Genomic DNA, 144179 nt, shown 5'->3' with positions numbered 1-144179 from the left:
ACCCTGACGAGAGACTAACTGTTACCCCCAACAGAGAGCAAAATGCTTTCCAGAAGCGAGAGATGAATTGGGGACCCTGATCTGACACAATGTCCCTGGGGAGACCGTGGATGTGGAAAACTTGGGACAGGAGGACCTCCACCATCTCCTTTGCAGATGGTAACTTGGGTAAGGGGATGAAGTGCACCATTTTGGAGAAACGGTCCACCACAGTCAAGATGGCAGTGTTCCCATCAGAGGGAGGAAGACCTGTGACAAAATCCACAGAGATGTCTGCCCAGGGGCGATGAGGAACAGGTAAGGGATGGAGCTCGCCAGAGGGAGGACGTCTGGAGGGTTTGTGGCGGGCACAGGTGGGGCAAGCAGCCACATACTCCCCCACGGCTGTCTCCATGGAAGGCCACCAAAAACGCTGCTGAATGACAAACATGGTCCGTCGTACTCCAGGGTGACAGGAGAGTGGGGAAGAGTGTACCCAGTGAATGACCTGGGGACAAAGGGCTTGACCCTCTCCTCCAACTCCCAACTGACTGACAAAATACTGGAGGGTTCCTTAGGAGAAGGATCAGGGTCAAATAGGCGGGACAGAACATCAGGCTTGGCGTTCTTGGAACCTGGACGGTAGGACAAGGTAAAGTTAAATCTATTAAAAAACAATGCCCACCTGGCCAGCCAATGGCGCCACTCTTCCAGGGCCACCTTAACTGCGAGGAGCTCCCTGTTCCCGACGTCATAATTCCTCTCGGCCACTGAGAGCTTGCAGGAGAGGAAGGCACAGGGGTGAAGCCAGTTGTCCTTGGGGGAGCGCTGAGACAGGACTGCCCCTATGCCCACATCCGAGGCATCGACCTCCACCATGAATTGGAGTTTAGGATCAGGGAGGGTGAGGACCGGGGCCATGGTGAAGCTCTTCTTGAGTTTTTGGAAAGCCTCCTGTGCCTGGGAAGACCATATGAATCGGGGTCGGGGTGAGGTTAGGACATGCAGAGGGGCAGCAATAACACTGAAACTCCGGATGAATCATCTGTAGAAGTTGGCAAAACCCAGGAACCGTTGTACCTGCTTATGGCTGGTGGGTGTGGGCCATTCAGCTACTGCCCGGATCTTGTCTGGATTCATTAGAATCTGCCCCTCAGCCACAATGAACCCCAGGAAGGACACCAACAGAACGTGGAACTCACACTTCTCCGCCTTGACGTAGAGCTGATGGTCAAGGAGCCGCTTTAAGACCGGTTTGACATGTTGTGTGTGCGAAGCCTCATCGGGGGAGAAGATGAGGATGTAAACGAAGACAAACAGATTCAACATCTCCCGCAGGACGTCATTAACAAGTCCCTGGAACACTGCTGGTGCGTTGGTGAGGCCAAACGGCATCACCAAATATTCGTAGTGACTGCTAGGTGTGTTAAAAGCCGTCTTCCACTCGTTCCCCTCCCTTATTCTCACCAGATGGTATGTGTTACGCAAGTCCAGTTTAGTGAATATTTTGGCTCCTTATAGCGATTGAAAAGCAGAAGCGATTAAAGGGAGGGGATACCAGGGACCGGTACAGGACCCGACAGGAACCAGAAGGGAGACAGTTATGATTACAGTACTCCCCCCACCTGGTCACACGCCCAGAGGGCCAGTCTATCTGGGGGTTATGGACCCTAAGCCAGGGGAAGCCAAGAATCAAAGGATGTTGAGGGGAGTTGAATAGATGAAAACTGAGATGGTCTGTGTGCTGATCAGGGAATGTCACTTTGACAGGTGCAGTGTAATGGGTTACCCGGCAAAGAAGTCGACCGTCGAGCGCGGTGGCCTGTAGAGGCTTGGGCAAGGCCTGTGAGGACAGGTTCAAGGCTTTAGCCAACTCAGAGTCCATTAGGTTGGCATCTGCACCAGAGTCCACCAATACCACCGAGTTGTGGGAACAGGAGGGAGAAACGAGGATAACTTCAGTCTTGGGACGAGAGGAACAAGCAGACAGGTATGTGTGGACTCACCAATACTCTCTCTCTTATTGATGAGCCTTCCCTTTTACTGGACATGCCGCCAGAAAATGTCCCAGCTGAGCACAGTAAATGCACCTCCCCTCCCGCAGGCGGCGCTGTCTCTCCTCCGGAGTGAGGCATGCTCTGCCAAGCTGCATTGGTTCCTCCGGGACCACAGGGGGTGCCGCTGTGGTGGTGGGAAGCGACAACTGCGGTTCTACCCGACCCGAGAACTGCCGGCCAGGAGAGTGGCGCTTCCGGTGTCCCAGAGGGGCAAGACGCATCTCATCCCTCTCCCTCTCTCTCTCCAACAGTCTCTTGTCTATCTCGATGGCAAGGGAAATAAGCGAATCAAGGTCGCGCGGCAAGTCCAGGGGAGTTAAATGGTCTTTTAAAGTACCCGACAGGCCGTGGAGGTAAGCGTCAAACAGAGCAGCCTGGTTCCAACCACTCTCTGCGGCCAGGGTGCGGAACTCAATGGAGTAATCAGAGACCCGCCACTTACCTTGCCGAAGACCCACCAGAGCTCTAGCAGCCTCCCTGCCTGGGGCAATGTGTTGAAATATCTGGGTCAGACTTTGCGTCAAGAGGGAAAGCGACGTACACACCGGAGAATTCCGACTCCACTCAGCCGTCGCCCAAGCCGCCACCCTGCCAGTCAGGTGAGAGATGATGTAGGCGATCTTGGATCTGTCCGTAGAATAGGAGGCCGCCTGGAGCTCAAAATGAAGGCTGCATTGCGTGAGGAAGGCCCTGCAGTCTCCCGATTCTCCAGAGAAACGTTCCGGCCGGGAGAGATGAGGGAACGCCATCGGAGGAGCCAGCCGCCGGAGACAGGAGCGGACTCGTGGGCGGAGGAGTTGACGCCGGAACCCCCGAAGCTGACGCCGATCCCAGCGAGGGCTGGGTCTGCTGCACCCGGCTTACTAGGACTCCAATCTGCTCCCCGACGGACGCCATGAGGTGTTCCTGGCGTGCCACCATGGCTTGAATGTCGCGGCAGAGACAGGTGATTTCCTCCTGTTGTCGATGGAGCCTAGCACCCTGGGCCTGCAGGGCAGCCTGGAGGGGATCCTGGTCGGCTGGGTCCATGTCTGGCCAGTTCGTACTGTCAGAACTCAACAGGCTGAACCCAAATGCACGACCACAGACACTGTTCGTGAGGTAAGCCAGAAGTTTATTGGCACCAAAAGAGAATCCAGGCAGAGGTACAAAAACGATAAAAAAAAAAAAACGAAAACGGCAAATGGCAGGTCAAAAAACAAGAGAATAAGAAGAGAATCAGAAATAACAAGAGAACGCTAGGAAGCAGGTACATGACACAAGATGAACTGGCACAGGAGGTAGGGAAGGGGGAGTTTAAATGGGGCACAGGTACAACCCATAGGGCGGAGCTGTTAATAAGGCACGAGGGCAGGACAGGAAGTAACTGGTCTTAGATACAGGGTTTCCCAATGAAACCGAACAAGCCTCCCAAAGGTGAGGGAAACAGACTAGCAGCTGACAGGAGATGTGACAGAAAGGATCTAATGCTAGATTCTCCCCATGGTTGTAAGATGCACAGGTTTAATGAAACATTTAGAAATTAATCAGTATAATGTGAAGCACTATAACCAATGTACTGTGTTTGTGCATGAATGAAATGAATGGAAAATCATATGACACTGTAATTAATGCAATGGTAAGACTGTGACATGACTGGAAAGTACCACATAGCCTGTCCGGTCTTAGAAAAAGGGAAGTTGGTAAAACGTAAGAATGTTATGAGAGTATGAAAATCATGATTTGTGATTTAAACAGTTGATTGTGATTCAAAGTGTAAAAGTTAAAGAATAACTGTACCAATAGTATTACTGGAAGTGATGATTAATTGTATTAATGGTAACTAAGAATAAGAATGATTGAAAGAAGCGGTATGTAGGATGGGTGAGGTCACTATTGGTAAAGATTTAAAGCCAAGAAGGATTGCAACATGACGGATAGTGCCAGACCGAAGGGACTGCGACAGCATTACTGGAACTAGCATTGTCAAAAATAGTTTTGGTAAAGGAAGTCAGAGAGGGAGGGTTGGAGAGCTGGCCAAAATCAGATAAAAGGTGATGTACCAGACAGCTTATTCGGACTCTTTGTTGACCATCGCTGGATCATCACCTAAAGAAGACCCCTCATCGGCCATCATCAAGAGAGCTGGACTCTGCGAACTTCTCTTCATTTAGGAATCTCAGAGAATACTTGCTGCTAAGAAATCTCAAGGCGAGAGGAGTTATTCAAGGATTATTAATTTCCCCTACTGCAGTAAAGGAATTATTCTCTGAAGATTTCATAGTTTGCCAGGCCCAGAAAGAGGAACTGTGAACCGGGCGGGGTCCTCTGGGACTTTGTACGGAGTCAGGAGGCTCTCTCCTCACGGGACCGGCCTGAAAAGAGGATCGGTCAACCGAGGCCAGGCTGCAACCCCTCCATCTCTCTTTCCAAATTATTCACCCATCTTAGTGACCAGCCTCAGCATTTAATCAGTGAGTTACTTATTCCAGAACTATTCTAATTAAATTGTGAGGTTGATTATAATATTTTACTTTTTATATATGATTATGCTGTATGCTTTGCCCTTGCTAAAACTATATTCAATAAAATTCATATACTGTATCTAAGGAGAAATTGTGGACAGTTGTTCTGTGATTCTCAGTAAAGGTAAAATACTAGGTCAGAGTGTGTAAAACATCATAAGGCTCTTAAAGGTTATTTCAGCCTCTAAAAATTAACAGACCCCTGGGGCTTACAAAGTCACTGAATAATTTCCTAGCACCATACCAAGTGCAAAGATCTTTAAGAGGAGAGCTGCCGTTAACAGGTGTGACTGGTGATCATATCCGACCCGACCTGGTGAGTGCACACCAGGTATGCGTTGTGTCTATTTTATGTTCCTTTTAAAAATAAATACAACATGTTTGCTGCGCTGTCTCCCTGCTTCACAGTGTGAGAGTATGTTTGGGTGTTTCTGATGAGACTGACTGTATACTTTCCTACCAGGAATAAACAGCCAGTGGCAACAGTGGTTTGGTCTCCGTTTGGTCATAATTAACACAACGCACCAACACTACCGCTACAATGGTGCCGAGCCCAACAGACGACTCCTCACGCAGCTGCTTCACTTGTGCTTTAATCCTGCTTTAGTCCAGTTGTGACTTGGAGTCTGATTTTTGGACTGTGTTTTCTGTGTGATGAATGTGGTCTGAGTGTACTATTAAAAAAAAGTGTTGATTTGTGGATTGCAGTATTGAAAATGCCATTGATATATTGATGTGTTTTATGTGATCTGTGAAGGGAATAATTTCTATTGGTCAATGAAGGGTGAATCCTGTTAAAGGGGAGACATTAAGAAAAACAAGTAAAGCTGCAAAAGGTAATAGTCTCATAGCTGGAGAGGTTTTGAGGTTTTATGTTTTTTTCAATGACAATGGATGAACATAATGTATGAAGTGCTGGTAGGGATTCAAAACTGTGGTTCAGCCAGTTTCCTACTCTGGGTGGCTTAGTGAGGACAGACATGTTGCATCTACCTCTCACAGTCATCCTGGGTGGGATAGTGCAAGAGCCACTGCAGATGCTGGGGTGGATAGTGAGTCTGCACTTTCTGGACAAGATGTCCATGTTGTCAGTGACTTGGTGAGACAGATAGGGACCAGTATAGGTGAGAACATTGTTTCATGTCTCAAGTCCATTCCAGCTAGTGATGTTAGTGTGACCCAGTCAACCACAGTTGATCTTTCTAAGGTTAACTTAACAATCAACCATGATAGTTATGGACCACACCCTTTCAGGGGAGATGATACACACAAGATTTGGGTCTCTGAGTGGGAAGAAGCTATGATGCTTTATCTGAGTTGGAGGGGCATTGAACTATGTAACCAGGTGGATGAAGTTTTGGGCAAGCTAATGGGGAGAGCACGTAATGTTGTTACCATTGGGCTTCGCAGTCAGCCCTCCTTAGACTTAAAGTCAGGCCCTGTTTGACATACTCAAGCAACACTTCAGTGACACTGTGGCCTCCTTTATGCCTCTTGCTGACTTTTATGGCACAAAGCCCCACTCCACTGAGACTGCTGTTGACTATTGGATTTGGCTTAACGAAGCCATTGACATTGCTGTAGATCGACTAAAGAGGCAGGGGAAGACTCTCGACAATCCTTCCCGCGAAGTGACAGTCATGTTTATCACTCACTGTCCTGATACTGAATTGTCTCTGGTCTTTAGCTGCAAACCACTGGAAGTGGACTGCTACAGATGTTCAGGTGAGGTTGGATGAACACCAACAAAAGAGGCGCCTCCAGCAACGACAGTCTTCGTGTCCAGCTGAAAACCTGCAAACCAACCACAATGTGGGCATTTTGCCATGCTCAGTCTGCTGAGAGGGCCCCTGATCCTCAACCAGTTTCAGCCACCAGGACATCGCAGCATGAAGGGCAGTCATTTGAGCATGTTATGCTGCCTGAAATCAGGCTGTGACTTGCCATATCGCTCCTCCTGCTGTCTCACCTGCCACTCAGGCTGGTGGCTCCAACCAGCAGGGAAACTAGTTGGCCCACATGAGCAGGGGAGTAGTGTAGGGCCAGATGACATGTCCCCACAAGCTCCTAATGATGTTGACCTGGAGTCAGTATACTCAGTTCTGCTCTTTGACAAGTGATAACTCCACTGTGATTATTCAAAATACACAGACTGTCTGCAACTGATAACCTTTTTCACACAGATGTGCTGGTCCAAGATACCATGAAGCTTCGAGCCATGCTTGACAGTGGCTCCATGGCCAATTCTTTAAGCTCTCGTGTGCTCCCTCTCCTGGAGCAGAACAGTGTTGTTTCCCCTGACTCTATTTCCCCGACATCAGTTGTCCTTATCAGATGTGGAGGTTCGAGAACAAGACCTGTTGGGGTGTGTGAGTTGCAGATGAGGGTGTCTGGCCCTCCACAACAAGTGTTGGAACTGAGAAGCAACAGCCAATGTGATGATCTCATTCTGGGTAGCAATGTCATAAAACATCTAATTCGGGTGCTGAAGACTTCCAGGAGAGAATTTCTCTCTTCAGATTGTGTTTCTGTGGAAGAGGGAAGCCTACTGCAGTTGTTGACCACTGTGGAGACATGGAGAGTTCGATGAGTGTTCTGATAAGGTGGGCACTGTTAAACTCAAATATGCAGTGATCCTGGAACCCATGACAGAACATTTAGTTTGGGGCCGTCTACCTGCCCATGTCTGTCAGTTGGCAGCACAGTCGTGAGTGAGTAACAAACCATGCCACGCTCAGTGATCATGGGCCATGTTGTGACACCACTGTGGGGCGATGGATGGGTCCCAGTGAGAGTCATTACCCCTCCACTAGACCAGTGACTGAGACGCAACTGCAAGATTGCAGATGTGTAACTGTGTGTGCACTGGAAGACTTTGATACTGACTACCTCTATGAAAAAGACTCATTGATGAATTGAAATGTACTGTGACGAAGACAGCTGACAAGTCTGACACAGCCAGCTTGTCTGTTGAATCAGACTGTGCTGCCCATCCGCCCCTTAGTTCCACTCTCTCTGACTTGGGGCTGCAGGACATTGATATTGATGCAACTCACCTGTCCCCGTTTTGGAAGGTGAAGCTTGTTGACCTGTTGGCGAAGTATGAGTCCATCTTCTCTCACCACAGATTGGACTGTGGTAAAGCCAAAGACTTTGTCCACTGCATCTGACTGAGTGACAGTAAGCCCTTCAGACTTCCCTATTGCCAACTGTCCCCATCGCACTATGAGAAGCTGAGGGTGGCTTTAAATGAGATGGAGGAGCGTGACATCATAAGGAAGTCTATGAGCAAGTATGCACCACCTCTTGTTCTTGTCTGGAAAAAGAACGGCGACCTGTGGCTCTGCACTGATTTTTGGTGGCTGAACGCACGCACTGTCCTTGACACACACCCCTTGCCCCACCAGGCTGATGCCCTAGCCACCCTGGGAATGAATGCGTTCTTCTCAACCATGGACCTGACCTCTGGGTATTATAATGTGGAGGTCCACGAGGAGGACAAGAACTTTTCACCTCTCCATTTGGGCTATATGAGTACAACAGGGTGGCTCACATAAGCCAGCTGAAGCCTTGCGGCTTCTTCGACATTGGGAGCAACTTACCATCAAGGCAGGTGTTCTGTATCGCACTTCCAAGGATGCTGTGACAAAGAGAAAGACTTACTGATATGTTGTACCCACTAACCTGAAAGACAAGGCCCTGAAAAGTATCCATGATGAGGCAGGTCACCAGGGGCAGAAGAGGACGCTCTACCTGGCAAGGCAGCGGTTCTACTGGATTGGGATGGGGAAGGATGTCAAGGACTATGTGCAGCGATGTTGCCGTTGTCTGGTCAGTAAGTCTCCTGAACCTGAGGCAAGGGCACCACTTGAGAGTGTTAAGACCTCTAGACCTCTTGAGTTGGTATGTATTGATTTTTGGTCAGTGGAAGACTCAAGTCTCTAGATGTACTCATTGTGACTGACCATTTCACTAAGCTAGCTCAGGCCTACCTCTGTCCCAACCAGTCAGCTAAAGCTGTTGCTCATCAACTCTAGAACAACTTTTTCTGTGTGTATGGCTTCCCAGATGGAGTGCACTCAGACCAGGGTGCAAACTTTGAGAGCAGCCTGATTGCAGAGATGCTCCAAGTCACTGGTGTTGAAAAGTCTCATACAACACCTTACCATCCCATGGGCAATGGAGCAGTTGAGAGGTTCATTCGCACCCTGGGGAACATGATCAGAGCACTTCCACCCAGAGTCAAGCATAAATGGCCCCAGCTCCTGTGTTCACTCACCTTCTCCTACAGTGCGACAGTCCATAAAACCACAGGCTTTGCTCCTTTTCTACTGATGTTGAATGAATCCCTAGGTTGCCTGTGGACATGATGTTCCAGTCTGTGCTTATGGATGAGCAAGTGGTGGATTATGATCTCTATGTGCTATATCTACAAAGTGACTTGGGAGAGGCTCTCAGGATTGCTCAGATTTCAACCACAAAACAACAAGAGAAGCAGAGTGAGCTTTACAACCATAAGGTGAGGGGTGCACCTGTGGAGGTTGGGGACAGGGTTCTGTTGGCAAACAAGGGAGGACGAGGTCGGAGGAAGTTGGCTGATCGCTGGGAGGGTCACCTATACGAACTGTGCAACAAACCAGGAGAAAGTGGTGCACAGGAACCTTATTATGCCTGTTAACTTCCTACCTCTTCCTGCTGATCCAGAGGATTGTGGCTCCTTTGTCAGTGACCTGACTGATGGGGCTGTGAATGAATCTGTGATGAGCATGACGGTGCGGCTACTCTTCCTGGATGTGGACCGGAGGACAGGACTGTCTGTTGGATCTCGCAGCTCCCACTCTCCACAGGAGATCCATTGACTACCATGGACTATGTTGATGGACATGATCAGACTGGATCTGATGCTCCTGACGAAACTGGCCCTGACAATCACAATGAGAGCAGACTTGACAGGCCAGGCTAGACCAGATCTGACAGACCAGACCAGTCTGACCCTTGTGGTCCTGCTGTTGTTACTGCTGACTGTCCTGTTGACTTACCTGACTCTTGACCTGCCGTTTCTACTTTTCCTGTTGACTTGCCACCTCCTGATGTTGTTGTGATGTTACATTAAGATAGTAATATGTATGTGTATGAAGTAATTCAAATATTCACCATGGAACCATACTGCCATCCACTGACCATGTCTAAGTTTAACTATAGAAGTTAGACATAATGCTTTTCAGGTATTAGAATCAAATGATTATTCTTCATGTCTTGTAATGACACTCATTTATTGCTAATAATGAACACAATTTATTCTTTAACAGCTTTATCACTTAATCAGCTTAATTGTCTTAAGATTTGCGAGTAATGTGTTTAATTCATATTTGCATTAATGCATTATTTCTGTCACACGGCGGTGAGGTTTGTCTTGTCTTGGGATTTTGGTCTTGTCATTTCCTGTTTTATTTTGAAGGATTCACTCTCCTCTCGTTTCAGAGCACTTGCTCTTCCTCATGTGTCACCTGTGTGTCCTGATTACTCATTGTCTCCACCTGTTTCCCATTACCTCTGCGTGTTTAAATAGTCTGTGTCTCCTTTTTCTTTTGTCAGAGTGTCTTCGTCTGTTCACCCGACTCACCTCCAGCCTTGTAGCCACAGCCACAGCCACAGTGTGTTGCCTCCAGTAAGCCATTGTTCCTCTGTAAGAGTGATTTTTTTTGTTTGTAAATTTTGATATCTTAGTTTCTCGCCTTAGCCTTAGAGTACTTTCCTAGTTGTTTGTTTTCCTCCTTTTGGAGCGATTTTGTTTTACTCGTTTATGTTCGTAGCTATCTTAGGTCCTCTGTTTTTTTTTTTTTTTTTTTTTTTTTTAAAGGAGAGAGTTTTATTTAGAGCTTTTCTGGTTTTCCTCCTGTTGGAGCATTTTTTTGTTAAATCTTTTCATACCTTTTGTTTGCCTCCTCTGTGAGTGACTTTGATTTGTTCTAACTTTATTAGCCTCCGTTCATTTGTTTTTTCCTCCTCTTGAGAGTGACTTTTTGTTTTTGTTTTCTTATCTGCCCTAGGATAATTTTATAGCCTCTGTTTCTTTGTCACTCAGTGAGAGAACCTTAGTTGTAAATAAAGTCTGTTTTATTTACGTCATCTCTGCGTCTGAGTCCTGCCTTTTAGTCTCGGCCTGACCATTTCAGTGTCAAGTATCAATGCCACAGGTTGTATTTTGTCTTACACAATCTCATAATTGATCATGGTGGAAGACCGATATGCGCATGAGTATTACAGATTAATAATTTAGAGTTTATTAAGAGATCATATTTCACTCTAACCCAGACAGTGAGTGAGGACAACGAATTCTGATTGGCTGAGACCACCTCACTCTGCCTGTAAACCTGACACTATCCTCAAGAGAATAAAAACTCTGGCGTGCTAAAAGACAATGCCTTTGGTTGAAATCCGCTCCAAGCTACACAGCCACTTGCCATTGCACTTTAATTTTCTCTGTTCCTTTGTTCTCTTTTTCATCACGTGCTCTGCAAGTAACTTTTTCTTTTATCTAGACATACAAGTAACTTTCTCTCTCTATTTCTTAAGTCAAACAACGTTCGTAAGTTAAACCAAAGGAACAAAAGTATTTGATACTGAGAACTTACTTTAAATAATTCTGCGTTTTACTCTGAAGAGTAAAACTGAAGAGTCGTCTGGCTGACACCAGCCTCCACTAAATTATCCAGAAAACGTTAAGTAGACTATGTGAGAGCTTATTTTTTCTCAACCGTACTCGTAGATACACGACCGCCTGCAAGGAAACCTGCAAGAAACTAAGTTTGCTGCTCAAGACAGAAAGTCTACGAGTAAACTCAACTAACGCTGAGACGCTGGCAGAATCCTTCCCTGTGATAACTGGAGACATGGCTTCCAGGAGCATCCACCTTGGTCCTGCGTTTCCTTGGTTACCACTGCAACCTCAGCCACTTGGATTCCAGCCAATTCTGCAGCTGCTGAAACACACAGTAGGCTGGTCTTAACATTCTGCTTGTGACAAGGGTTGATGATAAAATATAAGTAAACTTTACATAATTTCCGAAACGTAATTTCCACCATTGATAGACATCTCAAAATTGAATAGAAATAAATTATAACTATAGACTATAACGATTTGCTTCCACCATCTCATTCTGCTCATTTTACCTACTGTTAGTTCAGCATGCTAGTTTGATCATCCTTAGATTTCTTTTTATATTTTATTTCACATGTTTTCACTCTACATATCTTCACCCTAGTAATGAATAAATTGTAAATACACCTGTAGACCCAGCAGTTTTGTGTGTTTCCTTGCAATGGTGAGCCGGATCAATGAATCGAGGATTCACGATTTCACAATCTTAGATATTACACTGATTAAAATTTACTGTGTGGATATTATTAAAGAATATTGATATCAAATTTAATATCCCAGATTTCCGTCATAGAATTGGATGGTGGTGCCCCATTCAACGAGTGTAAATTGGGTTTTCCAATTATTATTTAGTGTATTTATGCTCCACAGGCCATCTGTCTTCTCTGACCAAAATATTTACATAGCTGTCTACAAATGAGTGTCCATTATTAAATTATTCATACCCTTGCTAATTTTTGTGATTTCTTATTTTTGTGATGAAATGATTGCATTTTTTCAAGTTTATGAGTTATATGTGACCAACAAGTGAAAGAATGACAACAATACACAATTCAAGGAACTCTTCATTTCAGGGGTATTTTATTCATGGATTCCCAAAAAAATACCATGTTCAAAATTATTCATACCCCTGACAATATCTTAACAAACATGTCACAAATGTGTTAATCTTTGTCCAGTAGTTATTTCAAGATGTTACAATGGAATAAATGCATTCTGAAATGAAGAGTTTCTTGAATTGTGTATTGTTGTCATTCTTTCACTTGTTGGTCACATAGAACTCATAAACAAACTTGAAAGAATGCAGTCATTTCATCACAAAAATTTTAAATCACAAAAATTAGCAAGAGTATGAATAATTTTGAGGACGAAATTAGCATTCCTGTGGTGTGCCAAGTGGAACAAGTCTCAAATGGAGAACCTGTAAATTGATAAGATTCCTGTAGAAACAGGAGAAAGAATGAGACAGGCAACAAAGTTCTACTTCTTCTCAGTGCAGCCTTGCTCAGCAGAATGAGGAGGTAGAGCCCACTCACAAAGAGGGTCCATGAACGAAGCAGTGCACCACACTGCCTCCTGCTGGCAACTCTGGAATACTCCCAGTGTAATATGAAGCAGCCTTATAGTACATGAGAGATTATTTATCATTCTGGCTAGATTATCACCCTCACAGGAAAAAAAAAAATCCCCACAACAAATCCTTACCAAAATGTACAGAAAATGTGACCATACATTCTGACAAAATACAAAAAGCAAATGAATCCAGACATTTCCAAACTCCCAAGCTTTAAAACACTTTTCATGTCATAAAAACATTCAATACCCAAATATATCTAAACAAATGTATCTATTTAGGTGAGTGGGTGCGTACATAGCAGAATCAGTACACAAATGGTGGTACAGTGAATTGCATGGTGGAGGTTTAAGGTAGGATTTGGTATGGGATGGGGTATGATGGAATGAAAGGTATGTGAAAGGTCCCGGGGTATGTCTGCATTTCCCAGGCTGGCACTGGTGATGATTCATTGGCCTCCACTGTGTTGCAGATTGTCTGCGGTTATTGAGAAGGTTGGCCTAAGACTTCGTAGATGAGCTTCTGGGCAGGTTTTCTTTAATGAGTGGACCTCCATGTTTGTGGCTGGCTAGTCTGATCATCACAAGGCTGCAGACTGGTGGTTTGAGGGGCTAGTGGTCTATCTTCTTCCTGCTCACATTCTGTAGGAATTGGACTGACAGACAATTAGTCTTCTGTGTCTTGCTTCCCTGTTCTCTACAACAGGCATTCTCTCTCTTCTTTCACTGATATGTATGCTTCTACTGTTTTCCCTTTCAAGAATGTTCCTTTGGTTTTGTTCAGATCTCCTAGCTGTTGCTTCATTACTGGAGTCTCTCCAATGTTCACACACAGGTTGTACTCCCAAGTCCTCTCTGTACTGGTATTCTCAGCCAGTATTGTGGTTCATCATCCTCAGAAGAATCACTATTTGGATATTCACTCTTATTGTTTTTGTTTAACTGACTGTTCCTTGCTCCCTGTTGCAGTTGGAGGTCTGTTTCCCACTTCTCTGCATAGCCTCTTGGAGAAGTGGCTTCTCCATTAGTTGACAAGCCAAGTATCATGTCCACAGGTAGATGTGGGTGACAGCCATACATTAGGTAGAAGGGAGAAAAGCCAGTCGCCTCATGAGGTAGGTGCTCTCTTCTGAATATCTGAAGCAAGGTACACTAAACCACTCAGCTGTTGCAGGGTTTTGAAAAGCTTATTTTCAAATTCTCTGGTCTGATCATGATGTAGTTTCCATGGATAGCCGAACCTTGGGACCTAGGACTATTTCCATGCCCAGATGACTCATTATCATGGAGGTGCTTTATGATGTGAAACACTTCCCTGGTGTTTTAGGATCATAAGTCGATATTTGTGACATAGGACAAGTCACCTTCTCTAACTAGTTTTGCTGTAGAGCAGACTATATTTGAGGTGATGTTTATCCCACTCAGGCAGGTATAACACAGTGCCAAGTCCTTATTCTGAAGCATCCATGTGTAGCACAAAAGGGAGGTTGAGGTCAGGGTAGCCGAACACTGGTGGGTTGGACAGAATGTGTATGAGCTGGTCTAGGGCTTTTTGATGCTTTTCAGTCCACAGTATTGGGGTCCTGGATGACAGCTGTGTCCCTCTTACTCTCTTTTGACTAGGCCGAGGCACCTCGGTGGCAGTGTGTTTTTCTTGCAAGAACTCATACATTGACTTGGTGATGTCTTGTATATACATATGGTAGTAGCTGAGGATTCCTAGCAGCTTATGAACTTCTCCAACAGTGCTGGGCTTTTACTTACTAAAGCTTGGATGGCTTCCAGATTCCTGGGATCAAAGCAAACTCCATTAGCAGAGACCAGCTTTCTTACATAATTACATTTTAAAGTCCAAAGGGGATGTCAGGAGTCAGGGGGGTTGGGGTTGCCCACTAGGATTTCAATGTGAGGCTGTTGAGTGTGATGAACCTCAACCAAACTATCACCAAGATCTAGTTGCTCCAGTTTCAGGTCTGGGTGGCTGACCTTAAACAGCGCCACAAGTGAGGTGAAATCAGCACGCACCTTACATTTGATGCAGGCAACCTGGCTAGGGTGGACAATGACATTGTGTTGACCAACTCTGAATGGGCTCCTGGGTTTGTACAAAGCTCACAATGGCATTAGTTTTGTTGTTTTCCTCTCTCAGCAGTTTAGCAGTAACAGCAACAACTTCGATTCCACCCTCCTGTCCTAGGATGAGTTCTTGGATCACCTGCTGAGGTAGGTATTTTTGTTTTAATGCGCAGTCTATGAGACTAACTTGGGTGCCAGAATCCAGGAGGGTGGTCACAGCATACCCACTCAGATTACATTTCAATATACATTTCTTTTATTAGCTTGGCTACTCACTGTGATGTAGACTTGAAATCAGTCAGTGAGTGAGGAGGGACACTAGGATGGTGGTTATCCTGTGGTGGTACTGGTCTACTAGAACTGGGGTTTCACTGAACACTGCTGTCGGTCACAGGTTGTCCCCCTGCTATGACCAGTGTGTGTTTTCCGACAGCTTAGGTCTCTTCAAGCACCCCACAGCGCAGTACCTCTCTTCTCCACAAACTAAGCAGTGATTGCAATTAGTCTGGTTATTGGCAATGCAGTCAGGACAGCCATATTGTTTATCTTTTCTTAACTGCTTACTCTGTTTATGACAACATTGGTGGCCTTGCTGCCACTGCTGTGACATTTGACTGCAGGGAACTTAATTCCTGAGTCAGTGCCTGTAGTTGAGCACTCAGCTGATGAATTAGCTCCTCTTGAGCATTGGTGTCAGCATCACATCTTTCTTTGTTCACATCACTAATGTTAATTTCACTACTCTGAGCATGAGCTAATCTTGGGCAAGTGCTGTGGCCCAAGCGTCGTTTCCTCTCACTCTCCTCACTTGTTGGTTTAGTAATTTGTCTTAGAAGTGCCTCATCATTCACAGTGGAGTTCTGAGAGGAGGGGCTTCAACTTCCACCTGATATCATCATGCTTTTCACTCACTTCAAGGGCATTAGTTTGGGCCTCCAAATATGTTGTTGCACTTGCAGTGTGCATACCTACAGTATTTGTGCTAATGGAACCAACATTAGACAATAAGGGTGACAGGACATCAGCATCAGACACTGTAACACCTATCCCATCCTCAGAAATTCACCCTGGTTACATTTGTGATACATCTCATCAGTCCTATCTTTTAAGAGATTAACTGTGGTATGCCTTTGTCCTCTGACTCCAGCAACAACTCACATGATGGTTGGGTGGGTCAGCAACAATCCAACAACTATCACATCAACAACTCTCAAGGTGTTAATAACCCCCCAAGAGGTTAAATGAGCAATACTCCCCACTAGTCAGTTAGACCTAGGGAATCCTTTCGGGTGGGAGGTGAAACATCTTCTGGAACCTAATCCAAGTCCACTTACTTTTGCCTAAGAAATACCATGACCTAAATAACTGAGAATCTTAAAAGAAATTACAAGACACTGCTTGCCAGCAAAGCAATATTATCAAAATATGACAGTGTACTCCATAGTGCTTAAATGTTCTGTATGTAGAAATCAAAAAACTGATGTTATTACTGAAGCTGTTAAGTGAATTGCAGTCGACCTGTTGCTGGCGGTCGAATTTTTACTCCGTAAGTAGGCGAGTACAAGCATCCATAAAGTTCCTACCATTGTTTATCAGCCCTGCACAAGTTGCAGTCCAACTACAATAAGTAAGTTACTGAGCAAGCAAGCAAAGGTTAGCCAGTTAGCTAACTTGCATCTGGCAATCATTTGTTAGCCAATTAAGTTTGTTTTAGAAGTGCAGGTACATAGTGCACTGGTTAGCACTGTCACTTCACTCCTGCCACCTGCGACCCTTAAGAATAAGCGGTATAGATAATAGATGGATGGAAGGTTGGAATGGATGTATTTGTGCTACAAGCTAAGCTAAGCTGACTCCTAGGTACTGAAAAGATATTAGAGTGGTACTGAACTTTTCTATATCTTCTTAACTCTTAATTATTTGACAGAAAGCAAATAAGCACATTTCTCTAAATGTGAAATTATTCCTTTAAAGGGTCAGTTCACCTAAATTCAGAAAAAACATTTTCTCACTTACCTCTAGTGGGGTCTAGCCATGCAGATAGTTCTGGTCTAATTTGTCCAGGTTTTGAAATACTAGTTTCTGAGATGTGTGCAACCACAACAGAGTTCAGCAATTTTAATAGGAATGCTTTTTTGTAGAATGTAGTTCCAATGTTCACAGCAAGGTCCATGGAATATCCATAATGGATAACTGGGAATTCTATGGATTATAGAATATTATAATGATGTTAGCAACACCAATTAAATTCTGTTCACCTCCATTGTATTGGAATAGAAAATCTTGGATGATTGCAAACATTTTATTTATTTATCAATTCATTTTTAGTGTAGTAGTAGTAAAGCTTCAAGATAAAATACAAAATGAATTGGTAAGAGTTTTATGTGAGATTTCTGTCTCATAGACAACTTTGTTCTTTCATTGTGTAGAGCTGTTGTGTTTGTTGGGTTCCATTGTTTTCCTGTGCATTTTACTCAGATCTGTGACTTATGGATGTTTTCATATTTTGTCTAATTCATGGTGCTTGTGTTAGTATTTGCAATGCTTAAATCTTATCAGATTGACTTACTCCCTTAGAGCGAATGTAGACCCACCTAAACTGGTTTTCACTTGTTTTTTTATCAAATGAAACGATTTACTTTGTCGTGGCTTTTAATATAATGTATATATTTCACTGTTTGGTTGTTATTATGTATGTGACAATGTATCAAAAATTTAAACCAAATTTGAAAAGAAGTTTATATTGAAACAATATTATTGAATTTTGCTGTTTATATTCAGGCTTTCTATTTTTGATTTGATATATATTGTAAGCTAAAGCAATAGATAAATCAGGAGATATATGATACTGGAGAAGCCCAGATAGGCAGAGTGAAGAGAGAGAGCAGAGCATTGAAACAGGGACTCCCCTGCGCTTCCATCATCTGCAGGGAGGGAAAGAACACTCACACACATGCACAGCCTCCCACATACACGTACACACACACACAGTGCTGAGAGCTAGCAAGGGGCTTTAAACAGCTACACACGAAATAGAGACAAAGGAACTGTAACCTGCCACAATGGAGGAAAACATGGATGAATCGCAAAACCAGAAAGGTGAGACAGAAAATCATTTTGTTAATTTTTATTCTTCATCAGATGTATCATTCTGCCATTCCATTGTTCAACCTTCTCTTGGTATTATGGGATTCCTTTGTATGTGCTGTAGGCAGAGAGATAGAAGAGAACGTACGTGTCCTGCCGAAAATAACTAAGCATTAGTAGTTTGTAGATATAATATGCATATTTTCTTGGCAAAATTCACACAGACTGTTTTTCTCATGTTCGCTGTTCAGCAGAGATGGAAAGATAGGCTGGGAATTTTAATTGTGCCATCTATATGTTCGCTTATAATAATGCCATGGATTATACAACCTTTTTTTGTTGTGTGTTTCGATGAATGGATGTATAACAAAACAGATTGTTTGGGGTGAGGATGCGAGGAGCTGGCAGACACAAGAGGGTCAGTGTTGTTTTGGAGGCTGGAGGGACAGATGGATGGACAGATGGATGGATGCATGGATGGATGGAGGAGGTGGGAGTGGCAGAGGGTGGGGGTGGGGGGCAGATAAAAGAAGGGAGCGTGCAGCAAAACCTTGAAATAAAGACTAAAAATCAGAAGGATGAGGGATAAGTGGAGCAGTGATTGATGCCTCCATTGGGATTTTCTTTGTTAGCCTCCATTGTTGATGCTTCACGCTTGTCTGAACCCCTTCTCTTCTCCTCTCTCCTTCATTCTCTGCATGTCTCCCTTTTTTCTAGAGTCTGTGTTGCTCCCTATCCTTTCCCTCCATTTTCTTCATATCTTCCCATCACCAGCCCTTTCCCTTTATGTATTTTTTCTTTAGCCATTCTGACTCAGTGTATTTCAAACTAGATTTTCTGGGTCTATCAGCCTGTTTCTCTGTCCCTGTGGGTCACTGTCTCTTATTTTCTTTGTCTGTCTTTTTCTCTCTCTCTCTTCAACCATCTATTTTGATTTATTTCTTGCCCACCTCCATTTCGCTCTGTTGGTTCCCTCCCTCCCTCCCTCATTCCCAGCTTTTTTTTCACCATGTCTCTTCCTCCATCCATTTGTTTTGCCTTATTTCAAATCTTACACATCCCATTTAAGTTAAGGGTAATCTTATTCTGAATGTTTATATTTTTTCCAGATAAAAATGTTCATATTTCTTCTCTTATCCTCCCATATTTTTTGTTGTTGTTGTTGGTAGTAAAAATAGGCGTGTCCATTTCCTTCATTGCACCTTCAGTCTTAAATCAGACATAACTGATGCTGCTTACATTGATTGACAAACATAAAAGGGCACTTTTGGTGAAAAATGAACAATTATTTGTATTAATCACTGTTTTAACATTTTATCTATGATAACACTGTTATGGAATTGTCCTCTCTTGTGTGGAAGATTCATGTGTTTTTTTTCCTGGAGGGAACCCGTTTTAGCCAATCAGAGAGCTGAATGGGTTGACATAATGTTTCAAGCAAACAAAATTTTTCCATTAATTCCAGCCCCATTTTTTAAATAGATTTTCTAGCTCTCATCCCCATTCCTTTTCTTCATCCATTCAACTAGATCCCATTCAACAGTTGTATCAGTCTTTACATCTTCATTTAATAATGGGATGCACATGACTGACAAAATTCAGGTGTGTGTGATGAAATATGGCATCACAGGTGTGAAGGCAAGATGAGGATAAATGCAAATGAGAGAGGGCAGAAGCTGAGTGATGTTAAAGATATGAGAGCAGAAGAACAGTTTTGTATTACGTACATGGACTTTATCATAGAATTTATCACCAATGACCTGAATGATTTGGTAATGATAGCACTGATTACTTTTTTCCACACCTTAAATGCAGGGATATACACTTCCGCTTCCACTTTCCCGCAAGAGGAAGTTTCCTTTAGGCTGTTCTCTGCCAGGCTATGTTTTACCATATCTGTGGTATATTAATTGACATCAATCATTCTCATAAAAATTTTAGCAAATTCATTAAAAATCTTAAAAAACTTAATTCTCTCATTGAGACCCTTTGCTGTGGTAATCCACATTGTGGTAAGTTAAATCCTCTTTGCTTTAATTACTCTTGAGTTCTGTCTAGAACTTGAATGGAATTTACCTGTGACAAATTGAATTGAACATACTGTAGTTTAAAAAGGTACAGACCTGTGTTTATAAGGTCCAGAGAGAGACCTGAGACTGGTGCAAAGGTTGAGTGCCTCAGCCAAACCCCAGACTTAGCACATTTGTGGAGAGACCTGTAAGTGGCAGTTCACAGATGCATCACATCCAATCATCTGGGGCTTGGGAGGATCTGCCATGAAGAATGGGATAAACTATTCATTGCTTTCTCCAGGTGTGACAAGCTTGTGGAAACTGGCCCAAGATGACTCAAAGATATAATAATATCTGCCTAATCACTGCCTGTTTTATAAAGTACTGAAATAAAGGTATAAATACTTTCATAAATGAAAGATTTCAGTTTTAGATTTTTAATAAATTTGCTTTCTCTTTATGTCATTATGGGCAGCATGGTGGTGCGATTAGCACTGTTGCCTCAAAACATGAAGGTTCCAGGTTCAAGCTTCCGTTTGCCCTAGGCTTTTCTGTGTGGAGTTTGCATGTTCTCCCCATGCCTGCGTGGATTCTCTCCAGGTACTCCAGCTTCCTCCCACAGTTTAAAGACATGCATTAGGTTAGTTGGTGACTCTAAATTGCCTGTAGGTGTGAATGTGAGTGGTGACCCTTAAGGATAATAATTTACGTCATTATGACTGTACAAAAAGTGAAGGAGTCTGAATATTTTCCAGAGCCTCTGTATGTTAGTTGATGTTACTATATGTTGCTTTATCAGATTCTTTATCTACATCTCAGGCTGTTTGTTTAGGTTTGTTTATCTATATACCTCTTGTAATTAATGTGGTCTCTTACCACATTAACCTGTAGTTTAGGTTCAGTGTGATGGGTTTGTTTGCTGTACATAATAAGATTGTTATTATGACCCATAATTGTATGATTGTGTATTTTCACTTGTAACGATCCCTACTGCCAAAAATCATTGGATAGTAGCCAAAGTACTGACCTAGTGCTTATACTGGTTAGCAATGGCATATCTGAATCTGATGATCACATAGAATTGCATTTTCTTCCAACCCAGCTCAGAGCAGAACATTTTGTCTTTATAATAGTGTAACTTTGAATGAATAAATAAATAAACATATTGATATATTCACAGTGATGGATTATACAGCTCCAGGACTCAGCTAATTTTCATACTGTAGATAAATGAGTGGAGGTTGCCATTTAAAACACAACAGTTTTTAACATGGTCATCAATAATACAAGGTATTTGAGATTCATATTTAAAGGTCTAAAATATGCAAAATTGTGGGTTTGTTGTTCTTTAATCTCTATCAGGCGACCAATGAAGCAAACGCAAATCAGGAACTTGATGCTACCATAGTGTGCTGCCCTGAAAAAGCAAACTCAATTGACTGTCAGACAGCAAAAAAAAAAAGCTAATAATTATACAAATATGCAATAGAATTAGAATGAGGCAAAGTGGTGATTGCATTGTAAATACGTTTTAGTTGAGTTTTGTCTCTTGCTGAGATTACTACCTGGGCCTCAGTGCCCTAAGCAGCTGGACCCCGGTTCAACTCCTGATCCAGTTGGACCTTTGCTGTATGTCATTCCCCTACTCTCTCTGCCTGTTTCCTGTCTGTCTCTATTATCCTGTCTAATAAACACTAATATGCCCAAAAACAATAATAAATAAAATTTAAAAAATAATAAGAAATCTGTATGCCAGGAACTGAAAGGAACTTTTTTAACGTGTTATAAAAATAGAAAAAATAGTAAAGCACATTATTATTTCTTGATTAAGATGTCAAATTACAGTCATTTACTTGCATTCCTGAAAAGAAAAAAATGTTTTAGTGGTTGAATGTTATGCTTTATTAATTTCTGACTTCTCAGAGAAGCCCAGTGAGCCGGCTCAAATTTGGGTATAAAAAGGTGAATTCAGTTTTAAATTCCTCATTCCTGTTCCAAAAGCAAGAATAGCTGCTAAGAAACCATTACTGAGGCCTGCAAACATCCAGAAATGCCTCAGATTTGCCAGGGAGCACAAACACTCGACTGTTGATGACTGGAAGAAGGTACTCTGGACAGACAAGTCCAAGTTTGAACTCTTCGCTCAGCATCATCATATTTATGTTTGCAGAAAAGCCTGAGAACGTTTTGATGCCAGATGCCTTGCACCCACAGTGAAACACAGTGGAGATTCCATTATGGTATGCGGTTCCATTTGTGGAAATGGCATGGGCAAATTAGTGAAAATCAATGGTATCATGAACAAGAATGTCTACCACAACATCTTAGTGCATCATGGAATCCCTTCTGGACTGAATCTGATTGGTTGTGGGTTCATATACCAACAAGACAATGACCCCAAGCATACTTCAAAGCTGTGCAGCAGACTATTTGACCAAGAAAAAGGGATCTGGAGTACTGGAACTGATGGACTGGCCAAGTCAAAGTCCGGATTTCAATCCTATTGAACAAATTTGGAATTTAGTCCATTCAAATATTGATCATACAAAAGTTTCATCTAAAGCAAGTCTGTAGGAAAAGCTAGAAAATATTTGGAACTCAATAACAAAAGAGACTGTCGAAAAATACATAAAAACAATGCCAGCAAGAATGTAAGCTGTTATCAAGGCCAAAGAGGCCATACAAAATATTAAGGTTTTTGATTATAATGTACAATATATAATATAGAGAGTATATATATATATATATATATATATATATATATATATATATATATATATATATATATATATATATATATATATATATATATATAATTCATTTATTTATTAATTAATTTATAATTTATTGTCAATAGGAAAACAGACAGTCATAGAGTAAACCTTGTGTATTTGCCTCATATCAATTTCATTAGTATGACCACTAATAGAATGGAACTTAATGGACACAGGAATAAATCAGTACAAATTGGCTTAGCAGGTCCATAGGGGTTGAGAGAGGAGAAGGCAAGAGAGGAGGAGAGGGAGGGACAGAGATACTGGAGAGTTAAAGGTGGAAACTACTGACATAGGGTTTCTTCCTTTTTTTCTCTGTGAAGGTAATTTCATTACTTTCTACTGTGTACAAGAATCTACCAACTGTTTGTGATCAGTCAAAAAAAACAAATTTACCACAGTTAACTAAAGAGACTAACTAAAGAGATGCACATTACAGAATTTATTTTTGAAAAATGTTTGAGTATTTTTAATAACATCGAAAGATTTCAGTGGCAACAGATGACATACAAAATACAGCACAAGCAGCACTCAGACCTTTTGGACCACTCAGCAATACAGTAGATCAAGTTAGCAATACATACCAATTACTCAGAATTTTGTCCCTACTCAACTTTAAATGTACTGTGCATTTTATAATAGGTAGGTACATTTGAAACTAGATGACCTGTTACTATAGAACAGCTGATAATAATTTCTCCAGCATATCTAGGTGCAGTCGTCTGACATCCATCACGGACATGTGATTGATGTCACTATGGGCTTTCTCCTCCTCTTTTATTGCTGCTCTGTATCCTCTTTCTCATGAAAGCAATGCACAGGAGCATAATGCTCTGTAGTTGACAGTCTTCCCGTCAGCATCACAGTTTCTGATATTTACTGTACGTTAACAAGCAAGTCAAAAATAACCAAATTATGCCACATTTTTGCCAATGTGGGGCCAGTGCGCTAGGGATTGTGACCAGAAGATGGCAAATCTCTTCTTTAACAGACAAAAGACTGAGAGTGTCTGTGATGTGTGGGCCTAAAGGCCCATTAACTCTCAGTGGCTTGTTAATTGCAAAAGCCTTGTAGATAGCACATCAGTACATTATTTACAGAACAATAGCCTTTTATAATCAATATCTTTTCATAGGTATCAATACAGAATGAGCAGCAACTCCTATACTTCTAAGTATTGATTCCTGTGTTATTGACATGCTCATCTCTAATTGTGATTTTACAGGCATTTGAAGAATTTCATGGCGATTAACCATTTATTCATCCACTTCTGCACATGAACATAGGTGAGGAGCATCCAATACAGCAGATAATAGCCAGATAAATATCTATTGTAATGTGTATTGCATTTAACAATCAAATAACATTGTCAAACTCACAACAGCACAGGACCTAAGACTATAAAATGTGGATCTCCCAAAATTATAGAGTAGTTTCTTGGTTACTGTAATGACTCCATCTTTATGTTGTTGATAAATACAGGGTAAGGAAATAATAAAGTTAAGACAGTATCTGTCTCTGTGGCATCCTTTCAGGAACACACAGCTTCTACTTTCTGTGAACTTTCTGGTGCTCTATGTTTCATCAGTTATGGCACTCACAAATCTTTGTACCCCCATCTTTAGTTTGCTCTTAGAATCTCATGGTGCTGGACTTTGGGTAGACCCATCCATGCATTATGACTTGTCATCAGCTGCGTTTATCTCCTCTTGTGGCTTTTGTGACAGTTTTTACCAGGTCACTGGGTCCAAATATGGAAATATGACGAGGACTATAATATGGTAGATAACACTCTCAGTCATAGACATGCAGATATTTGCTGATAAATTAAAATATTTAGATGCAAGACAACAACACACTGTACAAAGCCCTGCCCTGCAACATACATGGTTATAACACATTTATATCACATTAACACACTCATCTCTGAGCCTGTTCATCTGCCCCAGAGCTGTCACATTACTGTGGCCTGAAGTTGCATTCTTTATGTGTACATATTAGGATGAAATCAACATGAACTGACTTAGATGTATATATAAAAATGAGCACTTACTTCATGAGCAATGAATGCCTTATTAAATGTTATTAAATTATTAAATGAGTCAGTTAGTGCAAAATGGTACCTTCCTGCTGGGCATAAGAGCCATTTCTGTTCCACTGTTAACAGCTCATGTTCTGTGGAGAAACACATCGAAACTGTACATTAATCAGACAATAATAATAATACAATAATAAGACAATAATGAAAATGAGAACAGACTTTGTGTCGGTGCAAATAGATGCTGCGAGTGTTTCTCGTGAGTGTGTGCGTTTGTCACTCTGTGTGTGAAAATGTGCAGTGAGACTGTAACACTTGCAGAGCCCTGCTGTTGCCATGACAACACTACAGGCAAAGTGGGTCAGCAGCCTCCTGCCACACCCCTGTTGGCATGGCAACAAGGCCGGTCAATTAAACCTCAGTAGCATGATGACTCACACACGTACAGACAAACAAACCCCTTTCTGTGCAATGGGGAGGTGAAAGAGGGAAAGGATGTGTGTGTGGTTGTCTGTGATTTCTCTTTCTTCCCCTTTCTATGAGATTGCTGCTCTGTCTACATGTAGGGCTCAGTGAATCTGAGTGGCTTCATGTCTTGACCGTGACACTATCCCACTATATTTTTGGGGTCCAACAGCCTTGTAGGGACCAAAATGCTAGACCCTACACGTTTTGTGTGTGTGTGTGTGTCTGTGTGTGTGTGTGTGTGTGTTAAAGCTGAAATCCAAAATGGAGACTTTTGAATGGAAAGCTGCCAATATTATCATAATATTTTTATATTAATGGATAAATACTTACGTAGAGGACCTTCTGTTTAAAACACATCTACTGTGAATTTACCAGTTAGATGAATTTGAATAAACCCAATCCTGCCCTTACCATGTACTCTAAATCTCTCCTGCATATGCAAGATAAATAAGTTAAACAATGAAATTATACAGAAAACCACAGTTGTGTCAGAAGGCCAGCAGGAAAACAATCACTTCATCCTGTGTATGCGGTCCTGTTGAGATGGTGTAGCGTTACTTTGCATGTCAGCATTACAATTTTAGATAATGTAGGCTGTATAAGTATTTCTGGACTGAAAACCTTCTCCCCTCTTCTCAAAGAGGAAACTTTTCCCTTAATCTGGTAGCAACCGCACCAATTCAAAGTTAAAAAGGCATCCACACATGTGAGTCATTTGAAAATGCCTGAATTGCTGGTACACAACCACTCTAATTATTCATGTCAACATATGCCAAACACAGGAGGATGGTATATAAAGATACAAAGACTGATCACAAGTAAATCTTCACCAATTCTGACTAAGAATCACTAAGCATAGCATTAGCAATAAAGGACAGGACCATCTAGATTTATTTTCAAGTAGCCAACAGGTTGCTGTAACTAAATCTGGCCCAATCACAATAAAATCCAAAAACTGTGTGGTACAATGTGATGCAGTAGAGCAAGCATTTATGTTATAATTACATTGATGTTACAGTTTTCAGCTATAAGGAGCTTTTAAGGTGCTGTTTGGAATATCTGTGTGGAGTCTTTACAAGTGAAAGGGTGATTTTGCCTGAATGATATAAAACTTATTCACTTACCTCTTATGGTATTACCATAAAGATGGTTTTGTTTTTATGTACCAGGTTTGATATACATCTTTTAGATTTCTTCCACAACCCTGCTTCCTAAATACAGTGGTGATAAATGTGTCCTGCTCACAGCATTGGAAAAGCATTTCAAAAACGTAACAGTGTTATTCATAGAGGAGATGCTGCTAATCAACTAAAACCAGAGAATCTAAGACATAAACTCAACATTAATAAATAAATGAATGCACTTAAGTGTGAAGTTTGTCATTTCTTTCACTTGTTTTATTGAAATATTGTTTGATGATTGATCAGCTTTCTGAATCATCTAAAATTGTACATTAGAATATGAACACATGAACAACACTCAGCTTTGTACTCATCATGCTGAATATTATAACCCTCTGAAGTCCATGGGAGCATATACACTCCCAAATGTCATATTGTCTTTAGAGCATCATTACTCTGTGATGGGGACATACTGGGTTTTTTACTATTAAACTGGAGAATCAGAGCTTTCCAATAAGCCCTTTTTTGTCTGTGCGTGACTGTGAACTGTCTTGATGAATTTCATGTTTAGGGATATACAGGCATGGAAAAATTCAAATTCCTGGCAAAAAAGAAAAACACCCACAGACACTGCCCAAGTGAATCAGCTTTCTGTGCTAAGTTTTTGTTTCAGTGTTATGGTGCTTTACATTTACATTTTAATTGTGTATATTTATGTTCCTTGTAAATATAGTTTTTGCTTTTTTCTCTCTCTACTCCTTAGCCTTACTTCTACTTCTCTATATCTGTCTTTGTTTACTATCACTGTTCTTTAGCACCGATATACCAAGAAAAATTCCTTGTATGTGCAAACTTACTTGGCAGTAAAGTCCAATTCTGATTCTGTTGTGCTGTTTTGAAGAAAATAACTATTATAGTAGCATAGGAGTATAGGAGTCCTTATAGAGTGACAACTATCGTTAGCTGAGGTTGTGCCGGGATGTGTAAAACCTGATGATACACTGATGAACTTTATGGGGCAAAATACAAGGTGGCTTCAAAAAGTTAGTGGAAAAAATCATATGCAGGGATTTTGATCTCAATACACCTGTACGTTCTCGTACTGACGTGTCATAACATGTTCTCACACGAACCCTTAAATGCATGTTGCAACACAAAAATAAACATCATAACCATTTTGTCCAACTGTCCTTTTTCCACAAACTTTCTGAAGCCCCCTTGTACAAAGATATGCTAAAATGGAAATGCCTTAATAATACTCTCAGCATTAAAACTTTGTCCATTTGTGTGTGTTTAGGCTGTAAGGAGTGCTGTGAGCGATGTGTGGGCAGCCTACCCTGGGCCTCTCTCATAGCTACTATTCTCCTCTACATGGGTGTGGCCTTGTTCTGTGGGTGTGGCCACGAGGCTTTGAGCGGCACTGTCACCATCCTCCAGAACTACTTTGAGGTCATCAGAACCCCAGGAGAAACGCTGGATGTGTTTACCATGTAAGTGACTTGTTTTTACCTTCATTTCTCACACAGGTTAAAGGACCTTGCTGTCAGATAAACATGGGCAGTACAATATTCTTATTAATGGGAAATATTCTAAACATAAGGTTCTTTACCTATGTGAAGCATAGCATAGCAACAGCATGTTGCAGTTCCCTTTGAATGCTAATCTCTCATTTTAGATGTAACCCAGACATAAAACATGTCAGGATGGTAATATCATGATTCAAGAGAAATATTCTCAGCTAAATATACCTAAGCTAAGTGAAGTAACAACATGATGCAATTCATTCACTGTTACTGCTGCAATTTACTTCAATGCTAGGGTTAGCATTGAAGGTTGCTCGGACAGAATACTTCAGATGAACATTTAGCAAGATTCAAACAGTATCCCAATTTAAGGGAAATTCTATACTTCAATATACCTAAACATAGTGAAACCTTGTTGAAAAAAAAACAGCCTAATCTATGAAAAGGAACAAGTATGAGCTCATCTCATCTAGGATGTGATTGAATGTTATTGATAGCTTTCAGACAAATATACAATATATTAGCATTTTTACAAAGGGAAATACAACTAAGATAAACAACTGAAGACAAGCTCAAGACGTAGAGCAGTCACCCACCATCAGAAGGTTGGTGGTTCGATCCCCGGGTTCTCCAGTCTTCCATGCCGAAGTATCTTTGGGCAAGACACTGAACCCCAATTTTCCCCCGATGTGTCATCGGTGTATCAATGTGTGTGTATGTGTTAGAGAGCACTTAACATGTGTAGAACAAATGCTGTATGAATGTGTGTGAATGGGTGAATGTGACCTGTAGTGTGAAGTGCTTTGAATGGTCAATATGACTAGAAAAGCACTACATAAATACAGTCCATTTACCATGTTTGACTTTGCCCATAGGTATTAACAACAAGGCAAGCATTTATCAGACAACAAAACACAAAATTAGCTCAACTGCAATATGACTTTAATGTATAGAGATTCAGCAGCATATTACCAATTCAGCAGCCACCAGCCCAACATCAAGCATGTATAATCATGCTCAGTTATTATTCCCTGTAACTGGCTGGTTCAAGCAACCCCTTTACTGTGTGTTGTGTGGAGAATGACAAGTGGGAGGCTTGTTGCTATGTTGCCATTTATTATCTGACCAGGAACAAAATGTGTCCCCTCTACATGCATTCATACAGTTGTCTCTTAACAGGCAGCTCAAACACAACATGCTACAAAAGAACAGGAAGTTATTTTAGCACGGAGGCTAACTAACTAGTCCACAGAGTCAATTTTACTATTTGAACATTTTAGCACTTAAAGAAGTACAGAAGCCTACTTGTTAATCTTCCCATAAACATTTCTATGAATAACTGTGCACATGTGTTCATTTGGTGAACATATAGACATTACTATACAAAATTGGAATACAGTGCTGTGCTCACCAACTCCCCTTGAGCACGTCTCATGAACTGGCAAGGTTTCACAGCTACTGGGAGCATTTACCTACTACTACCGCTGAGAGGGGGCACCCTTGACCCCATAAATTTACATAGATATATCAAATTATGGCAACTATGGCAGGTGGACTATACTACTACTATACTAACTCTGTTGTAACTCTGCTGAATTCCATTTGCTCCCAAGCCAAAAAACCAGAAGACCAGTACAACTTACCAGGAGATTGGATTAAAACCCATTGCTGACAAACTTCAGGAATCAAAAACATGCATTGGGAAATGGAGGAAAGCTTACTGGCATTATCAGGTTTAGATGTACAATCTTCTCTTGACAAATGGAAGCATGCTGCATTAGATGGCAGTCTCCCAGCAGTCAGCAAGCTGCTTCTTTCCACACTCCCCTTTAGTTGGCCAGCAACATATAGTCACCTACTTCCACTGGCATACCACACACCCTCTGATTATACAGTTCAGGGTGTTGCTGCAACTGTTTGGTCACAGTAGTTTGTGCTATGTTCATTGCTTCTCTCAGTCCTTCTGCAGTGACTGGATGTAATGGCCATGGTCTGTGACCTGTTGTCAAGTACAGAGCTCACGATGAACTTGGTAACTCGGTAATTCTCCTCTTCTCACAAACATCTTGTCGAGCCATGGACAGTATATAAGTCAAGGGATTATTTCCCATTCACACAGTGGACTGATGATCTCATGGACTGATGATCTCATCCAGTAGCAGAACTTGTCTAACACTGCTCACTCAATGGTAAAAACTCCAGCCTGTGCGCTGGGTATCTAGACAGTGCATAACTAGTGCTTTACTTGCAAAAGAAACTGGCCTAGCAGTCGACCCACCAGCAGGAACTTGTGACAGCATTGAGGGAAAGCAGAGAGGGTTCAGGGGCCAAAGGGACTTTGGTCCAACAGGACCTGCTTCAGCAGTTGGAAAGCCCAACTGCACTCATCCATCCAGTCAGTAGCTTCCTGCAAGGCTGTTGATGCTTCCTCTTGAAAGGAGGTTTGGCTATATTCGGCATTCCGTGTATGGCTGGCAGAACTACTTTGAGCTACTGAAAGACCATCTCTGACCATGCCATTGCCAGGTCCTCTGTGGGGGAGAACACCAGAACATCATCCATATAGCACAGCAGACTGAGGAAGTTTTGTTACCAAAGATGCCTAGCATCATCATGAATGTCGCTGGACTGTTACAGAGCCCCTGAGGCTTCCAATTGTATTCATAATGGCGAATGGCAATGTGAAAGTAATATACTCCTTGTCTTTGTCATGTTCTTCCACATTGTAGTACCTGGAAGTGTGGCCAATCATGGAGAAAGAGGTGTTGCCACCCAAAGCAGCCAGAGTGTCAGCTGGATGGGGAAGGGGGTGGGCATTCTTGATTGTTCGAGCATTGAGGCAGCAAAAATCATTATTGATTCTCATTTCACATCATTTCCTCCAAACCTGCACCAAAGAGAATGCAAACTAACTGCTAGATTTCCTGATGATTTCTCACTCCTCCATTTCATCCCGCATTTGCCTATGTTTTTTATATTGAGCAAGTATGTGTCTGCACTGCAACTGAAAGGGTGTTTCATCGACAACTCAAATTTGTTGGAGGCAGCTTTTGCCACAATCCAACTCATCCCTGGAGAGAATGAACTGAAGCTCAGCTATGAGACTGACGAGTCTCTCTTATAAAGCAGGTGATATTTCACAACAGTTGAGGGCTATAACAGACAATCCCATATCATGCAACACTAAGGCAGTGGGTCAGACTAACCATGTGATTTTTTTGGTAAGGGATGGTCAGGCAGGCTGGAGACATCTGTAGTTAGGCTGAGCTCTTTACAGCAACTGACAAGGCTATCAGTTGACAGCTGCACATTTTGCTGCATGGTGGACTGGGGGTCACTGGTAACTGCGGTATCACTTAAACCTTCCATTGCCACACACTGATACACATTGGATAACTTCTCATCTCAGGAGTGACAGCTCTCCCTTATCTGTCAGTGTCAGGCTTGTCAGGGATGTCATATACATATGTCCCCAACCCAGCCATGGACCTGAACATCTGGTTCTGGGAGTCACATGTGCCACCATGTGTGATAGGACCAGCAATAAGTTTCACACGGTTCTGGGCTCTATATCCCTTCTTTATTGCATCACAGGAAACATAATCCCCCTGTCTGAAACAAGCACTGCACACGGCCGTGTTTTTTGTCACAGATGCAGCAGTGAAGTCTCCTCACCTGCGCAAAACGCACCTACGCATGAAAGCTAGTGCAGTTTCTTTTCCTGAATAGTGGATTTAATGTCCTGACAGGCTGGAATTTGTGTAGCCCGTACCACACACAATGATTCGGCATGATCAGACATGGATATTACACTGTAAAACTACAAAAAAAACACCACACGACTGCTCAAACTCACTATCGCCTACTACTGCACATTGTGTAGAGTCATCACTGACTCCCCTATGTGACGTAATGTGACGTGATATTGAAAAAAATGTTTTTAGGTGCTTAGCTGAAAACAGTGGCAATTTGGCAGTTTTGTCAGGCACACACAGGTTTTTCCATTGTGTGTGCCAGTTTGGTATTTTGGTGTGTTCATGCACTAAGTGGGTGGATACACACAGTATGCATTCTGTCAGTAATCCCCTGAATTCCTCTGAATTTTAGCCTTTATGTCCTGTAAAACATATAAACTATTTTCAAGTGGTCATTTTCAGACAACGTTAAGTCTAAATCTCCAAAAAAAAAAAGTAACCTGCAAGTTACTCTTTAGCATTGAGAGAATTGGACCAGCTGTTATCATGGCTGCCACTGAGATATTTCCGGGTAATCTCACTCAGTTAGGAACCTTCCTAAGCAAAAAGGACTATTGGACCGCAGCCATAGTTTTATTACAGCCTCACACAACACAACACTGCCACTCTGTAGCCAAAAGTGGTAGTGTCTGTGCTCCTATGTGGCCTATATCACACATGGATGTAGTATGAGAGCTGGATACGGTGCCACTGCTCAGCCTAGCAGCCAATTTTTTCCTGTGCCCATCATGGTACTGCAACAAGAAATCCCCATGGGGCCCAAAAAGCATTTTCTCCATAGGCCACCATTGTAAAAGAGACGCCTGCAAAACTGTTAACAGGACACCTCCAGCTACAAACATAATCGATTATGACTCTTTCTATTCTATATTTTTATGTCATGGACTTTTTGTCCTTGTAAAATTTTTTAAAAGCCCAGAAAAGTCATGTTTCTCGGAGTGACATTACGGCTGTGTGCGGGCGCTCTACGAGTGGTCATGTTGTATCTCGGGAATGAGGATCCATGGTATCTTACAGTGGGCGATGTGTGATGTGTAAAATTAAAGGTAAAACTGAATAAATGAAGCCGAGCCTTCATTTTCACAAAGGGTGATATTTCGATTTTATGTTTTAGCGTTGCATTTATCAGTCACTCGTCAGCCTTTGTTCTTGAACGTTTTTAAAAAACCAATATATTAGCCTCATAAGGATGACTGGTAAGACACTGTAGGTGATTTTTCTTCACTCCTATTGTAAGTTTTTTTCAGGGTATTTTAAATTGTGCTGGCAGTGTTTTATCTTTTTATACACAGCCTATGGTCTTATCTGTGATGAGTGAAGTTCATTAAACCTGTCATCCATTCAGAGCAACCACATTTATTTATTTTGTTATTTATTCAAAGCTTAAACTGTCTCAGTGTGGTAAATCCTCATCAAGATTGCGAATGGAGCTGGTCACAGTAATGAAGCGGGACCTGACTGAAGTTACGGGGGATTATCCTGGGACAGTTAGATACATTGAGCAAAAAAAGTATATTTCAGACTCTTAAACCCACCATCTGCAGTCAGTGAAGCTGCTGTAACTAACTACAGTATACATATATGTTACAGCAACATGCTTGTTAGCTCACTTATTACACATTACATGTGGCTCATGTCCAGTTTGTTAATAAATTAAAGAGCTTCACCTTTGGATATTTGCGGTTATTTTTATTTTTACAATATTAATTACAATTTGCAATTTAATAGTGTTTAATATAAAAAGTTTTAAAATTTGTGAACACGAATTGTAAAAATCTTAGTGAGAACTTTACCAGCCAGTTGTATTGTATACAGAATCACTCTGTCATGCTCTAAACAATTTAAATTACTGCTAACACAAATTAACCACGACATTAACGATTTCAGTGTTAAATACTATCTTACTTTATGGATCATTATCTTCACTGTTGGTTGCTGTTGTCATGTGCACAAAACATCGCCCAGGATGCTTCCCGTAACCCAGAGGCATGATGGGAGTAACACTACTGCGCTTATTCATTGGGCCCCATAATGCAGACGTAAACCCGGAAGCCAGAAACTTTTTTGGCGTATGCGTATGCAACTCCGATAGGACTGAGTGCCCACCATGTTTGATCCAGTATCCAGCTCTCATAATACATCCATGATTTCACAATACGGTGACCGAAACCGGAAGTAAAGAACCGCTGCGCTACCGTCGTTTCTCAGTTACATAATGATGGCCAAATGAAGTTTCCTAAAGCTGTGAAGCTTTCTGGCCCATTGGTTTGCCAAAAGATTAATTACTCGAAGCTTCATTCAGCAGCATTCACTGGCAACATCTATTGGTCAAGTTAATGTGTGGCAGCCAAATCATCCTCCTATCAAGGAAATACACAGCTATCCCCTTTATTACCTCTTTGCTCATATATATATATATATATATATATTTTTTTATATTTTATTTTATATTTATATATATATATATATATATATATATATATGCGTGTGTGTGTGTGTGTGTGTTCATGTGTTCAGGGTTTGACCCAAGCACTGAATCCCAACACATAAAAATGAAGTGCGAGTTTTTCTTATAAAACAGAACAAGAACTATACTATACTATACCATTTGCTATATACTATACTATACTATACTATACTCTGGCAACCTCATCTACTCCAAACTCTGCCAGACTGACAACACACGAACCAAACTAATACTTGCAACAACCCGTGCTGGATGTTTACAACTCAAAACTAAATGGTGACGTATACCATGTAAACTGAGGCCTCGTTTGTCATCAATCACGTGGTTTTCTGCAAAACGCTATAAGCCTAGCAGCATTGCATTGACTGTCGGTTTAAAAATTTAATTATTTTTTGGGCAATTCATTTTTGATGGTAAGTACTATAGTAGCTAGTTAACATGTATCTAGGTTAGCACTAAGAGTTAAAGGTACTGTATGGAAGAATTTGAAAAGATGTGAAAAGATTGTAACATGACATTTAAAAATGAGCCACTGACTTTCTCTGTTGCCTATAACATCCTGTAGACTGATTTCTATGTAAAGAACATGGTTCAAAACCACTGTGCCATTGAGCAAGTTGAATGTTGTTACCTGTATCAAATATTTGAGTCATTTGACAATTCAGACCCAAAATACCATCATTACGTGTTTCTGAAAAATCTCAGAATTTAACATAAAGAAAAATCCCATGTTTTCCACTTAATCATAAACTGCAAAGTGCTGGTAGACCTCCCCGTGAGTTGCAGCCCCTCAAGTGACCCTCCATCCCAGAGCAATTGGCTCACCGCCCAACTTCACTTATTGTCATGACCTGTTTATGGCAATTACACATGGTCATTTAGCTGAAGATACATAGTGAGTCTATGGATAATACTTCAAGATGCAGTCTAACATGAGAATAAATAAATAATCATTAATCACTGACACTGTGGGTATGTATGTGTTCTCTCCATAGTATTGACATCCTGAAGTACATCATCTATGGTCTTGCAGCTGGATTCTTTGTGTTTGGAGTCCTGTTGCTGGTGGAGGGCTTTTTCACCACTGGAGCCATTAGGGATCTCTATGGAGAGTTCAAGATTACTGCTTGCGGACGCTGCCTGACTGCATTTGTAAGAAAACTTAAGAACTGACAATTTCATGTGATACATTGAACTTTTAATTGTACCACTCTTTCAGACAAATAAGGTACTGGCAGCCAATGTTCCCTCTAAGCTTGCGCGCCTGTGCAATTGTGCACTGCTCCCGCTTTCTCCATGCACAGCAAAACTATGTAGCGCATAAAATTACAGTTTGCGACAGTGTGCACATCTGATGTTGCTCACAGTGGTCCAAGGAATTCTCAGGGAGTTTGTGTGTATGCTCAGACACATGAAAAATTAGGGGGAACATTGCTGGCAGCCGATATGTTTTATGGTAGAATGCAGTGATAGATTATGTAACTGAAGAACAAGTATGGAGATATTCCATATTTTTCTCACTGTTCTTCCTTCTGTAGTTTATTTTGAATCAATCCTACATACACACCCCTGCAGCCAGAAATTCCAACAGGAGAGCTAAATATGTATTAAATGTGTATTAATCCATAAACAAACAAATGCACATTCCCCCCTGGTTTGAGTGATATTTGCTAAAAACCACAGTGAACAGTGACCACTCCTGAGCTGTCAGGGTGGTTTTAGGATGAACTAGTTCTTCTTTTATACACCCAGTATAAGGAATGCAGCAACATGTAAGGATTAGTTACTGTGCAGACCGTAGAGTATATATTATTATTTTAAGAAACATGTAATCACTACACAGAATGCCAGGAATTATTATATTTCATTAATAGGATTCCACAAAAGGAAAAAAAAATCAGTTTATTGTCATTAAGTTGACTATCAAACTGGGTTCTTAATGAACAAGAAAATGCTGTGAGTGAAAATGTATTATGTGTTGTTCATGTCAAAATATGTCAATTAACATTTGATTGGTAATCTGAGTTAAAGTCTGTATACTCTGCTGTATATTATAGCATGAAGTGATGATTTTAAACAGCACTGGCCCTGCCTACTGAAGCACAAAAAACTAGGATGGAGTGTGTTTCTCAGAACAAACCTGAGGCTGGTGGAATTAAAAACTTTAAACAAATTTAAAAACTAAAGTAAGTCTGAGTAGTTTAGGGTGGTTCAATAACTTATCATTGATTTCTGTCTCTGTCACTCATTATCTCATGTCCCTGCATTTGTAGCTGATGTTCGTGGCTTACCTGTTCTTCCTGGTATGGCTCGGAGTGACAGCATTCACCAGCCTGCCAGTCTTCATGTACTTCAATATCTGGTCCATGTGTCAGAACACCACCTTGGTGGAGGGAGCCAACCTTTGCCTGGACCTGCGTCAGTTTGGTATGTGCCATGAAAACATAATTATCGCTGATGGGTAGATGGATGTGCCATATCTTCCCTCTGTCATATTTATTATTCTAATTAAAATTGTGAGTTGACTGTTTGTGCAATGTATTGTGAAATGTTCTCAAAGTAATGGTTACTGCGAGGACAAAGAAAAGAGTCTCTCTCTCCTTTGAATTCAACTTGGTGAACTTTGACATGCTTTTTGGCATGTGAACTTAATTTGCCCACCATGCTGCTGTGGCCTGATAAAAGCTGTTGTCCATATCATCATCTAACTGGATGATGTTATTGAGGCTACAGCTACAAGTTATATATTTTTGAAACAATATCTCTTTTTTCATGTCTTTTAGGATGTATTAGAGTTGAAATGCTTTCAAAATAGTGTCAATGGGCCAGTCAGGTGAAATGAGGGTCCTCATACTCCTGGATCCCTCGTCTTCTCTATATTGCTTGATTACTGACAGAATGAATACTGTGTGCATCCACCCACTTATTGCAGGCAGCACACCAAAATACCAAACTGGTACACACAATGGAAAAACCTGTGTGTGCCTGACAAAACTGCCAAATTGCCATTAGAAAGCCCACAGTGTACTGTGTGCCACTGGACAACATACAACCCTGGAATGATTATATAATCTGAACTACATGGGACTTAAGTAGTAGTTTAATGGCAGAAAATGATTGATCCCAGTCTGTGTATCTGTTTTTATTAGTAGACGGGCCTGTGATCTAAAGGTTAGACAGTAGGTGGGAAATGTGGGTGTGAAAGTGATAAATTAACTGCACTTCCCAGAAAGCCTGATGAAGGACATGTCATTTTACGTATGTGTCTGTTTTAATAACTCCTCAATTAAATTTATAATTATTTTTTACTTTTCAGCAGGGTTATATTCTGTGTAAAAACATACAGGTGGTGAACAGAACAACAGTATATGAACCATAAAACAAAGAGTCAACAAAATTTTAATAATTTAGTCCAGTATCACAAAGATGTGAAGAAATGTCTTAATGGTCTTGAGTGCCATCAGCAACCCAGTCCAAACTATAACAATACATTAATATATTTTTTTTAAGTACACATAAATAAAATATAAGAAAAGACAGGAAATGCAGTTCAAACTATATGCAAAGTTTTGTACATGTTAAAGTTTGATGTTTGGCTGAGGGCAATTATATTTTTTGAGCAGAGTAACCAATTTTAACAGCAGTGTTGCAGATTAAGTGAACTTCTTTCAAAAGAGCAATTATAAACAAAAAGGATATACACTACAAATGAAGTCAAGAAATATTTGATTATGGGCTAATGGCTTTTTGATATTCATAATGCCTTCATCTCAAAATAATTAAAGTTTTCCATCAGAGACATTATTGGAGCACAACTTCATACACTGACATCTAGATTAAAATATAAATATATTAGAATTATTGCCAACCAGATATTGTAACGGTTGTATATCATTTGACATGATATGGTCACAGCACTGTCCATCATGCCGTTCTCCACATAGCCCACATAGAACCAAAGGACACTGTAAGAGGCATTTTTGTAGACTGCTAGCACTGCCACCTACTGTCCACCTTTAGAAACTGCAAATGGGCCACCTATCAGCAAACTAAATACTGTATCTGATGAACATTTTTCACAGGGATCAATTACAACATTTCACCACTGGTTTGTAAGGGCATGGATTCAACAGTCCAAAGTTCCAAGTGGTGAACAGTGATAGACTAGTGAAACCTTTCACACACATCACATGAATCTAAGTTGAGGTCAGTTTATTTATCAGCCTTTTTTCCACAGATAGATGTGTGAAGCAGATTGACTGGGGAATATAGCGTTTGTGCGAATGATTTTTCCCTTCTTTTTGTCGTTGTTAAGGAGCAGTGACCATCTCTGAGGAGAGGAAGGTGTGTACAGGATCTGAGAAGTTTTTCAAGATGTGTGAATCCAATGAGGTAAGATAAAACTTTAAAACTTGGCTTTTTTGTGGTTTTGCATTAGAAGTATTATAAAACAGGTGATAAATTAAAGGAAAAAATAACATACTGTACTTTAGTAATATATTGGGCCACCACAAGCTGTTAGCACAGCTTCAGTGGGCCTTGGCATCTATTCTGCAAGCCACTGGAACTCTATTGGAGGGATGAAAGGCCATCCTTCCAAAAGATATTCCCTTATTTGCTGTTCTGATGATGGTGGTGAAAAGTATTTTAGGTCCAAAATCTCCCATAGGTGTTCAGTTGGGTTGAGATCTGGTGACGGAAACCAAGACCTGTAAAATTAAAACTCTTAACTTTCATTAAAAATGACAGTTGTATTATGTGTTTTACAGCTGGACTTGACCTTTCATCTGTTTGTGTGCGCACTGGCAGGAGCAGGAGCTGCTGTCATTGCCATGGTGAGAACCATTCCTCTCACATCTGATTGGCTGTGGGGCTGTAGCGCATATTGGTACTGACTGGTATGACTTCCAACCCATGGATGAAGTTAACATAACATATACATCTATCTTCTGTTTGTTCCTGCTTAGTCACAGGATGTTGGAGTTTATCGCACAATTGACAGCTGGTATAGAATCTTCTTCTTGCATTAGTGAGATATCAAGGCTTAAAATATAGAGTAGAGAATATCAAAATGGGGAAACATGAAACGGAATCCCTACCAAGACTATATATGCATTAGGCTGATGTAAGGTATATGCTCATCAGTTTTTGCAAGTTTATTAGGGTTCTATGATGAATAAAGTGATAAAGTGTCAAAGAGGAAGTCAGTATTCAGAATACAGTAGGTTTGTTAAGTATGAATATAATACAATACATTGGAACAAACTCAATGGAATAATAATAGTAACTGCCCTGTATGTGTTCACTGTGGGACAACAGAGTTCAGCTAGCTAAATAGGAGAGCGTCTATTTTCAAGACTGCCACTGTTGTCTCAGACCTACTGCACCTCTAAAAACAATTTTTTGACTGTTCTCCACCAGAACTATAGTCCTTTTCCCGTGATCTTTGTCCCAGTTCCATATTACACATTAATTATATGCTGGTTTTGAGAATGTAGTTAGACAAGAGACTAAGTTTTTATATTATAATTAATTATCATTATTATTATTATTAGTAGTAGTAGTAGTAGTAATAGTAGTAGTAGTAGTAGTAGTAGTATCATATTCTGACCTGCAGTAACAAATTTGTGGCCACTTGGAGGCAGCAGAAACAAGTTATAAACACAACATATTAGCACTTTTTAATGTTGCTGCAAACAGTTGCCTATTCACACAGAGTAATGTAATTATTCATAGACTGATGTTTGTGTCCACCTGATCAATGTAAGTATATATATATAATATTCACTTTACTTTAAACTTTAAGTGTTCAATAACTCTTGAGGAAAACATATTGCTCTTTCTGCTAAATTGTACACTACATTTAGTCACTAACTGTTTGATGCTGCGCAGGCAGTGGGTTTTACAATCTTTTTCAGTGAAAACAGCTGAATGCTGTGGCCAAAAAACTCTATGAGAGCTTTGAGAGTGTGCCAAAACAGTAAAGTGTGAGGCCAGAGAAAAAGAAAACATGAGCTTTTACATAGTAGTCAAAGTAGTCATGTGATCCATTCTTGCTATAAAACTGATTACCACTGTAGTGATGTATATTCAAAGAGGTTGGTGGTAACAAAATTCATGATTTGATTAAAATTACTTTTTGGCATTTTGTCTTTATTTGGTGGCTTTTTTATGTGTACCCTGAGTCTTCCTCTCCTCCCACAGGTCCATTTCCTCATGGCTCTAGCTGCTAACTGGGGCTATCTGAAGGATGCCAGCCGGATGCAGAAGTACGAAGACATCAAGTCAAAGGAGGAACAGGAGCTGCATGACATCCACTCTACACGCTCCAAAGAACGCCTCAATGCCTACACATAAGCACACAACTACGAGAAATGGTACACATAAATACCTGTCAGACACACAGAAGATGATACATGCACACACGCACTCACATACACATGGCCAGACACAAGCCTAAGGATAGTAGACACATAAATGAAAAAAACAACCCAAACATGCATTCAGACACACAAATAAAGACATGAATAGGCAGAAATTAGTTGATGAAAAATGAATATAAACAAACACCATTATCATCCTTGTGTCGGCAGTAGATCATTGAGTCAGGTTTAGACTTTGGCATCCATCATGTGGGTTTACTCCAAACATACTTTTAACCTTGACATCTGCCTTAAAATAAAAGGAAGCTTTTAGCTTTAACTTAAAAGTGAAAATTATCCCAAAATAACCAGCAGAGACCACCTTACCAGAGGAAGCAGTGATGGTGCAGAAGAGTGTGTGTCACTAAAATTCACTGCCAAGCTAAATATACGATCAATCTGTCAGAATAGTTCCAAAAAATAAATCTGGCTACACCAGTTTTAAGAGGATTTCTTAATATAAAGGCCTTGATGTACCAGGATCAGCCTCAACATTTTGGTGGATTTTGGTTAGCTGTTTTAGAATTAGCATTCTGCGATGTGTGAATATGCCTTTTCCTTTATGACTGCAAACATTTTACTAAAAGATCCTTGTTTGTGTCAGTGTCAGCTATACCAGTGCTCAACAGATCATCACAACATGTTGCAGAACTGCTATGAGCTGTATGCATGACACACCAAAGCCAATAGTCTACAGCAGACACATGGATGAGTTTGGTGTTAGTGAGCTCATCATTGTGCTGTCCAAAAGGACAGTGTCACTGTATCCCCCCAACAGCCTCAATACATATTATCACACATTATCTCTCACACACACACACACAAACATAGATGTGGCTGAATGGTTGGTGTTGTGCAGGTAGTGTAGTATGGTGGTGTCATGCTGTGTTGTGTCTTTTCGCCACTTTATGATGACTGGTACTGCGGAGAAATATGGTCCCAGAGGAAATATGTACCTCCTGGGTACAAATGGGTAGCTTTGCTAACTCCCTCCCCTTTTCCCTGCTTTTTCATCCAACTCCACCACTCCTCTTTATTCACTCTGTGACCTCTTCATCTTGAGCCCAGTTTCATTAGTTGTTCCACACCCATTCGTAACACATACTGTACAGACAGGATATCCCTCAAGATTTTTGAAATTAAATGCATTTAAGCAGGCTTAATTTTTAATTGTAATGTTAAGTAGACCATATATTAAGAGATACAGTATATAGATGAATTGGTGTCATAAATAATTAAAAATTCTTTTAATATTGCTTCATTTATAGTGTATATCACAAGTCAGGGTTCTGTTATCACAGTAAACGTTATAATTATGGCAGCAGGGATTTCAAAGAGGCCATTTAAAACAACTAGTGAAACAGGGCTTTGTGTCCTCCTTTCATCCCCAATTTGTATAAACTTGTGATTTATCCCCAGAAACAGCACATCTTAACAGCACAAAGTCTTTTTAATGTGTCCTATTTCTCAGTAGTCAGTTAAATAATGTTTTTTGCTTGTTTGTTTGTTTTTTTTTTTGCCATGTTTTTATAAATATTGTTTGTGTGTAATTTAAGCATTGGGGATATTTAAACGGGACTGGTGTTGGGGGGTTGGATTATATCTCTTTTACATTTTCTGTATTTCAGTGGTTCTGCACACACAAATACACACATACACATTATGTTGCAAGTTTCTTTCAGTTTATTGTCATGTTCTCTTTCTTCTTTCTTTCAACAAGCCCTAGTGTGACCAAAATGTATGTGACAGTTCACACAGTAACAAAAATCACTGATACTAATATTCAGCTTGGTCATTGGTAAATTGGAGAGATGATTACTGTGATTTCTGGCTGGTGTCTTGGTTGTGCAAAGATGGAGGATTCAATTCCCAAACGCATTTTACATGTTGTAAAAGTATAGTTATTTGTAATATTATTTGAAGAGTTTGGTTGAGTTTGTAAGGTGGTGGGAGCACTGGATTCTAAAATTTAGGAGAAAAAAAGATCTGGAGATGCTAAAAGAACCAGGGAAAGAAGATGAAACTCAACATAAAGCTGCAGGGATTGATTTCACCAGATTAGTGTTATTCAGAAGGTGCAAGATGAACAATGCTCCAGCCAATAAGCTCATGGATTGAGAACAAATTACTTTACTGGATAGGTTTGTGGTTTCCAGTTCATATCTGGTGTCTCAGTTCATCTCCTTAGGTGCTAATATATTGTATGCTGTATATTATATTGGGGGTTTTTTTATTAGCAGAACCACAGTACATTGATGCAACAGAAATCTGCACAGCTTGGATCTTAAGATTGTGATAGTTCTAACTGGGATTTTGATTTTGGAATCAAATTCTAAACAAGATTTTTTTTTTTTTTTGCTGCTATGCTGGGTTTTTTAAAGAGACTGATTTAGCTTGTTTGAACGTATAGGTCTGATGCCAAAAATCAGGATAATGTTGATCCCACTGGAGGCATGAATATGTTATTAAGCAGTGTACAAATGTGGGATTTGAAAATTGATCTTATTTAAACTTAGTCTGTCACCAGCATCCAGGGGTGTTATGTTTGTATCATATGTTTAGTTGTGTTGAGCCATCCATTAGAGTGAAACGATTGTATGTGATGTCGTGGTTCTAGGTGTGAAGGAACGAAATGATTCTCTATCTGCCAGTAGAGATGACTGAGAGAGAATTGTCTTCAGAATGATTACTGTACTGATGAAGATGGTGATGATGGCAATAGTGATGATGACACTGGATTGATTTGATGAAACTACCAGCACACACATAAACACTCACACAAATACACACACACTCCACCACCATCATCACTCTGAGCCATAATTCTTCGCTCTTTTACTTTTCACCAATATCATTTCACTATTTTATTATCAACTTTTAATCTCTGAAACTTTTTAAATGTGAAAACATTTACTTAGAAAAAAAGATGGTTTTTTTTCTTTTTTGTAGGCAGTATTAAGCACTGTACCTACATTGACTCTGTATAAAGATATACATATATGTGAAACAGTTGAAGTGAGCAGCCAGGAGAATGATTTCCTGTACAGTAGGTTACAGAGTCTGGAGGAGGTGGTTCAGTCCCAATGTCCTGAGCTTCTACTTCCTAAAGAAGCTGTATTTACACACACATGGATGATATAGGATTTCTTTGCAAGTCTTTGCAACACAGTGATTATGCAAAATGCGGATAAGTGCTAGAAATTGTCAAGTTTTTAGACTGCAAGATGGTTGTCACATTGTAGTATATCAATTGGCTGATTTGAGTAAGAGCATCAAAATATCTAAAACTATTCATGTGCTTTGAAAAGAATTTGGAAAAGAGACCACTAAGAGCCACTAAAGTCATTCTCTCCAAACATGTATGAAATCTAATTTACTCCAAGATTATATTGGTAAAACAAGGTTTAGACATGTTTCTTTGTGTTGTGTAAATGCTGCTGAATTTGACATATGAAGTCAAAACAAAAAATACCAACCATCATTGTCAGTGAGGGGAGACTCCACCAGACTCATGTCCTGTTGAGTACACCATGGCTGCGTACAGTCAGTATTTTTAAGGGTCTAGTTTTACAGTAACAGTATCCTGTCATTTCATTGCCTGACAATGGATGTCTTGTCAGTGTTTTTAACCTCAGATAACAGAAAAAAATAGTTTTTGTGCACTTATTGACCATTGTGAGCTCTCTCTTATTCTTGGTGTGTAAGTGCATTAAGATCCCCATTGTGGGACCTGTGTATAGTCTTGCAGCATTGGTTATAACCTGAAGAAATAACAATGATGAAAATGAATGAATTCATAATAATGAAGATAATCTTATACTAGGAAAAAAAAAAGACAGTGAATCTAGTTGTTGTTTGTGGCATGGTTATGCATTCAATGGTCATAATTTTAATGATTAAAACTGAAAAAAAAAAACAACAAAAAAAAAAAACATTCTTTTCCACTGGCACTGTTCTGCTGTTTTTGTTTTGTTTTCCACTTTTCAGTGTGCAGTATTGCAGTTCCTCTTGCTAATGGTGTTGCTAAGCTAGCTCGCTTGCTCAGTTGTTTACCACCAGAGCAATATATTGTAGCAGTTTGACAAAATCAAAACGTAAAACAAGAAATCCATTCTCGTAAATTTCTGGCATACAAGTGCATGAACCTATGATTGCAAGTAGTAAGTGATATGATAATGGTGTTCTTTATTGTTTATCCTAATAAAGCAGATTTGCTGATGTGGTGTAATGTATTGCTCTGGCCACCCATTATCCTGCACACACCTTTGCTCACATCCTCTTCCTCTCTCTGGGCATTTGACTACTTTCATGCCACAGTGACTGGTGTCCAATTTAGATTTATATGACCATGTTTGTATTTAAAAATTTCTGTGTTTTTGTGCTTGGAACAAGCTGCATGTAACTCATAAGTAATGCTTCATGTTACCTAGCAGCAAACACACGTCAGTACTGCTCCCACAGTCAAAACACCATACGTCGTGTGGACGCCAACAAGGCAAGATGATTATACTTCCAAAGCAAATTCAGAGCTGCACAAACACATCTGAGGGTGAAGAGAAACTGAAGTGTGCCACAATGACTGCTGCTGCCTTGGTTAAGAGGGATACAAGGATCTAGTACTAATACTGGCAGGGATAAGACTATGGCAAAAGTACATCTGGAAATATCAACTTTTTCATTTTAGCAAAAAAAAAAAAAAAAAAAAAAAAAAAAAACCTGAGTCATCTTTACCAGGTGGTGTAACTGAGGTCTAAATGAAGCCAGATCTCCCAAAACCTAAGATTTACTGCTTAAAAAGCCACAAGAAGATCCTGGAAGAGAATGTGAGCTGCTTGCTCACCATTTGTGCAAAGCTCTTTGTTTACTTTCTAACCCACGTGTCTTTGTGAGGATAAATATGTGTATTGATCCACCTAATCCTGCGTCCTTATTGTTTACCCACTGACCACAGCTGAACATGGACACACTTTACCATTCCATGATCCTGACCACTGACATTTGTGACAGGATTGAGAAAACTGACCACATCAGCATAATAAAGCATGGATTCCAACAACATGAAGTCTGATTTCCAACCGTCTGTGAAAAACATTTGATCTTTTTGGCTGTGTTTGCAGTACAAAATCTCAGCTCTGTCTCTCAGCTCTTGTCCATCATGAACTGAACCGCAGACCTAAAAACTGATGATGTCAATCTCTGAACAAAGACTCATTTTTCAGATCCATGTTTTATGTCAGGTTCGACATTTTGGACGTAGGGAGTAACTTTTTCTGTTTCTCCATAATATTCTAGATTTTTTGTGCTTCATTCTGGTTGCTTAGTAGCAGGCGTTTATCTAATTCACTCCTCCATTTTTGTATATATCTGTGCCAACAGCCTGGGCAGACAGTGGCTTTTTTATTTGTAAAGACATAAATTTGCTTGCATATATAAATAAAACAAAATAATACACTTGTGCACTTGTTAATAGGAGAATATTTTGAGTTTGTGTCTTCATTTCACATTTCACACACTTTTCTAGTTGTAAAAATCTTTGCAAATCATTGTCAACATTTTATAGAAAAACTCTTACAGTTCTGACGAAAATATGATTATTGGAAAAGGGCAGTTTTAAATTGCAATAAAGTATATATGTCATGACCAGAGATGAGTTTATGAGGACCCAGAAACAGATCACTGATCACTGTAAGAATGGGAAAAGCTTTTCTTTTATTACAAAAATAAAAATGTGATGATGGGTTCCAAAGACTGAGAGGCAGAGGTCTGAGCTGGAGTATGACTTAAGTATTGTGGAAGCAGGCGGGCAGGAGAAAAAATGGGGACCTGAGGCACAGGAAAAGTCAAAGTCAGACACGAGCATCAAATTTTCAAAATTAATCGATTAAAAGCTAAGAGGCTGGAGCACGTCTACCGTACAGACAGACACAACAATCTGGCAATGAGTGAAGAGAAGGCCAGGGTAGGACAAAGCAGAGAGAGAGAGAGAAAGGACAACACACACAGGAAACACAAGGGAGGGGGAAGAATAGGGAAAACACAAGGAAGAGGGGAGACATAGTCAAGAACATGACAATAAACATGTATCACAAATATACATGTATCACAACAGAGCATCTACAACATAGTACAGGTGTAACAGTGGCCACCTGAACATTCACAGTAGAGTGAAATGCTACTATGAGGCCACATTCTTAAGGAAATTTATTGAAAAGTCAGAAATTCAGCATAATTCAGTCAGGATCTTGTACAGAGGCAGCCTACAATGTTTGCACTGTGAGCAGATTTCTGCAGTGCTGCCTGGCATAGGTCTAAATTAAGTTTAACAGCCCAGTTTGGTGGACAATGAAATCGATACATTTTCCTTAAAATAGTCAAAAAATTTGATTGTGAGTGAAATCGTAATAGTTAGTTAAACATGAATAATAAAAATGAAAATGTTCTGTTATTCTACCTATCTATGGACACAGCTGTGGCAAAAGTACATCTGGAAATATCTACTTTTTCATTCGAGCAAAACACTGACCACAGCTGAACATGGATTCACTTTGCCACATGTTCAACTCCTGTAATTCTAGAGACTCTCTCTAACTGTAGAGACTGTTGTCCATGAAAATCTCAGGAGATCAGCAGTTTCAGAATTAGTCAAACAAGCCCGTCTGGCAACAACAATCATTGAGTGATTGACTGATGTTTAATGTGAACATTAACTGAAGCTCTGACCTGTATCTGCATGATTTTATACATTACACTGCTGCGATATTATTGATTGATTTGAAAATTGCATAAATAAACAGGTGTACAAGTGTCCCTAATAAAGTGCGCAGCATGTACATTATATATATAGCAAATACATTAAATAATGTATCAGAACAAGACTGATTAGTCCCAGAGTTCTCCTTGTTTTGTGAGTAAAAAAGCTGAAATTAGAATAAATTCTTTGAAAAATAAATCTAAATATGTAGCTGGGTTTTAAGAATTCACCAGTTACAGTCCATATAGGCTATGTATTTTGAGAATGCCTAACCCATATGATGGATACAACTCAGATAACCCCCTCCCTGCCCTCCACCCCTGTATTTGTTCTTTCCTTTAACGCAATGTGCTAAAATCTCCTGCCTATTAGTACTGGCAACAGATCAGACTTCTTGCATGTGCTGATGTAACAGCACCACTGCATACATTCAGTAAGTATTCCTCCTTGCTACTTACAAAGCCACATCAAGCATCCTGCATTCACTAAGAAAATAGTTGGCTGGAAAATAAAACTTAGGCAATGGACTAATACTCACCTTACTTATTCAAAAGACGTAACTTTGAAAGAATTAAAGCAAAGGAAGCTGGATTTGGAAAATGTCAATATTCAGTGTATTTGAAATGTGTTTTAAAGGCAGATTGACACATAGTAACATCCACTGCAATGATGACAAAAATTCTCTTTAAGATATGTGCCAAAATATAAAATGTCTTACAATGAAAAATGGATTAACTGTACAACACTAAAAATGTCACTCAGTGGTAGAAACATGAAAGCCAATCCAGAGAAGATGAGAATTTGTCATCAACGGGCAACTCCAAAATGTTTTGTTATACACTGTCTTATATACACTTATTATACAAGACTTGAACTTGAACTCATCCATGTGAAATTATTCTGATCAATACATGATGAAGCTGTATGGTTAAAATTGAAATATATATTTATTTTAAAAGAGATATGTGTCACATGTGTTAGAAATGCAATCTACCATTTTCACATTAGAAAAACAACTAAATAAAAAAAAAGATCTGACATTTTTGTCACTTTTCCAAGACCAGTACAGACATGCCTTACCCTGATGTCCATTCAGACCCTTGTACCACCAAACTTCAACACATCCCATATACAACAGATACATGGCTGGACTACCCTGACAGGGGGGCTCAGAGACAAATGAGCTCCCACTCTTGGTGCAATTTGTACATTTTTAATATGGAATATTATCTGGCCCCAGGGTTCTGTGTGGTAATTTTAATAAACACAAATAACTGTAGCGACATGCAATATATGGGCACAGTGACAATAGAGGGTCACATATGAACCCCATTTTCTTTAGAAATAGGAAAAAATGTTTTTTACACAGATACAAAGTGCAGGAGAAATGCTAGCATTTACTGTTTCTCCTACACTTTCTATCTATAATTTTAAACAACAGAAAAATTGATGCCAGACCATACATAGATTTGGGATTGGTATTGAGTCACTAAATGACACCCAGATTTTCATAGATTACATCATCAAGAGATTTGTCCATGTCTTTTGTTCTGGTTGTATCGTCAGTGGCAGAGAAACAGGGAGCAGAGCAGGAAGGGGTGGTGTTAGAAGATGCAGAGGTACTAGATGATTTTGCTGTCTTGCAGATTTGAGCATAAAGGTGGGCAAATGGGTCGGATTTGGTTTCATTTTTATACGATGCCTCTTCTTTCTCATACATGGGCTCAGTATAAATAGGTTCATCATCTGCAAAACACTTTGTTTTTCCTTTACCCTGAATGGCAGCTTGTTTACTCAGGACTGGACTGATTTTGTCATACACCTCTGAATAGACCGAATCTGGGTGATCAATGTTAAAGCAGGGATGTGGAGAGAAGGGGTTATGGCGGGGAATAACAGATTCTCTTGAACTGGGGGGTTTTAGTGGAAGAACACTCGCAGGGTCTACATACAGAGCTGTGGACAGATGCTGTTCTGGGACAGATTGGATGCAGTCAGCTGGGTCAGCATATACAGCATCTGATTGGCCACCATGATGATGTCCAGAGGGGCTGTCATGTGTGGGGATCAGTGGGAGAGGCATGAGTGTGATGGGAACTGGCTGTGCTGATACACATTCTGACTGAACAACCAGTTCATCTTGAATATGTGCACTCTCTTCTAAAGCAGCACATTTCCTCTCCTCTGTCTTCAGGTTGTTCTCCAGAATGGCAGCCATAGTGGTCATATCAGGTATTTTGGGGAGAGGGGAATGAGCCTGTATGTTGGTTACAGCAACTTTCTCAGCCTCTTGGTTTTGATTACCCAAAGCAACAGATGAAGTCTTCTGTTTGATGGTAGTCTGGATCAGGGAGAATATTTTCTCAGCCTGCTGTGTCTCAAAGGTGAATGTTCCAGGACCAGATTCACAGCGCCTGCCTGCTTCAATGGTTAAAATCAGCTGGTGAGTAAACACAAAGAATGTAAATGTAAAAGAATGTAATTAACAATTCTATGAAAAGCAATACAATGCAACACTCTTGTAATAATTCCCACCCTTGTGAAACTTGTATAATTCAGTTTTGATTGACAATCTAATGCCAATTTATAGAAGCTGAGATTGTTTATAATATTGAAAAACTTACCTTATCTTTTCCATATCGTCTCAGCAGTTCATACGGCCATTCCCCAACAATGTTCTTCTTCTGTGTCTCTCGTAGCAGCAGTGCCTCTCGTCCGACCTGCAGCCAGTATGATCCCTGCAGACCAGAACGTGTTGCTGCATCCGTCCTCTGAACCACAACCCAGAACTCTGAGGCTGTAACAAAGGAAGAGAATATTCTCTTTAATCACAGTGTAAATAAAATAACCCACAGTTTGATAAAGGTGAACACAGTTTGATCCTATTAACTATTAAATAAAGTGACAACATAATTTTACAAAAGCATCCATAAAAGTAATTAATGAAAGAAAGAGTGGCCTGGGGGGACTGTGTTGAGCCATAAATGGTATAACAGTGGGGGTGTTACTCTATACTGTAAATAAACAATAGATAAAATGTATCGTAGTGTTCAACTTCATATGATGTATAATATCAACTGTGCACTCAGAGAACTTCAGATTACATTGAAGGTGCTTCAAGTAACCGTTCCATAGAATAAGGTCCCTGGAAGAACTTTCAACCTATAAGCTCCTGCAGGAACCAGTGACCACCAGCAAGAACTCCCCTTCAGCTCACAGCTGTCGGAGGAACCCTCTACAATGTGAAGTCATCGAGCACCATGAAGGTTTCCTAGAAGAACCCAGTTCCTAAAAGGGTTCTTTTTTAGAACCTTGTATTTTTCCAGGGATACTCAATGACCCCTTTTACTGAAGAAAGAACCGGAATAACTGAAGTTTCTATGCACTGCTGCTGCAGTGTCTTATTGATACACTGTTTAGTAAATAAACTAATGGTTTTATATATGGACACACACACACACACACCACCACACACCACACACACATATATATATATATATATATATATATATATATATTATATTATATATATATATACAGTGCTTAACAAATTTATTAGACCACCGGTCATATTTTAGAAATCTTTCAAAAACTTGTTTAAAACTAAAAATGTTATTGTTATTTATTTGGCAAATAACAAACTGAAACAACTAAAAAGTCATTTTCCACACATTATAACCAAAATATTTTGTATGGCCTCCTTGATAACAACTTGCATTCTTGTTGGCATTGTTCTTATGTACTTTTCGACAGTCTCTTTTGTTATTGAGTTCCAAATAGTTTCTAGCTGCTCCCACAGACTTGCTTTAGATGAAATTTTTGTACAATCAATCTTTGAATCGCTGGCTCACTGGGCAAGCATAACAATCAACCACTAAAACTATTTTTTTCTGTTCAGAAATGCAAGTAATTAACTATAATTTGACATCTTAATCAAGAAATAATAATGTACTTTACTATTTTTTCTGTTTTTTGATTAGATGATTGTATTGAATACCAAGCTGAAGTCAATGAATAGAAGCCTGGTATAACTGTCTGCTCCAGGTGGGTCAGAGTTGTGTGGAGGGCTGTGGCTATGGCATCCTCGGTTGATGTGTTTTTTTATATGCGAACATTGAACATGGGTGGGAGGAAAAGTGAGACTTCATGTTGGCAAAGAGCATCATCATGTTTTGCCTTTTAATGTAGACTTGTTTTATTGTTTTTCAGTTTCTCTTTTGATGTAAAACACTTACTGTTATGTATTTAACATTTGAATTAAAATATGCTAAAAAAAAAAAGTTATTATCAAAATAATTGTTTTAGAGATCAACGTAATAAGGTCAGTATTTTCAAGTATTTTTCGTGCATCTTACTGAGGCCTTTGTGGTTCCCAAACATAAATTATATTGAATAATCTGTTTATTGTTTGTGGATGAACTGACTCATAATTTTATCTATAAATTTTTTTTATCTATAAAATATTTCCTGATGAGCAGCCAAAAAAGGGTTTCATTTTCTAGTCATTATAAATTGATGTTTGATTGATTAATTATTAGAAGTTGTGAATCCAATGTATTTGTACTTAATAAAGAACTTAAATGAACTGTGTTAGCTATGAATGTGATGAGTGTGTCAGTAAAAATCATAAATTGCTTTTGAAATTTGAAATAATTTTACTGCTGCTTTTACAAATTGTTGTCTTCATTGTGTCTATTTATGTATTGTTTATTTATTGCTTATCTATTTTGTGAAATTTGTTAATTTTTTTAAGGCCTTTATAATGTTTATTATTAATCTGACACTGAATAAATTATTCTCATATTAAATTTGATTTGGTTTGAGGCACCAAAAGTGGTTCCAGACCATGAAAATGCAAAACTGGACAGGAACCATCTAGAGCTACACCAAGCGTCATTTGTCAGACGTCAGGTGTCTTAAAGAGACGCACAAGCTTAAAGACGTATAGCGAGGTTTTTACACCACAGAGAGACAGTACACCTGGAGTCACCTGAGAGAAAACCTGGTTTCTTTAGAAAGACTTAATGGTTTTTATTGTTTAATTTTTAAATGGTAAATGGTTTCTAGTCAGATTCAAAGCGCTTCACACTACAGATCACATTTTTAAGTATGTCACATTGCACCTTTTGTTTTTACTAATCTCTGCCTCATTCACTGTTCTGTTGTTATCCAGAATGTAAAAACACACAGCGGTTATTGGCATTTTAATACAGGGCTTTTACATGACAAGGTTTTTATGGTGTGAAGTATTTATGGTTTGTACATGAAAAAAAAGCATGTTAGAGTTTTCATCAGTGAGCAGTGGTGGGATTACGGTAAAATCAGATTTTTCTGTCAGCAATATACACACAATGTCACTAGGTGCATTACCAGATCTCTTCAAGACCTAGACATAGCAGAATTACACTGTCTTGTTAATTCCACATTAAATCAGGGACATGCTGAAGCCCTAAAAGTCAAAAAGGCTGTGTTAGCTAACCTGTTGGGCCGAGTTACTGTGTGCCCGGCAGATTGATGAGTGATAATCTCACTCTGATTACGCATTTTTTGGATCTCTCTGGCTCATTGGGTTTAGATTAGGGATGGGCATTTTGATTACTTTTTGAAGTCAATTAATCAAGCCAATATAATCAATTAGTCAGTCACGACATCATCATTAAGACGTGCCCTCCACCCAAACCAAAATAATAATATGTTGTCATGTCAAATCATGTTTTTTGCAGTGTAGTGTATTAACACTACATGGACTCCGTTGCGAGGCCCCTTTTGTTTTCGCTCGTTTTGTTATTGTTTTTTTTTTTCTCCTGCTGAATCAATTGCCTTTTTGAGGGCCTAAAGATGCTTAATTATAGACGAAACTTTGCAGACGCATCAGGCCTGACGAAAATCTTAATATTTTAGGGGCCTTGAACATGGGCGTGGCAAAATGGCTTGGTAGCGCCACCTAGACCCACATTTTTGAGCAGCCCCTGAAGCTTGTATTGAAAAATTGGAAAATTTGCACACATATGTAACATGCCAAGATGCACAAAAAAGTCTCTTGGAGCCATGTCCTAAACTAGGGATGCACCGATACCGATACCAGTATCGGGTATTGGGTCCGATACCCTGTTCCCTCTCCCTCTCTCTCTCTCTCTCTCTCTCTCTCTCTCTCTCTCTGTTTGTGGCTGCAGGCATGGCACTCACCTGCTCCTGTTGGAGGAGTTCTCCTACACACCCATTCACCATCTGCTAATCAGCGCAACTGTGTCCCACCCTGGCCTTCCCTTACTCATAGCCAGAACGTTCCATCTGTCACGGTAGATGCGCTCTGGCCTCTTAGCGTTTAGTCGGTTACACAAGGATCAACTTTTGACTAATCCTGTTTTTCCTGTGCCTCAGGTCCCCAGTTTTTCTCCTGCCCACCCACCTCCACAATACTCAAGTCAGACTCCAGCTCAGACCTTTGCCTCCCAGTCTTTGGAACCCATCAGCACATTTTCATTTTTGTAATAAAAACAGAACCTTTTCCCATTTTTACATTTGAGTCAGTGATCTGCCTCTGGGTCCTAGTAAACTCATCTCTGGTCATGACAGACCCCTGCCCATCTTTATCACAATAACTATCCAACTTTATTCCAAATAAAACAATAATCTCAACCACCTTTGTGTCTGTGCCTGTGTCTGCATTTGGGCCCAAAAACAAGCCAAGCCTCAACATATCCTTATCCCTTGTGGAGTGGCACAATGGAGCCATGCTTTTAAGATGTAGTGTGGTTTGTTTCTGTTTTGTTTCTGTCTTCTGTATGTACACTAGGATGCATCTGCACATGCACAGTGGTTGCTGCTGGTTTCACAATATCCCATGACTAGTTGGTAGCAGTGATGTTCTAAGAAAAGGGGCATTTAAGAAGAAGACTGCTAGAAAGAAAAGATGGTGTAAACACATTGTGGGCCACAAAGAAAGAAGTTGCTCAAAAATATCAAAATATCACATTCATAAAAGTACATTATTGAGCTCAGTTATTTTAACAGCAAAGACAGGAGATAGGTGTTATTGATGTTGTTACATTAACAGAGGGAAAACTGTTGGCAGTTGGATAAAAGAGGGCTGAGGAAATGATAAAACAGAAAAATATAAGAATGGTGGAAAAAAAAGATGAAGATAAAAGCATAGGAACAGGAGATTTACCCTCATCTCCTGAGGCATATATCTGATTCTCTTCCATATGAAGCTGATTAGAGCCTGAGTCACCTCCTCTCTGAGAAAGAGGAAAGCACAGTTAGTTATTAAATCAAATGAGAAAATAATGCCAGTAGACCACTGACCAGCTACAAAACAGACATGTAACCTATATTAGCCTGTTCTGCATGGAATAACAATGCTCAAGGTACTAACTGATTTTTATGACAATTATCAAGGTACTAACAGTTAGAAATTTAGGTAATTTCTGTTCTCTCTCACCTGAAACGTGCTGTGACTCAGCTTTTCTACCCAGTCCACACAGTCGTCTTTGAGTGCGGCAAACACCATTGTTCTGTCCTGTGTCTCCACACAAAATGCTGACATGTTCTCCTGCAAGCAGTACCAATGACAGCTTGTAGTATTTATTTCATTGCTTTCACTAATTTATGTCATCACTGATACACATAAAGGTTATAAATGACCAGACAAGCTCACCAAGGGACAGGCCTCAGCGTTTGGAGGGAGTCTGAGGACACTGATCAGCTCAGACAGTTGGACCACTTTCAGCTTTCTGTCCCCAAGAGGCTGGCGGTGTCTCCTGACCCCAGTGCCATGATCACCTCCTGCACCACCTCCTGGAGGATACATGACATACAGAGTCAGGCCTGTCAAGTTCAACTGCAAACAAATTAGGTGAGAGTTATTTGCCAAACTTACCACACACTCATACACTTTGCAATGTGTGACAAGCCAATTTCCAGCAGAGAAAATACTCTGTAAGACTATACAAACCCTCTGAGCGAGGAGAAACTGCAGGCAGCAACATGTTCCTGAATGCCGAATAGCCACAGATGGTGGCAGATGTGAGCAGAAGGTGTGAGTAGTATTTTGGCTGGATGAGAAATGATGGAAGAAGCTTTAAAAAGGTGTAATCCAAGCATTTTATACCAAGAAAACTCATACTGAATGTGTAAGTGGAGGCTGTAGCACTAAAGCTGTAAAAACACTAGAATAAATAATATCAATATCTTTACAGCTATGTTGTTTACAGGTGGTTAGGCATTGTTTTAGCTGATGTCACTGTGTGGCAGCATTGCAGGTTTACACATTACAGCAAACCATATAAACTTTTATGTCATTCAAAAAATATTACTGCTGAACATAAGTTGTTCAGAGATTATGTGTTCTAGGGAGAGACATACTTGCTGAGGCTGTGTAGTTGTATAGAAAACAGGGTTGCAAGTGTAGTACATTCATAGCCTGGTCCCAGGTATCTGAATCAATACCCACATCCCTATTTTTTAAGCAATTCCAATAGGATGATAAATATAACAAACAATTAAATATAACAAAGAATTTAAAAATGAAAGTTCAGTGTGATCATCAAGTGAGCATATGCCTGTAGTGCAAGAAATGTCAAAATAAAAAGATATTACACCATCTTGTGTATTTCTGTACTGTTACTAGATATTTATATTTTGTAATTAGTGAAACACATGTGTTTCAGCATATACAAAAGTGTGTTCTTTCAAAGAACTAGGCCTTGTATGGTTCTTTAAAGCAGAATCTGAAGTGAACACTGTAGTATGGTATACTTCAGTTTCTTTGTTCCAAAATGCTCATTGATACTGCTAAATGTATTTTGTAATTCTGAGGGCCAAAGGTCAACACAGATCTTTTGATTTTCAACTATGCAACTTGAAATAGTCATCCACTTTTACACTGCTACTTGGCAAACACAGGAAAATGCTTGTGAACTCTGTTCTGTGTTGAACTCTGACACACACACTACACTCAACTAAAGTTTAACAATACCACTATCATAGGAAAGAAGATTTGGACAGGCTAAATGTCACAGAAGATAAACTCTCATAAACAACACAGTTGTGGGAGTGTTTGGCTCTCAAAGGTCTGTCAGGTTTTACTGAGTCATGTTTATTTGTTGAATGTCATGCAATTTAGTTAACCCACTCTTTCTTTATTAATATTTGGTCTCCCAGGAAGTGATATGAAACACACTAAACATTTTGAGCAGCTAACCTTTGATAATCATACAACTTTGGGTCATGAAGAGCATTTAGGATTCAATAAGTATGTGACAAATATTTGGATGGTGTTTTTAATACCTTATTTTTAATTCAGCTGGGATTAACTTTACCAGGAAACCTACTTTAACAGATTCTATGCAATAGAATAGTATAGCAACCTTTATTAACCAAAAAGTGACCTATTCCCTGTTCTATTTAAATATTTATAGAGACCCCAAAGGTAAAATGATCAAGTAATCCACAATACAGTTTTGTTTTGCAGACTCCTCCTGTCCTATCCTATTAATAAAACTTGCAACCCTTTCTGCAGGTCCCAAGTTGGGAACAACATGGTGTTTTGTGCAACTTCTGTCTGATTTCTGCTATCAGTGATAACACTGACCTAACAAAGTCAATTGCAATATCACAAAAATTAATTCAAAAAACATGAGCAGTCAGACAATCAGACAGGTTGAAGGAATAAAGACAAAGGTGAACAGTAAATTTCACCCAAATTGTCCATTTTGTGCATTAATACAGTTTTCCTGGGAAATGAGGGATTACCAATATTTCTAATGAGCTAACTTTCACTTTTACCTCAAACAAGGGAGAGACAATGCTACGTAGCAGAGGCCAAGGTATGCTGAACTAGCAATTCCTACATGTTTTAGGTGCAGTTTTTCCGTTAATCTCCTTGCACTTTGCCTTATTTAATAGATTTAGTATTTAGTACCTATTTCAGGGTCTCCTACTGTACTGAGGCTTTAATGTTGTCCCTCCCTGTAAATCACTTTGGATAAACATATCTGCTGAATGAGTAAATGTAAATGTAGGTAAAATGCTCAATCAGCATTTCCCATAAGTCAGTTCAATAGAATCTTTCCTTAGACCCTCACCATCTAATGAAGGCCTACATCATTTAAACTGCATGCCCCCAGTTTGTTGCATAGGATTTCTGTTAAAACATGTAAAGTGTCATGCCCAACTTGAAATAGAGTATTCCTTTAAAACTTGCATGATCATCTGACCATTTGTTGTGGTGTATTTTGCTCCATTGGACTCAGCTATAATAACCATGTCACCATGTTCCCACATGTCAGTAATTAATTTGGTCAGTGCAATGTACGGCCAAAACCGAAGAAAAAAATGGAACTTGTCAGTCCCTTTACTGTGTAGTTTGTTTTGATTTCCTGTTTTATTCTTTTGGTTTTCCTTACTTCCTGTTTGTGTTCATTTTAGGTGTCTTGTCTTCCCCTGTGTATGATTGCCCCATTGATTTCACCTGTGTCTCGTTATCTCCTCCCCTCCTGTGTATATAAGCCTGTTTCCCCAGTGTGTCTTTGTCAGATTGTCTGTGTCCTAGTGTGTAGTTTTCCGGCGTTTTCCCTGTGATTAGTTCTTTGTGCTTTTGACCAAGTTTGTTTCTTGAGACCCGGTTTTTGCCTTGCGATTTTGTATTTCTGCCTGCCTTCACTTATTCTTGTGATTAAACTGCCTCACCTTATCCTACTGTCTCGGGTCTGCTCTGTGGATCCAGTTTTGTCTGTCTGACTCTGACAGAACTTTCCTTTGGACAAACAGCGATAGAAATAAATAGTGGAAGATTGCTGTACCTCCCAAATCCTGGATCTCCAGTCGACCCACTCCACTGCTACTAGGGGGAAACAGGGACAACCACACCGGCTTCCATTTCTGAAAAGAGAGAGATAGGTGGTTAATGAGACAACATTTAGAAACAAACTTATTGTTTTTAAGTTTTAGAGTGCTGTTAAGTAACAAATGTTAAAGGATGACAGTCAAATATTTAAACGTGCATATTATTACTCAAGGTAAATGTTTCTTGTAATGTATTTAAATTATGATGGGTTACAGCAAATTAATAGTAATTTGTAATGGACCCTTTGCATTCCAAACATGTCTATACCAGTTAGGTTATATGTGTGTTAGTTGATGTTAAATTACATTAACATTAAAGTTTAGAGACTGAATCAAATGTTCACTGTATTGATACCACACGAGTGCATTCTGACTGCAAGTACAGCACAGGAATGTGTAGTGTGGAAACTGTGTTGTGTTTCAACATGTTCACTTGTTCACTCCTGCTCTGGTATACACAGAAAGGTTGAGAGCTTTTTCAAAGCTATGGCTTATGTGTCATTCCCTCAGTAAACTGCCAAATCTGAATAAAACTGGGACAGCATAATACCTGTGTTAAATTCAACACACTAAATGTACAGCACAGAACCATATAGTGTTTTAAGGCATTATGACAGTATCTGTCTTAGTTACTTATTTACTATCTATGTAAAGTCAAGACAGTATTTCCATGAGGTTGATATAATTATGTTTGTTAAATAAAAAAAACACAAAATAATTACAATGCAGTGTAAGAAAACAAGGCTGTATGGTCAACCTCATATCATATCCTCGGCTTTAAAATGCTCACTAAAACAACTCACCGAAAAAAGAAAAAAAAAAAAAAAAAACTAAACTTAACAGCTCAATAGATCATATAATATCTCAGTACTCACTTTGCCAGCTTTGTGTGGTTGGAGGTAAACCTTCCCTGTTTTAGTGTTAAAGTCCATCTGGGAAGTAAATGCACTTCAGTACTGGTCTTTGGATTAAGAGAGGTATATGAGGTTTTCTTTCTTTCTCTTTTTCCTTTGGGTGGAGGCATGCCCACAGTGAGACATTCGTGAAATATGATCCTCACCTGATACACATGCACACATACAGATGTAGAGGTGCAGTCATGATTTCAAATCCATTCAGAACTAAATGCCTAATTATCATAATAAACAAACACTTGTTTTTGTGTTACTTAGTACAGTTGTTTCTGAGATTTGAAGACACTAAAGGTTTTTTGCTCAACCTCAACAAGCACTTGCAGTTCACAGAACAGAAATATAAACAACTTAGCCTATAATATGATATATAGTACAATACAAAATGAAGCTTCTCCTGATATTTTGTTCACATTCAGCTTTATAATCAGCAATACTCTGAGGATGAATTACCCCAAATGACACCAGACTATTAAACTGAATGGAGGAAAGGTCACTGCTAAATATAATGAGGATCCCAGTTTACATGCACAGTGACAAAATCTGCTGCCATATTCAAGCTTCACCAAGGATGCAAATTTTCTGTGCAAATTTCTGCTCAACAGCTGCTTATAAAAATATTACCTTGATGAAAATTTTAATTTTGAATCAAATTAATTTATGTTCTGTTGATTTGATTCTGTGGTTATTTTTTGCATTTCATGATGTTTGTCATTTTTGTTCCATCTTATTAGTAAACATGTATGGGAAGCAATATTATGAATAACACCTTATCATTACTTTGGGTATTATGTGATAATGTTTGTATGAGCTTAGCAAAAAGATGACTTCTGAATGATGATGATGATTATCCATTAGCTATACCATTTATCCTTTGAACATCACTGGGCAAGAGGTGGGGGTACACCCTGAACAGGTAACCAGTCTATCACAGGACTGACATTTAGAGACACATTTCACACACATTTTCATCTGTGGGCAATTTAAAATCACTAATTAACTTAACCCACATCTTGGACTGCGGGAGGAAGCTGAAGTACCTGGAGGAAACAGGCACAGGGAAAATATGCAAAAGCCACACAAGAAAAGCCTAGACCAAACTATGATTTGAACCCATCTTGATATTAGTGTGAACCATCACACTGCCCTATTATTATTATTTTTTGTTGTTGTTGTTGTTTTATGTTTTGGCATTTACTTACATTATCTTATGAATCTTATGCAAGATGCAGACCAAAACAACCACTTCGACCACTTCATACCTTATATTTGCCCACATTTCTGGCTGAGGAGGTGAAGGACAGGGGCTTTGAGATGACAGCTGTGATAGAATTTGTCTACTGACAAACCTTTCTCTGGGGAAATTTACTGTGGCCTGTAGTATTGACTGAAATAATCAACTGAATAGCATGAAGGCTATATATTTGTATCAGTCTCCACAAGGACATGTGCCCTCTCTCTCTCTCTCTTTCACAGCTTCATACTTAGGGTTAGTTAAGAAACCCTGGAGGTTATGAAAAAAATGCTACTCTTGAGACTGGTCATGCTTCAGTAAACAGCAATTACAGGAAAAAAAATCTGTAAATCTGTGCAATCTGGCCAATGGGGCCACACACACACACACACACACACACACATATATAACCACTTATAATGCAAGTCTGTTTATAAATAAAGTATGTAAATAAAGAGCTGATAGCATGTTCAGCTCAAGCAGCTGTGGAGGCGGCTAAAAGAATGGTGGAGGGGGAGACAGCACAGAGAAACCCACTGCAAAGCAGAGAAGTGTGTTAGTGAGAGGGGGAAGCATAACCTAGTTTTACATTTTACTGTCAGCTGGAAAATGGCCTAAATGAGGGTCATTCCTCCCTTACAAGGAAGGTCACCTCTATGGACCCATGTACACAATATGTGCATGAAGTCCCTGATGTTTGGTGTACAGTATGCATGCCTATTATATCACAGCTGTTTTTCTCTTCTGGGTTATGTTTCACAGAGACACCTGCACAGGGTTACAATGATGTGATGGAGATGAAAAAACATGTCAAAATAATGTAGAAAGATAATAAAAGCTGCACAGACCTACTATAGTAGTAATTAATGTAGCAAGGGCCATAACCAGGATTTTAATTATACAGGAGTCATGAGACCAAGTACACTGCCTCTGAAGCACTGGAGATAGATAATGAATGGAAAAACAAATTGTGACATCCTAAACATTTGAGGAAGTAGAACACACATGTGGGATTGTGTACTTGGGCTGAAAATTTATTTGTTATTTGCATTTCTACATATATCTCACCAGTCTAGAGCAGAAACTCATGAAGACCAAATTGTTTTTGTTTTTTCAAAAGAGCAAGAGAAAATATGGCCCTACAAAGTTTGGTTTAGGAATCCATGTTTTTACTTTGACACATTTTTCACTTTTCAGTGCTCTTCATTCTGCTGCTTTTCTTAAGTCTCAAGCTTCCAGATTTTCTAATTCAAGCAACACTAAGTCACCATGTTGGCATGGACAGAATACAAAGGTGGAGCTGAGAGTAATGAATACTGTATTTGTTACAATCAATTAGTAAAAATTACCAAAAGAGAGTGCAGAAGAATTTGGACTGAATAAATAAGCTGTGGCAGGTTCTCTATCATCCAAAACATTCCTCAAAGATTTTAATCTGTGGCATGTTGGTACAAATAACATGACCAAGCAAGGAGTTTTTTTGTATCCAAACACACAATTTTTTGACCATGAGGGGACAATGCAACCAGGTGTGAGCACAATACTGACTTCACCATAAGCTGTTGTGGCTGATGTGTTACTACTGAACTGTTGCTTGTTAACACATGCAGCAGACGCAGAGCAACAATGCATTCATTTGGAGTCAGTTTTCTATTTGACTCAGTTCTTCACTTATGTAGTTAACGATCAGGTTGTACAGGTCTAGTTCACTCAGGTCATCAACGTCGCCGTCATCGATCAAGCTGGCAACTCTCAGCAGGTGATTTGCTTTTCTGGATTGTGAAAATCAACATCCGCCGTGCAGTGACTGGAGCCATGTTGACGTTACACTGGTGTTCTCTGCTCTCTGGATGACGCTCTGGTTTGCAGCCTTCCCTGAAGCTTTGGACACAGGTTCACGTCGTCTTGGCACACACTTCACCAGGCAGCAACACTATAAAGTCCCGGATGAGCCCCCAGTTTTTACCGCTGCCAAACCTAGGAGAAATGTGGACCGGTAGCAAGGGTTACACAGGCTAGGTATCACTGTAACCTGTGGAAAATAAACAGCTGTGGATCAATGGAAGAGGACAAAAGTTAGTCTTTCTCCTGCTGGCGCTGGTTTATTACTGAGCTGCCTGTAACATATCACACTCTATGACTCTATAACATTGGACTTTGGAGTTAAGGAATACATTAGACTCTCCAGTTAAAGTCCATATTCAAAACATGACACATTTTTGACCAGGCTTCATAATGACATTAGACATTCTTCTCTCACTGAAACAGCTGTCACAAAATGGCACAAGGTATATGTGAGGAGAAATGGCGGCTGAAACTTAGTTGAACATAGCGCCTTTTACCAAGCCATTCACAGACTACTGGCAAACTACTCTTAAAAACCTTCTCAACATGTTGAGCCAAATACCGAATGCTAATACAAGTGTACTAGATACTGTAATAAAGAGTGGTTAGTCAGAGACCTGAGAAGAAGACACTATCACACAAAAATTACTGATAGAACAAGAAACAAGAAATCTCATAAGTACCAGAATGGGGTCTCTAGGTTAGGCCTAGGGGATAAGGGCGCTGTGGTGCCTGTGGAACAACACTCCTCACCAATTATAAAAAAAACATGCATACACCACCATCAAAGGATGCAAACACATCAATCATGCAGATCACTGCAAAACCCTAAATTCATGAAAACCAAAAACACTGCATACAGTGAAATCACTTCAAAGGCCACACATTAAGTCTAGTTCTCCCCGTCCTGAGGTTCTCTCAGCCACCCACCCCCAGCTCCTCCCCTGCCCCACAATAATAAAACACAAACAAACAATATATAATTCAAAAGACGTACTAAACTTCCGTGGTCCACAAGAACCCTCCCTGGGGTCTGGGCTCGTGGCACCGTCTGTCTCCCAAGCGATACGGCCATGGCAGACTAGTCTAGTGCTCCTCTCCTCTGTCAATCCCCAGTCCCCCTGTCCAATCAGCAACACCAGATATCAATCAGTCATATGTGCTCAACCAATAATGGTAAGGTCAGTCTCATTACAATACACTTACATAAACTTAAGAGTTACTAATTAGTGTAAGCAGAGACCGGCAAAAATACCGGGATAACACCAAGCTCGTTAACCCGTATGCATGTCTTAAACACATCTCAAACACGTTTCAAAATTATCTTACACGTTTCAAAACACTTTATCTTACGTGTGCATGCAATACTTGACCAAATAAAAGTAAATTTTGCATTACCTGTGAATCAATTGGAAGAGGACAAAAGTTAGGCTCTCTCCTACTGGCGCTGGTTTATTGCTGAGCTGCGCCTGCGCAGAGCTGCCTCCCCAATAGACCCACTACTGCACCACAACACCATCTACTGGCGACATAGTGTAACTGCCTTAAGGCAAAGACACTGACATAAATCACTGTTAAAGTAGTTAAAAATAGGGGGGTGTTGTTCTGTTAAATGGAAATGTGGCATTTTCCAACCTACTACATTTTTATTGTGTTTTAAATGACAAAACAAAAAATTAATTACATGTTTTTAGATCATTATTATGTGAGTTTACTAAGCTGGTGCTGTTAAAATGACAGAAACAGGAGACATTATTATTTACCATAAATATATCTATAAGGTATTTCTTGTCAAAATAATACATGTACTTCTACACTGGAAGACAAAAAAAGTCAAATTTAAGTCACAAATAAGAATCTGAAAAAAAAAATATCAAAATGTATTCTGATACACAATGTTATTGTATATATTCACATCCAAAACTGATAAACCGTTAAGAAATTAAAGCCCTTTTTATACACCTGACCAAAGGGTAAAAATCAGCTTTCACCGTTACAGTTGAAAGTCATAAGTTCATCCTCATAGTTCATTCGAACATTCTAGCGTTCTATTCAAAATCTAGACACAGTGAACTACACTGCAATACGCTGCAATTACCTAAGGAGAGACTGTACTGACTGTACTGTATGTCCGTTCCTGCCTCAGGGTGCTCTTGATTTAAATCTGAATCTTAATCAACATCATTCTCTATCCATGCCTACTTTGACCACATATGGCAAACTGTCATCAACATAGGCTACTTTACAGCCAGGAATCACAACCACATGCGACTCTGTGTGATCCTGTCTAACAGAGCAGAATGAGAGAACGAGCACGAGACAGATGGAGAAAGAAACAGAGAGAGAAAAGGAGGAAAAGAAAATGAGGAGGATGGCAGGGTAGAGAGCTATATAGGGATATATAGACACAAGGAGATAAGGGAGCGTGATAATGCTTGGGTGCACGTTAGATTTGACCCAGCTCGCTGGGTTTCTAATTTCAAACGCGATTCAGCTGGAAAAATTAACACTATAGATGAGTGGCTGAGTCGGCTGCCAGTCATGCCAATCCGGAGTGGTGGGCGGTTCTCTCTGCCCCCGTGCTTCATGAGCGCGCAGAACGAGCCCTGAGCGAAGTCTGAACAGCTGTCGAGTGCTCTATTCTCTTCTCCGTTTTTGTAAAAAATCCCTTTCAGTTAACTGATTTATTCTGTAACATGTCTCGCTTCAGTGTTTTGTTTCGACCGAGAAATTGGAATTAACAGAACATCCTGAGTTTTTGGAGTCTTCCTCTTGCTACAGTATGTTTGTGAGTTGCCCTCCGCGTGCTGTTTGACCAGGAGCGCTTTTTCGCTTTGTTTACAGCACGAAGACCTGCGAGGGCAGCGGAGGTTTCCGTGCCTGTGGAGAGATGAGGAGGAAGAAGCTCTCTGTAACGAGCTTTTTACTCGCCTGGAAATTAGTGCTGTTACTCAGGTAAGACTTTGCTTTATGTTAACTGACTGTTTAACTGACCGCAGACAGATATTTAAAATGTCCTGATTTTTTGTGTAATAAATTTGTTTTAAGGGCCAGTTGGATCGTGGCGAGAGGTCAGTGGCCCGACTGATCTTGGCAAGGCTAATATATTTGCCAAAATATGTCATATTGAAATAAATGGTGGAAAATATACAGAAAGAAATGTTGCATGAATGTGTACATGGTTGCATTTGATAGAATTTTATTTATTTATTTTTTTTAATTACCACTGAAATATTTATCTGTGAATTATAAAAGATTGTATCTTGCGTCAGTATGCACTGTTGTCACAACTTTTGAGGTGTCCTTGCCAAACACCTTTACTTAATAAGTAAGTAAAGTAATACATTATAATATAATTTATAATATAAATTATATTATAATATAAATTAAATTATATAAAACTTTATCTACAGCTGCAAACGAAATGAATAGACCACAACTTAAATAAGAGGTGTTGCCATACTGATAAATAAAAACTATAACAGTAGCAGACCCAGATGGCTCTAAGATAAGATGTTTCTTTATTGAATCCCTGTAGGGGAAATTCAGTTTGATACAGCAGAAAATGTATGTAGTTCATAGGTATTATAGGTAATAGACACCTGTACATCAGATAAAGCAAAGTATGTGAAAAATGAAATAAGACAAATTAAGAATAATGAATACAGTTCATCCCAGATTTGCATGTCGGAATTGTACTTTGTACTCTCAGCCATTCAAAAACATGGTACACCCCCGGACAGGTCACCAGTCTATCACAGGGCTGACATATAGAGACAAACCACCATTTGCGCTCATATTTATATCTATGGGCACTTTAGAGTCACTGGTTAACCTGCATATCTTTAGACATAACAAAGGAAAGCCCTGGCCTTGAAACTGGAAATTTGTTGCTGTGAGGCTACAGTGCTAACCAAACTGAAGTGCCCTAAGTTGAAGATGACATCAGAACTCAGGAAGCTGATCAGTTTGTCAAATGCTGTATCATGGATATCATTTAACTGACTGCTTAACACCACTGGTCACTGGTGACAAAAGGAGCTAGGGTTTGGGTAGACAGTATAATATCTGTTGGATTCTGTGGAATGACAGTTGAGCTACCTTCTAACACACATGATGTAAGGCCTCAGGCTTGTTAGATTTTGTCTTTGAAACCCCCTGATAGTAGCCCAAAAGTCCCAAAAGGCAGGTCAGTGCCTCCTGATATTTACATGATTCCCTGTTGTGTCATATCTACTCTGCGAGCATTTCCATTCATTCAAGCATTTTCCGTTCTACCTCAGCTGCACATCCTTTATTAATGGGCCAACTTTTCGTGGGAATGTTTGCTGCATTTATTTTTTACATGCTTTACTATTTTTTTAATTTTAGACTTGAACAATTTTGGTTTCTCAAAAGTTAGAGCAAGCTTTAGCATAAAAAGCAGCTGAAAAGATCAAAGCCACAGTAAATCCTCTTAGAGGATCAGGGATTGATTCAAAGACAAAATTTAGCAAGCTTATAGGCTGGCATTCAACAGGAGCTGGACTAGATCTGCCTCCAGCTTGTCAATCCTGCATAATACTCAACATCTTTGTTTCTCTCTCGTTTCCCTTTCTGGTTTTACGGTTTTCATTGTTTCTATAACTGCAGAGGGACATTATCCATCGTCACTGCTCATATCATACTACAACAGTGGCTACGCAGCAATGTATTAGGTTAAGCAGACATATGCATTCGGCAGCTGTATATTTATGTGCATATGGGTGGTGTGTTCTGCATGAGTGAAGACACAGACGTTTATGTAACCAGTGGCTTCATAGTACTTCTATATTTTTGAAACAGTTACCTGGTTTCAAGCTAAATCATGGTAAAACTCCTGAACCATGTTTGATTATTCTACCTTTAAAATTTTACTGTAAATACAGCCCAGCATCAACCAAAGTTAGCAAGAGTCTCCCAGACGCAGGCCTGCAGGTGCAGCATGAGTTTGTTTTGCATCAATGGAAAAATGGCAAAACCAACCATACCATCACAACACCATATCCAGATTTCAAATTGGGCATTTCCACCGACAACTTTTTTTTAGTTGAAGGTGCCCATTCAGAGTCATGTTAGTGAAACCCCTTGTGTGGTCCATGACGTGCACATGGCAAGTAGAATTATCAAATATTTGTTGCCCTTTGGTGTGACAACCCTAAATTGTATCTTTTAAACTGTATGTTAAACTACATAATAATGGAAAATTATCCCAAGCTCCATTCATCAAGAATGCACCTCAGATTAGTTCTCAGAAGTGTGTCTCATTCGTGCTGTGAATCTAAAGCCCAGAACCTGAAATCTTCCAGTCACTGTCGATGTAACAGCAGGTGACAGTGACAGTGATATCTGACGTGAGAGCTGTCCATGCATCAGCTGTCATTGCTACTTTCTTGGCTTACATCAGATTCTTTTACAGAGCTGTAGCTGCGTATCATCTGAAATCATTTAAGTCACCAAAACAATTTTGGGTCCTATTAAACTACTAAAACAATGCCATAATTCGCTTTTAATTGCAGATCTGTTCCACTCTTTTGCTTGCACCATACAGAGCAAGATGCAGCAGCGATGCAGCACTGGGCAGAAACAGTACCATAAACATTAGTTCTGCGTCTCTATGAAGTGAAACAAATCTCCTCCCTCTACCTCTACCCAATTAAAAATTAGTCAAGTAAAAATTAGTCGACTCTTAAACATAGATGTTGACTATATGTAAGGTGTTAATCAATCGACTAATTGATTATTCGTGCACATCCCTAATTTATATATTAAGTATTATTGTGGCAACACCTCTGCAGCAGGTTTAGTTTGAAACATAGGCGTCTGAAAATCACACATGAAATTTTCATACCATTTCATCTCTAGAATGTGTATATTTCTAAAAGTTCTCCATCTACTGCTGTGTGTGTAAAGCAAAGTATTAGGTTACACTCATTTGATATCAGCTTTAATGAAGCTGTATTTACCACAGTGACTCACTTCATGTTAAGGTAAATATGTTAAATGTATATTTTAAAACTATATTCTGTATCATGAGGGGAAGGATTTACCCATGTCTCCTCTTTCTGCAAGCTCCACCCTGAGCCTTCTGGGCATGTGATTATTTTCAATAGAGACAAAACAGAGTTGTATAACTATCATTAAAATAAAATAAATACAAAATAAAAATAATAATTTCAGTTAATGGGTAAAATTAGCTATCAGAAAGGATTAAAATATCTGTTGTCCCTTGTAACTGTGATCTTGACAATGTGTCAGATTCCTCTGGATTGATTCCTCTGTTTTGATATCAGACATGGAATCCTCAGCATTTGTCCTGTAGAGTTGCCACACCCCCTGATGAATGAGGACCCACTCAATATCTGCTTTTTTACAAGTAAGGCACTTCTTTAGTGGTTGTCTGTAATTATGTCCTCATACACCAGTGAAATGTTTTAAATTTGACAGTGGCAACTTTCTAATTTTTCTTTGACATGATGCTTTTTCTCCTTCAAACTTCCTAATAAGGGCTTTATACTTGCAATGAAGTATACTCTCTGTGTGCACACTGTAATATGTAATGGATGTTTTTGGCAGACAGATGGAGGATATCACAATTCAGAGTCTCCAGATTCTTTAATTTAATTTATTATTATTACACAGCAAAATTAAGGCAGTACAAACATTTGAGCCAAAGGTCTGCCTCAGTGCATACTAATAACATTTCATAGCTTTTGGCACTCAGTAATTCCACAATCCTGTTAAAATGATGCAAAGTACAAACAGATAAATAATTTATAATAAAAGAATATATATAAGAAATTATATGTCTAAACCCACTATAGCATCAAACAAAGTAAACACATTCAACCTTCAGATATACTGAATGTTGCTCAAAATCAGCTGGTGTAATCTCTGAGCTACACATACTGTAAATGATCCAGTTGGCACTAAACACCAGAAAATACTGCCTAATGATTGCATTTTACAAGTTGAAGTGACAAGTTTAACTTATCTGCACTGAAGTTTATCCTGTTAATCAGGTAACAACTGTCATGGGGAACCCCCTGCACGTTCGGTTAATTGCCCGTAGGTGTGAATGTGAGTGTTAGAGGTTGTTTGGCAGTATATGTTGGCCCTGGGATAGACTGGTGACTGGTCTAGGGTGTACCCTGCCTCTTGCCCAGTGTCAGCTGGGATTGCCTCCAGAACCTTGCAATCCCACAAAGGATAAGGGATATAGCTGAACGACCTGAACTTCCATCCTCTCTTCAGCCTTCCCAACATTCCTTCCTCCCAAGCCAGGGTCAAAGGTCAAATGGCCAGCTCAGAAGAGACTATTCTAATGGACCCCAGTTGATCAGAAACTTATGAATAAACGCTCTCCAAATCTTCATTCTGTGCAACAAACTTTGTCTCTGCAACATTCAGCTGTTACTTTATAAACAAAGTAACCTGAAAAAGAACTATGCAGATTGGACTCTCTCAGATCCACAGACCTAACCAGGGTCTTCATCTCCACCACTTTATGTTTCTTTGCACCAGAGCTCTGGTCGTAAATTATGTCACATTCCTGTGCATCCAGATCAACATCTACTCACACTTTCTCTAATGCTTAAAACTATATGAAATTATTGTCTGACCATTTTGTAAAGCAAGCCATTTTATTGATCAAATGCTTACTAGTAATTCAGTGAAAATCTGAATTTCTTATGATGTTGCTAAGATAATAATTTAAGGGATTAATTCAGATATTTGCCATGGAACCATACCGCCATTTATTGACCATGTCTAAGCTTAACTAACGAAGTTAGATATGTTTCTCAGGTATTGGAATCAAATGATTATTCTTCATGTCTTGTATTACCACTCATTAATTACTAATGATGAGCACAATTTATTCTTTTTCATTTTATCAGTTAATCATCTTAACTGTTAAAATTTGCAATATGTTTTGATTCGCGTTTGTATTAATTAATTGTCTTTCTTTAAGTATTAGCGCCACCAAATTATATCTCGTTTCGTACAATGTCTTAATTGATCATGGTGGAAGATGAATAGAGAGTTTAGAGTTCACTAAGAGATTCATATTTCATTCCAACTGGGACAAAGAAAGTGAGGACAATAAAGCCTGATTGGCTGAGTCCACCTCACTCGGCCTTTAAACCTGACACTATCCTCGAAGAGAATAAAAACTCTGGCATACAAAAGATACACTTTAATTTTCTATGTTCAATTGTTTTCTTTTTCACCACGTGCTCTGCAAGTACCTTTTGTGAATTTATGCAACACTTGTATCTTTCTGTTGACTTGGTATTCAACACCTCTAATATTCACTTTGCATTCAGTCTTCACTCCTGTGACGAGATGTAACCCTACTACAAGTGCTCTAAACACAGAAGGGTGAACATAACTGGCTCTATTTTGCAGTACAAAGCCTTTCCAATCCATTTATGGCATGTTATGTAAGTGTTTGCCATGTCCAGAGTGTACTGGATAAAACTGAAAACTGTTTTAGGAAAACATCCACATCAATGTTGTCAGGACATTCAAGAAAAGAAAAGAGAATGGTTATAACACTTCTTACCCTTATTTCAGTTGAACAAAATTTTGTTACATCAGTATGATAGCCACATGTAATAGTTTTTACTGACAAATTTTCTCAGTGTGAAATTGTCCTACAATTGTCTACATATAAATGTCAACATAGGTGAATAATAACTGCTGTGCTGTACAGTAATAGAGAATCACTGCTAGTTGCTGCTGTTGTAACAATAAATTCAACAAAAATAGGGAAACAAACCATCTGTGTCCATTGTATAAGACTAGTGTGTCACTGCCTCAATTGTAATGGTGCATGTCAAATATGACCAAAAGAACACTTGTTACTGCTGAAGGAAACATGTGGCTGAAAACCACAGTTAAGTGGTGCTCTGCCAGGCTGTGTGTATGTGGTGCTGGGAAAGTGAAGGGGGAGGCGAGGGGGGGGTAGTCTCTACACTAAATGAACATTTGGCTAAAGGCAGTAGTCGACCCCATCCCTGTCACAGCACTGGGCTGTCCTAGGCTGTAATGCCAAAAATACCCCAAGGGTAGCTGGGTAATGCAGTGTTTCTGATGTATGTGTTAATCCAGCACCTAATTAGTCTGTAAAAGTACTACAGCTGCAAGTAGTATGTAGCCTTTCTAGTCTAACTGTTTTCACCTCAAAGTAAGTTCAAGTGCCCGTCACCCTCAAATTGAAATATCCACACAAGTTGTCTCATCAGCACTAGAGAGAAATTACTTACCAAATCGAGTTTGTGGGAAGGGGGGAAGGTGAGATTTCATAAGACAGTTTCATACAGAAGTCAATCAGTCAGTAATTGGTGAAAGTAAAGGATTGTTAAATTTGACTGTTTGCTTGGGGAGGCAGCTCTCTTCATAAAATGAAAGAAATCAAATGAGCAAGCAAATATGCATCTGCAAACATCTTAGGCCCCCCAGTGGAAAAACATCTTGTAATGCCCCTCCTCCTTGTGGTTGTGGCTTGGCCTCTGTCTGGCTGTGCTCATGTCATGATCTGAATTTCAGCAGGGACAATGTAGAAAGAATCAAAAAAGTCTTCTCTGCTGCATTGTTTCCTGTGATGCTGTTTCTTGTAACACATACTGGTTTTTGTCAGACTGACAACTGGTAATTGCTCCTTTTCGATCACTTCTCTTCATTTTTCTGTAGCTCAATCTTTTCGCTTCTTATCTGCTGCTGGTCTCTGTCCTGCTGGATTTATTTTATTTTGATATACTGAACCTTGACATTTTCTGTCTTCATTTGCAGCCTATTTGCTGCCCTGTTAGCCTAGCAAGCTGTTAACTCTTAACATAGCTGTTTGCTGCCTCATTAGCTTAGCCTAGTTTATTATTTTAGCTTCTTGTTTTTACAGCTAATGTAACTAAAACAACATATTTTAATGGCTTGTTAGCTGTTCTGCTTTTGCAGACAGTGTCTCTCTGCTAAAGAGACATGTCCGTCAATAAGGACCGCTCCTTTCCCCTAATGTTACCTTATATGTTGAGCATGCTAGATAGTGTTAGCCACAGGCTCGACAGCAAGCCTGTAAGCACTCGCACAGCCTTGTTTTCAGTTTGTATACATCCCTGTTAGTTGACATGGAAAGGCTCATAAGAGCAAGCAAACAGCCCTAGTCTGCAGTTAAACAACACACATTAGTTGGAGCAGCGGGGGGGCTCTATCATTTGCAGTGTTCGTTCAGACACTGTTTATGCGTACCTAGGGCCAGAGCTGTTGACTGGTTCACTGATGCCAACATTATTGCCCATGTTGGCATCAGTGACATTATGATTAAGCAGTCTTCGATCACAAAAGCTAGCCTAGCCAGGAAATTTGAGTTTGCCTGAAAGATGTGTTTCATTATCCATGCCAGGTGATAATGAAGTGTATTAGGCTTACATCATTGAACTACTGGCTGACTTGTCACTGCTGTAAGCAGGGATTTAATTCTGGGGGCGCCATGACTTGCTGAAAGGAAATTGTGTCTTCATGTCGTCGTATGTGCAGGCCCCCAAATTTTCTTATAAAAATACTCATTCCAGTTTATACTTCATCTATCAGCTTTTCATGTCGACCTAACTAACTAACTAACTAACTAACTCACTCTATCCTCAACAAGACCCTCAAATTTGGTTTTATAAGTATCAGATCACTAGATCAAGACATGACTTAATTCTTCAGCATAATCTGGATATGATTGGTCTGTGTAAAACTTTCCTACCCGAGTATACCAGTGCACATGTTGCTCGGGCTACTAAACAAGCTTCAGGTGAGATATTAATCTGTAAGCCTCTTTTCAATTTAACTTCTATTCTTGATGTCACTTTTAACTAATTTGAGGCTTTTGTAAAACCATCTCATTCAGCTAACGTTACCTGGCTAATCTTAGCTTGATTGAAGTAACATTAGTTAATTTGACCTGGAGTTCTTTGTTTTGGAATCCATAGTATTTAACTTTCTTTTGCGGGGGATACAGTGGGCAAGCCGAGCCGCCAGCCATGGTGACAGGCTCAGTATTTTGAAGTGACTGGAAAGATGCAGGCTCCACTTTGTGGCAATTCAAAATAAATCAATATAGGACTGTATGTTGGCAGGCTTGCATAGATGTAAGTATCTTCAAAAGCACCACACAATATCTCCAGTGCATCAACAAAAAAAGACTACAAATAAAAACTAATGTGCACATGTGCCCAAAAGCATGCAAATATACACAATGTATGCAAAAATGTTCCACCAAAATCATACACAAAAAATAACAACACATCTGAATGCATACCATGTCCCAGCTAATGATAACTAACCCAACTAAACATACTGTGTGCAAACATGGGAAATAGTTGATTAAACATGTTAATATGACTGTAAGTAGTTAATAACTTACAGATGAAGTCGTTTTGTGAACTTTAAGGTGCTGGATTGGGAGGATTTTACACTGTGATGCTCTCTCTATCAGCCCACTAGAAAAAGGACCTGTTGAACATAACTTCCTGGTATTCTGGGCTCAATTCTTTCAGAGCTGCTATTTTTACAAACCACTAGGTGATGCTTAAGGGCAAACAAAAGAAACATTGTTTTCAGTTCAGTCCACACAATTGTCACTCATTGGCAGCAAAAAACTTATAGTAAAAAATTCAAAATACTGACTCCAATACAAAGTCACTCGTGAGGATATTAACGACTATCACCACTCATGATTATCCCAATGATGGAAATTCACTACGACACACAACTTATTGTGAGTGTTTTTTATTCCGATGGCCAATAAAGTTGTAAATCGCCCCATCCCAATTCAGCATTATATAAATAAACCTGACTCAACTTGTCTGATGCATCTGTGTGTATTCCAAAGGCTAATTTTTCCCTATCTCTATCTCCTTAGTAAGAAGGCAATCAGTTGTAATTGAGTAGGCCAGTCATCCTGTTCCATGTTGGAAGGTCCCCCATGATAACTCCTACAACTGTGATACATCATAAATTTTTAATCTGGCCAGGCAGAATGGTCTGTGTTTGAGCTAACAGTGAAACGGCCAGCAGCAAATGATTACATATTCCAAATCTGTAGTGGTAGGAGGTTGTGGTTATATCAGTGCACCAGCTGATCACTGTTTTCTTGCTACATTGTTAATCATACAGAGGAGCTTAAATGGCGAGCCACTGGTGAGTAATTATGTTGTGGAGCAGAACACAGACATCCATCCATATTTCAAGTTGAACATCAGGGGTAGGTCCAGTTTGTTTGTTCTTTTTGGCCACAGATTAAAACATGGAATGACATCATCCATGCAGAATAGATGATGATTTAGTAGGTTATATATGTCTCTTTAATTGTACAGAAGAACATTTAATCTCCAAAAAGCTCAAAATTGAGTTTTGGTGTTTGGAAAACCTGCCTAACACCAAAAGCAGATAAGCATTACTAAATAATTTTCCAAAAAACTGCCTTGTGTGTGAAATTTTTGTATTTGATTAAGTGTGGTCATCAGTGCAGTAGGTGTGACAGTTCAGACAGCAGCAGCGTCTCAAAGTGCTCATGTCCCCGCTTATGGACCTTTTTGGCCTTCTTTTTAAAATCACACTGCTTTTTCTTTTTCTTTTTCTTTTTTATCTTACAGCTTCTGGTGCTCAGTGCTCACATGACTAACTGCATCAGTGACCTTCTGCCACTCTTTTTGTTTGAAATGCCATTGCTCAAGCCTCCAGACATCTGTTGCCCTTTTTCGGCTTTCTTCTCTAAAGTTTTTGTACATCATAGGACATTCTGTTGCCTGCCATTGTCTACAACGTCTTACTTAAATAACCCCTCTCGTGGTTACACAGTGAAACAGATGTGTGAAGATGTAGTATGTCTCACAATACAGTACCTATCTGCATGGGTAACATTTCTACAATTATTAACGCATCAATTATGGACATTATTCTAACATTAACAGGTACATGTGGGAGTAGACACCTGCAGACTAATGTGCATGCAATTCAAATCTCAGTACAGTACAGTAATTTACATAAATTATCAAATTTATTCTAGCATGATGCAGTCTATTAATGTGCATTACGAAAAGCCCAAAAGATGAAATTGTTGTTTGCAAATAAAACATTCAAAACTGAAGTTAAGATGAGGAATATTGTGGACATCTCTGGTGATAAACTGTGTAAACTGAACCTCTTTTTAAATTTGCCTTAATGGCAGTGCAAGGTCTAAAAAGCCTTGTAATACATTTCACTCAGGCCCTTCAGCATCCACAAATCACACCCTACAATAATGGATTCTTAGTAATTTCACTTTCCTGTTCAAGTTTTGCAGAGAATTTGTTGCCTGCTTGTTGCCATGCTGATAGAGATAGAGTGTTATGTAATTGTAGGGATAAACCAAGGTCTCCTAGGCAAACTCGGTATGGCCAGATGCAAAAGGCCTCTTCTCTCTGTCTCTTCGTGTTGGCTTCATGAGGATGTTTTGTTGCATAATCAGAGAACTAGTTATAAATAATTCTGTCAGCACTTCAAACCAAACCTCTCCCAAACAAGGCTGGGCTTTTTAGCATCTTAGTTGTGGAGAGCAGGTGATATGTTGTTTTTACTTTCAGATGAATACTAATGCTGAATCCTTGAAACTGTGAGTCTGCAGCATTCTACAACACATAGAATATATTGGCTCAACCTGAATGTCCACAGCCAGTGTCACAGTATACTATACTATACTATACTGTACTGTACATGTGGTACAAGTATCATTTCCTGTGATTCAGTATTCCACTTAAATTAGCAATTCAGAGATGTAATTATGGTATATTATAATTATAATTGTCTCACCTGTCTTATGTTTTGCTATCCAATGGAAGATGTTTGGCAGTGTCTTTGTGTAGACCTTGCCCCTTTTATGTGATTCTATCTAGTGAGTGTTTCAGATATATTCATTATTGATCCATGTGCACTCTCAGTTATAGGGGATATGTTAAACAGCTTTGTCCATTGGTTGATTGGTAGAATGTCAGGTGCAATCAATCAGAACAATATTATGAACCCAATGCATGTTTTGATGTCTAACTTCCTATGGCTTCCATGCAGTGGTCAGGTGATGGCTTACAGTCATTTTCTGAAGGGTATCTATCTTTCCTAGCTCTGTTATACAGCAATGATGCCGGTGCTCCCCAAGCATCTTTTGAAAACATGTCAGTGAAACTGTGGGGGATGTTTTTTGCCTCTCTGTAGGTCAGAAAAAAAATGCCTGTACTGCTTAAAGAGCAGCTTTACCAAATTTCAATTTGATTCCTGTGGCTCTAGTTTTGGGAGCACACATACAGTATATGAATAGCATTTAACTTGCCTCTGCCCTCCCTACATTAAAATATTTCTCAGGTCAGTCAAGCTGAACAGCAAACCATTGCCCCAGACTCTAGTGTGTGTGTGTGTGTGTGTGTGTGTGTGTGTGTGTGTTTAGCTGCATTCATCCTTCTCTCAAGTGAGATCACCTGTCCCTAAATGTTTGGCAGACTTCAACTGGCCACTGTGCCATAAAACAATAATTGATGGAGTGCTGCTGAAATGGTCATCCTTCTTACAGGTTCTCCCATCTCTGCAAAAGACCTCCCTAGATTTCTTCCTAAATCACACAGAAATAAACTTCAATAAATACCCCTCCTAAGAAAAATACAAAGAAAGTAATAATAAGAAAAATGGGGATAGAGAGAATAAAATAGATTTGTGCATACATGTAAAGATATATGTATACATGTGCAATGTTCATGTGTATGTGCTGTATTTATAACTAAGTATCTATAATATGTTGTTATCCAACCTGAATTTTAGTACACTGATAAAGGTCATAGGCTCAAAGTTTAATGTTTTCAGCAATTTATTGTAATTTATTTTAATTTATTGTATATTATGTTACAACCTCATGCTAAAATCTTTTAAATATTTTTTTCCTTCATCAACCTACACTCAGTGACCCCATAGTGACAAAGTGAAAACTGAATTTTAGAAATTTTGGCAAATGTGTTAAAAATTAAAAACTGAAATCACATTGACAATGTCCTCTTGGGTTGGCAAGCTTTGCACACCAGCAATTGGGGAGACACAGTTTTGGCTGTGTGCTTAAGTCATTCTCTGTTGGAAGGTGACCCTTTGACCCAGTGGCCCCTGAGGTTCTGACTGCTCTGGTCCAGGTTTTCAAGTATTTATAGTATATCACTGTACTTTGTTCCATTACTTTCTTCCTCAAACCAGACCCACATGATGCTGCCACCACCATGCATCACTGTTTGGATGGTATTGGGCAGGTGATGAGTACTGCATGGTGTCCTCCAGACATGACACAATTGAGGCCAAACAGTTCAATCTTTGCTTCATCTGATCAAAGAAACATGTTAATCACACCTTTAGATATCTCAAGGAAAGTTATAATCGAAAGCAACTGACAGTTGGACCAGTCCCAGCCTGGTCAGCTGTGAACATGAACTGATGAAGCCTCTTGGATGAGAGGTGAAACGTCTTCTAGACTACAACTAAGTCCAGTTGCTTTCGATTATAACTTTCCTTGAGATGAGTGAGAATATTCACAGGCTCACACCTTTTTAGATGTTTTTTTTTTTTGCAAACTCCAAGTGGACTTTCACTGAGAAGAGGCTTCTGTCTGGCCACTTTGCAATAAATCAGAGAAATGTGTGAAGTTGCAGTGATTGCTGTCCTTCTTGAAATAACTCCCATCTCCACACAGGATCTCTGGAACTCAGTCAGAGTGACTATTAGGTTCTTGGTTGTTTCTATTGCCCAGGCCTTTCTCCCCAGATTGCTCAGTTTGGCTGGGCCTTGACACAATCATGTCTCTGAGCTCTGTAAATAGCTCCTTTGACCTCATGGTTTGGTTTTGCTCTGATATGCATTGTCAGCTGTGACATCTTATATAGACAGGTGTGTGTCTTTCCAAATCATGTTCAATAAATTGAATTTACTATTGGCATACTCTAATCAAGGAGTAGAAACAACTCAAAGATGATGAGATGAAGATAAATGAGAGGCACCTGAGCTAAATTCCAAGTGTTACAGCAAAGGGTTTGAATACTTATGCCAATGTGATATTTCAGTTTTTACTTTTTAATAAATTTGAGAAAAAGAACTATAATTTTTGTGCTTTGTCATTATGGGGTATTGAATGGTTAAGTGTAGGTTGATGAGAGGAAAATGTATTTAAATTATTTTAGCATAAGGCTGCAACATTAAATAAATTAAATACCTATTTTAAAGAGCATGGTCTAGACCTGCTCTATATGAAAAGTGCCTTGAGATGACTTTTGTTGTGATATGGCGCTATATAAATAAAACTGAATTGAATTGAACTGAACATTACAAAATGTGAAAAAAGTGAGGGGGTCTGAATATATCCTAAATGTACCGTATCTGGCTATTCGAAGAGTTCATTGTCTTAACTCATGCATCTTTTATGAGGACCATTTCTGTATTTTTTCATAACTTATCATGTTTTTAAAATTTGGTTAAAAAGTCAATTGCAAGCTGGTTCGTTTGTACGTGTGTTCTTGTATTGTGCATGTGTGTTATTGGCATATGTTCACAATCAGCCATTACAATTTCCATTTAGAAATTTTGGCAAATTCTAATTGAGCACAAAGAAAAGACCCACAGAACTATAACCCACCATTATTCTAATTTAGGTTAAGCATAATGGGCTTTTTGAAGCTCTTTAACCAAGGTGAGTCTAAATGTCTAAAACACCAGTGGGAGACTGGGACAAACAGAGACAGTTACTAAACAGCTTATTCGAACCCAGACTCACAAAAGCTCAGAATATACCGCAAAGGTTCAAATAAGAGGCCAGAAGTTACCACTAAGGCAGACGGAACAAACTGGCGTTGAGTGACGAGCAGACTAGGGTGATGAACAGGTGAGGATGAGACTGCAGCTGTGCCAGTGCCACGCTATGCCCCTGTGGAAAAAGCACACACACACCTACACACAGAGGGAGAGGGGAAGGCAGGACAGAGACAAAACCAGGGTAGGAACTAAGGAAGAGGAGGGGGACCATAACACAGTTGCTTTTTTCCTAAACAGTGATGCGATGGAAAATTTGCTAGTTTCATTTATTGTCAAAACCAGTTTTGTGGCTTGTGTGTTATACATCCTCATGTTGGTAGCTTGGTGGATTACGCAGTGTAAATAGCTGAAGTCTTACCATGAATGAAATATTGTGTTCACTTCAACCCCCACCCCCACCCCCACCTAGAAACCAGTAGTATATTTGTTATTTTTCACATTATGTAGAGACAACAATGCTAACTTTAGCACTAATGGTAGCAGTAGTAGAAGCAGCAGATTAAAATAGGAAAGAAAAAATAGCTTGAATATATTTAGCGCTCGTCTTTGAATGGCTTTGTGTGTGAGAGAGACCGTAGTACCAGATTAAAAGCTCATCCATTATTGATAAGCACTGGATGTTATGCTGTGCCTCTCTGTATTGCTTCCTACAAGAAAGGGAACAAGAACAGAGAGGTGTAGCAGAAACCTCAGTAATTTAGCAGCTGATTTAAGATGCTCTGAGTTGACAATTCTGCATGAGTGTGACTGTTAACCATACCATTTAAAAAAAAAAAAAAAAAAAAAAAAAAAAGAAACTCGTCCAGGTAGAGGTGGAGAAAAATCGATACCATGGTGAGACTGACTCATAAAATAAGAGACTATGGCCTCTAGTTTGATGGCAGTGTTATTCAGTGGACATAAATGACAGCATCAGCTTAATAATAATTACAGCTCAAAACTTAAGATAGAATGTTTATCCTTCCCATTTTACAATGACAATGGACAGTGGTCATATAGAGAGCTGTAGTCATGTCACGTCAGTTCTGTTCTGTGTTCCACCAGGTTATATTACTTATTGCTATCTCTTTCAGCATTTTTTGCATTTGCATGTTCTTTAGGTTTTCTGACCATATCCTTAGACAAATCAGCACCCACTAAAGCACCTACAAGAAGTTCAAGCCTTCTGATTCTGATTTTAATTGAATTAATAATGATTACTTTGTGAGCACAAAAAAAAAACCAACTGTTTGAAACTTGAAACTTTACTAGTGCAGCAGCAAGTCATACTTAGTAGTTCTAATCTCAACTGTCAAAAAACTCACATATTTGAGTCCTCTCTTTTCTGCTTTTATTGGGGTCTCAACTCACTCATGGACTCTTTTGTCAAGTCCACGATGTAGAACCAATGGGAGATGGTCTAAATTTTGACAGGTGAAACCAGTGGCTGGGTCTAAATTTAGTTTGTGCGTCAGAGTTCCTGGACCTACAAAAGTATCTCCTACATGGTAGTACTGTCCAGTTGCTTAGAAGCTGCAGACTTCTTCACGTTCTTCACGTAGTGAAGATAAGATAATCCTTTTTCAGTCCCACAATGGGAAATTTACATTGTTGCAGCAGCATAAGTGGAAAAATGAAAAAAACAGAAAAAGACATAAATACAAGTAAAAGACAAGATAAAAACAAGATAATGCTATAAGAAATATACACATAAGAACAGTATAAACATGACAATGTAATACAAAATATTACCAGAAGAGCAATATACACAGGACTTTATACATTGAGGCAGAAAATGAACTAAATACAGATATTGCACATTTTGAAATGGAACACACAATGAATGACTGATAGCAGCTGTTTTGGATTAGGATGGATTAATTAAAGTGCAGAAACCTAGTGAAAATGGTCCATGTGAGTATGTGGTGTATTAGGAGCAGTGCTGGTTGTAGAGTGTGACACTAGCAGGAAGGATGGACCTGCGATACCTCTCCTTCACACACTTTGGGTGAAGCAGCCTATCGCTGAAGGAGCTGCTCAGTGCTGTCAGACTGTCCTGCTTGAAGTGGAACCCGTCCATCCTCTCCCACCACCCCCACGGGGTTAAGGGGGCACCCCAGGACAGAGCTGGCTTTCTGGATCAGCTTGTGCAGTCTCTTCCTGTACACTGTTGAGATGCTGCTGCCCCAGCAGACCACTCCATAGAAGATGGCTGGTACAGGTTTATGCTAGTAATTGATGTCTATTGATGTTAAAAATAAGAGAGTGTTTTTAGCTGTCCCATCTTTAATCTGTGTGCATGGTTGTAAGTCCCATTCATTCATGGTGGCATAACTGGCGTAACACAGAAACAGAAAGGAATTTTTAGAGGGGTAACCACCACCACTAGGATTCTAATAAATCTGATGTTTCATCTGCATTGACTGCTAACTTTGGCAGTGGAAATGATCCAGATTCAACATTAACTGAAGCTTCAGCAGCACCTGAATTCACTGCCAGGTAAAAACACTGTTGGGCTGTTAACTCAGAGAAAGATTAACAGACAGACACATATATATATATGATGTTGGGCATGACTCACATGCTCCTAGCAGACTTGTCCACATCCATGGGCAGATTCACCCAGACAGCAGACGAGTGTGTGTGGTGATGCAGCAACCAGTAAGCAGCTCTACACTTGTTTTCCAGTGGTGTGTTTCTGTGTCAGCGCTCTATGGCTGAAGGCACAATGAGAGTTTGTATTACTCCCAAGCTTGACAGTACTGCAATCAGACATGACAATGACAACAGATTTTTTTCTAATGGTATCTTTTTCCATAATCATAACAGGGATTTGTTTCCAAAGATGATGAGCTTAACTGTTTTTTTGTTTTTCTTTCTTAATTCTTGGGGTACCAGGGACAGTGTCCTGAGATCTGAGGAGATATGAAATATCAACTTTAATTTTGTAATCACACGTGATGATTTATATGTTAACAGTAAGCCATAACTGCTGGCATTTTTTTTTTTAATTTTGTGATTGATAGGAACTGACTAGCAAATAGGAACTAAAGTGAAAAGAAGTCTATTTAGCAGAAGATTATTAGATGAATATATTGCCCTGTTTTTCTGGTCATTGCACTCTGCTTGACATCATCTTGTCTCCAAGTTGCTGAGATCTCTCCTCCAACTGATGCCTTACTCTCTGTCGCTCCTGGTCTCCCAGAGCTCATTTTAAATGAATGAGGACTGGTCTCTTTGTCTCTTGCTGTCACTGCCAGCATGAGTGTATGCTTTGAAGAAGTTAATTTAGTAATTAAACTCAGGGTGCACATCGTTATTCTGGATTGTATAAGGTTACTTACTTAAGGTCAGTTGGTAGCTAATTCCAACTGCCAAACTAAAGGTTGATGATCCTGAAACTACACTTGGTTGTTGATGAATAGGGGCATATGGATGTGTGTGTCTTTGTGTATTTAGCAGTATGACCCTTGCACTGAGCAGAATTATTTCTGCAAATGTTCCCTCTTGTCCCAACACATACAGTGTAGTTTCAAGGTCATCAACCTTTACTTGGTATTTAGAAGCTCCTATCCATTCACCCCAGAAGAGACGCACACACATAAACACATTCTTATGCGATGTCTGTAAAAAACTGAGTAATACTTTAATGGCAGCAATAATTCAATTCAATTCAATTTAATTTATATAGCGCCAAATCACAACAAAAGTCATCTCAAGGCACTTTTCATATAGAGCAGATCTAGACCATGCTCTTTAAAATAGGTATTTACAGAGAGAGACCCGACAAATCCCACGATAAACAAGCACTAGGCGACAGTGGCAAGGAAAAACTTCCTTTCTTTTAAGAGGCAGAAACCTCAAGCAGAACCGGACTCAGGGTGGGCGGCCGTCTGCCTCGACTGGCTGGGTTGAGAAAGAGGAAAAAGGGAAGATATTGCGTTAGTAACATGTAATATGGGATATGAATCCATACCGATGGAGAGAGAGAGAGAGAGAAGCTCAGCACATCCTGGGAGATCTCCTGGCAGTCTAGGCCTATTACAGCATAACTTAAGGGATGGTTCAAGCATGAGCCAGCCTAACTATAAGCTTTGTCAAAGAGGAAAGTTTTAAGCCGACTCTTAAAAGTACAGAGGGTGTCTGCCTCCTGGACCCAAACTGGGAGAAGGTTCCACAGTAGAGGAGCCTGATAGCTGAAAGCTCTGCCTCCCATTCTACTCTTAGAAACTCTGGGAACCACCAGTAAACCAGCATTCTGGGAGTGGAATGTTCTAGTAGGATTGGAGGAGACTATGAGATCTTTGAGGTATGATGGTGCCTGACCATTAAGAGCTTTGTAGATGAGGAGGAGGATTTAGAATTCTGTTCTGGATTTGACTGGGAGCCAATGTAGAGAGGCTAACATGTTTCTAGTTCCTGTCAGTAATCATGCTGCAGCATTTTGGATCAAATGGAGTCTTTAGAGACTTGTTGGGGCAGCCTGATAATAATTGCAGTAGTCCAGCCTAGAAGTAAAAAATGCATGGACTTGTTTTTCTCCATCCGTTTGAAACAGAAAATGTCTAATTTTGGCGATATTATGCAGGTGAATGAAGGCAGTCCGTACAATTTTGTTTTATATGTGTGAGCTAAAGGATATATCCCGATCAAAGATAACTAGATTCTTTACAGTGGAGCTGGAGGCCAGGGCAATGCCATCTTATGTAACTACGTCATTAGAAAATGTATTTCTGAGGTGTTTGGGACCAAGTACACTAACTTTGGTTTTGTCTGAGTTCAAAAGTAAAAAGGGGCTTGTCATCCAAGTTTTAATGTCCGTAAGGCATGCCCGAAGTTTGGCTAACTGATTGATTTCATTAGGCTTCCTTGACAGATAAAGCTGTGTATCATCATAAATTTATGGAGTGGTTCCTGATAATGTTTCCCAAGGGAACCATATACAAGGTGAAAAGAATTGGTCCAAGCATTGACCCTTGTGGTACTCCATGTCTAACTTTTGTGTACATGGAAGAATTGTCGTTAACATGAACTAACATAACTGAAGTCTATCCGATAGATAGGTACCTTTAATGCCAATAAAATGCTCCAGTCTCTGTAAAAGGATGTGATGGTCAATCGTATCAAAACCAGCTCTGAGATCTAACAAAACAAGTACAGAAACAAGTCTGTTGTCTGATGCAGTTAGGAGGTTGTTTGTAACTTTTACAAGTGCCGTCTCTGTGCTATGACACAATCTAAATCCTGACTGAAAAACCTCAAATAAACTATTATCTTGTAGAAAGTCACACAACTATTTTGCAACTGCTTTCTCCAGGATCTTAGAAAGAAAGGGAGGTTAGATATAGGTCTGTAAGTGGCTAATATGTCTGGATCTAGAGTGGGCTTTTTTAGAAGAGGTTTGATTACAGCTACTTTAAATGACTGTGGCACATAACCTGTTAACAAGGACAGATTTATCATATCTAATACAGAACTGCAAATTATGGGCAGAGCTTCCTGAAGCAGCCTAGTTGGGATGGGGTCTAGGAGACAAGTTGAAGGTTTAGATGCTGAAATAACTGAAGTGAGCTGGTGGAGGCTGATGGGAGAAAAACAGTCTAATTTAGGTTTCACAGCTGATTCTATGGATCCTGTGTTTTGACATAAATCAGTGCTGGTTGATGGCAGGATGTGATGAATTTTGTCTCTAATAGTAAAAATTTTATCATTAAAAAAGTTCATAAAATCATCACTGCTGAGGATACTGAGGCTTGTATCCCTAATACATGGATCAATAGAGCTGTGACTCTCTGTCAGCCTGGCTACAGTGCTGAAAAGAAACCTGGGGTTGTTCTTATTATCTTCTATTAATGACGAGTAATAGCACTGCACTATCAGAAGGATTTCTAGGTGCATGTTTTTGCCTATTGATACATAATCCAGTAATATGAATTCAAAAGTGATTTAAAGTGATCTGATAAAAGGGGATTCTGTGGGAAGACTGTTACATGTTCAATATCGATACCATAGGCCAAAACAAGGGTATGATTAAAACAGTGAGTGAGTTTATTAAAACACTGAGAGAAGCCAATACAGTCTAAAATTGGAAAAAGCAGAGCTAAGGCTGTCATTGTTGACATCCACATGAATATTGAAGTCACCTACTATAATGACTTTATCTGTTCTAAGTACTAAACTTGAGTATATCAGAGTATGGAGGAGGGCGGTACACTACAACAAAAAAATTGGCTTTAGTGTTTTCCACCTTGGATGTGACAGGTGACAGGATGTTTAGGTTTAGGGTTGATTACTAAACTGGAATCGAAAATGGCTGCAACTCCACCTCCACAGCCAGTGTCTCTGTGGATGTGAGTATTAATATGACTGGGGGAGGGGGCATGGGATTCATTCAGGCTAACATACTCCTCCTGACACAGCGAGGTTTCAGTCAGACAGAATAGATCAGGATGATAAGCTGAAATCAAATCATCAACTAGTATGGCTTTAGATGAGAGAGATCTGATATTAAACAATCCACATTTAATAATTTTATTTTGCTGTAAATTTGAATTGGCTGTGTTGATTTTTATTGTTTTTTTTATTTTGATTTAGTTAATTCAAATGGTCGGGGGGCAGACACAGTCTCTATGGGGTAATGGAGGGGTGACTGATCTAAAGGAGGCACAGAGAAGCGTGTAAGACTGCAGCTCTGTCTCCTGGCCTGAACTCTGGATTGTCAGGGCTTTGGCTTCCTAATAAACCCTGTCAGATTTCTAGATATGAGAGACGCTCCATCAAAAGTGGGATGAATGCCGTCTCTCCTAACCAGACCATGTCTCCCCCAGAAGTTCGTCAAAATGATCTATAAAGCCCACGTTTTCTGGGCACCACCTCAACAGCCAGCGGTTGAGTGAAGACATGTGGCTATACATGTCATCACTGGTCAGATTGCGCAGGCTGCAATGTAATGTAAAATGATGATACCATGTGATTAGAGAGACTGACAAAATGTACTACACAAAGCACACCTAAACAAGCATAACTTCGTTGATGAAGCAACACACATAGCTGTGGCAGTTTTAGTGTGACCGCAAACCATTCCTACTAGGGATGTGCATGAATAATCGATTAGTCGATGAATCAACACGGTAAACATAGTCGATATCTATTTTTAACAACTGACAATTTTTTATTCAACTAATTTTCAATCAGATGGAGGTGGGAGAAAAGACACGGAATTAATGTTTATGGTTCTGTTGCTGAGCACTGCATCTCGCACTGCTCACTCTGCATGGTGCAAGCAAAAGCCTGGAACAGACATCATCAATAAAATGAAGCAAGATACTGGATTATGCCGGAAGAGGTTATTTTAGTAGTTTCATGTTCAAAATAAGTTTAATAAGGGTCTGCGGGCTGATAACCAAGCTGCTGCTAACGTTAGCTCATGTTGTTTCTAGATGCTCAGCTTGTTTTTAGGTTAGGATTCCTTCAGTGTTCATTGTTCAGGAGGTTTTTACTGAGAGCTAAATTATCCACGGAGGCTTCATTTAATAAAGCAGTTATATATTTTTTAAAAAAATCAGTATTTCTCTGTGACGCGGACACAGGATGTTGAGAGCAACTGTTTGCTCAGCTAGTTTCTCTGATAACTGAAGATCCAGACATCTGATGACAAAAATCCTTTATCTGGTTCAAGATTAGAGGTATAACATTATATAAAGTGATTTATTTTTATGTCTGGCCATTTGGTCAACAGCCGACGTTTACTGATTTATTGTACCTAAAGGCTCGTGACAGCAAACAACAGGAACAAATAGCTTGGTGACTTAAATGATTTCAGATGATATGCAGCTACAGCTCGGAAAAAGAATCTGATGGAAGCCAAGAAAGTAGCAACAACAACTAACGCATGCACATCTCTCACGTCAGATTTTTTCACCTGCTGTTACATTGACGGTGACTGGAAGATTTGGGGTTCTGTACTTTAGACTTATACTTATTTAGAGTTATATTACGGTTACACATAGATGGCCATTATAAATTATCTTTTCAATTTTCAATTTTTTGATGAGTCTTGGAGTAGTAGGCATCTGTACACTGCACTGCAAAAAACATGACTTGACATGACAACATATTATTGTTTTGGTTCGGGTGGAGGGCACGTGTTAATGATGACGTTACGACTAATCAATTAATGCGACTAGTGTGACTGTCTCTGAACATATCAAATTTAGACTTCCTAAGAAATTTTCCTAAATGATTGAACTGCTTTTTTTTTTGAGTTTTAGATTAAAATGTTCTCTTTTGCCTGGTGTTAGCTAACATCAAAGCTGACATCAGCAGTCAATACTTCAGTCAGTATTGTGCATTACATCAGTTGAACAGGGTAGCAAAATACAAGCATCCTCCTGTGAGAATATCACAGATGATTACTTGTATTGTTTGCGTTTTGTTTCTACTATAGTGTGGGTCAGTGCAAGGAGGTGGACAATGCTGCACGGACACGGCAGGCCCCAATGTCTCCCTCTGATTTTCTGGACAAACTGATGGGGAGGACATCAGGATATGATGCCAGGATAAGACCAAATTTTAAAGGTATTCACCTCAGACCACCTTTGTGTGTCTGATGAACAGAGCCCCATAAGGTGCTTTTCACAATAAAGTGAATTTTCCTTAAAACACATTTACAGTATGCAACAGTAAAATACACAGACATATATCTATATCTATCTATTTATCTGAAAGATATAGAGACAGATAAGGTTTCTTCAGTTTTAACTGACTAGTGGGGAGACCAGGCATTTAATGTCCTGTGAGACTGTTAACACTTTAGACACAGAACTGAATCAATGTCTGAGTAAAAGAGGGAACAGACACTGGAATAGCAATATGCCGCGTTCATGTGGTTCTGTGTAATCAAAAAAAGGCAACGTATTTGAGGGTCTCATTAACAACAGTATTGTGCAGTGTTTGTGCAAAAGGGGCTCTTGAGAGTCATTGAGGTCATGTGTGAGTGGATGGCTTTTTTTACTTTCCTTAGGAGATCTTTTTCTGTGTTCTCAAATGAGTGTCCCTTGTCCTTCACAGGTAGCTGGACTGCTCAGTCCTGACCTGAAGAAAATGGCTCTCTTATATTGTGTCAAGCACTTGTAAAGTGATTGTTTTGTTTCTTTGCTGTATTGAATTGCATACACTACATTGCTCAGCTTATGCTTTGGTGTCGTTGGGCTTATATAATGTAGGTATTCAGGTACGTAGACAACATGGGTCAAAATCAAAACACGGGAGTTAGAAGCCCTCACAAAGCACATCAGTACAGTGGATAGCAACATCAAGTTCACTTGGGGGGAAACGAATGAAAGAGGAAATGGTCTGGCCCTCTTGGACAGAGTAGTGCACATTGAAGATGACAGAAACCTCAGCATCGAAGTATACAGACCAAGATCAGTATTTACTTATTGAGTCTCCCACTGCAACACAAGCTTGGGTTTATCAGAACCCTACACCAGCAACCTCAGAATGTGCCCACAGGGACAGATGGAAAAGACAAGGAGCAAAAATTTATCAGGGAAGCACTTAAAATGTGGTTACCCAAAATGGGCCTTTGTCAAAACCACAAAAAGATGTAGAACAGATAGAAAGGAAAACAGCAAGAAATAGAGCAACATTGTCACTCACAAATTCAGGAGGACATTTAACAGTTCAAACCAAATAACACTCTGAGGCAGAAGCTTGTCCACTCTAAGATCACAACACCCAGACAGAAGCTGAGCAATGTAGTGTACACAATTCAAAGCAGCGGTTCTCCGCACATACCTATACACTGGGGAAACAAAATGACTTCTTCAGAGGTGCGTGGCACAACACAAGAAAGCCAATTCCTCAGGTTAGGACTCAGCAGTCCACCTACATCTGAAGGACTATGGAGCTAGAACAGTGACATTAAGATTTGGCATTGAAAACAGAACCAAAACTGAAAAAGGAAACATCGCCATTGAATATTTGTATTGTAAAAAGTTGTATTGGCACTGAAAAAAGTTTTCCTGAAAATAAAAGAAAAAAAATACTACCTCAAAATATTATTATCTTACTTTATGATCACATATTTTGTATCATGATGTGCTTTTCAAGCAATGATCAGCTGGTTTTTTTTGTTTTTTTTTTTGTAAAATCTGTCTGCTTTCAATTTTTTTTTTTTGTTTGGTTTTTTTTCAATGTCACTGCTTTTTAGTTTCAATTCTGTGTCACTGTTTTGGCGTGGAGAGGCGGGTCGGGAGGGGAGGGGCAAGGAGCACTGGTGGGCAGAGTAACCTGCTCTATGGATTAAAGACACAGAGACAGGCAGAGAGAAAGCGAGACATGGCGCATCTGAAAACCACCTTTTAAAGGTGTCAGTTTTATGTAATGTTGCTGGTTTGATGTCAATATGACTATCAACAAATCTTTTCTATTTATGCCTGGAACTGCGCATGTCATGATTAGGGGATAGGGGAGACCTGAGACACGCCAGCTCAAGCCCGGTGTGTCGCTCGGGTCTGCAGGTCATTTGCATATTACTGCCGGTGACACACTGCCAGAGTTGCATTGTCTATAATAGTCTCTCTCCCTGTCTCTGTGTGTGTGTCTTTAACCTAAAGTAAGATGATAATATTTTGAGGTTGTAATTTTTTGATGTCTGTGTTTTATTTTCGGTAAAACCTTTTTACCTTTACGATACCTTTTTACTTTTAATAACTGTTTCACTGCCAATACAACTTTTTACAAAACAAATATTTCAATGCCAATGTTTGCTTTTTCAGTTTGGGTTTTGTTTTCAAAGCCACATCTTAATGTCACTGTTCTAGCTCCATAAAGAAAAAGGGACACAGCAATGTACACATTTTGGCCAGAGAAAAAGAGAGAAGCTATCCATGTCATGATGACCATCACTAAACAGTGTTGGCTGATATTATATATCAGCCACCAAAAATGCATTCTTGAGATCCCTCCCCAGATAGCTTAACACCCATTCGCACTTCATTACTCATATAACCTTAATGACTTGCATGAAGGAGGGGTGGGTCACGGACTGTGGCCTCAATGACTTTCAAGGTGTTACGAGGTTAAATGCCTGGTCTGCCCATAAATTGATTAGAACAGATGAAGCTTTTTGGATGAAAGGTGAAATGTCTTCAAGAACCCAATCAGTTGCCTTCATAAAGTGTTTATGACATAAACATTCAAAAGCACATTCAGAACAAACATTCATGGAACATTCATATACTCAAGCAACTCATTAGTGTCTCTTTTAAATATATATTGTATTATTCATATTATATTTATCTGAAAATTCTATCTCTCCCTCTGCAGGTCCTCCAGTCAATGTTTCTTGTAACATTTTCATCAACAGCTTTGGCTCCATTGCTGAAACCACCATGGTAAGTAATAGTGACTTTACATGGAATTATACTGAATTAGCCTAAAGGCACAGAAGTTTTACATAAACTTTGTTTAATCTAAAAGCATTCCTACAGAAACACTCAAACTTGATTTAAACTGCATGTAATAGATGTCCCTTAAAGCAAAATGTAGTCATCATTGGTGAGACACAACAATGTCATGTTCACTACAGAAGGAAAGTAAGTAGAAATGCTCTCACTGAACATCAAAACTGGGGACAGATAGGAGCCCTATATTTGAAGATTTTTAGTACTAGTACATGGCAGGCAACAAATAGCAACAAAACTTTACAATAATCAAGTCTTGATGAAACAAAGGTGTGAATTAGGATCTCAGTGTCTGCCATGGAAAGAAAAGACTGAATCTTAGCTATGTTGTGTAAGTGAAAAAATGCGGTCTTTCATAGCAAAGGATTACAATGATACCACCTACAACATCATAAACTGTTAAGCCATGGTGAATTAATTTATTTTTTTAACAATCAATTTGTTCATTAAACTTGACAATAGACTGACTGTAGTAATAGCACCAGCTACAGCCATGGCCAAAGGCATAATGTTTGTGGGTTGTCTGTCCTTCCATCCATTTGTCCCATTCTTGTGAACATGATATCTCAGGCATACTTTGAGGGAATTTCTTCAAATTTGGTATGAACATTCTCTTAGATTCAAGGATGAGCTGATTAAATTTTGGAGGTCAAAGGTTATTGTCACTGTAAGCTCATGTCAAGATTGAAAAAAGTATGTGAACCCCAAGGCTAATGACTTCAACCAAAGTTAATTTGAGCAAAATCTGGAGTCTAATCCTGAAATAAGGGCATAAGTATGGGTTAGAGCTTACTTATTTTTACTTATAAAAATACTCAAACTTTTGAGTTTGCTATTCCCAAGAAGCATCTGTTGATGTTAACTATGCCTCGCAAATAGGCATAATAATGGGATTTAGGATTTCCTTCTCAGAAAGGAAATCACAGTATCATCACTGAATTCCCCATATTTACCTGAACAGTTTATGATGTTGTGATCATTGTAATCCTGGACCATCAAAACATAATGGCAAGTGGTTGTCTGTGTTATCATGTTTGGTTCAGGAGATAGGATACAAAATTCGTCGTTCAGTTGTGGTGGAAAGTAGAAATGACCACCATGGTCGCCATATGATGTTTTTATGAAGTTTCATGCTTTTATGAAAAAGTGAACATTTCACCTCAAATTTGGTCAGTGCAAAACTAGTTGGAGATGACTTTTGCTTTGTGACATGAAACATTATCAAAGGGATGCACATGATTAGCAACAATAGTCAGATAGGCTGTGGCATTCAAATGATAATTAATTGGTATTAAGTATGCCACAAAATCATTCTGCACATCATTGCACTACCACCATCAGCCTGTACTGTTGGCACGAGGTATGTTGGGGCTATAGGTTCATGCTGTTGATACTAAATTCTGACCATACCAGGCTACATTTTTCCAGTCTTGAGCTGTCTAGTTTAGGTGAGGGTGTGCCCATTGCAGTCTCAAATTTCTGTTATTGGCTGACAGGAGTGAACCCTGACGTGTTCTTCTGCTGTTATAGCCCATCTACCTCAAAGTTGGATATGTTTTACATTCTGAGATGCCTTCCTGCTCAGCCCAGTTGTAAAGAGTGTTATCTGAGTTACTGTGGCGTTTCTGTCAGCTCCAACCAATCTCGCCAGTCTTCTGTGACCTCTCTCATTAACTACGCGTTGTTGTTCACAGAGCTGATGCTCAGTGTATGTTTTTGGCATTATTCTGTACTGTAGTGCCTGAAAATCCCAGGAGGTCTCAGAAATACTTAAACCATCCTGTTTGGCACTAACAGTCATGCCATGGTCAACGGGTTTGCGCATTGTACATTGTGAAAATGAATATTTTGCATCATTTTGAACTATTATCATTACAAGAATGACACAGGTTGTTGTTTTACACCTAGACATTAGCAGAAAGAAAAGCAAAACAAATATGATGAAGTGAGCACTATGTTTTAATGTAATCCTTCACATTTGTGTAAGTGATCACACTGTGTGCCAATTAACACTGGCATTCCCCTCTCATCTCAGTCCTCTCTCAAAACTGTTTTTTCTGACAGTCAACATTTTTCAGACTTCAGTCTTTTAGAGTTCATCAGCTGTGACAGGTGTAATTCTTGGCTGTTTCACAGATTTTCTCCCTGGTTTATTGCTGCAGTAAAGACATCAGGACTGCAGTTGAATAGTACTTTTTGCTTAGGAAGGTTCCTAAATTGTGTGTGAAATGACCCGGAAGTATCTCAGTGGCAGCCATGGTAAGAGTTGGTCGAATTCCCTCAGTGCTTCCTATCTTATCTCTTTTAGCACAGGATACACTGGACCTTTCCTTTACAAAAGGAAAGGAGAGAATGCCGCCCCACAATTCCTTGCAGCAGCAGTGTTTAAAACGACACACTGTTGTAGTTACACTGTGGCAGATCACATACATATAGATGCAACAGAGCTCTTGTTTTATGTTTGTGACACGATCCAAAACCTCTTGAAATCCCCCCCACCCCACCCCCCTTTAAAGATTTTATTAAAAAATTTTCTCTACAACAAACATAAAAAAAAGCACCCATAACAGTAAACTATATATAATTTACTCTGGACCCCTGCATAATTCCTTTTTTAAAATCCTTTTAATGGTTCAACTTTTTCAACTTGTATAGTCATCTCATTTTATATTATTATTAGTATTGGACAGGAAACCTGATTGAATTGTGGCCTACACCACTGAGTTTGTCACTGTGCATCTTTCATATGTAAGTGTAAGTGCAGTCGGATTCTCTAAATACAGCAGTTCTCTTTTCCAATTCCTTATTCAATTAAGTTTTATTTATATAGCCCCGAATACTCATTAGAGTTTGGCTTAGAGTACTCATTAATTTATTTCCTCCATGGCAGCAGAACATATTACATGAACGTTTAGAAACTCCCGCAAGTTAAACTGAACCAACAAAACATTTCAAGGCTGATTAAGTCTGTAAGACTCACTATAGACGGACTTGAAAACCACAGCATAGCAGCATAATAAGGTTACAAACAACCCATAATGCAACACTCTAGACCACAATTACACTGGTACTCACATTATTCAAAAAGAATATCTGTTGTAATGAATGAAAACATACAAACATAAATGTCTCATTCTGAAATATAAGACAACCCTCATTTTTTACATCTAAGTTTCAGAAGAAAATTGTCTGCTGATACAGTATCCTTTCTCTCCAGAGCATGTTTTTACTGTTCATTTAGTTCAGGCACTGCGTAAAAATGCTGAGTCTTAAAATGGTAAAAAAAAAAAAAAAAAAAAAAAAAAAAAAAACTGGATTAGTATTAGTAATGACCAATTAGCAGGGATTTCTTTATTTTGGATATGAACAAAGGCAATCATTAACACCTATCAGAGGGCCAAATTATTTAATTATTTGCAAAAGGAAGAAAGAAAAGCTTCAAATGATGACCAGACAGGAAGACACATTTACAAGCAGAGATAATGACAGAGGGAGGCAGACAGAGACAGAAATCAGAAGAGACAGACAAGCAGACAGGAATAGCAGATGTGCTGCAAAGACATTTAGTGACTCTGACAGCACACACTTTAAAGTGACATGAAGTCAGTCCAGGCTGCACACAGAATTATGCCCCCCCCCCACACACACATACACCAGGCTTAGAATGTTTATGGGTTTCATGGTATGTTCCACTGATATTTAAAAACTATCCAAGATTAAAAGAAAATTTGACTGCATTTGGGCCAAATGTTAAGCACAAGAGTACAAGCATTTTTATCAACTTCTGTGAAAATACAGAATGTATTTCAAAGATACTGTTAAATTAAAATAAGCTTTGATTCCATCCAGGATGTCATCCACTTAAAATTTATGCTTAATCACCAGTAAGGACAGAAGGCTACAACAGCAATGATCTTTGTTGTATATTTCATTTATGAACTGCATGAATGAATGAACACTACAGCCTTCATGGGCCACTAGCTGGTCTTAACAGATTTAGTCTCGTTGGTTCAAAGTAACAAGTAGTTATTACTAGCATCTTGGATCTAAAAAGTGTGAGTATTAGCCATCTTTGACCTAAGCTGATTGACATGATTGACTATTTGATTGAAGAACAATTTTTCAGATTGTAAGTTAGTAATGAACACATCTGTAATGTCTCACTGCACTACAACACCACACTTTCTGTCGCACTCTATCTCTTGCATAATTAGCAGAGCAGAACAGGTTATGATCAGTCGAGCCTTCTCTAAAGATGGATGGATAGACGAGAGGGTGGATGATTTAAGCGACAAGGTCTAAGTGCTTTCTGCACCACTGGGAGTTGTTCTGACGGATACACCATTTGTGTGTGTGTGTGTGTGTGTGTGTGTGTGTGTATGTATGTCTGCCAAGCAAGAAGTGTCATGAAAAATTTCAGAATGTTCAATATTGCTTTCATTTGACTTTTATTATTTACAAACCCACATTAATTTTTCATGATTGTGTGTGTGCATGCATGTGTATGCGCGTGTGTGTTTTTTATTTATTTATTTAATTTTTTTTCACAGCACTGAGCTGACTTTGTGAATGTGGCTATCCTTCCCTGTATGTATACAACTGTAGGGAATTTAAGTTTCAGTTTCAGTTTTATACAATTTCAAGATGCCTGAATCTGATGAAGATTCAGTTTTGGGTTTTAGTCCTTATGTTGAGGATGATTGTAGTTTTAAACATCTTTTGTGATCACAAGTACTATAAACAAGTCAAGATGTAACAGTCCAAACCAAACGGCAGTCTCACATGTCAAAGTCCAATGTCCAGTGTTCGATCCATCCATCCACCCTCTTGCCATAATTACTATGGCCACTAGTGGGCTTGAACATAAACATTTTGTTTGGGAGCACTGACTGACTGGTAGACTGACCGAAGACTGATACTGTTTCACACAACTGCTTGCACCAACAACCTATGGGAGTCATTTTATTACGTGAAGACAGTCTCAAAATAGAGGTTTAATAGTAAATGACAGTCCAATGTTAGTGGGTAATGAAAAAAAGTACTCTCAAGATTTAGCTTTTTGTGACTGAATATCAGTTGGTGGTAGTAAACTCTCTAGTGACAGGCTATTCTAGATGTGTGAACATGCAAACATTTCAAACTGCTTATGCCCAGTTCTTATTCCTGGCCAACAGAGAAGGATCCTATCCTACAAGCATGGGTCTGAATTCTTGGAGTGATTTAAAAACTGGGAGCAATATTTAAATCAGATCGCCAATGAGGGGTATACATAGTGAGTACAAAGACTATGCAGAGTGAGGGCCAGAGCAAATGCAGAGGTTGTGATACACAGTTTTCTACTAAGAGCTGTTGTGAGAGTGAAGAATGGAGAGATGTGTATATACAGGGGCCATATGTCACATAAGGATTAAAACCTTTCTCTCCTCACCATCTGTCTTTTCATCTACCCACTCATCTTTTCCTGTAACAAAGAGTCCAGTGACATAACCTCAACACATGAACGACACACTCAAATATGGCTTACTTCACAGGAAATATACATGTTACTGTATATAATGTCAGCTAACAAACACATTATTAACAACTACTTGATTTGTTGCTGTCAATATAGATATCACTATTACAACTATGGCAATTGCTAGTGATGGTCAGTTGGTGTCTATGATAAAGACTGCAATTTATTACCTGTTGCACCCCAGAGGGAAGACACTTGCCTCCTGGTGGGTGATACTTAGTTAACTTCTATTCCAGTACCTGGCACATAAAACTACAAAATGAAAGGTCTGGAAATCAAGCTAACCCTAGTCTGAGTCTTGAAAGCACCCACCACTCCCTCTGCCTGCACCTTTATGCTCCACTCAACCCTTCATCTACATCCTCATTGTATACACTTACTCAGCTAATGCAGGAATTGGGAAGCTTTGCTAGCATGTGAGGGTGGTCTACAACATTTGTTTGTTTTGGGTTTTTTTTCCAATAGTATCTTTTGTTGTTATTTCCCATGAGTAATTGATGGTTAAACTAAAAAAAACTTTGGTGAATTGTAGGCCTCCAATATTTAGTTTGTATTGTCCATGTGTTATAAATAAAGTTGGTTTTAAAAAAAAAAAAGAAGCCAAGTGGTTATCGAGGTCAAGGAAAAGTGGTTTGACTTTTCGACTGCAGTCCAGCGCGTGCACATACTGATTGACATGACTGATCTGCCATGAGATCCCTTCTCCTGACTGTTCAGTGACTCTAGGTCACAGACCCCTATGGCAGCACCTCTCCACATAAAAATATGTTCTAGAGAATATTTTGATTAAAGGATATTTGAAAAAACTAACAAATTGTAGTTTTAATATGGCTGTAATTGTATTTGTCTAATACACAGCCTTAGCTGGTTATGCAGCGAACATCCTGTAATATCCTTAAGAACTGCATGTTGCCCAAAAAGTACCTCTGCTGAATACAAAGATCCCACTTCTTATGAAAGTGCCCCTCCAAACACCGGATGAAACAGTGAATAAGAGAGATGATGGTTGGTTTATGATGGTTTGAAAATCTTTCTGTGAATAGATTTTGAGATGTGGAAATATGATTTATTTCTGTTTATTTACTTTTTGAACTTTGCTTAACCACCTATACATTTTCAGAGGGTAAATTTATGGGGCATGCTTTGTTGTGATCATGCATTAATAATGGTAAAATTTACAAGAAAATTGAAATGGTAATATAACCATTTATAATGCTTATTGTTTTGTAACACAGTTTATCCTGCTTTATTTAACCATTACATCACAGAAAGAGAGGGGAAAAACAGAAGAGGAGGGATTCAGAGTTAATTTCTGAATGGCCAGTGCCACACTTATAGTACACACACACACACACACACACACACACACAGGGCTTAGAGACAGGTTGGGTCACTCTGGTCTGTACACGCTATCTATGTTAAACAGATTTACTGCTGTTGGACTCTTTTTCCATTTGTTCATTCTGTCTCTCCATCCCTCCTAATCCATTCTCTATCTGTGTGCGAACAGTGTTCGTCAAGCATAGTAGTTTATCTGACTACACCGGGAAAAATGATAATGAAACAGGTTTATCCTCACAGAAACCATTTCAAGTTAAAACCTGTGCTGGAACAATTTCACTGTTCAGTGTTCTTATCAGTGAATCTGTATCCTTGTTGCTTATACTTGACATTCTAAATGTCTTGTTGATCAGATTGCTTGGTCAGAACTACTTGTTGTATAATATTGTTTAAATAATAACTCATCAAGAACGCGCCTCAGACTAGCAGCATTGTTCTCAGCAGTGTGTCCCATCTGTGCTGCGAGTCTACAGAAATGTTCCAGTCACCATTGATGTAAGTGCAGGTGACAGTGACAAAAAAAAAAATCCAACGTGAGAGCTGTCCATGCATCAGCTGTTTTTGCTACTTTCTTGGCTTCCAGATTATTTTTCAGAGCTGTAGCTGCATATCATCTGAAATCATTTAAGTTACCAAAGCTATTTGTTATTTTTTCCTGTCACATGAGCGTTTCGGTCCTATAAATCCACAGTCTTTTCTGTAAACGTCGGCTGTCGGCCGGATGGCTGGACATTGAAACATTTTCACCTGACTACTTTCTTAATGTTTCAAGGCACATCACTGTCACTTTATATGTTATGACTCTAATCTTAAACCAGATGAAGGATTTTTTTTTCATCAAACATCTGGATCTTCAGTAACCAGAGAAACAAGCTTAGCAGTCATTCTCAACATCCTCTGTTCACGTTGCAGTGAGACGTTTTTTTTGTTTGTTTGTTTGTTTTTTAAATATGAAACTGCTTTATCCAATGAGGCCTCAGTAGATAATTCAGCTCCCAGTAAAAACCCCCTGAACGATGAACACTGAAGGAATCCTAACCTAAAAACAAGCTGAGCATCTAGAAACAACATGAGCTAATGTTAGCAGCAGCTCGGTTAACAGCCTGCAGACCCTTAGTAAACTGATTTTGAGCATGAAACTACTAAAACAATGATTCCTGTGAAGACCATTCATTCTGGTTTGTGCATAATATTTATGTTGATGTTTTACTGTAGAAATTCTGAAACCTGTTTATTGAATGATGAAGCCATATGTCAAATTGCATAATCTTATCTAAATATACAGTACCTTATACCTGTAACCACACATTTGTAAATTTTGATTCTTAAATTGCTTCCCAGGGGTACACTTGTCACCTTAGTGCAGAGCACACACAGTTAATAAGATAACTGTTGTAGGCCAACAGTCCTAAATCCAACTAATCCTTGTTTAATTTCATTAGCCACATCAGTGTTCACTGTGTGATAACTCTGAAGTGTAGTGAAGTGGAAGAGTAGTGATGTCACTTCCAGTCAGTGAGCATAGTGAGCAGGGATGCTCACTGCCCTTTACAGTGCATTTTGAGACTTTTTAAAGGAGTTGAATTTGCAATACAATGGAGTGATATTGGCATCAGGACACTCAGTTCACCATCTAGGGACCAGTTTGAGGCACCTTGTGTCCTCCCCAGTTGCTTGTGCTGCTTTTGTTCTTAAGGATTGTGATATGTTGTATCTGATAAGAACAACAGTATACGGGGGGCGTGCCCCAGGCACGGTTCAACCTGTGTCATTGGAGCTTCCGTAGTTAGACACGCCAAAGTGATTTCCATAGTGAAACACCGAACAACATTAGAAAAAGAACTATTCTATATATTATCAGAAAATCTTTCATCACACTTGGAATGAACCAAATTTGGCTGACCATAAAAGTTTGATATGATGAATCGGCCAGTTTTTCAAGTTTTAAAAATGTGTTCCTATCTATCTCTCTGTGTCTGATGTATTCATGTTCATTCTCTTTGTCTATAGGACTACCGTGTGAATATCTTCCTTCGTCAGCAGTGGAATGATCCCAGGCTTGCCTATGCTGAATACCCAGATGACTCTCTGGACTTGGACCCCTCTATGTTAGACTCCATTTGGAAACCAGATCTGTTTTTTGCCAATGAGAAGGGAGCCCACTTTCACGAAGTCACTACTGACAACAAACTTCTCAGGATATTTAAGAATGGAAATGTTTTGTACTCCATAAGGTAAGTGCCCGTGGTGAGCATCACAATTCAAGCTGTCTAAGAACATCCCTTATTGACACAAAACATATATAACCCTAACCCTAACCCTAAGAATTAAATTATTTCAAATATCTGGTGATATGTGGAGTGAAAATTCAGACGTATTTATGCTGTAGAGGAACAGAATTTTCTTCAAAATACAAAAGCTAAAAGCCAGAGCCCTGACATTTTTATGAAAATCCCCAAGATTGTGTTTATTTGTTGACTTTTCCTATTTAATGTTAATACTCTCAACTCTTTAACTTTCAACATGAAATGCTTATTGTACTTCTGTAGTGCTTTATGCAAGTTTGTCGTTGATGTATATGCCAAATGCTTTTACCATGCATATGATTCTAAAATAAAAGAAGGGCTAACCTTCTAGTTATACACACTACAGTTTGTGATGGGCAGCAAGAGTAAAAATGGAAACTGTTACTGTTATATCTTGCAGAGAAGCTGAGTTTCCGTTTTGGAACACAGATACAGCAGTGGTATTTTGATACTGCACATGTGAACAACATTTATGGATGATTGTGAACCATGTCACTTTAGTCCCTTTTACACAGCATTTTCAAGGCGGGAATTGTCCACCTTGCTCTCCTGTAAAAAACAAAAAAAGGAGGGGGTGGAATGGGGGGTTGGTATCACTCTACCTTTAAACCGGTGCAGGAGGTAGCCACAGAGGCAAATTGACATCTGTATAAAAGGGGGAACCGGAATGGCACAGATGCAGACTGACACTGAGGTCACTGTGTTACATGTCACTCCTCTGATTCCATAATACCGGCATGCTGTGTAAAAAAATGCACCATGTGGTTCTGGGTAAACAACCAAAGGTGACCTACTTGAGGGAATTCTTAAAGCCAACATTGTGCGATCTCTGTGAAAAAGGGGCTTTTGATTTCTCATTTGTTCTCTCCTCTCTTCACTTTCAGATTAACATTAACTTTGTCATGTCCCATGGATCTAAAAAACTTCCCTATGGATGTACAGACCTGTATAATGCAGCTGGAGAGCTGTAAGTGAAGTCTAAACACACAGAAGCACAGACACACACACACTCATATGTATATATAATATATATATATAATATGCAATATATATATTTGCAAATTGCATTATACACACTCATGCACTTCTGTACTTCTGAGGACCCTCGTTGACACAATGCATTCCCTATCCCTCACTATAGCCTTAACAACTAAATAATAACCCCAACCATTACCTTAACTGAACGGTCGGTTCGCCCTCATTCAGAAGTGACAGCAGATTCTCGGTGAATTCCCATTGTCTCCAATGAAAGTATGTAAAACTAACTGGAGTGATTCATTAATCATTATCATTAATCCACCCTGATGCCTAGAGGAACTTGCAGGTTAATTTTTTTTTTTAAGATTTATACTTAACATTGTCTGAAAATGACCACTTGAAAAGTTAATTTAAGAGTGTGTGTGTTTTACAGGACATAAAAGCTAAAATTCAGAGGAAATGTGTCTGTTTTTCAACCAAACTGCTAAAAAAGGAGAGTCAGTGTTGTTTACTCCGACTCTACACAATGTGTAGTAGTAGGTGATAGTGAGTTTGAGCAGTCGTTTTACAGTGTAATATCCATGTCTGATCATGCCAAATTATTGTGTGTGATACAGGCTGTACAAAGTCCAGCCTGTTGAGTCCACTATTTGTAAAGAAACTGTGCTACCTTTCGTGCTTGAGTGCGTTTTGTGCAGGTGTGGAGACTTCACTGCTACATCTGTGACTGAAAACACAGTTGTTTCAGACAGGAAGACTATGTTTCCGGCAATGTGATAAAGATGGAATGTAGAGCCCAGTCCTCTACTTGTTCTCCTCACACCACAGCTCAGTCTCTCTCCTGTGCCTGTTATTTTTCCTAACTCTGGTCTGTTCCTGGTCTCTTGGACACTGAACAGGCTCATAATTATACAGCTGTGGTGCGTCGTATGCATACAAATATACATTTTCAACCGCTTCAGTTTAACATTTGGATCAATATTAAACTTGCTCTAACTTGGCCGGACTCCCCTATGTTATGTCACTTTCGGTTTGTCGTTTTTAGATGCGGAAGGAAAATTCTCTCACAAAAACAGCTCCAGAAGCCATTGTAGTGGATAAGTATATTTTTTTGAAAATCTAGTTGCTACATCATTTCCCTACACATTGATTCATTGTGGTTTCTAACCTGCAAGTTGCTCTTTAAATAAGGCGACGACTGAGCTGTTCTGCAAACTCTGGCATCCAGGGAGGATGCATTTGCGGGACGACGGCATAGCTAGCTACCAAAACCTACAATGGCTTGCAGTCGATTGGGAGAAGCACTTATGCAGCACTGCTATTTCTAACAGTCTTAGGGGCGTCATCAAGCCCCCATTTCAGACCCACCCATAAAATCCTGAGAATGAAACTGATGGAAAACTGTGAAACGGTTTACAATGCAGTAATAGTTTACAGACTTTACACATGTTTTCAAGACAAAAATAATGTGTTTAGAGACAAATCTCTGAATTTGCTTTACACAGACTTTAACCTTTAAGTGAAAGTTACAAAGATAACTACTCTGAATCCTGGATGACCGCCAGAGGCAGTGCTTTAAGCATTGGCTTTTCCGTCTCATGTATGTGCACTAGAGTATTTCATGTCACTTATGACCCTGGATGACCTCTTGAGAAGTTATATCTCCCGGTGTCATTGGAGAATTTGTCCCTGGAAAATTCTCACAAGCTCAGCCAGGATTCATAGAACCATAGTTATAACTTTGATTCTATTTCATGCCTCCTCACTGGCAGAGGTAGGTGCTTTAAGCACTGGATGACTTATACCAATGGTGTCACAAGGAATTTCATTTCATTCTGTTGTTGTTTGCAAATTGCATTATTCCAAATCTGGATTTTGGTTAAAATTTGATAAAATGTTCAGCCCTAACCTGGAGGTGTGTTTGCAGTTATTGTCCTGTTGAAAAGCAAACGATGGTCCCACAAAGCACAAACCAAATGGGATGTCGTGTTGCTGCAGAATGCTGTAGTAGCCATGCTGGTTAAGTGTGCCTTGAATTTTGAATAAATCACCAACAGTGTCACCAGCATAGCACCCCCACACCATTACACCTCCTCCATGCTTCACAGTGGGAACCACACATGTAGAAACCAATTGCTCTCCTTTTCTGCATCTCAAAAGGAAAAATTTCAAATTTGGATTCATCAGACTGAAGTACAGATTTCCACAGATCTAATGTCCATTTCTTGTGTTTCTTGGCCCAAGAAATTCAATTCTTCTTGTTCTTCCTCAGTAGTGGCTTCTTTGCAGCAATTGACTATGAAGGCCTGATTCACGCAGTCTCCTCTGAACAGTTGATGTTGAGATGTGTCTGCTACTTGAACCCTCTGAAGCATGTATGTGGGCTTATAATTTGAGGTGCTGTTCATTTGCAGCTGAACTTTAATGAACTTGTCCTCTGCAGCAGAGGTAACTCTTGGTCTTCCTTTCTTGGGGTGGTCCTCATGAGAGCCAGTTTCATCATAGCATTTGATGGTTTTCACAAATGCACTTGAGGATACATTCAAAGTACTCAAAATTTTCCAGATTGACTGACTCTCATGTCTGTTGATCTTTACTGTATTAAGTGGCTCTTGCCGTAATATGGATTAGAACAGCAGTGAAATAGGGCTGTTCACTGTATCGAACTGGCTAACAACCCTACCTGTCCTCAGTATTAATCAACAATGTAGACATTAACAAAAATAAAGAAAAACCATTGTATAAGAAGGTGTGTCCAAATTTTTGACTGGTACTGTATATGCTTATGATTACTTATATTTAATTAGGTCCTTATACACAACTACTGCAAGACAAAACCAATGATGCTAAACTCTAAATGTCACTTTGTGAGAAGAAGTAAAATTACTGAAAAATTTCACAATGTCAAAGAATCATGAAGGAACTGTCTATCACTTCAATAATTTGTACTCCATGACCTTTGTTTCACTTAATATTTTATTATCCAGTGATTATTAAATTGTCATGTTGTTTGCTTGTTTCAGTTGGTTACACCATGAACGACCTAATCTTTGAGTGGCAGGAGAATGGACCAGTTCAAGTGGCCGAAGGCCTCACGCTTCCACAGTTCATTCTCAAAGATGAATCAGACCTCAGATACTGCACCAAGCATTACAACACTGGTAATACACATACACACACACACACACACACACACACACACACACTGCCATAAATATCACAACACAGGTAACATGCACACAAGTTGAAACTGTTGCCCTGTTTCATCAATTATGTAATGTTCATAATGCTGGGTACAAAAAAAATCATCATCATGAGGGAGACAAAAACACACTGACATCCAGACTGTCCAGTCAGTTTATTATGCAACCATCCAGTGTAGCCATGCCCCTTTATGTGACATCAGAAAGGCTGTGGTATGTATTTTGAAGAAACGCACAGTGAATTCCTGCCTCCATCTTGTATGTAAATAAAGAAAATCTAAATTTAGACAGGTGGGGTGAAGCCTGGGCAGAGCACAGTTACAGCACGGGTTAATACAGCAATCAACAGCATCTTTGTGTCTGATTATTGTTCTTAGGAAATAAGCCATACAATTATAAATAAGTGAATATTATTTTACGGTGTCTCTGCTTCATTGCAGGCAAATTTACTTGTATTGAGGTACGATTCCACCTGGAGCGTCAGATGGGATACTACCTGATCCAGATGTACATCCCCTCTTTGCTCATTGTCATTCTGTCTTGGGTCTCCTTCTGGATCAACATGGACGCTGCCCCAGCCAGAGTGGCACTGGGCATCACCACTGTCCTCACAATGACAACACAGAGCTCAGGTTCCAGGACTTCACTGCCTAAGGTCTGTGTTTGTGCATATTACCTTCAATTAGCAATTAACAATTATCTATTTATAACTAGCATTTCATGTGTTAGCTAGGCATATTATTTTCACATAGACAAGTTAGGACACTCAGAAATGCCATTGTTTGACATCAGTGGTACTGTACATGTTTAAGGGACAATCTAAAAGAGAGTGTCATTGTTTCAGGGTTACAAGAACCATGTTGGTGAGACATTCTGAGCCTTAGGAATGTCAAAGATAGAGTAAAAACAAAGCTCACGTCTATGGATTATGTTTCTAGCTTGTGTGTGTGTGTGTGTGTGTGTATGTATATGTATATATATGTATGCATTCATTATGTAATTTAGCAGTAGGCTATTGATCTGGAGGTTGGGCTGACTGCCATCATTTATGTCAGTTTTGTGGGCATGACCGTGACAAAGGCTGGGGAGTCAAGCAGCGGGGGTCAGCATAAGTTGGCATTTTAGCACTTCTACTTCCCTTGTCCCAAAGTCAATACATTTTTCCCTGCACCACTCTATAGGCACAAGTATGCTTGTCAAGCTGTCCTTGACTCAGCTTCCATTATTCTGAGATGAGTTATGATATGTATATTATATGTACTGTATGTATGGTGCCAGTCCCACCTGATATTGGGTGAGAGGCAGGATACACCCTGGACATATGGCCAGTCTAGCACACGGCTGACATATAGAGAAAAATAACCATTAATTCATATAACCATTCATATTCAATTCAATTCTATTTGATTTATATAGCACCGAATAACAACAGAAGTCATCTCAAGGCACTTTTCATGTAGAACAGGTCTAGACCGTACTCTTCAGATTATTATAATTATAGAGAGAGACCATCAGTTCCCACCATGAGCAAGCACTAGGTGATAGTGGCAAGGAAAAACTTCCTTTTAAGAGGCAGAAACCCTTGAGCAGAACCGGACTCAGGGTGGGCGGCCATCTGCCTCGACTGGTTGGGTTGAGAAAGAGAGGGAGAGAGGGGAAGGAGGAGAGTGGGGGGTAGAAAATAGCGACAGGAGAACAAAGCATAATCCAGATTCCATATCAAAATGTAAAGTATCATCAATAATGCAAAAGAGGTAACAATAGTAATAACAATTAGTAAAAACGTTGTAAATGTAATAGTAGCAGTAATATTAGAAGCAGTACTAATAATTTCTAAATATAACAGCAGCTACTGGGGGGAGGCTAGCTACGCTAGGCTGGGCCCATGGATGTATTATTTGAGCTGGATAGCGGATCAAAAATGGCACCCATTCAGTTCTATCAGAGTTGCTCGGCTGGTGCATATGCTGAAAAAGTTTCTGGCTTCCGGGTTTACTTCCGCGTTATGGGGCCCACTGAATATAGGCATTAGGGCTACTCCCATCATGCCTGTGGGCTATGTGGACGACCAAGTCGTGTTCTGGATCTGGCACGATCAGGTGCGGCTCGTTCATGGGTGCTATGCTAGCAGACTTCATGGATGTATAATAAGACTTAAACAGCAATAGCCTGGCTTCAAACCATGGATGTATTTATGCATATGGCAACAGCAACGAACAGTGAAGATAATCTTTCAAAAAGTAAGACAGTATTTAACGCTGAAATCATTAATATTGTGGTTAATTCGTGTTGAGCATTAATTCAAGTTGTGAAGTTATGTGGAAAACAAGTCACCATTGCAGTTGTAAGATTAATTATGGACTAAAATCAGTGGAGTTTAAACTGTGTTTTGGGCATTTTTTCAAATGAGAGAGTGATAGGCAGGCAGGTAAAGTTATTACTAAGACTTTACAAATAATTTAAACTTTGTTCCATTGAAAAGCATATTCATATGGCATCTTCATATGTGCAGCGCTAGTTAATTTTCCGTGTTATTACTTACACTAGCAGCAAGCTAGCAAGGATCCTCGTTCCAGAGACACAACATGACATAGGCATAGAGTGCCTGCACACAGCTGTGACGTCACTCAAAGAGACATGACTTTTCTGGGCTTTTGAAAAGTTTTTCATAGATTAAAACTCTGTGGCTTAAAAATATAGAATGGAAAGAGTCATAATTGACTATGTTTATATCTGGAGGTGTCCTGTCAACAATACAGGTGTCTCTTTTACAATGGTGGCCTATGGAGAAAATGCTTTTTGGGCCTCAGGGAGATTTTTCATTGCAGTGGCGAGTGGCCACTGAAAAAACGGGCTGCAAGGCTGAACAGCAGCACCATACCCAGCTCGCATGATACATCCATGGCTGGTCCGCACCGACTATGGGGGGTTGGCTAGCATTAGCTGCTGAATTTGCTTCCATGGTGCGGAGCCAGGTCTCTAATTCACTAAACCTCGCCCAGCAAACAAACTACATTTATTACATATACCATTATCACTAAACAAGGCAGAGGAGTAACTAAACATCTGACATGCAGAGCAGGAGAGAGCAGGAGAGGGAGAAGGAGAATGAGAAGTTGCTAGTATAGGATAGCGTGAAATGGTGTGGTAGTGGCAAAAAAGTCACAACAAAAGAAAAGGGCTATGGGTGATTTAACAACTTTTGATAACTTTAAATGTGTAGATTAAGTTGATGATTTAGACACGGATGTAGTGTCGGTAAAGGAAATTTGTCTAAGCTGAGACAGACAGCAAGAGATGCTACTCTGAAACACTGGCAACCGGAAATGGCATAATACGCTTACCACAGCACATCAGCACCTCAGGCAATTTAGAGTCACCAGTTAATCTAATCTGCATGTCCTTTAATGTGGGAGGAAGCTGGAGTATCTGGAAAAAATGGGAAGACAGGGAGAACATACAAACTTTGTACAGAAAAGCCCCAGGTGAACCAGGAACCTTCTCCCTGTGAGACGACAGTGGTAACCACTGCCCCAACATGACATAATATCACATTATGATTATGAAATCCTACAAATTACTTTATATTTCTTTTCTGTTTATCATTTATGACTTTGTTGGTGTTTTTATTTAGTGGAATTTTTATTCCTGTGTGTGTCTGTGTGTGTGTGTGTGTTTGTGTGACCTGAAATGCCTCTGTTTTTCTCCAGTTTTATTATTGGGTGTTTTGCATGGGCATCATGCATCTGCTAGAGCATGTGTGAGAAAAAGCCTCTTAGTCTTGTTCTGGTATCTTGTATGCATGAGAAAAAAAATCAGACATGAAGCATTTTGTTACATAACCCTTATTAGCAAACCCATCTCTCTCACACATACTCTACACATACACCTCAACAACACAACCAAAGCTGTGTGTGTGTGTGTGTGTGTGTGTGTGTGTGTGTGTGTGTGTGTGTGTGTGTGTGTGTGTGTGTGCGCGCGTGTGTGTGTGTGTGTGTAAATGTGAGTGTGTGTTTAGAGGTTAGGAGGTTTCTCATGTTTCTAGTGCTTAACAGAGCTTTGCACTCCAGTATGTTATACATGTCTGAATAAGTCATTATTTCATAAAGGAATGAGAGTACATCATTTTGACACCACCACCACACACTTCAGTGGCACAGCTACATGTGTGTGTGCTGGGGGTGTGGGGGGTGGGGTGTGTGTGTGTGTTTGCAACTTTACAATAATCTCTGTAATTCCAAAAGCTTTCAGCTTTCTGAATGGACAACCTGAATTGTTTACTGCTCAGTGCTAACTCTGTGAGTGACTGAGGTCACTGTAAGCCTTGATGGAATGACTGAAAATTGTAGTTAGGAAGTGAAATTTACTTTCTGTGTAAGGATTTTAAAGACTTAGTATTGTGAGTGAGACATTGGACCAGTGTTGGGAATGTTGGATTTTCAGTTCAGTTGTAAAAAAATTCTGTTGGGTGGTATGTCAGATTTTTTTGTTGTGAATGTTTGGATCTCAAACCTAAGGCCTGAAGATAATTTGGTTTAGTTCTGATGTTTTAATATCTTTTTGGCCAATGGTAGTTTTTTAATTAATTAATTTTTACACTGTCTGGGAAGCCATGTTTGGGAATAATATCTTGAAAAGTAATATTTCTAGCCTCACCAAATTTTGTTCATTCATTCACCACAAATGGACATGAAGATATTGACTATCTCATGAATCTGATTGAGAGAATGCCAGAGGTGTGCAGAGCTTTCATCATCAAAGATGGTTATTTTGAAGAATCTAAAACATAAAACACATCCTGGCTTGTTTAACACCTTTTTATTTACTACATAATTCCACATATGTTCCTCCATAGTTTTGATGTCTTCAGTATTAATCTACATTGTAGAAAGTAAAAAAAAAGAAAAGAAAGAAAAACCACTGAATGAGAAGGTGTGTCCAAATTTTTGACTGGTATTGTATATAATACTCTAAGTTTATAAAAGGCCTCTAATTAATGAAGTGTCTCTGTGTCTTTACAGGTCTCTTATGTCAAGGCCATAGATATCTGGATGGCGGTGTGTCTGCTCTTTGTCTTCTCAGCACTGCTGGAGTATGCTGCTGTTAACTTTGTGTCAAGGCAACATAAAGAGTTGCTGCGGTTTAGACGGCATCACAAAAACAAGAGCAAGGTACAACATACAACTGCATATCTACATACCATCTATGCACACAGATATGCACATACAGACTGCTGAACTTCCTTTGTGACAAGTGTATTGTGGGTCTCCCAACTCTGGTTTGAGACTGCCTCCTTGTGGTGACATGTTGCTATTGCCGCATGTTTCTCAGAGGAATAATATTAGATAAGAAAGAAGAAGGGGGTGTAGAAAATCATGTTGTTAGCCACAGTTAACTTTGAAAACAACACCATACCTAGTGTGTGACAATAGATATACAGTGTCAGTGTATCTGACTGTGCATGTTTGAGTTTCCTGAAATGCCACATTTCACTTTATTAGTGCATGATACAGCTGTGACTGCATCTATGTGGTTTTATGAAGGCCATCCAAACAGAGGATGAGTCTGTTGTAAGTGCATGATTAGGATCTCTGTGGAATGGGAAAGGATCAACTCAGCATTCAGTCAACTCACATACACAAACAGCGTTCATTTATTTGAAGAAGGATACAAATAAAAAAATTCAGTTTTTCAGTCTGTCTCATAGAGGCAACTCAGCAAAAAAAGTAGAGTCAGATTTTCTTTCAGTATACAGTATTATTTTCAAGCCAAACACTGTATCTCCTCAATTAAAATGGTAATGAAACAAATGACAGGATACATACCTACTTAAACAGTGTTCTTCCAGCTGGACAAAGCTTGCTATGGTCATAATGTAAGACCTCTACTGATAATATACAGACAGGTGACAAATAAAATAAAATCTGAATAAATAAGTGGAGAAACATGCAGATGCTTCTCCACAGGTGCACTGCATGGTACACGCAGTTAACATTCAGTCATGTTCTGTGGCATGTTTAAAAATGCTGAGCAGGTCTAGTTGATTCTGCTTTTGTATCAAGATGGCAAGAGGAAAACATCCAAGGGACTTTGACAGAGGGTTCATTGTTGGGGCACAGATGGCAGGGGCTTCAGTCACTGGTCAACTGACTAACTGTGACTTAAGTGATATCTGCATTTAGATTTTTTGGAAACACATCAGTAAATAGGGTCGGATATTGTGGTCGTCAGGGCACGTTTGATTGTGATGAATGTGATGCTTGTGCATTATTGCAATATGTAAGGAAAAACAGAAAAGTAACTCTTCCTGGGGTCAGTGAGAATGTCAATGTAGAATGTGTCAGGAAGAAGAATCTGTTTACCGTTACATCGAGAGGAATATTATAGTAGGGTTGCAGTGCATAAACCCCTCATTACAAATAGGAATGCACTTTTGAGAGTTCAGTGGTGTAAAAACTAGGGATGGCCATTTTGATTACTTTTTGAAGTCGATTAACCAGCCAATTTAAGTCCATTAGTTGTGATGTCATTGTTAACACGTGCCCTCCACCCAAACCAAAATAATAATGTATTGTCATGTTGAGCCATGTTTTTTGCAGTGCAGTGTACAGCTGCACTAACAACACACCTTAAACTAGCGGCAGTGTTCTCTCAGTGACATAAAACTCTGATGTGAGAGCTGTCCATGCAGCGGTTGTTATTGCTACTTTGTTGGCTTCCATCAAATTCTTTTTTAAAGCTGTAGCTGCCTCATTGTACTTTTTCTCAATCTGGCCAGTAATGGTCTTCTGTGAAAGCACGGTGTATTCAGGTTCCATGAGCCTTTGACGGCTCCACTCCTCTGACAATGCTAAGAGGAAATATATCGTCTGACATCATTTAAGTCACCAAAGCAGTTATTTGTTCCTGTCGTTTGCTGTCACATGAGTATTTAGGTACAACAAATCCACAGTGTTTTCTGCTAGCATTGGCTGTTGGCCGAATGGCTGGACATTAAAACATTTTCAGCAGACTACTTTTTGAGTGTTTCAAGTCATGTTACCATCACTTACTAACTCTAATCTTAAACCAGATGAAGCGTTTTTGTCATCAGACGTCTGGATCTTAAGTAAACAAGCTGAGCAAACAGCCCCTCTCAACATGATTTTTTTTAATATGAAACTGCTTTATTCAGTGTTTCTACTAATTTTAATTACTTGGTCCGTTTGTTTGAGATCTCTGAGACCTCTGTAGATGATTTGGCTCCCAGTAAAACCCTCCTGAACAATGAATGCTGAAACACTACTGCTGCTACTAAAAACAAGCTAAGCATCTAGCAACAACCAGAGCAGAGAACCAACAGCCCGCTTCACTTCTTCACTTCTTCTTCCAACATCTGTTTCAGTGTTGTGCTTGCATCACACAGAGAGAAGATGTGCTCTCGGGCAGAAACAGAACTATAAATATTAGTTCCACGTCTCTATGAAGCAAAACATAAATCTCCTCCAACTCCCAACCAAATAAAAGTTAGTCAAATAAAAATTTGTCAATTCTTAAAAAAAAGTTGTCTAATCGATTATCCGTGCACATCCCTAGTAAAAACCATAGGCACTGGTCACACAAATGTGTTTGTTTATCATATGATGAAACATTTCTATCCTGATGGGAGCAGTCTCTTCCAGGATGTAAGACAGCACTCTCCACCACCATCATCAAAACACCAAATGAGGGAATATCTTCTGGATGATATTGTGCTCTATCCCTCCAGTAGAGTTCCAGAGACCAAGGCACACTAAAGCTGTTCTGGCAGTATGTGGTGGCCCAAATACCTTAAGACATTTTATGTTGGTTTTTCTCTTAATTTGTCACCTGTCTGCATTATTGACTTTATGTAGTGGATTGAAACAACTACACAATATGGTATCAGATCTTGACCCCATGTAACAATTGTTGTATCTGCTCACAAATCAGGTTCTGTGGGATACAGGTGTAAGCCCTGTGTTTGGTACTGTTTGTGAATACATCTGTATATTTTTGGCAGTAGGGACAACTGCTGATGTTGCTGCAAACTGGTCAAAAGTAGAAAGTACTGGAAAGTAGAGCTGCAGTTTTATTGGACTGGGGGAGTTGACTGGATTATCCCAGACATCTACTGATCAGATTTTACTGATGGAAGATATGTAGATGTGCACAGGATACATTACAAAAACACAATATGCCTCAGAAAAAATATTTTGATGGGAAAGAAACACAAAAAGGTATGTTGTGGCCTACATTAATAAACTGTAAATTGTAAACTTCCCCATTGTGGGACTAATAAAGGATTATCTTATCTTATTTTATCTTAAATAGTAGAATACAGTGAAACATATGGGTCTGCAACATAGCAACATATTAGGGGCCATTAAAACAAACATCTTTATCTGATAAATGTTTAACTTTGTAAAATGTATTAATACATTTTGAAATATATATTTTCAGCATGCGTTAGTTTATATAATTTGTCAGATATTGTAGAAAGACCACTGAATTGTTTAGAATTTAGACCCGCCTAAATAAAATGTAATTGACAGCATTTTCTTTTTAAAACATTTACCACATACGTTGACTGAATCAGTGGACGTCCCAACCCTGTTTTTGGATGCGATTTGTTTTGTTTTTTCCTTTTGACTTCTGTCTGGTGTGCATGCTGTTGACTGGTAGAACAGTGGAGTTGCAGTTGATCCAGGGGAGCTAGCTGATTCCCTTCATCGTATTAACATTGACAACGGCCTCAAACCATCAGACCCTCTGTATGGATCTATGACCAACATCTACACCAGCAACCACAGGGTAATTACACAGTACATTATGTGTGTGTGTGTGTATGTGTGAGTGTGTGCGTGCACATGCATGTTTGCATGTTTTATTTCACTGTCACTTGCATGAACCAACCAGTCGTAAGTCCTTCTCTATCAGATTGGCACTTAAAAGACTACTTTAGCAAAGAGGTGGATAAGCACACTGGGTAGGTCAGAACAATTTTAACTATAACAGCAAATATATATATATATATATATATATATATATATATATATATATATAAAAGATCATCATAATAGAAAAATGGAATAAACAGAAAAAATGCTCTGCTGCACTTGTTTCTAAATCCTGATAGAGCTCTTTTGCAATGGAAACATTTGGGCAAAAGTTCATCTGGGACAAACACTCAGAATAAACCAGTATGCCTGATGGTCAGTGCATCACTGGGGTTAGGGGAGAGAAAAAATCATGGAATGCATCAAAAAAATCCACAGTGTTTGGAGCTCATTGGACAACGCTGGCTGTTAAGACAAAACAAAACCCTTATCACAACCAAATAATTATTTATTAACATTCAGTAATCAAGGCATTCACAATAATCACTCAAAATCAGTAGGAGGAGGCCAGTAGAAACATCTCTCTCTCTCTCTCTCTCTCTATCTCTCTCTCTCTCTCTCTCTCTCTCTCTCCCCCCCCCCCGACTGTCACTTCACTTTCCTGTCATTTCTCCTCTGTCTGTGGATTACTACAATGGGGAGACGATGGAATTAAAAAGTTATGTTTACAACCACGAAAAACAAGCAGGCTAAGAAATTGAACTACATGATGTGCTCAGTCCACTGATCTCTTCTGGTCTTTCCAGTACTATCACAGTGCAGCACCTACACACAGGAAAAAGCAGTGTTCTGGGAACCACAGATCTTGGCCAAAAATATTGTGTTGATTTTTTTTTTTTTTTTTTTTTTTTTTTTTTTTTTTTGTTTATGAATACATAAAGCTTATGCAAAGGGTGCCAAATCCAGTCAAATAGATGCTGGTCCCAATCTGAGAGGTTCTGGATCCTGTTAAAAAACTTAACTTGCACAAAATACAGTGTGCAAATTAAAATATACAGTGTTTTCTGAAAGTTTTCAGACCCCTTCACTTTTTGCCCACCTTGTGTTGTACATTTCATTTTAGCAGATTCACAAACTGGGTATTTATCAAATGATTTCATGGCAATCATCAAATAGGTAGAAAAGAAGAAATTTGTGTTAAATGTAAACAAAACCAAATGCATGACAATATATACAACAGCAAGGTGGAAATAATTGAAACCAGCATATTTAACATGTAAAAACGTAAAAGTTTAAGAGATAACATAAGCCATAATGCTAAGAATCAAAATCCAAAATAACCCTAGCCTGGACAGTCCACATTGCTGATATTACTGACAGTTCATATTTTGGAATTTTATTTGCATTCATTTAGCACTTGGCTACATTGCAATTTCAATGTTTCAATTAATTGTTATGCCCTACTGGCTAGTATCTTTATGCTTTTACAATGAACCTAATTGGAGTCCACCTGTGACAAAGTGGACTACTGTAAGTACACATGTGAATGCACCCAAGATGCAATAAGGACACATTTGTGTTCAGATGGCTCAGACCACATTCAGACGTGGTCTGGGCCATATATGGCCACATTCTTTTAGGTGTGTGAATACAAAAAATGCCCTCCACAGGGCAAAAACCACCCACTAAATGAATCATTTTATTTTTTCACTTGATTTTGCATTGATTTTTTTTTACTATTTCAAATGAGCAAAATTTTCAGTGTTATTCGTGCTATTATAGGGGTGTTCACAGCACTTTGATTCACTCAGTTTACTTGCATATAGAGTAGGGAAATGAGAGCCAGTCACTTGAGGTACAGATCAGGGCTAAACTAATTCTAAGGTTTTGAGTGTTCCTAGAGGCACAGCTTTCTCCATAATTGTAAAATGGAATAAGTTTGGAACCCCCAGTTCTCCTCTTAGAGTTACAATAGAGTCCAGCCAACCTGAGTGACCATGCAAAAAGAGTCTTGGTCCAGGACGTGACCAAGAACCCAGCAGTCACTCAAAGTCCTCTGCATGGAAGAACCTGCTGGAAGGATGACCATCTCAATGCTGTAGTGACCTCAGGCCAAGTCTCTGACTGCCCTTGAGTGGCCCAGCCTAAGCCCAAATCTAAACTCCATAGAACATTTGTGGAGAGTCCTGAAGATGGCAGTACACGGACGTTTCCCATCCAGACTGACAGAGAAAAGACAAACAAACAAACAAGAATTTGCTTGGAATAATGGGACAAACTGCCCAAATCCAGGTGTGTTAGCTTGTGGAGACTTTCCCAAGAAGATGAAGTGGAAGTTGCTGCCAAATTGGCTTTCACAAAGTACTAAATCATTTTTTGTAAATAAGAGATTTCAGTTTTTGTTTTTTAATAATTTTGCATGTTTTCACTTTGTCATTATGGATTATTGAGTGTAGACTGATGGGCTACTTTACTTTAAGCTATTTTATCATAATATTTACATTTAAATCTACAACACAAACAAAAAAAACACACAAAAACTGAATGGGCCTGAATACTTTCTGAAGCCACTGCATAAATGCAAACTTCTGAGGGATCAAAACTATGTACAGTTATGAAATTTCCAAAGCCAACTAGAATAAAATTGATCATTACATACACAATGTGACAATGGCAATATTGCACTCTGAACCATAATTCCAATGCAAAGTGCGTGCACTGTGCCGCGGTGCATGCAGCAGCCCTAGGTGAACCCTGCATCTGAAAGGGCTATTGCCAGTCCAATTCAAGGCCAGTATTTTGTATAAACAAAGCAGTATATCAGCTTAACCTTCATTCTGTGCTCAAGGGCCAATGAGAGTCATGTGCAGTCAGTGAAGAGAAATGAGCTCTCTGATATATGACCTCGTCCGCCTCTTTCTCTCCAACAGGAAGGGGAAGTACATGAGAGCAGGCTGACGTCCACAGTTGCTGTAACCTCCACTCCAAGCAACAGCAAGGATTTGAAGGCCAGCGCCAACAATACTGTTACTGTTCTGAACACCCAAGGATCAACAGCAAATGCTACCCAGAGTCCACCTGGAATGGCAGCAGGTGGACGGGGTAAAAGCACTGAAGAAATGAGGAAGTTATTTATTGACCGAGCCAAAAAGATTGACACTGTGTCAAGGGCCGGCTTCCCTCTGGCCTTTCTCTTCTTCAATATATTTTACTGGGTCCTTTATAAGATACTCAGACACGAAGATGTACATAAGCAATAGAGAAAGAAAGAGCATAGTTTATTTGTAGACAGTATGTGATGTGCACACACACACCCTTGTACTGCTAATCATATGAGGTCACTTTCCCTCTGTATAAGTATACAACAGAGTACTCTCAAAAAGATACTGTACAGAATATCTGAATCTTACAAAACAGATTTTATTGGTTATTTACAGGCTATGAATTCAACTATTTAGTAGAATGCATTAACATACACAAGATCAATATGTATAAGCCTTGTCCTATAGTCATAGAGCTACTTTGAGTTGATTTAGTTTAATTAATCTTTCATTACACAAGGATGAGGCTGACTCACAATCCATTACTGCTGAGAAGACAGTTTGAAATTACAAATGAGGAGTCCTGCAATTTATGTGGTGATGTACAGGTGATGAGATGGCAGGAAAACAAATTAAAAAATGAGTAGAACAGGATGATACAGAAAGTGGGCTTTTAACCACAATCAGTACACATAACATATCTGGACACATTTTGCACAGTGCACACTTTGGTTTATAAATAATCCATATCACCAGGTAATAGAATGATAGCAGCTAACTGGAACTGCATCATTTCAAGTGCCTACAGCTGATGTGGCATATTGTAGTAGGAGAGCATAGCATTAGCATGAATGTGCTAACTTTATATGATATGTAACAAGGGGTTGTTAAAGTATTTTGCCCTGGACCAAAGCAATGGCTGGAGGTATGAATGGTCCAATTGCTATTTTAAAAATTGATACGGAGTATAGTCAATGTTTTTATTTAACACAGCCAAAATTTCACTATATCCCTTTAAGCACCAGAAAGTGTATGATTCACTTCTTAGCAGCTGAGATTTACATGTAGTCCTCATCACTTCCACAAATTGTTGCTACCTGTAACTTGGGACGGACAGACAGACAATTCATTTCAAGACTATGAGAAGATATGGGAAGAGAGCAAATAGAATTTTCATTACAAAGATCGACCATGATAAGACTCCAGTCCAGTCAACACTGTTGTTACAGACCAAACTACACTGTACATGACTTTTACTGTACTATCAAATAGCATGAGGCCCCAGAACTTACCACACTGATTCCTTGTTTGCACTATGACTAATGCCACAACTCCTGTGGTACTTTCCAGTTTGCCAGTTTTATTCATTCATGCTATTGGTGGCATTATCAGACACAAAGGATTTTCCGTGTCAAGCATTTAGAAATTTAGGAAGAAAATGAAATGGATATGAACATTTCTTTTTCTTCATGATTTTTACTGCATGCAACAAAAATGTAAAAAAACAAAACAAACAAAAAAAATATAAGAGAATCTATTTTTCCATCCAAAGACAGTGTTTGCAGTTTGCAGTGTTTCCTGGAGGGATGTTCAGTTAGCTAGTTACAATGAACCCTTCTGTACAGTTACTATGCATTATTTACAGTACTGTTTCCCCTCAGAAATATTTTCATGGTTCTAATGAAAACAACTCTCTGTTTCCATTCAAGACATTTCTGTTGTCCATTGTCAAGCTCCTACTGAGGACTTATGTTTCTTTAAATTAAAAAAAGGAAATGGTAGCAACAATTTAGTACTATACATAATAAGTATACAGCTTTGTCCAAATTCAATACAACGCAATAATAGTATACACATATACTTACAGTGCTTGTTGTCATAGTATATATTTGTTACTTATGCAAGGTCTACATTGGTTGTTGTTAATGTACTAAAAATTTGGTCCTTAACATTGCTGCAGTAAAAGAATATAATATATCCTGTCACCATAAAAGCTCCTACATTCCCATGGCTCACTCACATGGATGATTACACATTCACTTAGAGCTTTCCTCAGGACTGTATGGGCATGTACAGACTGTGTTTGATTGACTCTTGTTGACTATTTTGCACCTGTTTATAGCGAGAAACCTTACACCACTATCATTCCGTTCAATAGTTTGGTGACCTTATGTAATTATCAGCATACTGGCTCATTAACCTGTAATGAGATTTAATCAACCAGAGGAACTGAGAACACCTGTGAGGGTGTGTTAAATTTTTGTACTCTAGGCCTTGTGTTGTGTTTGTGTTGCCTTCTGACTTGTGTTACGGCTGTCAATACCAGTCTTCTTTACAACCTCTCATAGTAGGTCAAAAATTATAAATTTTTGTACAAAATACAAAGATTTTAAAATATTATACAATTTTATTAATGTCAGTCAAAAAATGTGCTAATGTGTTTTTTGTTCTGAGTTTATGGTTTTTCTGCTGCTGTTGAGGAGAGGTGATTTTAGAGTGTGATTTTAAAATACATTTATATGTAATATGCCTTCCTTTGCTGTTTTCACAAAGAAAAAGAATTCTAGTGATGATGTTTTGTACCGATTGGCTCATAACTGAGTGCTACCACTTTTCAGCCTAAAACCTCAGAGATATTGGAGTCATGGTTTCAGTCTCTAGATTTCCACTGCAGTTTTCCCTACAGGATTTTCAGTATACTGTATGTATGAAATATATACACAAGACGAAAGACATTTCAGTGTTCTATCTGAACCATCAGAGTTTCATGAAGTTTGAAATGGTTATGTTAGCTTTGTCTTTATTATTGCATTGTGGTTCAAATGTGGTGAAAGTGTGCTGATTTATGGAGAATATTTTTGTTAAATTGTATAGATATCACATGCCATGGGAACCTTGGATGAAGCAGTCTGAAATTATGTCATAGCTGCACTATACTGTGTATGTGGACCATTTTCATATCTCAGGTTTTGTTTGATCAAACTGTGATATACACATTTTTTTTTAAGAAACTGTCACATTACTTACTCCCTTACAGTGAAGTTCTCCCTTACAGTAAAGTGTCACATATCTGTCAAAACACAACAAATGACTAATTATAGACAGAGTACTCTGTCATGACCCTGTTGTGTTTAATATATTTGTTGAGATCAGAGCACACTCACAGTTTTTTGTAAAATAAAATGTACACATTTTATGTTGTTCTAATTAAATTCTATTGGACTAAATAAAGTTGGTAGCCACTTCTTAATGTTAACTTCTTCAATCTTTTCTTGTCTCTCAGTCTACATAATGCTTCCTTGCTTAATGGCACAGGGCAGTGGTACACTGCATCCAGCAGACCATTGCTAATCTATATTTGATCTGGCAGCCATCATTGGGAACCAGGCGCACTGAAGCCTGGAATCACAGACTGGTTCTAGGAACATGGAATGTCACCTCTCTGGCAGGGAAGGAACCTGAGTAGGTGTGGGAGGTAGAGCAGTGCCAACTAGATATAGTTGGGGTCACCTCTATGGGTTCTGGAACCAAGCTCCTAAAGAAGAGCTGGACTCTCTCCTTTTCTGGACTTGCCCAGGGTGAGAGGTGCCAGGTTTTGGGATACTCACAAGTCCCATGCTAAGCACTGCTGTGTTGGAAGAACAGCCTGCCTGATCTGACCCTGAGTGGTGCCATGTTATTGGACTTCTGTGCTAGTCATGGATTGGCCATGACAAACTCCATGTTCAAGCATAAGGTGGGGTTCAGAAGTATACCTGGTACCAGAACAGCTTAGGCTGAAGATCGATAATCACGTTTTTGGTCATATCATCAGATCTGCAGCCAATGTCTTGGATACTCCAGTGAAGCTAGGAGAAGAGCTGTCACCTGATCACCATCTGGTGGTGAGTTGTATCAGATGGCAGAGAAGGCTGCAGGACAGACCTGGCAAACCCAAACAGGTCGCAAGGGTGAATTCAGAACAGGAATATTGTCAAGCAGTGGAAAGAGCACTTTGAGGAGTTACTGAACCCAACCACCATGCCCTCTGTGGAGGAGGCAGAGTCTGAAAACTCAGGCAATGCCTGCCATATCCCTGGCAGAGATTGCTGAGGTATCAAGGCTCCAAGAGGGGATGTGATTCGCCCAGAGATGAGCTGCTGCCATGCTGCATTCGACAATTCAGAAGTTGAGATTTTCTGACCTTATACTAAAAAAAGCCTCTCAAAGGTGGAGTTCCTACTTGTATACTCAGGGCAAATCCATCTACCCCAAATTCATGGAGAAGCAGCTGTCTGGCATTATACAACAATGACGGCACCCATAGAGGCATACGCTAAATGGTAAACCTTCAACTACAAGGTAATGTAAATTGATGTCAAAACATCACATCAATGTCATTAGGGAGCTGGTCACTGTCTTGGCATAGACATTATTTAGGAAATAATAGAAGAATAGAATAATAGAATAGAAAATAACAGAACATTAGGTAGGGTTTCTGCAGGTTCCAACAAGTTAAACAAATGATTTTTGAAGACCTCTTTAAGACCATTATCAACGCAATTTGCCATTTTACACCCATGCAGGCAAAAAAAGAACTAAGAATATGAAGGAGTTAGTTGTAAAGTTAATGCAACTTCATAAAAGTAAAGTAAACTTCATAATTCAATCAATTTCAAAAGACCTCTCAAAATCACTAAAATTCAGACTTATTCAGATAAGTCTGAATTTTAGATTTAGATTCAGATTTATTTTAAGGACCTGCAGAAACCCTGTCAGGAAATATAGATTTACTGACTTTTGCAGAATACCTAGTGATGTAACTAGACAGGAACACAGTTGATTAGATTGACAATTAGGTAACAACAAAAATTATTTTAAGAAATATCAAAATGAGTAAGGAATATAAATATGAAAATATAAAACCTAAGAAAATCTTAAAAATATGTACAGGAAAAGAATTTAAATTGCACTCAAGGGCAGAATTACAGATGACAGGAACAGTTTGTGCAGCATATGGATACACAATATTATACAATGTACAATATTTTTCAGTAGTAGACTAGTTGGGTAAGTGAAGATTGCAATTTTGAATGTCAGCACTCACTAATCAAATCAGTGTTTTAATCACCCAAAGCCATTGAATAATGGGCCTCAGGCCCACTCAAAATTGAGGACAAGACCAAATGGCTCCACAGACAAAGGAGAGCCACTGAATTCAGTCTCCCAGTTTCCTTCACCTTTTCAGACCTAGGTGTAAAATCTCCCAACTCCTACTACAATTGGTAGTAACTGTATGGCTCAGGACCCATGATGTCACCAGGCCATACAAAACTAGATGCAGTTCTGCTTGTCTCTCTCTCCTGTGCAACTCATTATGAAAGAGCCAGCTCCTTGAGATAGTAATTGTCTCTCTCTCTCTCTGCCCAAGAGAGCAGGACTTTGCTCTCTTTCTCAACAAAGCTGCCGGTGTATGTATTGATTTGATTTCACCTATTACTTAGAGGTTGCTGATGTTGATGTTGCTGATCTGATGTTGATGTACACTATTTGGGCTCCATTCAATCTCATAGTGTAGTGAGATGAATCTCTTTTGAATGAGGGAAGATGGTGAATGCTTCACTACACCAAGCAGAATGGGACCCTAATTCCTAGATCCTTGAGGAAGCTTTCAGGTTCTGTGCATTTTATTTTCTTACTGGTTACACACTGACATTATGTACAAATTTGGTGCATACTGGCCACTTGATGGCACTGTTACACAAGAGAAACATGTTTTTCGATGTGAAACTTACATTGCATCCATGGACCTGAAGGTCTTGCGACTTGCCTCACCTCATCAGGCTGCTGGGTGCAAATTGCAGAGGGGCCTTGCACCCCCTTAACACGTGCATGCGGGTCTAATTTTTTTTTCCTATGGGTAAAAGTGGTACTTCAGCATACACCATAAAAATTATGTGTGTGAAATTTTCAGTGGGGGTATAGAATGGTGCCCACATGTCAGATACAAAAAATGAGTGGGACTACAATCAAGGTAAACACACCTTGGCCAGTAACTCCCACACAATACATTATACATTCCTTGAAATGAGCTGAATCTTGAGGTATCGGCCTTGCACATTTCCAACTATATTTTTTAGCAAAATTGCGAAATGTATTAATCTGCTATTGAGAATCCTCTTCGGCTGTGTGTACAAACTGCACGAAACTTGGCACATAATATGTATGGAGTCCTATAGTCAAAAGAATTTTGATAATCCAAAGAATGCGCAAGATTCAAAGGACAACTTCCTGTAGTTTCCAGTCAAAACAGGAAGTGTTGCATATCTTGGAAACAACCACTCCTTAATACAAAACTTGGTTGAGTAGTTTGTCACCCCCCACCGAGGCTCTCTGCAAAACAGAGAGAGAGAGACTTGGCGGATAATATGTTTGCAGTGTCATGGTCAAAAGCTATTGGCAAATTTTTTATGACTTTTTGGTTTACAAAATTTGGCACAAAATTGTTGCAAAATACTGAAATATACTATAATCATTTTTCACACTGAAGTCATGTACAAGATTTGGTGCATATTGACCACTAGGTGACACTGTCACACAAAGTCACAAATGTTCCACAAATGTATGGAACCTTCGAGAGAAACATTTCAACCTTGGTGGAAAGATTTACAATCTCTGTGCTACTCTAAACCTGAGACTTGCTTTGCACCCATGGATCTGCAGGTCTGATGTGACTGGATGCAAGTTGCACAGGGGCCTTGGGCCCCTTTAATGACTGCCTGCAGGTGTAGTTATACTTTGAAAATTCTTATCCTGCAGGGTAGGAGGTCTTCACCTTTGGAGGTGGTCCTCAGAGTCGTTGACCCACCCTGGCCTTCCCAGGCAACTTTTAGAACTGTTGAAGCCATTCAGATGAGAGGTGAAATGTCTTCAAGAAACTAAAAGAAGTCCAGTTGCCTCCAGCTCTAGCACTTAAGACTACCATGACCTGGGTGACTGAGGACCTACGCTGACAAAACAGAAGTAGTGGCGCCCCCATAGCTGAATGGTTAGGTCGCATCAGTGCTCAGGGCCCTGGTTTGACTGCCTATCCAATTGGACCCTTACTGCATGTTACTCTCCTACCCTCTCTCCCTGCTTGACACCCTCTTCCTTGTCTCTCTGTGACTGTCCTATAAATAAAGGCTAAAAAGCCCCCCCCCCCCCCAAAAAAAAAAAAAAAAAACTGAAAATGAAAAAAACTGAATTAGAGAAAATTGGTAAGGCAGCGAACTGACAATATCTAACTAACGTTTGCTAACATTTCTCACTATAAGAGGAAAGCATACCAAACCAAGTGAGAGTTTTGGTTCACTTTGAAATAGCAATAGCAACTAGTATAAACTACTGCTGAACAAACAAACATTTGTTGTACTTGAATTTGCAAAGTTAAAGGATATTATAAATGAGGCAGAGACATGGCTGGATTAACTGTGACAAGTGTGATACTATGTAGAAAGCTGATCTTGTGTCTGGCGATTCTGGCATACAATGCTCTGTCATGTGTTCTACAGAGGGGAGACTGAAAACATTTATGTCAAGGATGTGAGGGATCTGTAAATATTTTTCTTGCCTGTATCCAGAGTCACATGGCTATGCCATTCTAGGAGAATGGACAAGCTGGATGCAATCATTTCTTCTGCTGTTCTTAGTGCCTATTGCAGCTTCTTCTTTTTTCTGTTTGGTGGCCAGTCCAACTCAGACTGTGATACAGTACATGACAGGTCAACAGCTGGTGGGGCAGGTTGAACTTCCTCACCCACAGCAGGAAGTCTATCCTCTGCTCAGCGTCTTTATCAATTGAACCTGCATTGGTCTGCCACTTGAGATCATGGGAGATCCCAGAAATCTGATGGATGACAATATTGAGCTTTACCAGATTCTCATTCCAGAGTGTAGGAAGGAAGTAAGATAAGGAGGATGAGGGAAGGAAAGGTGTAAACAAGGAGGAGATGTTTCTGAGGCTGAATATATTATGCAGGGTGGCTTTTTTCTTTTCTTTCTTTTCTTTTCTTTTTTTTCTTTCTTTTTCTTTTTGTTTTTTTCTTTACAAAAACTAAATGTATTCTGTATCATTTTTAGGAATCCAACAAGGAAAACAAGACTATACAGAAATTCCCTTGAAGTCACTGTGTTTGCTTTACTCAAAGAACCAAACCAGTATTTTTCCATGTTTGGTTAGCAGCTAGCAGCTTTCCATTCATTTCAGCAGTGTGAAAATCAACATGCAGAGACCTGAACCCTGGTGTAATGTATCACTGAACAGCACTGCGTATCATGTAACAGCAGTTACACAGAAGACACACAAGATAATAAGCTAAGATGGTTGTAGTGAAGAGGAGAATGTGACATTGTCTTTTTATGTCGATAAATATTGATTCTAATACAAATAGTGATGAATAGTTAAGAGCTCAGATTTGTATATGACACAGGAGTAAGAGGCGTGAAAGAGTGTAGAAACAGGAGAACATGTAAAGGAAGTAGGAGGAGGCATTAGGGCAGGTACAACTAGCTGGATAAGACCTGTAATTATCCTACGGAGTTTACTTAGCCTCTGACTACCTCTCTCTGACACACATGCAGTGTTTGTTTAGAGTGATAAGCTGAGAGAGAGAGAGAGCAAAAGAGAGACAGAGCGAGGGAAGAGGGAGGGAATACAGCCAAGCTAGAAGAGTGAAAACACACTGAAGGGTGAGAAAGCCTATGAGTGTGTTACAGAGAGCAGATAGGTACATAAACACACAGAGAAGGACTGAAAAAGAAGACATAGAGAAGAAAACTCAGAGTAAGTGAGACAAAGAAAGAAAGAGAAAAGGCAGCAGTAAAGGTAAAGTGTGAGACAGAGAAGGACGAAGACAAACTGCAGGGGTTTTGCTGTTGTGCTGGGATAATGTCTCTTAATGGAAAGGTGGCTCTGGTGACCTGGGGGAGCTCAGGGCATTGGGAGAGCCGTGGTCCAGTCACTATTGAAGAGTTCAGCCAAGGTCAGTACTACTCAGATCGAATTAACATAACTGTTTCATAACTTAATGTTTTACTGCTTTGACAGTAACTTTGATAGTAACTTTCAGATTTGTTGAAATTCTATTCTCAGATCCTACCGTAGATTTACAGCTCAGCTCTTGTACTGTTATCTATACTTTTCAAACACAACCTATTTTGATCTCACTCTTTACTAGAATGCTTTCCAGTGTACTGAAAAAGTTTTTTAAATTAAATTAAAGGTTGCTTTAATATGATTGTTTTAGCTTTAGAAAAACTTATGTACTGCCCTTAAAAAACCTCAAAAGCTGACAATGGTGAATTACTGTTAAACAAATGTGACAAAGCAGTAAAGATTAAGTGCTTAGTAAAATAATTTAAATATGTTGAAATGGGGCCAGTGGTAACTTATCAAGTGTTTTGAAATGAAACCAGTGGCATTATTTTTTCACTAGTTATTAGACAAGAGGAAATGCATTTTGAAGACAAAGCAGACAGGCTTTTGAAAGAAATGAAATTTGCTTCTGAGAACTTCCTTCACACCCTAATTGTGGCTCAGCATTAAGATGAACATGTCATTACCACCATCAGAAGTGCACTACTCACTGCACTGTTCACAACCATACTTGTCAAACCACAAGTAAGCAACACACAGTAAGCACCAGTATTCTCTTCTGTCATATAGTAGTACCCTCCCACTAACCCTAGTTCTGCAGAGGTGGATACAGACTCCCCCCAGCCAGTATATCTCACTGGGTGAATTTGAAGACCAACTGACAACCGGAGTTTTGTCCTCCAGGTGGCTGTGGTCGACCTGAACAAGACCTGTGGTGAAGAGTGCAAGACACAGCTGGATGCTGAGTTTGGAGAGGGCAACTGCACTTTTATTCAGTGTGATGTGTCCATTGGAGATGCACTGAGAGGTAATACCACTCCTAGGACTGGTACAGGAGAGATAAGTAACACCAATGCCTTTCCCATCACTTATTGCTTGTTAAGTGAAGAATCTGAATATTTTAGAGATAAGTTTTCATCAACGCATTCAGTTTGTGATTTATTGGCAGTTATACAGGCTGTTGTGTAATGTAATTGTCTCATTATGACTCTTTGTGCAGGCTGCAGAATATAACTGTGCACAAGAAGATTGTGCTACTATGTCCACTAACTTTAAACTTCCTCTTGATGAATGAGGAAGTGACTTCAAAAGGCAAAAACCTACAGATTATTTTTAGCAGGCATTAGAAGCTTTTTCCTGGAGAGAGTCACTGTTACTGCTCTTTGAGTTGACAGCTGCAGTCAGTGGGTGTGAAAGAGCAGAGGGCTCAGTCAAGCAGACTGGAACAGAGGATCAGTGACGTTTTTGAAAACAGCTGGTTCTTACCAACAGGTTGCCTTAACGGTCCAGCTAAAGCTAAGCTTGTCTAGTCTTGTTTGTGGAGGCATGATCATTTGTTTTACTATATTTCAGTTTTTGGTTTAAACTGCCTGCTTACCACACTACATGCACAGTATACTGCTCTATACTATTGCTTTTGGCTTACCTTCTCCTGTCCTGCAGATCTGCCAGCACTGGTTTGTGTGTATGTGTGTGTGTGTGTGTGTGGGAGTGTCTGGGTGAGAAAAAGAAGAAGCAGAGAATTAAAATGTGTGTAGGTGAATAAGTGTGCCTTACAGTTGGTGAGAGAGTGAGAGAGAGGAACAAGGTTTCATTGTCTGACAGTGAAAAAGTAAATCCCTGCAGGCTAACGGCTGTGGAATGCTGTTTGGTGTTGCTCCTAACTGTGTGATAGTACTGCTGTTGATTTGGACACAGTGTAATCCCAGACCAAGCAAATATCATTGTGTGTGTGTGTGTCTGTGTGTGTGTGAGAGAGAGTGGTAAGTAGAGAATGATTGTAGTTATATGCATGCAAACATTTGTGCAAGTATGCACATTGCATAATAATAATAATAATAATATCTTAAATTCATATAGCACCTTTCATGAGACCCAAGGACACTTTATTGTGTGCAATACAAGTTAGCATGCATGTTTTTAGGTGTGGGTGTGGGTGAGCGTATGTATGTGTGTGTGTGTCAAGCAGATGAGTCTATTAAAAGCAGGTATGTCTGTTTCTAATTGAGGGGCATCAAATTGTGGAATGTGGTAGGTGATGACACATGCAGGTTTTACCACCTCAGGTTTCTCCCTTGAGCTGTTTATCCAACCAGGTCTGTCTGCCCACATGAAGAGATAAACAACCTCCTGGTGGCTCATTCTCTAAGAACACAATGTATATCTCCTCTTCTACATTAATCTGAATTTTCTATTCAGCCAACATGTTTGAATTTAGTTTCGCCACATACTCAGAATATGTGGGTTTAAACTCTTCACTGAGGAGTTTTCTCCACATTGTTTTAACAGCAATGAAAAAACATACAAATTCTCTAATGAAGAATTTCAAGAGAAATTTTCCTTTCCAAACGTATATGATACAATTGCTTTATTTAGTCCTCTAATGCTCTCAGAGACATGAAAACACATATACAGAGTTCATATTTTAGATGTTAATGATTGCTACATTAAAATACATGAAAAAACAGACATACCATCAGAATGATGGCTTCTAGCTCTTCTGAGATCACGTGTCAGTTTCTTAAGTTATTCATAGATGGGTTTTTGTTTCTGTGGTTTAGATGCTTTCCGGAGCACCGTGGACCAGTTTGGCCGGCTGGACATTGTTATCAACAATGCTGGCATCAACAATGAAAAGAACTGGGAGAAGACTATTCAAGTTAACCTGGTGAGATTACAAGAAGGCGGTAAGATAGATTAAGACTATGAATCAAGTTAACTTTATTTATGTAGTCTAAAATCACATCACATTTGAGTTGTACATCAATTTGCTCTGTACAACATACAATAACCTCTGTTCCTAGATCCTCAATTCAGATACCACATATGTGTAAGAGAGGACTGTTGAGGTTCTCAATGACCAGCCTTCAAGACCATGTCCCCTTCAGGGAGTGAACATGCTTACCAAACTGTTAGTTGATAAATGCTGTTTTACTTAGATTCCTTGCATGTAACTGCAAAGTGAGATCAGAGTGCCTGATAATACCCAGATTTCTTGCCTGTGGTTTAACATGCTGATATAGTTAATTGTGAATACAGTTTTATCTCTGCTGGCTTGGGCAATGTCATTTGTTTTGCACAGTTGAATTGGTGTAAAATTCATATCTTAAGGGCGTCTTCTTGTCAGGGAAAAAGATTTTGTTTACTGATAAATTGTAGTCCCTTTATACCTGGATGCAGGTAGCCAAATAACAGAAAAGTCACCTTTTAAGGCTACAGGTTACTCGTGTCTAGTAAATTACTTTTTAATGTAGTCCTACTGAATTATATGACACATCTTTTGCCAGAGAAATAAACCAAAAATAATACTATATATAATAACTATATAAACAATTTTTCTGTTATCTATATTACCTTTCGATCAGTTCTAGCAGTACTGCCACTGTCTGTCAACAACCCCTCTGCTGATTAGGTATGCTGTTGTGTCTCAGGGTTCTAAAAGTGCTACATCTTCTCTCCAGGCTGCTCAGATTACTCCATTACATCAGCAGGTCTCCCCCACAGTCAGCCCAAGGCTTTACAACTACATTCCTGTTCAATAGAATCCCAGCAGGCAGTTCAGTCTCCAGCAGTGGATAGATATGTCCAGCCATAGAATGTACACTCATAACCCCATGACTCTAAACGCAAAAAAATCTCATTGTGTCTTTGCAACAGTAGTAACCTGTCAGAAAAGTAATATAGACAAAACAAGTGAACAACAGCATGTGACCCAAAATTATTCAGCTCCTTTACAGTTTTTTGTGTTCTCTTGCAGTTTCATAAGCAGAGTATTGTTTGTAATGCAAAATGACTTGCAGTGCAGTATAGTACAAGAGGGATAATATGAATGGTGGATCTTGCCAGACTGTCATGATCACTCAATTGCTTACCACTAACAAGACTCATAATTAAGCCATTTATGGACAGAGCATGCAAACAAACTTGACGTGGTGTGCAAAAGTTTTGTCCCTATTTGTCCAATGTTACAAGAAAATATTGGTCCTTTGGTTTTATATGAGTGTGTGTGGGAGGACTCATACAAGTTTTTGCACAGAGCCAATAGTAACTAGAAGACACCATGTCAAGTTTTGGGAGTCACATTACTGATGAAAAGTATGCAAATTTAATTACTTTGTCCTATTGGTTAAGATTACAACTATTACTTCAGAGGTGGAGGAAGGTCTATCTGCAACTTTGAGAAAGGCAAAGCATGAACTGCCTTAAAAGACAAAATGACTGAGACTGATGGATGTGTATTTTAGGAAGTCTGAACGGTAAAGATAGACCCATTTAAAAGGTTGTGGTCCATGGCACTTAACTTTGATGGACGTTGTCGAGGTTTCTTTTTTCTTTTTCTTTTTTTTTTTTTGAAAGGGTTCATTTCCTACAAATCCAAGTTGCAGTGTGTCAACATAGTCACCCATCATGACTAGAGAGTGTGTCCAAAATATGTAACAGTGAGTAAGCCTCTGTTATAGTTCTACATCTACTATCTGGAGACACAACAGCCAGCCAGCCAGCCAGCCTCAAATAACCTAAGGGTATCTCTAAGTTTGACAAAAAATGTAACTGCCTTTATTCTCATTAGTTTGGTAAACATTCACTTATACAGCTCTAATCAACATAGGTTGTTAAAAGATAAAGCTACACCCACAAGTGGAGACTGAAATTATATATTTTTAGCATGCAGTGTTTAGCATGCAGCATTTAAATGTTATTACCTTATCTGTCCGTGCAGTTGTTTGTCTTATGCCTTGATAAGGAGGAGGGAATTCCTCCACATCAGCAATGATTCCCTCAGGGCTTTATCTTAAGTTTAATCTTTTTTCTTTTATGTTCCTTGGGCGGGCGGCATGGTGGTGCAGTGGTTAGCACTGTCGCCTCCCAGCAAGAATGTTCCTGGTTCGCCGTGGCTTTTCTGTGTGGAGTTTGCATATTGTCCCTGTGCCTGACTGAGTTCTCTCCAGGTCCAAAGACACGCATTAGTTTACTTGGTGACTCTAAATTGCCTCAAAGTGTGAATGTGAGTGTGAACAGTTGTTTGTCTATATGTGTGTTGGCCCAGCAATCCCTACAGGGTGTACCCTGCCTCTCACCCAATGTCAGCCGCCACTAATGGGTGAGATGCAGTAACGTAGAGGTGCTCCTGCCCATGCCCATAGCTGGTTATTACAATAGATATTGCAAAGATATTAGGATTAGGAAGTTATTAACCTGCACCTTTCTGCACCATGTATCTGTGATGTAGTAAGTGGTGACTGCTGTGTAATAACCATTTATGTTTCATCCCTGCTAGTAACAGGGACAAAGGACAATGAAGCCAGTTGGTTAGGGCAGGATATTACAACAACTGCTGGCCAAACTGCCATGAAGTTTTTGTTGATATTTGTGATCCTGACAGGATGATTCATAATTATTACTGTGACCCCCTAACTTAAACTTTTACACCACCATCTGCCTAAAATTTCAACTTCTGCACAAGAATGATCAAAATCTAAAGGGTGGAGGGTAAAGCACATTCAGGCTCCCAATTGGATAAACATTTAATGTAATTATAATGAGCACTATGCATGGCTGTGTTTCAAAAGTACTTAGCTTTACAGTCAGTATTGTCACAGTCAGCAACAGATGTCCTAACTGAAAAACACAAGTATATACACTTTAACTCATCAACTGGTTCACACATTCTTTGTTTTTAGTTTCAGTTCCTGCTTATGTGCAGGCAAGTGTCTGTTGTGAAGATTACCACTGTGACCATGTTGTCTCTTCATCTTCACAGACATCTGTAATAAAGGGAACTTACTTGGCACTGGAACACATGAGTAAAGAGTATGGCAAGGAAGGAGGCACCATTATCAATGTATCTTCTATGGCAGGTAACACATCCACACATACTAACACTCTCTTGTAAACATATATTTAACTGCTATAGACAGTCACTGTGTGCATGATATCCACAATGCACCTCCACCTTACTCCCAATCCAGGGACTCTACACACATACACACACACACACACGCACACACACACACATTCCAGTGATAGGATAGTGGGATCTCCATTGCTATTTCAAGACGTCATTCTGAATGGTTCTCTGAAAATGTAAATTGTGTCATACTGCAGAAGTGCAAACTGTAGGAGAAAAACATGATTGTAGACTGACCCTGAGGACTGACCTTCTTGGATAGTAGGAAGGAAAATGTGCTTTCATTTTCCTCTGAGTCAGGATCTGGGACCTTGCTGCATTGTATCTATTTGAATAGTATCAAATTACAGAGTAAGGAATATATCATAGTTGATAAAGAAGAACATTTACATAAAAGTTAGCTGCTTATCATGCCCAACACTGTCATTTTATTTTTTGAACAGCTTTTCAGAGACCCTGTAGTGAACCAAAAACTTTTAGTCACTTCAGTTTGAGTTGGACAGAAACAGTGAGACAGAAGACAGAAACATTTATTTATGTCAAAATGTCATGGATAATGAATTTTCAGAGTCTCTTGTGAAAACAGTCCCCCTCTTCTTTGAGTGTGTGTTATGTAGGAAACATGTAAGACAAAAAGAGACCATGACAGGTTGGCAGATGTCCACTGTAACTGAAACTACTGAATTTGGATCGTTAACCCCTCTATCTGTCATGGAAAAGCTGAATTATATACAATCACCAAGCACTTTATTTGGAACACCATACTGATATTGGGTAATGCCTCCTTTTGCTTTCAAAACAGCCTTAACTCTTTATGGCATAGATTCCACAAGGTGTTGCTCTGAAAACCTTTTTCCACCTATATAATTTTTCATTCCTTATGTTGGCCCCTGATGGTCCTCAGAACTGGAACAGAGGGAGTCAAATAGGTGTTGGTTTGGGGTAAAGAATCTTACAGCAAGCAGCTGATGACGCTATTATGTTGTGTGTGGAGGCTGTTCCTACTGAATGTGGTCTGACCGTGTTCTTAGACATCACATGAACTGTATGCATATCAGGAAAACTAGACAAAACCTTATCAGTCTGATTATCTTTGGCACTCTGCACTGATTGGCATCTTAAGACCGCAGACCTGTTTATGTTTCGGAGCAGCTGTTGACACACTCAGCTAATGTTTCTCAAAGAGGACATTCTTTTAGTTAGCCTTCAACATATTCTATCCAGGGCTGCCTTTTAATGCTTGACCCAGGACCTGCCCAGCTATAAACCTAGACAACTGCAGTAAAATCAGATGTACGTGCAAATGCAAAGCCTGATACAGGAGACAGATAGAGGCAACTGCAGTGGTCTTCACCATGCCATGTAGCAGACAGAGATATCTATGGCAGTTGCATCCATCTACAACACTGCCACTGCACCTTTCTCCTTTCTCCTCCTCAGACACACTTAGACACACTAAGGGAAAGGAGGCCTTGTTGTACTTTTGCTTACCTTGCCAGTGCATACAGCTCAACAATCCACAGCTGGTTGAGACTGCTACAGGAACTTTAGACTCAGAGTCACTTCTGGGAATACAACATCAGAGTGGCACCAGCTCAGGATAACTAGGTGCACCATCTTATTCTCTTTGCTGTTATGAAACTGAGTGCAGAGGTCCTCTGTCCAAGTCTGGTGTTCGGCAGCCCCCCATCAGAGCCCTGAAGGACTGTCCACCACATCATTGGTACCAGGTGGTAGGTGGACCCTCCAGGGCTTGGAAAGCTCATTTCTTGGGCAAGAATGAGTTTCAAAGCTGCCAAATAGAGTGGTGGATGGGCTTTTTTTTTAGATGCAATCCCATTCATCACAAAGAAACCAGTCAAGAGCCTGGGTAAGGTCTTTTACTGTAGCCTCATTGATGCAATAACAATCTAAACAACCATCAAGGATCTTAAAACTTGGCTCAACACAAGTAGTAGAGTAAAGTCTGGTCCTCTGGCCTCCACTGGTGTACAGTGTAACCCTGTTGACTGTGGAGATCTTGGAGAGGAAGGTCTGTAGCTATCAGTAGCTACCTCTGCAAATAACATACAAATATATTCCACTATATTCTACCACTATATTCTATTGAATTTAAAGGAATTTTGGTGCTGTGTGTTTTAATGGTAATTCAGTATAGGCATTTGGTCACAATGTTGTGTGAGGATGTTTTTATTCTTGTAGTCAAATACATCATCTGGTAGATCTAGAACAGTTCAGTCTCTGGTAACAGCAGACATGTGGTAATCATTTTTCACTCATCTACTTGTGATAAAATCTATGTGTGTGTGTGTGTGTGTGTGTGTGTACTTGCCATTCCCATAACAAACAGAGACTTGTCCAAACATGGGCAAGCATCCTACGAGCACATTGTTTTGGGGGAAAGAATGTTGTGTGTGTGTGCTTCGCGTGTTTTAATGACTCTTTTGGACATTAATCCATATGGCTGAGTTTATAGTCCTGCATGTTTTGTTTTCATTACATCAGCTGTAAAATAGCTAATATTTTTTTTAAAAATCTGAACTTTGAGCACTGTCCAACTTTCAGTACAATTAGTGGATGCGGTTTTGAAAACTAGGAAGCTGCTCAAAAATTTTTGTTCAGTTGTATGTGTTTTCATTAAGTTTTGTAAGCAATGTGGTGAGCAAACTTTACTTTAGCTGCAGTCAGCATCCTGTATATACTATAAACTATATTTGGGAGTATAGACAATATTTGAATATTTGACTCAGTATTGTGCCAATACTGATTGCCTTTTGGGCAGCCAGGCTTTGTAAGATACATATTTTTAGTGTTTATGTGGAGTTTGTGTTTGTCACGACTGAGCTTGGAACCCCAGAAGCAGAACACAGACTGCAAGACAAACAATGTTTATTTAGGAATAGGTAGTGAAAAGAGGTCAGGATAGTGCTGGTCCAGAGAGGGGTGCTGCGACAAGTGAAGGAGTCCAGGGGTGGGGAAAGGTTGTGCTGCTGTTGGTGCTGGTCCCGATGGAAAATATGAGTGGCAGGCAGACTGGAGGGAATGGCAGGTGGGCTGGCAGGCAGGCAAAAACAGAACAGAGAACACAAGGTAAGAAATGAGCAGACTAGTACTTCAGCAGTAGCTGGCGTAAAACTAGAAGAGCCGAACTTCTCTCAAGACAAACCATGAACAGGAGTGATGATCCGGCAGGGACTGAAGGCAGGAGCAGGGATTAAGTACATCCTGGATGATGGGCTGATAGGAAACAGGTGAGCTTGATTGTAGAGGCACGGCAGGTGTGGAGTGGCAGATCCAGCAGGAGAGACAGAGAGCAAGGGGGAGGGGCAGGCAACACAGAGAAAGACAAACAGACAGACAGGTCAAGGAGCTGACCTCGTGACAGTACCCCCCCCCCTCGACGGGCGCCACCCGGCGGCGACAGTCCAAGAGGCGACAGACGGTGAATGCAGGGTGGTTGTCAATGATCCTAGGGGGAGGGGGGGGGGGGGGACCAGCAGACTGGAGGCAACAGGCTTGATAGTAGACACATTGAACACAGGGAGGACTCGAAGGGTCCGAGGCCACTTCAGGCGCACTGCACTGGGGTTAACAATCCTCTGAACCTCAAAAGGGCCAATAAATCTAGGGGACAGTTTCTTAGAATCAGTCTTCAAAGGTAGGTCTTTGGTGGAAAGCCATACCTTGTCTCCGGGAGCATAACAATTGGGTGCTGGAGTTCGATGACGGTTAGCCTGGTGCTTGTAACGGTCAGACGCTCTGAGCAGGGCTGAGCGGGCATGGTGCCAGGTCTTGTGGCAACGGTGGGCTTGGGCTTGGACAGAGGGCACAGAGATTTCCTTCTCCTGGGAGGGGAACAGGGGGGTTGAAAGCCAAAAACACACTGGAAAGGTGACATACCAGTGGCAGATGAAGGCAGCGTGTTATGGGCATACTCCACCCATGGAATCTGAGAGGACCGGGTGGAAGGGTTGGAGGACACCATGCAGCGGAGAGGTCTCCAGGACTTGATTAGCCCTTTCAGCTTGACCATTGGACTGAGGATGGTATCCGGAGGTCAGACTGACAGTGGCTCCAACAGAAGAACAGAAGGCTTTCCAGACGGCTGAGGTAAACTGAGGCCCATGATCTGGGGGGCAGTCCATACACACAAAACACTTCTTTGACAAGAAGGTCAGCAGTTTCCTTTGCTGAGGGTAGTTTAGGCAGGGGCAGGAAGCGAGTGAATTTACTGAATCAGTCTACAAAAGTAAGAATTACAGTGTTACCAGCAGAGGCAGGCAGGCCGGTTACAAAATCCAGGGCAAGGTGCGATGGGGCACAGGCAGGGGGTGCAATAACCCGGCACTAGACTGGGTAGGAGATTTACTTTGAGCACATACAGGACAAGCAGACACAAACGACTTGACATCCACCTCCATAGACGGCCACCAAAAACGTCGTCTAAGGAAGGCAAGTGTTCGATTGACCCCAGGATGACAGGTAAGTTTGGAAGAATGGGCCCACTGCAAAACTGAGGGCTTGACAACATCTGGGACAAACAGACGACCTGGGGGGCCATTACCTGGGTCAGGTTGAGTCTGCTGAGCTCCTTTGACTTCCTCTTCGATCCTAAGTGACACCGCTGCGATCACACAAGAGCCTGGAAGGATGGGTTCCAGGGACTCAATAGGACCATCCTCCCTGACATACATGCGGGACAGGGCGTCAGGTTTGGTGTTCTTTGAACCAGGCCTGTAGGTGAGAGAGAAGTTAAAATGCCCAAAAAAAGAGAGCCCACCTGGCCTGACGGGAATTGAGCAGGCTGGATGTAGGCCAGGTTTTTGTGGTCCGTCCACACCACAAAAGGCTGCTCCGCTCCTTCAAGCCAATGCCGCCATTCCTCCAGAGCCAGCTTAACTGCCAGGAGCTCCCGGTTACCCACATCATAATTTTGCTCTGTGGGAGATAAATGGTGAGAAAGGTAGGCACAAGGGTGAAGCTTACCATTCTTGGCTGAGCGCTGTGAGAGGACGGCCCCTACACCCATGTCCGAGGCATCCACCTCCACAATGAACTGCCTCTCCCGGTCAGGCTGGATGAGGACGGGTGCAGATGTGAACAGATCCTTCAGTTTGCGGAAAGCTGCTTCCGCAACAGGCGTCCACAGAAAGGGCTTAGAAGTAGATGTGAGAGCAGTTAAAGGGGCTGCCACTCGGCTGTAGTCCCTGATGAATCTTCTATAGAAATTGGCAAACCCGAGAAGCCTCTCCAAAGCCTTACGACAGTTAGGACTTGGCCAATCCCAAACTGCCTTTACCTTGGCTGGGTCCATCTTAATCTGCCCCTCAGCGATGATGAAGCCCAGGAAGGAGGTAGAGGAAACATGGAACTCACACTTCTCTCCCTTAAGAAGGCGGTTCTCTAGCAGTCTTTGTAGAACTTGACGGACATGCAGTACATGTTCAGGCATGTTCCTAGAAAAGATGAGAATATCATCAAGGTAAACAAAAACAAAACGGTGTAGCATGTCTCGAAGGACATCATTTACCAGGGCCTGGAAGACTGCGGGAGCATTTGTGAGACCAAATGGCATGACCAAATATTCAAAATGGCCCAGAGGAGTATTGAAGGCCGTCTTCCACTCGTCGCCCTCCCGAAACCTCACCAGGTGGTAAGCATTGCGAAGGTCAAGTTTGGTGAAGACTGTGGCCCCCTGGAGAGAGTCAAAAGCTGAGTTCATTAAAAGGCAAGGGGTACTTGTTTTTTACTGTTATGCTGTTAACTGGCGGAAATCAATGCAAGGTCGGAGGGACCCATCCTTTTTATCCACAAAGAAGAATCCTGCTCCCAGAGGTGATGAGGAGGGACGGATGATGCCAGCAGCCAAGGAGTCCTTGATATATTTCTCCATGGCTTCCTGCTCAGGCTTGGAGAGGTTGTAGAGACGGCTGCTGGGAAGAGGAGCACCAGGCAGGAGATCTATGCCACAATCATATGGACGGTGAGGGGGCAGAGATAAGGCTTGTTCCTTACTGAATACCATTTGGAGGTCATGATATTCAGGGGGTATGGAGGACAGATCAGGGGCTGAGAGCAGGGAATCAGGACTGACTATGGACTGAGGAGTAGCAGAGTGCAAACAGTGAGAATGGCAGAAAAGGCTCCAGCTGATGACCCTTCCTGACTTCCAGTCAATTTGGGGATTGTGTTGCACTAACCAAGGGAGACCCAGGACTACTGGAACAGACGGAGAGTCAATGATGAAAAAACTGAGCTCCTCATGATGATTACCAGACAGTAGAAGTTGTACAGGAACAGTCCTGTGAGTTATGTTGGCCAGCAGCCTACCATCCAGCGCATTAGCCTCCAATGGCTTACCCAGACAATCCGTGGGCAGATTTAACTGTTTGGCGACTGAGATGTCCAGAAAACTCTCATCTGCACCAGAGTCTATAAGGGCGGAAAATTTAACAGACTGACCTTTCCTGTCCTTGTGGACAGGGTCTGTGTCTGCGGGGTTCTGCATGGCCGGATCGTACTGTCACGAATGAGCTTGGCACCCCAGAAGCAGAACACAGACTGCAAGACAGACAGGGGCAGGCAACACAGAGAGACAAACAGACAGACACTGACAGACAGGTCAAGGAGCTGACCTCATGACAGTGTTGGTGTCTGTGTTATGCTGAGTGTCAGTTGTTTGTTGGCAGACTCCATTTCTAAGCTAATGATGTTACACACTGTAGGGGTGCTGTAGGGGACTAGAAGAAAAGCATTGAGACAAGGCACTCAGGAGCAAGCATTAACATCAAATCCCTTGGATTTTCCTGAAAAATTCATCCCGAGTCCTTCACATAGAAAGGCTGTTAAAGGCAACCGAGAAAGTTGGGGAAGGTCTCATTTTTAGGTTTCAATCTGTTCACACATTGGCATTAAAAAGCAATTAACACTTGTTAACTGCTTAACATTCTTACATATAGTACCTTTAAAAAAAACTCATCATGTTATGCTACTTAGCCTGGATGTTTAAAACTCACATTAAGTGTAAAGAAGTGACGCTTGTTGTGAAAAACACTGCATATATGACACCAATCTGAATTTTGCTCAGTCATGAAAACAAGTTGCTGTTTGTTCTATTCTCTCTTCAGCCTTCCTTCACTCTCCTCACCAGCCTGTCTACACTGCCACTAAACATGGAGTCATTGGCTTCACTAGAGCAATGGCGGTAAGACAAACACACACATACACACACATTCACACACAGTAAAAAGCACAGTACAAAACGTTTAGCATCTTTTTGGATACTAGGTTCTTCAAGGAGCTCACAGCTCAGCAGCTAAATGTATAATCTTGCAGGACGCATCCTCGCAAGGCAACTACGGGGTTCGTATCAACGTCCTGTGTCCAGCCTTCGTTGACACTCCTCTGCTGCACTCAGTGGAACACGAGGATAACATGGGCAAATTTGTCAAGTTCAAGGATGATTTCAAACGTAGCATGAACAAGTTTGGAGTTTTACAGTGAGTCTACACACACTTGCACAAACATGAATTTTCTTTCTTTGTTATTTCTAACTAGGATCAGATGTAAATTGTTAGTGAGATCAATGAATGATGAATGAATATTCTTTATTGCCACAGAGGTCTTTATTAATGGTGGGATATAAGTAATTTACAGTCTTGCAAATCTATTTACTGATTTGGCACTGGGTTTCCTAGGAGAACCTCTGTGTTGATGGTTGTGAGGTGCAACAGATCATCTCCTTCTTCTGTACGTTACAGGGGCAGATGATTGAAAAAAAAACAAAACATATGACTTTGATTAGTGAATGTTCCCTCATGGCCAAAAGAAAACATGTTTAAATAATTAAGCTCAGTTCACTAGATGACACAAACCAGGGAAAAAACGTTTCAGTTTACAGGAAAACCAGTGGTGAACTGATTTCAAGTTACATCAGAGCCACCCTGCTTCTCTCCTCCCTTTTTCTGTCTCTGTTCTGAGTGTTTGGAGCAGTTGTACGGAACCAAAGTACAATCATAAATGCCCTCACACTTAACAGAATAGCTATAAGAGAATCTGATACAATGTGTGCCAAGGCTCTCAATCACTTCACTATGAGGGCTCATCACAGTTGATGATGAGCATTGCCACTTATTTATTGCTCTTGGGAAGCCTTCTTTAAAAGTTCAGATTGTGCAGCTCCAAGACAAGTAGCAGGAAGCATTTTAGTGTCAGAGGAAATTGAGGCCAGAAGACTTCCTGATCACACATAAACACACACAGAGAGAGAGAGAGAGAGAGAGAGAGAGAGAGAGAGAGAGAAAGAGAGAAAGAGAGAGAGTCATACACATGTCAGTAAAGCTAAGACAGCAGGTTTCTTGTTGTATTTTTAGAATAAGAGTTTGCACAGGAAATACATGACTAATTACAGTCTCCTGTAGCCTTCCTGTGTGTGTGTGTCTTTTAAATCTGTAATCTCACCTAATGCCCCTTTTCCTCTCTGTGTTTATCTGCAGGCCATCACTGATAGCAGAAGGCATGATGAAGTTGATTGTAGATACCAGTCTGAATGGAGCAGTGATGAAGATCACCTGCTCCAAGGGAATCCACTTCCACACCTATGAACCCATGTCTGCTTGAGCTTTGACATACTGGACTCCATGGTGCTGCTGGAGGAACAATGCAGTGCTTTCACTTGTCTGACTGCAAGACACTACAGACTGGTTCAGGACAACAACTGGCTGTTGGAGTTAATATCAGAACTCTGTCAGGGCAATGTTTGTATTTTGATAATTTAATGATTATTTTAATAATGTCAGTGATGATCCTACCAATCAGTCACTAATCAAGTCCAGTATTTTCACTGCTGGCCAAGATATAAAGCCAAAGTTATAGATCTGTCTCCTTCAGTTAGGTTTCTATATTTTGCAGGAAATAGCTGACAGTCATTGTCATCCACCTCAACTGATTATGCAGCTTATTTGATTAAACAGTGTTATTACAAGAACTGTAACAATTATTATTTAACAGCTGATTTAATAGATATGTTTAAAAATAAAAAACGAAAATGGGGTAGTATGATATGGGACCTGTTTATTGGTATTTTGTAATGAGACTATTCTGCCTCACTGTTCTCAAGCATACAACATTTCACAAAACACAACAGCATGTCAAAGAATACAACATTTCAGATAATAGAAAATGTGGTAACACTATATGGTTTGAGACTGGACAGAACCCCAAGTCGTTTTTTGTGAACCCTGTAAACTGCAGGTGGAGGACAGGATGTTATTTCCTACAAAGGAAATGCTATCACAGGCTCTCAAAATGTCTATGGTTGGCATCATTTATGTTTGCTTTAATCAGTCAAACCAAGAAACCATATGGGAAAATGCCAGAAATGGACTGATTGAGCAGTTGGATAATGCTTTGTCAAAGGTAACATGTGGCGGTGGCTATTTATGGTTCCTTAGGTTACTTTGTGACATTAAAGTTGTTTTTTTTTTTTTTTTTTTTTTTTTTTTTTTTGTTGTTGCTTTGACCACTGTAACTGAACAATAATACATAGAAACGATAACTAATGCTAGCTAATGACAAAGTGTTTTGCAAGGTGCATCTTTATTGCTACAAGTGTTTAATCACAGCTTTGTTGTGCTCTTTGGGCTGTCCTGGTGCTTCAAATGATGTTGAGTAGACTGAACTCAGTAAACCTGGTAATCAGAATGGTAAGCCCATATCAGAGCCATCGCATCTACAAGAGGAGTCCAGAGACAATCAATAAAGACACACAGTCAGCTGCCAGAGGACAATGTGTAGATGTTACATGACCGACAAGGTAAATGAATTGTATTAATACCGTGTAGCAGGTATCTCTGAAATGTGACCCCACTGCTTTTTGTAAGACACCAGAAGCCACAAAGGTTTGAAACCAGTGGTTTAATCTTTAATCTACACATGCAATGTTTCACGAGTTTTTGAGCACCTTCAGCCCCTTAAAATGTACTTATTATAGGTAAGAAAAAAACATGGCAATTTCAGTAGAGCCTTTGTGGTACTTGGGTCCTAATAATAGTAGAACAAAAACATACACTGATTTCCCAGACATTAAAACCACAGACAAGTGAAGTAAAAAACACTGATTATCTCATTACAATGACACCTGTCAAGGGGTGGTATATATTAGGCAGCAAAGGAACAGTCAGTTCTTGAAGTTGCTGTGTTGGAATCAGACTGTAAGCATCTGTGCAACTGCGACGAGGGACTTTGGTCTTTTGTGGTGTTCCTGGTAGGGATGCACATGAATAATCGAGTACATGGTACAAACATAGTTGACATCTATTTTTAAGAATCTACAATTTTTTATTTGACAAACTTTTAATCGGGTTGAGGTGGGAGGAAAGAACTAATGTTTGTAGCTCTGTTTCTGCTGTTTTCTGTTGCATCTTGTGGTAATGGGAAGTCCGGCTCTTTTCAAAGATTCGGCTCTTTTGGCTCGGCTCCCTTAGAAGAGCCGGCTCTTATGGCTCCCAAATGGCTCTTCATTTACTATCACTCGGACCCTTCTATTTCAGCCTAATTTAGCAGTTATGAATGGTTTGTGTGTTAGTAGGCGGTTTTTTTATCCAGTGTGTTCAGTTGTTGTTATGCATTTTGTTTTCATTACCAACTAAAAACACAGTTACTACTGTTTAACATTTTCATCAAATCTTTAGATGAACAACTGAACACTGAACGGTTTTCACTCACTTCACTTTTTTCCTGACGCATTGCATTGAAATCCGGCTCCTCAGTCTCTCTACCTGGCCTGTACCACTAACTCCCTGTCTTCGGAGCATACCCCCCTTCCTTCTTTCACATAATGGTATGATCCTAATCTGTCCTCGCATTTGATTGGCCGCATGGTGTGCAAGATCGGCTTAAGATTCGGCTCTCCCCGAGGGGAGTCGGCTCTTCTCGTTCACAAGAAAGAATTGGCTCCTAGATGACAAAAATCTTTCATCTGGTTAGATTCTATTCTCTCTTCAGCCTTCCTTCACTCTCCTCATTGTCTCATTGGCTTCACTGGAAGATTAGTCATAACATAGAAAGTGACAGTAACGTGACCTGAAGCATTAAGAAAGTGAAAATGTTTTAATATCCGACCGTTCGGTCGACAGCTGGCACTGGATGGAAAACACTGGATTTATTGTACCTAAAGACTCATGTGACAGCAAACAACAGGAACAAATAACAAATAGCTTTGGTGACTTAAATGATTTCAGATGATACGCAGCTACAGCTCTGTAAAAGAATCTGATGGAAACCAAGAAAGTAGCAATGACAGCTGATGCATGGACAGCTCTCACGTCAGATTTTTTTTGGTCACTGTCACCTGCTGTTACATCGACGGTGACTGGAAAACTCCAGGTTCGGGTTCTGTGCTTTAGACTCTCATCGACTTAAATTGGCTTGATTAATCGACTTCAAAAAGTAATTTAACAGCCCATCCCTAGTTCCTGGTATGCAGTGATTAGTACATGGTTCAAGGAAGGACATTTTGTGAACCAGCACCAGTCATGGTCCAGCCCCACAGAAGAGCTGCTGTAGCACATTTGCTGAAAAAGATCATGCTGGCTATGATAAAAAAGCTGTCAAATCACAGAGTGCACTGTAGCTTGCTGTGTATGGGGCTGTGTAGCTGGACATAGCAGACCAATCAGAGTGCTCTTATTAACCCCTGTCCACTGTATAACCCTTTGTAGAAGTAGTATTCTCTGATGGCAATAGGCTCTTTCAGCAGGATAATGCATTAAGCCACACTACAAAAATTGTTCAGGAATGGCACAAGGAATATAACAATGATTCCAAGGTATTGCCTTGGCCTCGATTCAATCAGATCGTGCATTTGTGGGATATGCTGGTAAACACCTGATTCCACAGGACACCTGTTTTGGTGGCACACACTATTACACAATATTAGGCAAGTGGTTTTAATATTGTGACTGGTCAATGTATATGTTTCATGGCAAAACACTGTATATGGCAATATTATATGGAAAGCAGCTGCGAAAGTTTGCCTTCACCTGGCATTACAGAGGAGTTCTCCTTTACAGCAATACTAGTGGTGTGGCAAGGGACTGTGACAGCAATGTCTCTGTCCATCAAATTATGCCCAGTAATTTGGTTCATGAAAAAATCTCAGCATTTCATGGCTGGATCCAATCTAAGAGCATCTCAGAACATTGCACTCAGTAATATAGCACTGCAGTACTTAAAAGGTACCAAAACAACAATGTAAAAGTATTCCATTATTCAAAGTAAAAGCCCTGCATTCAAAATCTCACTAAAATTGAAGTATTGTCATTTTAAATGAAGCCTGCTTAAAGTACTTGTTCTACAGCAAAATGTCGGCTGTGACTGATATATTATTACAGATGACATTATTATCCATCCATCCATTATCTATACCACTTATACCCAAGAACCCAGAGAGAACACACACAGGCCCTGGGAGAACATGCAAACTCAAGCCCCAGGGCTTGAACCTGGAACCTTCTTGCTGTGAGGCGACAGTGCTAACCACTGCACAGCCCTATGACATTATTAGATTTTTAATACTGAGCCATCTTTTTTTTTTTTTTTGAGCTAGTTATACAATTAGTAAATTTAAGTAAGTTTAGTAAGTTTAGTCCAGTGGTTATCAATCTAGTTGTCTGTGCCATAGACAAACGCTCATAAGATAAATTTAAGGGGCTGTGAAATGATTAAAGCAAAAGTGGAGAAAATAATGTTCTGATATGCATACCTGTATTAATTATTTGGACTGTAGACAGGTATCTAAATGAAACGGTCTTAACCGCTAACCGTCTGACTAGAGCTGAGCCTGACAAGCTGACTCAGAGTTGTACTGTTGTTGGACATTGGTAGGTGTAATGTTTTATTCAGTTAGTGGCTAGCAGAAACCTATTTTTAAATGTATTGATATTGAAAATATGTTACCCAATTAACTGGAAAACAGGATCAGATAGACCATTCAGTCTCATAAGGTACACCAACTATCAATAAGAAACCTTTATCAATAATCAATTTAATAACTAAAACCAAAATTACTGTATCAATGGAAACTATAAGTTGAAGGATTTGGAGTTCTGCAGTGTAGAGGTTGCCCATGTTAACCAATGACTAAAGACATAAGTAGACATCACAACAAAGCTCAGGTAATACATGAAATCAAATCAATATAATACATATACACATTACATATGCTCAGCCATGCTGTGCTATGTAACGTAAACTAGGCCCAGTTACATTACCAAGTCCATTGGAGGGGAAAAGAGCTGTGTTGTTGTGTTTAAATTCCACTAAACTGCAGTTGTCCTGGCTGTGTGGCTCCAGTGAGAACAGTTGTTGTTTCTTTGTTGAAGCCGGAGTTGGAGATCTTACACTTGGTGAAAGGTGAAAGGAACTGAAAGACTGAGGTCAGTGGCTCTTCCTTTTCTGTGGAACCAAACCTGGTCTTGTCCTCCATTTTGAGTGGGCTAAGGCCCTAAACT

The 144179-nt window shown here is 39.7% G+C and overlaps 4 protein-coding genes across 5 annotated transcripts; 3 read left to right on the top strand and 1 right to left on the bottom strand.

The window, feature by feature from the left end:
* The first annotated feature begins 17733 nt into the window (after positions 1-17733).
* On the top strand, positions 17734-44734 carry LOC108900104 (neuronal membrane glycoprotein M6-a). The gene is made up of 7 exons (XM_018700955.2): positions 17734-17948; positions 27647-27839; positions 35090-35246; positions 36368-36521; positions 38410-38486; positions 38864-38929; positions 40299-44734. Exons 1-7 carry the CDS (start codon positions 17912-17914, stop codon positions 40449-40451), a joined length of 837 nt encoding a protein of 278 aa, XP_018556471.1. The 5' UTR covers positions 17734-17911; the 3' UTR covers positions 40452-44734.
* A 468-nt stretch (positions 44735-45202) lies between these two features.
* Positions 45203-59128, bottom strand: dok1a (docking protein 1a). The gene is made up of 7 exons (XM_018700951.2): positions 58991-59128; positions 58073-58151; positions 54928-55067; positions 54712-54822; positions 54439-54508; positions 49892-50064; positions 45203-49707 (listed from the first exon to the last, which is right to left on the bottom strand). The coding sequence occupies exons 1-7, from the start codon at positions 59045-59047 to the stop codon at positions 48757-48759; spliced, it is 1581 nt and encodes a 526-aa protein (XP_018556467.1). The 5' UTR covers positions 59048-59128; the 3' UTR covers positions 45203-48756.
* A 5549-nt stretch (positions 59129-64677) lies between these two features.
* Positions 64678-118901, top strand: glra3 (glycine receptor, alpha 3). 2 transcript variants are annotated; one of them, XM_051070894.1, is made up of 10 exons: positions 64679-65060; positions 87403-87533; positions 90288-90355; positions 99291-99514; positions 100471-100553; positions 103588-103725; positions 104208-104422; positions 108789-108938; positions 112450-112578; positions 115535-118901. In XM_051070894.1, exons 1-10 carry the CDS (start codon positions 64996-64998, stop codon positions 115862-115864), a joined length of 1533 nt encoding a protein of 510 aa, XP_050926851.1. In that variant the 5' UTR covers positions 64679-64995; the 3' UTR covers positions 115865-118901. The 2 variants fall into 2 exon arrangements, with proteins under 2 accessions (XP_018556478.1, XP_050926851.1); XM_018700962.2 differs by lacking the exon at positions 112450-112578 and having other exon boundaries at positions 64678-65060.
* Positions 118902-124209: 5308 nt separating this feature from the next.
* hpgd (15-hydroxyprostaglandin dehydrogenase) lies at positions 124210-139728 on the top strand. Its single transcript, XM_018700970.2, is given in 8 exon segments — positions 124210-124586; positions 124588-124647; positions 125445-125568; positions 127322-127428; positions 130522-130618; positions 137796-137872; positions 138004-138167; positions 139164-139728. Coding segments are annotated over 8 exon segments (786 nt in total). The 5' UTR covers positions 124210-124553; the 3' UTR covers positions 139288-139728.
* Positions 139729-144179: the final 4451 nt, after the last annotated feature.

This window comes from Lates calcarifer, linkage group LG5 (genome assembly GCF_001640805.2).
Source record: "Lates calcarifer isolate ASB-BC8 linkage group LG5, TLL_Latcal_v3, whole genome shotgun sequence".
NCBI classification, from domain to species: Eukaryota; Metazoa; Chordata; class Actinopteri; family Centropomidae; genus Lates; species Lates calcarifer.
Note: the sequence above shows the minus strand (reverse complement) of the source record. Positions and strands in the feature narration are given on the sequence as shown.

What these genes read in the sequence shown, in the direction of transcription:
- LOC108900104 (XM_018700955.2), top strand. Translation starts at nt 17,912, where the DNA reads ATGGAGGAAAACATGGATGAATCGCAAAACCAGAAAG. An exon ending in TGAATCGCAAAACCAGAAAG is followed by an intron (nt 17,949 to 27,646) that starts GTGAGACAGAAA and finishes GTGTGTGTTTAG; the next exon opens with GCTGTAAGGAGTGCTGTGAG. An exon ending in CCTGGACCTGCGTCAGTTTG is followed by an intron (nt 36,522 to 38,409) that starts GTATGTGCCATG and finishes GTCGTTGTTAAG; the next exon opens with GAGCAGTGACCATCTCTGAG.
- dok1a (XM_018700951.2), bottom strand. Translation starts at nt 59,047, where the DNA reads ATGGACTTTAACACTAAAACAGGGAAGGTTTACCTCCAACCACACAAA. An exon ending in GGAGATCCAGGATTTGGGAG is followed by an intron (nt 55,068 to 58,072) that starts GTACAGCAATCT and finishes TGTATCCTCCAG; the next exon opens with GAGGTGGTGCAGGAGGTGAT. An exon ending in ACGCTGAGGCCTGTCCCTTG is followed by an intron (nt 54,823 to 54,927) that starts GTGAGCTTGTCT and finishes TACTGCTTGCAG; the next exon opens with GAGAACATGTCAGCATTTTG.
- glra3 (XM_051070894.1), top strand. Translation starts at nt 64,996, where the DNA reads ATGAGGAGGAAGAAGCTCTCTGTAACGAGCTTTTTACTCGCCTGGAAA. An exon ending in AATGTTTTGTACTCCATAAG is followed by an intron (nt 99,515 to 100,470) that starts GTAAGTGCCCGT and finishes CTTCACTTTCAG; the next exon opens with ATTAACATTAACTTTGTCAT. An exon ending in TATAATGCAGCTGGAGAGCT is followed by an intron (nt 100,554 to 103,587) that starts GTAAGTGAAGTC and finishes TGCTTGTTTCAG; the next exon opens with TTGGTTACACCATGAACGAC.